Below are 138,201 nucleotides of genomic sequence, written 5' to 3' on the forward strand. Positions count from 1 at the left end.
GAGAATATGGCTTTAGAACCCTAGCGTCTAAGTTAAACGCCAAAGATTGTGAGAGAAGACCGGTTTGAAACACAACTAAGCTGCAATAGGGTATTTTATGATTGATCCAAAACAAAATTCATAAAACATGAAAGGAGAGAGATTGGACGGAACGAATATAACCTGCAAGCGTATATTTCTGAACCTTTCCTGGGCGTCGCTCATACTGAAAGAACGGTCACGCTTGGAACAAATTTCACGCCTCTGAAGCTTCTTAACGCTGTTCACAAATCCATCATTACGAGGTCGCTTCTTAGCCACAACCCGCCGGCCACTGCCAGGTCGAGGACTCACCGATATCCTCTTCCCCTCCATCATTTCACAAACACTTCAAATTACACACCACTTTGGTGCATCACCATCAAATTCCAACAGGAAAAACCAAAATTTTTTTTTTTTTTAAATACGATTAAAGCCTAGGGCTTTTGACTACGAGAGAAAAGCAAGACCGCCACCAAAATCCCTACTACAAATGATGTCCGAAGATTCCGAACCTCCTAAATAGAGCTCTGAGAAAGAGAGGGGAAGAGAGGAGAAGAGAGGGAGAGAGCGGAAGAGAGAGAGAGGATATTATATGTTAGATTTCAATGAGCTTCGCGTCCGATCGGTTTTCAAAAAAAATCCGAAATATACATACAAAGGGTCGGGCAACCCAGCCTGAAGATTAAACCCAGTCATTCAGTAATTTGGGCTGGGCTCGGCCTGGCCTGCAAGCAACATATCAAATACAAAACTAATAAACATCCATTCGAACCAGCACAAAGCCACTTTCCAGTTTCCATTGTACAGAAGCAATTATTTTTTAGAATAACAAATTATTTGGTTAAAAAATGTTTCGGTAATTTAGAATCTATTATTTGGAGGTTAATTTTTCATAAAAATGTTGTAAAGTTTGACTTCGAAAATTATTGTAGTTATTCTTTTAATCAAATATGTAAATACTTTATTTTGTAGTTTCTTTTCATAAAAAAAAAAAAACAATTATTTTTTTAAAATAATTTTTTATTAAAAAAAGGTTAAAATTTATGATTAATACATAAATAAAAGGCACCTCCACAAAAATATATATATTTGAGTTCTTAAATAAAATTTTATTTTTCAAAATAATTAAGAACCGTATTTACATTTTATTGAATTGCTTTTTATGATATGGTTATATGTCAATTTGGTATTAAATGAAGTGATTCGAATACATGATAAAATTTAAGTTATTGTATAAAATACAAATATATATATACGCACCCATATGAAGTGAACCAAATCCAAAACATGGAGAGAAAAATATACAAATCAATAAAATGATAAGTAAGATTTTTGCAACCAAGGCCTACTTTTCCGGTTCAATAACGAAGGTCGTAGTCTGATACTTGGGCCAAGCCCACCCTCCATTTTACTTAGAAGAAAGCTAAATGGAGTAGGCAGTACAAACTAGGCATGGACATTGTGGCTCCAACAATGACAGGCGATAAGACGTCGAGTGTATCACCGTATTTGGCATTTGGGCTGGGGTCATGGACTCGTGGGCTGTGGGTTGGATGTGGGGTCACCTTACCAAGTGTAAGTTGACCAGAAGGTTTATTATTACTTTTTAGAATAATCTCAAAAATAAGTAAAACTATTTAAAATATTTTCCTATAAAACTCCCTCTCTTTAAAAAGTTAAAAAAAAAAATTATTTTTTGTCAAAAAAAAAATACAAAATATATTTTCAAGCTTGAAAACATTTTTTTTTATTTTTAAGAACAAATAATTTTTTTTTAAATAGTTCCAAATAGACTTTTAGGCTATTAACCATAATTTCAAAAATGGTTTAATGATATTTTTTAAAAACAAAAGTTCTTTTGAATGATATTTCGTGTTTATATTTGAATAATTATTTTTTAAAACATACCCAAAACAAAAAGGTAAATGTTGTGTTTTAGCCTAATCCCATAAAAAAAAAAAAAAAACTCAAAAAGCGTTAAATAAAATACAAATTAAATTAACCCATAATATATAAGAAATGGCAAGAGAAATATAGATTAAAAGGGGATGGGCTTCAACGCGGAAGTCTTCCTAAGTCTTTGAGCAAAATCACAAAATTAAATTGGGATAGCTTCCCCACATAAAATTGGTTAAAGGCACTGAGATGGGTTAAAACCACGTAAATTGTCTCAAATCACTCTAATAACTCTACTTGAAGTCATTATTACCAAATGACCTGAACTTGTTTATAGGACTCCAAGGACAAAACCAATTTAAAATTCTTATGTTACAAAGACTCTTAACATATAACAAAATATCAAATTATAATCATTCTAAGAACAATGATTCATAAAATACATTAAACTCTGAGTGAGTAAAAAACATATAATAAAAATAATTAAAGTATATTTTTAAATAAGTTTTAAAAACCATTTTTATTTATAGTATTTTATATTTAACAAATTTTCATATTTATATAATTATTTTTTTAAATATTGTTTTATACTTTTAAAAATAGAAAATTATTATTATTTTTAATTGTTGGATGCATTTTCTTATTTTATTTTTTATTTTGGATAATAAAAATCTATTTAAAAAACAATTGCACAAACTATTTTTTGTTTTTTAAAAACTCAAAAGCAGATTTTTAAACATTTCCTAGGCAAAGTCCTTCGCTTTTGGTTCAAAGTAACATTTTTTATTGTTAAAATGTACATTTTAGCCCTTTTCTTAAACTATTATTCAAAATGATTCTTAGGCTAAATATTTCATTTTTAAAATTTTTGTTTGAAATTGTATTTTGAAATGATGGTTTTAGCACAAAATAAAAAATTGCATTTTGAAACTATAAGACATATTTGTAAATCATAATTTGAAACTATGGTTTTTAATTTTTATAAAAACCATTACTTAATTAAAAAACAGTTTCAAACCAATTTAAAGAATATATATATATATAAAAGATGCTTATTTTAAACAATTGTTTTGAAAAATATAGGTGATTGATATCATGTCACGTTAATTTGTAAAATATGTGAATTTCACCCCAAATTAAAAAGTACAAGCATTTAATTGCTAGCTCCTAAAACTTAAATTTAGATGATTTAAAAATATATGATAAAATTAGACTAATTGATGGATGATTTTTTATATGCTACCACAATACAAACAAATGAAATTGACAAATGGAACAAAAATATAAGCAATGAAGCCTATGATTGGAGTATAAGATGACAGGATTAGGTATAAATATATATATAAAAAAACAATAAGATGCTAGTCGCATACGTAACACTATGTGAAGCTCTTTAATAGGGATATAAAATGACGGGATTGAGTATATATATATATATAAAAACAGTAAAATGCTAATCGTATATGTAACACTATGTGAAGCTCTTTGATAAGGGTATAAAATGACGGGTTGGATATATATATATATATATAAAAACAATAAGATCTAATTGTATACGTAACACTATGTGAAGCTTTTTGATAGGGGTATAACATGATGGGATTGGGTGTAATAAAAACAATAGGATGCTGATTGCACACATTAACTCTGTATGAAGCGTTTTGATAGGTATCAAATTAATATAAAATAATGGGATGGGGTATATATATAAAAACAACAAGAGGTTGATTGCGGAAGTTTAACACCATGAGAAGCTTTTTGATAGGGGTATCAAATCGATATGAATACCATGGTAAGTAGTAACCGTTACCATGACTCCATGAGCCAATCTAGGATTAACCTGAAAGGATTCCAGTGTCAAAACCTCTGACACCTACAGGGGCTGAGCCATGAGCGGCTCCACGGGCGGAGTCCTGTCGAGTGCGAAGGACGGCGTCCAACTCTTGAGTGGGGCCTTGGCACTTGGCTAAGTTGTTAAGGTTTGTCACTCCATCCGGCATCTGTTGCTGAATCCAGATGGGTCATGTGACAACCTGACAGTTCAAAGCCAGCAATGTGATCATTCAAAATCCAGTGGTCCTAAACCCCATCCAACCTACACGCTGAAAATCACGTCTGGTGGCCCACCCCCCACCCCCCACTCTCATTTCATCCAATGCCCTCATACCACGCCCCCAACATTACCTTGAGGTCTGTTCCCAAAACTCCCTGACACCATCTAACTACTTTGACCCGATTTGTCGGTACTGCGTTATCCCATGTGATACCTTCCCATCCTAAATTATTTCTAAAACATAGTTCATTGGCATGCCCTTGTTGAGCTACACTCTGATTCAACCAAATCATATGTTGAGTTTGTCTTTTTGATGTAAAAAGAATAAAAATAAAAAAAACATTTTTTAGAATTTATTTGGATGTAATTAATAACACGATTCTTAAAATAAACTTGCGGCTGTTATAAAAAGGTTTATCCTATTTTCGTTAGGATGTATATTTTGAAATGGAATAAGGAGAACCTTATACTGAAAGAGGTCCGCGGATGGGTCGTCGGTTGTGATGTCATAAATGAAATAATAATGCACACTTTGCTAATAACAGATTGGAAACCCCATCAATAATTCAAGAATTTGAGACCTTGCTCTTCGCAGATAAACAGGGAAGTGAGATGTCCACTTCATAGTTTTTATCACTTACTGCATATATAACAATTTTGCTATTTTCTTAGATCTTTAATGCTCCATTATTGCCCTCGGAAGTATAATATGATGCTGGTATGTCCATTCTCAATCCGTTGGTGACCTTGAAGGGAAAAATAGACAAGTCAGTCCATTGCGTCCAATCATCCATCCAAGCTGATAAAGAATCAGGGTGGTGCATCTTGTTTGTAGCTTATTATACACTGGCTCACTGCATGATAGTTGGGCTCCATATTTGTATAAAACCCTGCTAGTGGCTGTGAGGTTGGCACAATCAAAGAAGGATTAAGGAAGCCTGCAGCTGGCAGAGGAAGAGCAGTGGGGACTGGTGAGGAAAGAATGGAGGAGGCAGCTCTTGTTGTGAAGATGCTTTGCTCCGTGTTGGTTGTGGGGGTGTTCTGCATATTCCTTCATCTCTACAATCTTATGTGGGTAAGGCCGGAAAGGCTGAGGGGAAAGCTGAGGAGGCAAGGCATCCGAGGGCCTCCGCCTTCATTTATATACGGGAATGTCCCTGAGATGCAGAAAATTCAATTGTTGATGGCGATGAAGCCTCCCAACCATGCTCAGATTGTGGCCCATGATTACACTTCTACCCTCTTCCCCTACTTCGAGCAATGGAGAAAAGCATACGGTACAATGCCCTTTCCCTTCATCTTTTCTTTTTCCTTCACCGTTTTCCAAAACTGTATTTTTCTCTTCTTATGTGCTGCTGCTGTCGTGTCTCCACTTTGAAGCTACAACTTGCAGATAAATTGTTTTATATTCCATCCCTCCGACCAGCTTTACCACTGTACCATTCACCTCTCCTTGAACTTGATAAGATATTTTCTGGTTTTCTGATTTTAAAAACGAACTTATAAAAGCTATTTGACATTTAAAAAAAAAATGATTTATTAGAATAACTTTTTTTTGTCACCATAATTTTAAGAGTTTAATTCATGCATTTTCTGTAACACATTTTCGTAGAGTATTTTTATTTTTATTTATTTTTTAATATTATTGTTTTGATAGCAACATTATTTGAGTCTTGTTTGATAAAAGAACATACAATAGCTTTTTAACTTAAAAACATCTTTTACAAAATTCTAATTTATTGACTTTTTTTCTTCTTCTTCTAAATAAAATTAAAAAATTATTAGAAACAAGAAAAATAAGTAATATATATATATGACATTTTTTTTTATAATGAATAACCAATTTTTTATATTTTAAAAATTATTAAATCTGTTTTAAAAAAAATAATTCTTAAAGTTTATTTTACATTATATATATTATTTTATTTTTATTTTTTTTTAAAGTGAGAGTGCTATAATTACAAAAGGAATAAGGGAAACAAACTGAAGGTTGAAATCATGGAATTAGTTGGATGGGCAGCCAAGTTTGGGGGTACAACTTCTATGATGTGTGGTTGAAAGTCTAGTGAACGAGGGCAAGGCGGTGAAGCCGAGTCAGATAGGCCCTACTGGGCTTCCGAACGAGTGGAGTCTCTCAACCAAAATCTTCTCACGCTTCCCATTACATTCAGTTAGGTCTACGGAATCAGTAGATATCGATTATATCTCTATCCTATTATTTAGAATTATAATTTGCCCTTAAAACAACTCTTAATTTGAGTTAGGTTTATTAAATTTGTAATTTGCACCATAATTCTTAGCTGAGAGCCTGAGACCGAAGGAATGAAAGAAAAAGGAAAAGAAAAAATAGATGAATAAATAAAGGAGGGCCTTAGGTGAGAAGACTGAGAAGTGAGATGAGAACGTGTCAGGAAGTGAGTCACCTTGAAGTGATTGATTTGGGACTCCCACTACTCATAGCTTGCAGTGACCCATTATATGTCTACAATGTCCTCTTCTTATCCATCACTTTTCAGAACGCTAGCTGGATCTGCATTTGAATTGAAAGGACAAGTTTCAGCAGTTTGGCAGTGCAAATAAAAAAAAAAAGGAAGATTAAACTGAAACCTGTCTTCGAAAAAATCTGTTATTTAATAATTTGTTTTTGAAAAAGCAGTACTTGTAAGTTATAATTCAGAGAGGCTGGAAATGTATACGATGGGTGTAGGTCCTGTATACACGTATTCAACTGGGAATAGGCAACATTTGTACGTGAACCATCCGGAAATGGTGAAGGAAATGAATCAGAGTACGAGCTTGGAGTTGGGAAAGCCTTCTTATGTGACCAAGACTCTTGCACCAATGCTTGGTAATGGCATTCTCAGGTCCAATGGCAATACTTGGGCTCACCAGAGGAGGATCGTTGCACCCGAGTTCTTCATGGACAAGGTCAAGGTAACCTTACTTACCAATACTTGATTTACTTCTTACTTCTATCCTGTATGGAGAGATGAAGATGGAATGGGCAGAATGAAGGTCCGCCGGGTCCTCCACCCAAAGATGTAGCCAAATTGGCTAGGTTGGATGGCTGGTTACAATGATTGCTGCCCAGACCGACCATGTGAATATTTGTGTACCCCCACTAACATTGAACTGGTTGGCAGGGGATGGTGGGACTCATGCTGGAGTCAGCACAGCCACTGCTGACGAAATGGGAGGACTGCATTCAAGCACATGGTGGAGTCTCAGCGGATGTGATGGTGAATGAGGATTTGAGAAGCGCCTCAGCAGATGTCATCTCAAGGGTTTGCTTCGGAAGCAGTTATGGTAAAGGCAAACAGATTTTCTCCAAGCTCAGGTCTCTTCAACAACTCATTACCAACCAGGCTTTCCTTTTCGGTGTTCCCAGTTTCAGGTATGCCCATCGTTTGATCATATTGATTTCTTACATGGAGAACCACCTTTTCAATGGACGTTCACATTTTAGATACTACCATGGCAGATTTCTCTGGGCCAACAAGCAAAAGGAGCTAAAAAACTTGGAGAGAGAGGTAGAATCATTGATATGGAAAGCAGTAAAAGAGCGAGAACAAGAATGCTTAGAGACATCGACCCTATCATCTGACAAAGATCTGATGCAACTGCTACTGGAGAGTGCCATCAATGATCCAAATTTGGGCCAGGCCTCGTCCAAGCGTTTTATAGTTGATAATTGCAAAAGCATATACTTTGCAGGGCATGAGTCTACTGCTGTTGCTGCCTCCTGGTGCTTGATGCTATTGGCTTTACATCCAGATTGGCAAGCTCGAATTCGGGCAGAGATAGCCGAGGTTTGCGGGGATAACATGCCAGATGCAGATTCAATCACCAAGATGAAATGGGTAGTGTTTTGCTGTCTCCATTTTAATATAAGTACATATAGTAATGAGTAATGAGCAAGCAAAGGTGAGATGAAGTATAACTTCCCATGGTGAATACTGATGCAGATGACTATGGTGATTCAAGAAACCCTGCGGCTGTATCCACCGGCAGCATTCGTGTCAAGGGAAGCGCTGGAGGAAATCCAAGTGGGTAATTTCATTGTCCCAAAGGGTGTATGCATATGGACCTTGATTCCAACTCTGCACCGGGATACGGATATCTGGGGGCCAGATGCCAACCAGTTCAAACCAGAGAGGTTTGAAAATGGGGTCTCTAAAGCTTGCAAATTTCCCCAAGCCTACATTCCATTTGGATTGGGTCCTCGCCTATGCCTTGGTCGCAACTTTGCCATGGTCCAATTGAAGATTATCCTCTCCCTCATCATCTCCAAATTTACATTCACATTGTCGCCTACATATCGCCATTTTCCTGTCTACAGAATGATTGTAGAACCTGGTGATGGTGTACATATCCGTATTCGAAAGATCTGACCATGCAATGCCCCAACTCATCTGAACACCCCTTTGGTTCTTGTTTATGTATAAAGCTCATATATAAACTTAGTATTGCAAAGAGTGTCAATGGAATGTTTCCATTTGCACAATAAATGGCTTCTGCTACCGTAACAAGTGGTACCAAAACTAGATTATGGGTTCAAGTCCGGAGAGTCGTATGTGGGGAGTGGTGTTGTTAGGCGTGCAACAATGGTCCTCACAAAAGAAAATAATGGTTGAAAAATGGTTTTGGATGGATGCGTAAAGCCGAAGAACCAACGGGTAGGATGTGATAGTATTGGGGGATTGTCATGCATACAACAATGCTGTTCACAGAGAAAATGAGTGTTAAAAAATGAGATGTGTAAGGTTGGAGTTGGTTAGATCCCGTTACAAGTCTTGGAATGAGTTAAGACCTTGAGACGAGTCATGAGTGTGCAATGGAACAAATAACAATCAAGCCCAAACTTTGGATTATTAAGCCTTTATCACAAGAGTGTAAGAGGATGACTGATGACATCAAACCACTCAAGAAGTAACATGAAGCCTTATATTCAAGTGGGATTGCATTGGAAAGTCTGGGTGCTAGGGCCTTACAACAGGATTCCTGATTACTTCTCATGCCAATCACATTGTCAACCTCCCTTTACAGCTTTCTAAATTATTCCCACAAGAAGAAACTTAATGCAGTTCTTATGCATTCATCCGTGACAATTGGTCCATCAGAGGTAAATAATAATTTTGTTGTGTGATTAATGGGTTATAAAATATAAACCAAAATGGAGTATAAATTACGTTATTTGGAAACTTTATATGACTTCCAAATCTTTCACTCTTGAATTGGAAAGAAAATTGAACAAAAAACTGTTTTAAAGCACAGTTTTTAGTTTTTACATAAAAAAAAAAAAAAAAAACCCTTACATTCCTTACTCCACAATGTTCAAAATTTAAATTATAAGAATGTCATCTATTTATTAGAAAATGAGTTTTTTTTACAACATTTTTAAAAGCAATTAATGAAAACAGTTTTTGCTTCAATTTTTTTTTTTTATGGATAAAATTATACATAAGAATTTAAATATAAAAATTTTAGATTTAATTTTTTTTATTAAGGTACTATATATATATATATATATATATATATGTCAAAATTTATTCTGAAATCTAAATTTAAAAGAAAAAAGAAAAAAAAAACTATTTTCTAATGCCAAATATTGTAATTGCTATTATGTTGAATATTAATTTCACTCGAAAAAGGAAAAATCGTAAAAGCGTAGGGGTGCAGTTTGGTTGGAAAAGGATTTGTTATCCTTGTTATCCTTGGGAAGGAAAGTGGGATGGCGGTTGCTCCGGCCACAGTCCAGCGCTTTGCGGACAAATTAAAATGGGGGGCAAGCAGAAAAAGAAGCAACGGCCCAATAGCAGCAGCAGCTGGCGGAGCGCGTAAGCCTCCGCTGCCTCCTATATTCATATCCACAAACCCATCTCACATAAATCTACACGAACTCAGAGACCTCTACAGCTCCTCCAATATCTCATGCCATCGTTTCCCCAATGTGGATGCCGACGGCCGTGTTGAGCCCGTCGACATCCACAAGCTCAGGATTGCTCTCCGCCACAGTTCCGTTGTCGTCTCCGTCTTCTGCAGACCTTACGATAACGATGATTGTACCGCCAAATCATCCCCCATGATGGGGCTGGGAGATATACTTCAGCGGGCGATCCCGGTGACGCCATCCAATGGCCAGTTGGTGGGCTTTGGCCGAGCCGTTTCTGATCAGGGATTGACGGCCTCAATCTACGACATTATGGTAGGTACTAGATGTTCCCCGCCCCTTTCATTTCAATCCCAAATCTCAAATTGGGCATCTCAAAATTTGGGATTTTATCTTCTATCTTTGAATTTCAGTGCTGCTACCCACTTAAGTTGAGAATTCCTTAGAAAGATGGATGTCGACGCTCCTTTGGAAATGAATTATTCACATGAATCATTGACTTTAGCTTCTTGTTTCCCATATTTATAATACCTATCTTAGTATTATTGGCTGTTTGTGCTCTACTTTTCAGGTTATGCCTTCACTGCGGAGAATGGGAATTGGCAGAATGATAGTTAAGAGGATTGTAAGGTTTGTGGTTTATTCCCAAAAATTGTGTTATAACCCTAGAGGCACCTTAAAATGCAGCAGACTACATTATTTGATGTTTTCTGGGTCTTAATTGATAATGTTATAGATAGACCTAAAGAAACATGGTAGTGTTATAGATGGTCTTATTGTTAGTTTTCTGAGTGCTAACTATTGGTGTGATCAATGCTCCTATCATCAGTTTCATGCAGCCATTAAAATCATATATTGGATTGATAGAGGTTTTCCTTTCTGGTTTTATGAGCTGCTCAGATATTTTCATTGCCCTGATCCTAATCATTCAACACTTCTGAATTTTCTGTTGCTGCTGCCAGAATACTCACAAGTAGAGACATTTTTGATATAGCGGCCCTCTGTGCAGAGAATGAGAGGTAAATACACTAATCCTGCTAGGAACTGGTGGTTAACCACAATACTTCCATGAAAATTTTCTTATTTCCCCGTAATATCCATGTACCGTTTTAAAACTCATCCAAACCCCAACTTCCGAAGCTCCCACCAAGCTGATTTATAATGCATGCCTGTAGAAATAATCACATTAACACACACATGCACTCCAACTAAAGCTCTCTAAGCATGGGCCTCGTTAATGGTCATTTCTTCCCCTGAAACGCTCAATAGCCTCCTCTAAGCCCTTACCTCCCCAGCCCCAACCCAAGAGATAAAAAGGTAAAGGAGGGATAAAAATGGACCATTTTATGGTTATGGAATTTATGTCTGAGGAATGTTAAATACCCCACTTTTTTAAAAAATAAAAATAAATAAAAGAGCATTGTTAAGCCCATGCACCTGTCTCTCTATACATCCACCAATTTTCCTTTTTTTTTTTTTAAAAAAAAAAAATTATATGTGAAAGGACGAATTGCTCTCTTCTTCAACCTGAAAACATTCACCCATCCTGAACTCTAATTTCATTCTTCTCCTCTTTTCCTCCCTTTTCCTTCCTTTTTTTCCCCTTCTCTTCCCTTGCATCTTCATCCTTAAAACTTGGTTTTTTTTTTTCTAACACTAAGATAAAATAAAAGGAAAAAAGAAGAAAAAGATGAAGGAAAGGAGAAGGAAATGAAGGAAGAGAAGAAGAGAAAATGGAAAAGAAAGGGGTTAGGGTTTTGTAGGGGTGGGAGGTTGAAGAGGAGGGTATTTGGGGTATTTTATATGTATATTTCATTTTGAAAAAACGAAAATTTGATGAATGTAGAGAGAGTTTTGGTGGATGCAATTAAAATTTCTCACAAATAAATGAAAATTTAAGTGTGAAAGGATAAAAATGCTCTATTCTTCTTCATCCCATCCCAACCAAAACTTAATGGTACCTCCATTTTCCTCTTTAATTTTCTTTCCTTTTCTTCCTCCCATACCTTTTTTTTTTCTCTTCCCCTTCATCTTCTTCCTCAAAATTTCTTTTTTATTTTTTCAATAGAAGCAAAAAGAGAGAGAGAGAACACAACAGCAGCCCACAGCACCTAGTTTTTTTTATAGCTTTAGTTATAAAAATAACATAGAAATTTTGAGTAAGAAGATGAAAGGGAAGAGAAGGAAATAAAGGAAGAAGGAAAATGAAAGAAAGAAGAGAAAAAAGAGAGTGAAAAAGGGGAGGTGGGGTTAGGATTTTATAACTAAAAAATAAAATATAATGTTTAAGAAGAGGGCAATTTTGCCCTCTTATACTTAAGTTTTATTTGAAAAAGATAATTTTTTATTTTTTGATAAGTAAAGAATAGTATTTGTATTAAAAAGGGGCACTAAAATAGCAGCCCATGAAATACGAGAAAGATACACTCACCCCCTTACAGCTGAAATAAAAACTATCCAAAATGATATACAAGAGACAACTCCTCTCTCAAAAGGAGCCCATCCAATCAATGAAATCTATTAACGTCGAAGTGAGGGGAGAGATTTTAAGTGGGGGTATTTAACTTTTCTGTTTTTGTCCCCACAATTTGCACTCAACTAAAGAATTTTGGGCACCTGATTTAGTCAATAGATTTCTACAGATTCCTTGGTGTAAGCTGAGAGTGAAAGTTTTAGGCTCCTGGAGAACTTACCTTTGACTTATGGAATGGTTGGCATCCCTTGGTCAGGCTGTTATTTGACAATTGTGCTGGCAAGGATAGTAGATGTTTTCAATATGCCATTGGATTCCTCTCATGTCATGGTAACATGGTTGATAAGCAGAGGGACTGAAAATTTTCATTATGACCTTACTAGATACAGCTGATCCTAAGGCTTTGTTAAGTTGTATGCCGTTACCAAATATTTCTATTAAGCAACAAAAAACTTAATTGCTAATTGTGATTCCCTGAAATTTCTATCAGGCTGTTCTTCCAAGCATGTGGGTTTGGAGATGACATCCTGGGCTCCACCACAATGATGTATACAAGGATGGTTTCAAGCTACCCGGCAAGTGATCAGATGGTCAAATGTGCTGGCCGTAGGGTGTTGCTAGCTCCGTCATTGAGGCAGCCCTTTGCAAGTTAAATACCAAAATTGTCAGTTGTAGCTGCACCATATCTTGTTCAGTTGAAGCATTTTTATGCAAACATGGGATGCTTATCAGCTAAGAATGGGGTTTGGATTTTGATGTCCTGTGTAACAGAAAAAACCAGTACTAAAATCAAACAATGTTGTAGAAAGGAAGAAGGAAGCAATAGTTGAACAGGGAAAGATGAATGGGAAGAGAAGGAATAAAGAAGGAAGCAGAAAACTAGATTGTACCAGAATTGGAATCTGTGAATATTTTAGATGTTGTTGTACTGTAAACATTTGTATTAGTTGTTGAAGCCTAGAATTTGCATGCATTTCTACCCAAGTTACCAACATGTTACATTGTGTGCTATCTAATCGATAGATTCCTGTCCACCTGTGAGGCACTACAAACCAATGGCAGGGGAAAAAGTCAGCAAAAGCTTACCTCTTAACAGCGCTAAAGTCATCGAGGATTTCCTTGCTATTAAAGTAAAGTAGCCTTATAATTGATTGAAAACAGATTCACTTTTCTTCTTCCCATCTATATCCGCTTTGTTAAAAGAAGAACCTTTCACAGGACAAATTCTCCCATCGCTTCCTGGGTCTTTTTCACCAGAGGAACTCGCCTACAATGGGGAAAATCTGGATTGAAGTTTGCCTGATTTCAGCACGGGGTCTCCAGCGTTCATCGCTGTGGAAGCTCCAGTGGTTTGCAGTAGGGTGGGTTGATCCTAACAACAAATATTGCACCAAGATTGATGCTTCTGGGAATGCAAACCCAGTTTGGAAAACCAAGTTCTCAACCTTGGTTGATGACTCTGAATCGAAGTTCCAAGATCTGGCACTATATGTTGAAGTTTACAGTAGAGAGCCCATTTTCCTCAGAGAAAAGCTTCAAGGGACAGCAACTGTTAACTTAAAAGAATTTCTGGCCAAGCATATTAAGAATTCTGAGGCTTCAAAGCCAGGGACTCAAGATGTAGGCAGCTTTCAGTTGCGGAAAAGGAAATCCAGCAAACCTCATGGATTTGTTGATATTTCAATTAGGATTTCAGAGGAGAGGGAAGAGCCAGATTCTTACTCAGGTATTCATACTCATGACGCATGCTGAACTCTTCTCGGTTTTCCTTATTGTTCTCTTGATAAGTAAAATAGTCTATTTGATCCTTCACACAGTACTAGGTTTAAACCACGCCTAAACTCCCTGCTGGTATCCTAAATTTTGTTTTGTAGGTAAAGAGGAAGGGTTTGAGCTTATGGATCACAGCAGTGGCATCACCTTGGCTCCTGCAGATGCTTCAACCCAGGCTTACCCTCCACAAAGGCCTCTGGCGCCCCTTGGCCAGCCACAAAATCCTCCACAGACAAATTTCCCATATTCCCATCCCATGCCATTCCCTACAAACAATTCCAATCCAGCTCTGGGTGGACCAAGCTACCCATCTGCAGGTGGAACAAGCTATCCTCCCCCACGAAGTCCTCCACCTCCACCTCCACCCCCACCTTCTAATGTTGGCTACATCCCCACTTTTCTCCCCAGAACGGATCATCTGCCAGGGACTTACGTAAACATGCCACCATCAGGATCCGGCGCTGGAAGCAGTCGTGGACCTGGTTTTGGAATGGGGGTGGGTGCTGGAGCATTAGCTGCTGGTGCTGTGATCTTTGGGGATGATTTCATGTCAGGATTTGATTTTCCTACAGGCTTGCAGGATGCTAGTCTTACCATATCCACTGATCCTCTGTTCTGAGAGGACTTGATACTTTTTTACATGTGTTGTAATGCAATAAGGATCATATTAGATTTCGCTCTCAAGTTGAAAGCCAAATTGTGGGTCATGGAAGCACGGGTTTTGTAAGGTCTATATGCGGATGCTATCCCAGATATGCTGCAAAAGCAGAAAATTAGAAGCAAAGACAATTGAATTATTACTATAAGGTATTTTTAATATCTTTCACAATTGGTTAATTGTAATAGTCAGTTACAAACATTTTCAGATTGACAAAAAGAAGCTAATCTTCCTTCACAAACCTCGTCACCTACTGGAAAGAGATCCTACATTCTGTAAGCCTTTTCATCATCGAAGCTACAAACATTCTCTCTGCAAAGGTGTGTTTACGTATGTGTCAGATTTGATCCTTCCTCATCTCACCCACCAATCTGCTTTAAATAGAAGTAGAAGGGGGATATAAATCGTGGTGCAGATTTCAAGTTGCTGCTATGCTGCTTCTCTGAACGACCAAAACATTTTGCAAGAATATTCTCAGTGAGGATACCTATAATAATAATCATAAAAAAAAAAAAAAAAAAACCTCAACTGAGACCTCTTTTACCTGTTCTTTGTTGGTTTCAATATACACTTCAACTTGCTCCTTGCATACCTTGCTTCTCTGGACCACTAAAAACTTTTTGCAGAAACTTCTCAACAATTGTAAGAAACTCCTCCACCCTTTCTTCGTGGGGCAAGTGACCACAATGCTTGATAACTTCAAAGCAAGATCCTGGAATGGCCCGCGACAGTCTCTCAGCATTCCAAGAGGGGACAAGTCGGTCATTGTCACCCGTGATAATGAGGACTGGGTTTCATTCAAGCATGAAAATAAAAATCATCATCACAAACTTGTCCCTAATAAATTTGATCTTATTCGTGAGTTGTTATAAAGGTAGACAAATCTCTTGCTCAATCCATAAGGCGGACTTGACAAATAAATTGTAATGGTCCAATTTAATAGAAACTATTTGTTAAACATGCACCATTTGGACCGAATCAACTGCATGGTAGAAAGGTGTAGCCTGAAAGTTGGACCAAGGCTGATTGAAGAATCCTGATCCACTAACATCCTTTTTGCTGCGGCCAACTTTTTGTTTTAGATTTTCTTCCTTTTGTTCACTTTTTTCTGTCCCAATGTAGCCTTGACAAAATTTAGATCAGAGGCTCAACTGCCTCATTGGATGAATTCAGATGACTAAGATGCACTAAGCCCTATCCCAGCTTGGCTACTGCCAAGTTAGCTTATCCATTGCCACCACTGGTAACGATTTTTCATTCCTGATTGGACTTCTCTTGCAGTCTAATTCTAGGCTTTTATCTTTCTAATTGAAAATTTTCACACAAGGATTTTCCTCTTTTAATGCATTCATTTGGTTAGAACCTTGGAAGTACTTTTCTTCATTTTGGGATGAAAGAATTACATTTTGATTATTGACTTAAAAAAGTACTTACAACATACTAAACAAACAATTCTTTAAGTGTGCAAGAAAGTGTAGAGTTCATAATTACCAGGACATGAGATCTCATCGAGCCTTTTTACGAGGGGTAGCTTTGATTCAGATGTAGAATCTGTAAGCATCGCTGCTGTGTATTCCACCAGAGCCCTGTCCCAGCCCTTAGTCCTCAATGGCTGCATTTCATAGAAACATTGAGGCAAACATGATCTAGGAAATAATAAATTGACATCATCTATCCTACCTCAAAACCACTTATCGCATTCTACCTAAACAAAACTGGAAAAAAAAAAAAAAAAAGGAAAAGAAAAAGACAAGAGACATATATAAAGATAAATCACCTTCGTGTAACCATATAGGACATGGTCAGTGATTTGACTTGAATCATGCCATGCATTTCGAATGGCAGCTATACCAAATCTATCAATAATCATCCTCACCTGAGAAGCATATAGGAAGCTGCTGTTAGATATGCAATGCAGATAACAACCAAGACTGCATCATAGATTATGTTTTGTCCAACAAAAACATCTGACATGGACAATCAGACAATGTTTGATCAAGCAGATTTATTGTCATCTTTCAATCAAATGCATTTTTACTTTACCCTTGTTAACCAAAATCCTAAGAAAAGGTGACTTTTTTTGTCCTAATCCAAGTAGCATGAATAAGGTATTGTTGAGTTGAGCTACAAGTAGTTCAACCTACTGTTCAATTCTGTAGTCCTTTCCAAAGAGAAATGTTGATCATTCTGTTACAATAAATTTTGCAATAGTTAAAGGGTGTGTGGTCAAAACTTGCAACAGTTGTTTGAAATTTCCCAGGAGTGGTATAAGTTGATTGATATTTTGATTGTATGGACTGAAACACTAATTGGAAATAACTCAAATCGAATTATAGAACCGTTCAGAAAGAAATTTTTTACCAGCATTACAGCAAAAGCAGAGCGCAGGATTGCAGATAATGCCTTCTTATACAAAGAGTTGAGCATATTTGCTGTCCTTTTCATCATTTGTGCTATTGCTCGGACAATGTATTTAGAGAACTTCGACAAAATCTTGCAAACCCTGATAAATGGATTCTCATGAATATTCGAATTTGAGCTACCTTCTTGGATCTGGTCATCTCTTCCCAACTGATTTCCTTCAACTTTCAGCAACCTATTTCCTTTAGTAACCTTGCACACAGAAAGTGGGGCAAGAATTGCTGGGGCAACAAGGATCAGAGCAGCAACACGTTCAGGAGCTTCGAAATATGAATTAACTGCTACAATAGAACCAGCTGAATGCCTGGCATCTCATTTTTTTCCCAACAGTTAAGACAGATTTCTGCTTTCAGAAAGAGACATAGGAGAAGAGGAGGAAAACTCCCCACTAACTTGATTTTAAGATCATCAAAAGGCACCAAGTACAGTTTAATTTTAATGGGAATAAAATAAGTAAAAAGGGTCCTTTACAAGGAATGCCAACCATATTGCACAATGACAGGAGTAGGGCACTTATGTTGCTATTTTCCTTTCCTTCAACCAATGAGCATCACAACCATTCCATTTTTCTCCCTTTTTCCAAAACACTGAATGGAAGCTCTGATAAATCTAAAGACTTAAGCAAGACCATGTGTTTTGGTGACACAATCTGATTTACCCATTATTTAGAGTTCAAGGATGATCAAACAAACAATTTGCAAATGCAAGCTGCACCCAAAATTCAAAGGGCCTAACCAAATTTTACTAATCATCCATCCAGAGAATGCTTCAGAAATTGGAATGAGGAAAAATTGCAAGTCAAATGTTGGGCTTAAATTTGAAAGTTTTATGAGGCTATCTTCTACTAATAAGATCTCCTAAGTGGGAACTGCCAAAAGATTTTTACTGCTCCGGCTCTCTGCTATAAGAGGTACTGAAATCCGCATTCCTATCTAAAAAGGCTGATGGCATTAATAGTCTGCTCTCAGATGAGAAAAATCCAATCAACAAAACAACAATTTAAGATAAGAAACGTACATACCCCACTAAAATTGCCTTGTCAGCTGCTAATAAGTCAATGAAGCCCAAGGTTGCGAGCACAGAAAATGCCATGGAGTATGGATTCAATGGCCTTGTATCCTGATAACTAGGAGAAGACTGCTCCAAAAAATTCACCCTTGATGTCAACCCAAAGGCTGGTCTATCAAAGGCAAGGACTTTTGAACCAGTGACTTGTGCCAAAGGCTTCATAACTCGATTCCACGAGAAAACAGAGGCTCCAAAGCCGTGCAACAAAATCATAGGAAAACCAATTATTTTAGTTTGGTTGGCAAGTTGAGAAGGAGCTTGATTCTCTAATGGGTTGTGTGCTTGTGGGTCTGCATCACATACCTTGTGGTGTATCGTAACCCCTTTAAACTCACAAAAACAACTGTCTGGATCAGCCAAAAGTGTTGGATCCAGTAACTCATCCTGATCTATTCCAGCAATTCTCCGTCTTTTCTGCTTCGTTTTTGCATCCACCCATTGCCCTGGAAGTTTCAAATGATTACAGAAAAGAACTCTATAACTACTAAAAAAAACCCAGAAAGTCCCCAAATATTTGAGATGGGTGGGGAATATGTTACCGTAATAATCCGCAGCGGAGGAGGCGGAAGCAGCTTGAAGGAGGGCGTGCTTGGGCGTGGAGTGCAGGAGAAAGATTTTGCTTTCCGCAACTTCTGAGAACAGTTGATGAGGGAAGTTGTTGACATGGAAGACCTGAGACGCAAGCTGAACCACCCCACTCATACTATCACTCTCTCCTCCAATCTAAAACATGAATTTTGCTCTGGGATCCTAATTAAATACCCACTACCCAGTGGGCCATTCCTTTCATATTTTTTTTTCCTTTTTTGTATTTATCGTTTTTTTTTGGGTTGGTCAAATATTATGTAGTAATGGGCATTGGACGCCCAAGCCTACCAGGAAGAGGAACGAGTGTGTAGGGGGAGAAGGCGAAAGCAAGGGTTTTGTAAATTGTGAGGCATCAACAATGGAAGCTCTGGTATGCAGAAAGGTGGGTGATCCGACCTTATCAGATGAAACTTCCCCAATCAGCGTCTCTGCTAGTCACCTAATACCGTCTCTGAATTCTCCCACTGCGGTGAGAGTAAGGGTGAGGGCTACCAGCCTCAACTATGCCAATTACCTCCAGATCCTTGGCAAGTACCAAGAGAAGCCACCCCACCCCTTCATCCCCGGCTCTGATTACTCCGGCATCGTCGAGTCTGTGGGACCCAGTGTTTCTATGTTCAAGATTGGCGACACCGTTTGTTCCGTTGCTGCCCTAGGCTCCTTTGCTCAATACATTGTTGTCGATGAGACCGAACTGTGAGTTGTCTTCCACTTTCAGTTTCAGTCTTTTTCTTTTTTTTCTTTCCGCTTCCATATCCCCAATCTGGGAAATTATTTTCTAGGTTTCGAGTGCCTGATGGATGCGACCTCGTTGCCGCTGCAGCACTTCCTGTTGCATTCGGGACCTCGCATGTAGCTCTTGTTCACAGAGCTCAATTGACCTCTGCTCAGGTGCCATCTCAACTCCAGGATACACCTCTTCTCAACTGCTCACATAAAGCCTTTAAAAACGTTTTCCATTATCCTATGCTTTGATAATAAACAATGGAATAGGCTGTGGAAAGCTTTCCCTCAACCTAATTTCGGGTGTGTTTCCAAATTCTAGGTTTTATTGGTTCTAGGTGCGGCTGGGGGAGTTGGGCTTGCAGCTGTCCAGATTGGAAAGGTTTGTGGTGCCACAGTGATTGCTGTTGCTAGGTACTAGTTCTTGTGTAGAGCAGTTCAGTGGTCTTGATTCATTCTTTTATTAGTCCTCTTCTTGCATGCACTATTTGCAGAGACTTAACTTGGGTTTGAATTGTATTTCTGAATTGCAGGGGAGCTGGAAAGGTTCAAATTTTGAAGTCATTGGGTGTGGATCATGTGGTGGACTCGAGCATCGAAAATGTCACTGAAAGCGTGAAGAACTTCCTGAAGGCAAAAAAGCTCAAAGGGGTTGATGTTTTGTATGATCCAGTTGGAGGCAAGCTTACAAAAGAAACAATGAAGCTTTTGAACTGGGGAGCACACATTTTGGTCATAGGATTTGCAAGCGGAGAAGTCCCTGTTATCCCTGCGAATATTGCTCTTGTTAAGGTACGCCAGGTGATTCTTTGAAGTTTTGGGCAATGTAATTGTATTATTAAGCTTATTTAGATTCATGGGAAATTGCTTGATAATTGTTAGTTGTCTAAAATTTACCATTACTTAGAAAAGCGAAGTTCCTTGCTTAAGATTTTGATATGCATTAAGAGGATTGAATTGATATATCTTTGGAGGATTTGAAGATTGGAGTTTTTTGGTTTGTTTTTTATTTATTTATTTTTGGAAAGATTGTGCATTTCCTCTTCTTTATAATGAAAATTCATGGAGAAAGGAAGAAGGGATTTAATCGTACACATAAATTGTACCCTGATGATGGGGAACACTAAGGTGAGGACACAAAATAATTGCACACTCATTATTAGAGTGGTGTTTCTAGGCTAGCAAACCACCTTGCTTGCTTACAGAAGGATGTTACAATTATACCAAATTGTCTAGCAGTGTTTCTGAGCTACTTTTAAATATTGTCTGGAATAGAAGAACTATTTAGTTTTTCTCTATTGGTGGGGTGAAGTAGGTTCTTAAACAGCCCAAAAGAAATGGGTTATCCTTTTTGGAAGCATTCAACCCACAGATAAGTCATCCCTACTTAGTTTCAAATCTTCGTTGGTGTTATGTGGATTGTTTCCTTAGAAAAAAAGGGTACACACCAACAATGACTAGGTTTTATCCATTGATCATTCAATACAACATGGTCTATGTAATTACTCTAGTAGTGTTACTAACGATGTTATTCCTAACTTCTCTGCAAGACCTCCCTGGAAAATGATGGATGATGGAGCCTTTTGGATTTTTGAGATAATTTTGCAAGTTTGGTGTATCATTTAGATTAAGCTTTTTCCATTATGCATTATATCAATGCAGATGGAGAAATCAGAGATGGTTCACACTCAAAAAGATTAGTTTTTTGGATATAATGCCTAGTGGTGTGGCAAAAATCTAGAGTTCATGTGGATTTCAAATAAAGCAACCATTTGGAAAAATACTAAATTATGCTATAAAGTTTGTAGGGTAGGATCTCTGGTTAAAAGCAATCAAAGGTTGTAGGAAAGAATGAGTGCATTACATGGTCCAATTTGTCTGTTGATTTTTTAATTCAATGAGATGGATCATGGAAAAGAAAATTTGTACCTGCATTGAACAATTCTTGGATGAAAATCCATGAATTTCTGGAAGATAGATGAAAAGGAACATGTCCAAAATAGTGATCAAGTTGACATCTACTTTTCTACTTTAAATGGTTTATCTTTTTGACTGTTAACTTCACATGTATCATGGTTTTGTTATGTCAACTAGTCATAAAGCCAGTGGCCAGTGTATCTAGTCTTTGGGTCATGATTGGGAATAGAAATAATTATATAAATATATATATTTTGATAAACACTAATGATTGTATATATGCTTATCAGTTCTCATGAAAATTTCTTTTCATGCCAGATCTAATGCTCATTGGTTTTGATATCCTTGCATGTTTGTGGTTATCCAGAACTGGACAGTGCATGGACTTTACTGGGGTAGCTACAGGATACATCGACCAGGTGTACTTGAAGATTCAATGAAGGAGCTACTCTCTTGGTTAGCAAGAGGCTTGATTGAGATCCACATTTCTCATTCTTACAACTTGTCAGAGGTGAGGAGTTCCTTGCATTCTCTAGTTGAGGAAAGTTTGATAAAGGAAATGTCATTGTAGATGTACCCCATTAAAATAAATTTTGAGGAAATGCATTGCACAAATGCATCTTCTTTAAAGTCAATAAGATTTGAGATGGGTTTGAGACTGGGGAGAAGTATCTCCTTGGTCCTCCTTCCACTGATTACAAACATACAATACAGAGTTATCTCCACAATTCACGACTCTTCTGGTCTTCCCTGGCTGATGGTGTCCAAGCTCCTGCACCACCACCAGTTATATGTTTTCTATCACATTTGAAACTCACCCTGGGTTCATATATCATAAGAAAAGTTTATTGTTCGCTGCCTTATCTATATCTGTTGTTCCTTTTTATCATCATAAATTTTTCCACCCAAAAAATGATACCAAGTTTTATTTTCTAATTAGCATATACTATGTGTAATCTGATCTACCTAATTATTTGTTATTTACAGGCTCACTTCGCCTTTTCTGCAATTAAAGATAGGAAAGCGATTGGAAAGGTGATGATTGCTTTTGATGATCACAAAACTGTAAGATCTAAGCTTTGATATGATCAAGGTTCAGCTGGAGGTGGGTGGAGAAAGAAAGTTATCTTTTACCCCATGAATATCTGGATCTTTCTATTCTCGTAACCTCCCATCAACCCTATCAACCCTGATTATGTTATAGTTTATTAAGTACAGATTTGGGTGATGTTGGCAAGTCATGGATTTCCATGGGAATGCAAGCCATTGCAAATAATGGCAGCAGTGTATCATGCTGCTTTTGAATAAAATAATGTGTTTCAAAAGATGCAGTAAAAATTATAGCTTGTAGTGCAGATCTCGGCACTCCACCATTAAGGACAGGTGAAAAACTAAAAAAGAAAGTAGCGAATACTTGTGGATGATATATGCATTTGCCTGGTGTGTGGGATGATATTGTGCCTTTTAGTTTCTGCCATCAGGGCAAAAGAAGATTCCTTATGCGGACTTCAGTTGCAGTTCTGTTTGCCTCATAGAAGTTCTAAATTTGGTTGTCATGGTTTCAGTCCTTGCACTATGTTTATTTCATTATTAGTCTATTCAACCCTCTAAAAAATGAAGTGACCAACTGCAGATACAATCTAGTCGTTAAGTAGAGAAAAATCAGGGTGGATATGTGGAAGTAGAAGTATTTTTTTTCACATAACACTGTATTAGGTGAATCAATACACCAAGTAAAAGGGCTCTATCTCTGTTTCTTCTAGTTCCGGTGCTCCTTCAAAACCCTTTTCTAGATGACCTTCAATAAGGTGCTGCTGCTTCTCTCTCTCTCACACACATGCATCATCCTCAATAAGCTGCTTTACATTATTGGATATACAAGCTAGGATATTATATATGCATAAGAAAATTTTGCCCTAGCAATATATTCACCCGTTTAAGGAAAAATTATTAGGGTTATTTGATTAAAAGGGCCTCTCAAAACCTAATTTTTGAAATTTAACCTTCTATCCTTTTTTGGCATCATTTGGATAAAAATATCCTCATTATTTTCTTGTAAAAATAACCATTTCTTTTAAAACCTACGTGTAAATATTTAAAATTGAAAAGGGCATTTACATCAAAAATGGATTACTTTTCCGAAAAAAACATGGGAAGTGTTAGATTTCCAATTTTGGGGATTATTTCATCCCTTTTAACCAAATATTTCAAATTATTACCATTAACAGGTCCTAGGCCTGGGATATTTCTTATTCCGTGTACATCATACAGAAGCACGCATCATTTTTTATGGGATCTGATATTCACAATGGTAGACATTCAAGTCTCACATTTACAGAGAACATATTGCCCTAATCCAAGCTATCAAGATTCAAGATGACCCTTCTTTAGAAAGCTGTGGTATTCCTGTTGCAACATCTCCCCTCCATTCAAGTGATCAAAACTGCACCTGTAGAAACTGACAATGGAGGAAAACAAGGATGAGAAACAAAGATAGAAACTGACAATGTAGAAAACAAAGATGTGTCAGAGAGAGAGAGGCCTGCAGCCGGCATATTAACTAATGTAGAAATAATCTTATTATAGTTGTGGCGTTGTTGGTTTCCTCTTAGTCAATCCGATATCTTCCAAGGATGTCATTTGTTTTGTCCACCATTAAGAAGCACTAGGCATAGTAGCAGAACCTCCAAAAGGAGTAACAGAGACTGACCAAAGAAACGATTATCATGTGCTTCATCACATCTCTTCACATGGCTAAATAAAACTAGATCATTATGGAAGTATAGGGGCTTTCACATGGGGGATTGACTCAAGCCATACAACCACCATATTACACCAGGGTAAGTTTGCAACTATTTGCTTAAAGCCTCTAGCTGCACTCACTTTTGGGACATGTTGCGGATACAATCCAGCTTATTAGCCGGTGACAATTATCAGTTCAAATTATATTTTGCAAAAGGACCAACTACTGATTAAATGAGAATTTTAAAGCTACCAGTTAAATTGGGACAGGCATGCAACACAACACTGCCAACCCACTAGGGACGAGGGTTTTAAAAAATAAATAAATAAAGTACTCGAGGGAATTCTAGCAACAAGGTCAAGTAAATTTCAAGTTGAAGTGAATGAATGAATATAGGTTCACACCTCCCGTCCATGCCAACAATAATGACAGTGTTCTGAGATCCAAATGTTGCAATGAATTGAGTGTCTTCAGGTACACGGAATTGTGCAAATGACCATTCTGAGCTAAAATATTTTGGTAAAAACCCTGGAAAAATGTCAGAAACATGAGAGGTTTTCGAGATGGAAACAGTTGAAAAAAAACATTCCAAGCTTAATTTTTTTTGATAAAACACCAGGCAATTTCAGAATAAGATTTGGAATGTTCACAAATCCTAAATAAAATTACATAGGACGTCAATTCAAACAATCCAGGACTAAAATCTTTATTTAGGTAATTCCAAGTTCGTGTTTGAAACTCATTATGGGTAAACTTCTCTTACCTTTCATAAAGGACAATGATGAACCAGGGTTGGCACCAGCATTGGGAGAAATAAGGGCATCAAGGGAATTTGAAGAATTACGGTAAAACGGTGCTGGACCTTGTGCAGTGATAGAATGATTTGATGAATCCTCCCCTACCACTCGAACTCTGAGATTGAATATATGAACGGTACCTTTTTCACTTGACACAGCCAACCACTGAACATTCGGAGAGAGAGCAATACTATAAATTTCCGCATTGTCTGAACCTCTACGCACCTACATAGAGGCCAAAGAATGGAATAAAAAGCAAGTTTTGGCTGTAACTGTCATCATGAATATTTTAGATTTTGATTGAGAGACCAAATGATGGATTCAATCCTTTCTTCATGAAGAGATGGCTATTGCAAAAGAAATGAAGTTTGCTACCGATTAAAAAATTGCAGACAAGTAAAAATTTAAAAGGTTAAAAGAGGAAACAGCGGAATTTGAAACAAACTTTATTGTTTTTCTAATAAATAAATAAATAAATAAATAAATAAAAGTTCATTACGTTTTAAAGGAACAGTGAATTTATCACGTATATCAAAATATGTTGGTGAGACAAATTTCTCAAGTATAAATACCTCTTGTAAGCGAGTCCCATCCATTGTGTTGAAAATTCGTATCAAAGTGCCTTTCATACTAGCAGATGCAAGAAGAAGCCCGTCCATTGTCAAAGTGAGGCATGCAACATGAGAATCATGAGCCTTAATTAACTTTGTCATATTCAGCCCAAAGTGTTCAATCCGAACCAGTCCTCTTTGAAGACCAGGGCAAGCCAACACAAATGTATTCGAATGGTGAGAAAGGCAACAAAGTCCCCTGGGATTTGCCAGAGTCTCTATCTGCTGAAGAAGCTTCAGATCTGTAAAATTGTAAACATATATCTTGTGCTCAACAACAACAACAATGCGATCACGTCTTAATTTCACTGCACGAACATCAGATCTAAATGAAAATTCACCAATACATCGCCTCTCATAATCATCCCAGATTATAACTTTGCTTGGAGGGTACTGGGAATTAGTTCCAGCACCAACTAGTGCTAGAATGTTGGAACGAAACAGCATCTCAACAATCCCAAATCCCCCACTTTTCAAATCACGTCTGAAAATTTCCTTGAAAGGATCACAACTATAAATACGAAACCCGTGGGTTGTGCCAGCAGCAAAGCAACCATGGTCCTGATTCCAGGATACAGAGAGCAGACCTGTTTCATCAGTGTCATTGAACTCCGGTACCGATTGGCCAAAAGAACCAGGAGTCCCAGAATTTGATCCATGGGCATCAAGCCTTGCTGATGGAAGCATTCCTCGAGATGTTGAAACACTAGAACTCATGGTGGATGAGGGAACAGTCATAAGTGCTTGAAGCAATTATAGTCTGAAGGAAACCATAGGAAGCCACAACATCAATTGTTTTGAATGCCACAAAGTGCCATAACAAAGAAGAACCTCTAATGACAATGGTTGCAACAGAAGGAACCACCAGTAACAAATGAAAAGTACTTTCTACCTTATTATTTACAAAGGCTGTTGATGATGCAAATAATAATGAGCTGAAAGCTCAGAAATAATGATGCAATAAGCAAGTGAAACTTCTGATCTGGAAGGTAGTGATCAGCAAACTTAATTTTGCCAGTTACTGTTCTGGTTACGAATCAGCCTAGGAGTGTGAGAGATGTCTAAAGTGCTTGTCATAAATCAATCAAGCAGTCAAAGTGTTTTAAAGATTCAATAGATGTATGAAATATAAAATGTGCTTCTTTTCTTTCTTATTGCCATAACACCTAAATGTTCTTGTTGTATGATGAAACAGGAAGAAAATCCAATGCACAATCAATTTGATAAATATCAACATTAACTATAGACATTACAACATCATCCAAATAAAAAATTAATTACAAGAACCAAACTACATGAGAAAAAACAAGATTGATAGAAGATTACATGAAAATAGACATACGGCTTCCAAGCTCAGTTGGATAGAGACTAGGGGATCCCAAGTTTCTTCACAAGCAAAAGGCTAGGTTCTGGTGGAATAGAAGAGGGCCTGTTACAGAATCACAGGTCTTTATACCCAATGAGGACCAAAAAATTCCAGAAGAAAATATTAAGGAAAACTGAGTTCACTCAATCCTACAGCTCTCTAATTGAAAAAATGTGATTCCAATCTCATCGTTTGTAAGATTTAAGATTGCTGAGTATCAATTTTCACTACTACAACAGATATGATCTGTTCTATTAAAGATGCTATGGCCGTGAGCAGAAGTGAAGGCCTTTTGCTCCTGTCCATACGCCACTGCTGGGAAAAGACCTGGGCCCTAGTGAAGAAGGCATGGCAAATCTTCACGATTTGGAGGAATAATAAAATCCAAAGTGCATCAATCAATAGCCTATGAAATGAATCAGCAAAGAACAGCCTATATTCAATAAGAAGCAACAAGATATGTCTGCTCTGTTTCAGAATTCGTCACAAATATTACCATGAAGGTTGAAGTGGAACTTTTCAAATTAAATAAACCAAAAACTCTTTCTGAATAGATTGACTTGACATTCTGTTTCTGCTGTGTATGATTGACCTCAGGAAGGTTTACGGTTTTCAAGAAAATTATGGTCTCTGACATGAATAATCAGCAATTCTGGCATGTTTACCCACCTTCTTGCACTACACCCAAGAACACATAAAGCTATAAATATTCAGCTTGCCCACTGTTATAACGAGTTTTCAGTGATGTTTGTGGAAAGAGCTTTGCGCTGTGCCCTCCAAATAATTACCTGGTGGACTCCATGATTGTCATCTCATTGAACTTCAGGAATCCAAAGCATAACTAGTAGGAAGCAAAAAGAAAAGGAGGATTCTGCCTCTCAACTCATTAGGCCGTCAGTGTTTTTTTGGTGGTCTTTGATTCCACCCCTTCAATTCATATTTCTTCTCTATGGTCAAGAAAACCCACCTCTTACAATCACGGCTGTTGCAGCTAAATAATGAGAGCTCGACTGGAATAGAGTAAATGCAAACTCTACTGCCTTAACGATTCAATTTGGGCCAATCATCATAAGCAAAAACATCAAGCCCTTTAATAAAATCAGCGTCAAATGTAAATGCATTTTGATGAATAACCATGTGCAAGAAAAGCGTAAACAACAAGATTCCAAAAATAAGCTCCCGAAAATTCAATTAAAAACACACAGGCGCCGAACCCAGTAAGACCAATGTGGAGTTCTTTGGAGGAAAAAGCCAAATACCAGTCAACCTCAAATCAAAAAAGTTAACAAGAACAGTTTAGAAATCTTCTTGGGGAAATTTCAGAGTTGAAAAGCCTAAGCATCATGAGGACATGACTAAGATCAGAGGAATTAAATAGTAATAATATTCATGTATATATCATCAAGTTCTCGAATCTGGAATTCTCGAAAATAAAGGAAGAAAGAAAAACTTACAGAAGGCTTGAAGATGGAATGAACCCAGCAGCGTGGATCATTTCCTGAATAAGAAAACGCAAATTGAGAGAGAAAATAATGGAGAAATATCAAGAATGGGAATGCGAAAATGATTATGAATCTCCACCTTCCCTTCTCTCCCAGATTCACACGAGATGCAGATCGTTACTCTGGATCGGAAATATCACGAAGAGAAGAGGCTCTCCCTTTCTGTATTTATTTATTTATTTAATTTTCTCTACTTCCCTGCTTGCTTCCGCACCAAACAGTAGTGAAGCCAACAAAAACAGATATAAATAATCAACCGCACTATGCTACGGAAATTTCGATTGGAGTTGTTCAGATATATGATGAAATCTGGACTCCCTCTTGAAACCTATGGAATTCAATGTTTAATTTCAAAACAATAAATCAACCTATAAAATAACACATCACTTATTAAGTTACCAAGTAATTAAATCTAATAAGATCATACGTAAATTATAAAATAATGAAATCCTTAATTCAAAACAATAGGATTAAGGCCCTCTGATTGGTTTTATATTTTTCAATACCATTAGGTTAAAATTATTTTTCATGGTTCAAAAGATTTTTTTTTTTTTCTGTTAAAGAGTGGAAATTGAAATATATATATCTACTTATCATTATTAACTACCGAGTAAGGAATTTTTCTTTTTAGATATATCTAAAATCTATAGTTCCCATTTTTTAATCCAGACCATTTTATATGTATATCAAAATTTAGATAATTGAATGAAAATGCAAACTACAAATACCAAGTACTAAGTTGCACAATAATGTGCCCAAGGTAGGACCAAAGTGCACATGTTGCAACCCCCCTCCATATATAAAAATGCTATGGTTCCAAAACCACTGTAGAAGTTGGATATGCGTCATCGCCTTTGTTGGGTTGAGCGGTGAACATCAACCTCGTAATGATTGAATTGATAGGTAGAGCGAGGTATTTAGGCAAATTGTTGCCTCCATTCTTTTAAGTACCGTAGCCATCGGAATTTTTGGCAATTTATGAAATACAAGCAGCATTTGCAGGCCAAAAGCAGATTACTACAAGTGGGAGATTGCAAATATTGTATCACTCCACACAGAAAACACGAATTGCACAACCCAAGCCAAAGCAGCAATGTAATGCTACTTTCACATTATCACACACCCCGTTCATGTATATTCAAGAAGAAACAAAATAACACGCCAAGCAGGTCCTTAGTTCAGCCTCTCCAGTTGTCCTTCTGCCGCCTTATCTCTTGTAGAGCATCTATGGCCGACTGGCAACCAACCCTCTCCTGTAAAAGAGGCAAAGTTCTAGTCAAGAAAGCCATATGACATATTAGACATATTGTCATGATACACTACACTTGGCTACATTATTATGCACAAGTATAAGGAATCCATTGCAATTCTGAGTCCACATTTCATGAATGCCTAGGCAGACTTGATGCATTTCATCCCCATTATGTTCTCTTCAAACACCATACAAAGGTTGCTTCAAAGGGACAAAAAAGCCTACCTGAAGCTCTGGTAGGTCAACCCGCATGAATGGGTTAGTCTCCATCTCTTCATCAATTGTTGAGGGAATGGTGGGGAGGCCAGCTTGTCGTTGATGTTGTGCCCATGACAGCTTTTGCCCCACCCTCACATTATCTGGTTCAACAGTCAGAGCAAACTGCAAGTTCTTAACTGTGTACTGGAGAAACATAAAGAAAAGCATTACATTCCTTGAAAATGAAGGAAAAAGATATAACAGGAGAACTGCAAGTCTCTTATGATGACTATTGAAATTAGATTGGGGTGACTGAAGTTAAAATGTCTTCCCATTTCAGAAGTTCTACTTTCCAATTTAATATCAAGTGTCACAATGCAAAAAGATCCACTTGATTTGATTTTGGGGCAAAGAAGAGCTCGTATTACACAGGAATTTGTGCTAGAAAAAAAGTCCCAATTGTAACCCTGAGTGGCATACTATTAAAACCAATGTATTTGCTATGGTCAATTCACAGGGTTTACAGAGTCATTTTATCTGTTGGCACCAAAACAAATCCAAGTAATACAGGCCAACAAAATCTGTCAATCCCACATGTGCGATCAAGTTAAGATTTTTCCCATCTCCACATACTTCGAGTGATTTGATTAAAGATGAAATTATATTACTTGCATTCATTTTACTACTACTGGGAGGAAAAACTGAATAACAGTACTTAGTTAACTGGGAAAATTCCACGATGTAAACCAGTGACTGATGGAAAAATAAATAACCAGCATCAGTTCATTCCAAACTGTTCACTATAAGTACCTTTTGCCCTTATCGAGGCGAGGGACGCTTGCTCCAACTACCACCCTTAGTCTCCCAGCCTCTTACCTCACTATATCAATATCCGGTGAGGTGTTTAAGTTGATAGTGAGGGTAGAGGAATTTTTTGATTTCCAATGCAAACAGTCATAGCCCCAAAATTTGACTCAATCTAAAGCAGTGGAAGTGCAGTCAGAGCTTATGAAGAGGGGTTGGTACGAGTTCAGTCCCATCCATATTCTCTGTGGAATTCGAACCTGAGCTCTATTTACGACCCTCTTCAAGTATAGTTGAGCTAAAGCCCTCAAGTTGTCTAGCATAAGCCTGAGGTGTATAGCACATGTTCCTCAAGGCTCTTGCTGTACACCACAATCTCGTTTACATATTAAGTGATTTGATTAAAAATGAAATTATATTACTTGCATCATTTTACCACTGTGAGGAAAAGATGAACAACAGTACTAGGTTAACTGGGAAAATTCCACTACGTGAACCAATGACTCATGGAAAAATAAATAACATCATGAATACCTGTTACTAGAGACATCTTCCATGGAATAATCTCAGACAAGTAATGCCACAATACTTTTCTTCGTCAAACAACAATAATGAGAAAACTAGAGGGTATTGTCGAATTCCAGGAATCTCCAAAATGAATGTATTAAGAATCATTTTACCTCATGGCCACAGTATACTCTAGTTGGCTTTGGCAATGAGGCCAATGTTACACATAGCGATTGATACATCTGTTCTGCTGTGCCTTCAAAAAATTTCCCACAACCAGCAACAAACTGCACATGCATGAAGTAACCACTATTAACTGTTTAACATCGTAACTAGCAAGTCAAAAAAGAACAAGATTTTATTACAAAGTAAAGGGATCCAGTCATTCACCAACTAAAAGCCTTCTTAAAAAATAATATAGTCCAATGTATGTTAAACTTATGTGGTTTAATAATATTCATAGCCAAAGGTGTTGCACTCAGAATGCAGTGCAAGGATGGTACCAAGATGTTCTAAGGATGACTAACTCAGACCATCCCACCTAAAGCAATTTTTTCCAGAGTTCTATCATAATGATTCACTCTCCCAAAGAGGAAAATGCAATCCCTTCCGAGACCATGTATATCTTACATAGCTCAGTTCTCTGGTTTATCTTGATGAAAATTGACTGCGGAAATCACTATGAGATCTTTTTCTCCCTTACCAATGTGTCTCCAGTGAAAACAGCCGGGACATCTTCCTCTTTGCCTGTCACATAGTAACTTATGTGACCCCTTGTATGACTGATGAAAGCAAGCCAGAGAGAAAAAAGTGAGACCGAAGTAATTCAGTTCAAACAATGGAACAGAAATAAGTTTACTGGAGATGCATATGCAAATAACAGGAATCAGTTCTCTACCCAAGGTAAATTTCATATTAAAGCAAGCACAAAGTATCTATGGTTTGCATTTGCAGAAGCCCAGGAGACACATGAATATGAGAATTTAGGCCATCAAAAAACCAAACAAAAAGTAATGCTATTCTCCAAAGATACAGAGGATTAAGGCCCTGACTTTGCAAAATGTTATAAAACAGGTCACAGAGTGTATCATAGAGACATTGGGAAGGAAAAAATTGAAACAACACAAAGAAAAGTTCATTTTTCCAAAGGGAAATTAGAAAAAGTAGTGCTAAACGTTGAGAATCAGAAAATCCAAATGGGGAAGCAAGAGAAAATTACCAAGGAGTGTGAAGAGCCAAAACGGCGAGATCAGAGCCAAGCGACAGCTTATCACCATTTTGGAGTGGATGGGTGCAACCCTTGACGTTGTCGACAGACCCACCGTACACTTCGATTCCGGGCACCAGCTGCTTTATCTTTTCGTTTCCGCCGGCGTGATCCCTACCACATATCAGCAATTAAAACAAAGAAAAAAAAATCCAACCTCCCCCCAAAAAAAAAATGGAGGAAGAAATTCAAGAACCAGTGATGGTGAGTGGTGAGGACGAGCTTGAGATGGACGCCATATTCATAAGCAGCTTGAAGAACCTTCTGGGGCTCTACTGGATCAACAACTGCTGCTTCTTTAGAACTCTCATCGATGATCCTGTAAATCAGTCAATCCCACATTTAGCCACAAACACTAACCCTAATTCACCTGTCTTTAACTTATGGCCCGAGAAATTAAATCCGTACAGGTAAGAGTAATTGTCTTCCAAGCAAGGAACTGGGACGATCTTCATATCGCCAGCAAACCCTTTACAGTTGTCCGACTGATCGATCACCCTCGTTCCATTTCCATCCACCACACAACGACCGCCGTCGAGACGTGTCCTCCCAGCAAGCTGAATCCTAGTTGGGCCGCCTGAACTGGGCTTCGTTCATTGGGCTAGGTGAAAACTGTTGTGTAAAACGTTTTCCTATTGTTTGGAACGTGAAACAGTTTTCGAATTTTAAAAATACCTTTTGATAAATTTTGAAAATAGTTTTCTGAGAATGTATTTTGAAAACATATTTTTTGTTAGAATAGATTTGATATGTTTTCAATTATTTTCCAGAATATGTTAGGACAATAATTAAAAATATGAAGAATATTTTAAAAAACTTATGCGTTCTACCACATTGCATACTATTTTTATGAAAAAGGGGTCAAGAAAACTATTTTATATTTAAATTTTTAAGCAAAATTTTCTTTCCCTAAAACAATTGAGAACTACGTTCAACAACCGCTCTCAAAAACTATTTTTGAAAATATGAATTTGCAATCTTTGAAAAACAAGTAAAAAAGAACTGTTTTTATATTTGGGTTTTCATATAGAATTTTGCTTTTCCAGACAATTGAAGATTGGTTATAATAACTGACAATCTGTTTTTTAAAAACTATGGTTGTGATGTAAACGTCCTCTTGGTATTATTGTTTAGTTTGTCACATGATCTGATGCAGTTTGAAGTTGTGCCCTGATTATAGGGTTCTTGGCATCTTGATGTGTAAATTTTTTTGCTCTAATCTTTACTCATCTCCACAATCAACTATAGAAGAGTTCCACTTCAAGCTGTTGTCATAGTTCATGCATCATTATATTGTAGTAATCTCTACACAAACCATTATCCATGCTATCTTGCCATATGGCCATATGGGTATGTTTATGCCTGCCCCGCTGCTTCTTGGTATGCAGGTGTGAAGATGTGCTTGAAATTCATAATATATGAGAAATAATTTTTGCCCTCCCAACTGCTTTTATATCTTCTCATTCTTCCTTTCTGCATTGGATGATCATCTGATGGAATCTTCCCATATTTGAAATTATGATATTTCTATTTAGGCCAGAAGAGAGAGACCCTAATCCAAACAAAGCGTAACAGTGGATCTTACTCTCACGAGATTGATTTTGAGAGAAGTGGTGGTGTTATGGCGATGGGGTGAGAGTTCTCCTATTTCCAATGCTGCAATCGAGGTTACTAACTTACTATAACCAATAAATATTGATTATTCTCTAGTGCATGCTGCCAGTCTTTCCTTAATTATCACCGCTTTCAATGAATCAATAGCATCTGATGCCATCTGCTTGCCAATGGATTGAGCTGACCGGTTCCTGTTGGTTTAAGGGTATGGAAGCAAAGGACTAACCCAAAAGAAACAAAGAACAGAATGAATAATAAGAAAAATTTATCGATTGAGGCGTGACAAGTACTATCCTTGAAATAGATTCACCCTCCTCGAAAACAAACTCGGTGCACTAGGGTACCAGTGGTCTACTTCCATGATTCAATAGTCAGATCTTGCATTGGGTGCATTTTGTAAGCGAGACGTGTACAACTCGGATTTTGAAAAAATACCTCTAGATAGATGAATGAAAGGCTCTCGAAGAAAGTCTCTGAAAATTTTTGGTATTAAAGAGAGTGAAAGGCGACTTTGTTAGTAATTCATGTCCTCTCCATTAACACCAAAACACACAGAGGATATATGCATGTATATCAATTCGTTTATTTTATAAATCATGCCTTCAACATTCCTGAATCAAACATACCCGTGTCCATTGTGAATTTGAAGACGGTACGGATCTTCTAAGGCTGATGGAGGGCACCACCTTTCTCTGGATTCTCTCAGGCAATGGGAGCGGGAGAGAGAGCGGTTCAGTTCTTTCAAAAGATGTGATTATCCCAAAAGACACAAGCCGAAGCCCTTTTATACCCTCCTACCTTAGGGACCATACCCATTGGTTATTGGGCCTCACGGGCCTTAGGCCCATCATCTAAAGCCCGTGATTGCATTGGGCTCTATACATAAGGTGGCCCATACTCTTAAAACAAACATTAAATCAAATGTCTATAATTCGAATAGCTTAATCATGAATCATTGATTAAGAATGTGTGAGTCCATATCTTAACAATCTCTCACTTGGACCACACATGTTACCAAACAATGTTCATGATGGTACTTTATCGAGCTCATCTTGCTATTCTATCTTAATATCCTTTAACAATCCAATCTACTAATTAAGTTAACATAGGATTAAAGCGGCCTTCGTTAATTATAATTATAACTAGACGCAACAATGATCACAATATTAACAAAATTAGCAATATGGATCAAGTATGGATGTGTAGCATGGAAATTACATAGAATGTGATATTTAATATGTCTATTTCCAATTGGTCCTACTTTATGACTAAAAATAGTCAAATTCTACTTTCAACACTTGATACTAAACTGCTTCTGAAAGTCATCATTTCAATTCAGAGTGTTCAAATACAATAGTCTTTTAAAATCAAGGTCTGTACAGATAACACAACATAATATCACATCAAGAGAATAAACACAAAATCTAAATACAAACTCCCACTATACTGGCACATCATCAATGTGTACAACACCCATATGTGTAACGTGCGCATGATATACTTTGGGTGGCAAACCCTTAGTGAGCGGATCCGCAATCATGGGGTTTGTGCTTATGTGTTCAATCGATACTTGAATACTCTGAACTCTCTCTTTCACAACCAAGAACTTGATGTCAATGTGTTTGGACTTTGACGAACTTCGGTTGTTCTTAGAATATAATTCTGCAGCCTTATTATCACAGTTGATTCTCAATGGTTTCTCAATCCCATCAACTATTCGTAACTGAGTGACAAAATTCCGCAGCCATATCCCATGGTTTGATGCTTCGTAACAGGCTATGAATTCTGCCTCCATGGTGGAAGAAGTAATAAGTGTTTGTTTAACACTTTTCCATGAAACTGCTCCTCCAGCTAACATGAAGATGTAGCCTGAAGTGGATCTCCTACTATCAAGACATCCCGCGAAATCGAAGTCCGAATATCCCACGATCTCTAAGTGACTTGATCTACGGTATGTGAGCATGTAATCTTTAGTTCTTTGTAAATACCGCATAACCCGTTTTGCCTTTTTCCAATGATCCATACCTGGGTTACTTAAATATATGCCTAACATTCCAACAATGTACGCAATATCCGGACGCGTACAAACTTGTGCATACATGAGACTTCCTATTGCCGAGGCATAGGGAAATCTCTCCATATCTTTCTTCTCAAGTTCATTTTCCGGACATTGGTGCAAACTAAACTTATCGCCTTTTGCTACAGGTGTGTCTCCTAGTGCACAATTGCTCATGCCAAATCTACTCAACACCTTATCGATGTAGGCCTTTTATGATAACCCAAGTATACCTCTTGAACGATTCCTATGGATCTATATACCCAGCACAAAAGATGCATTACCAAGATCCTTCATGTCAAATTTACTAGACAGAAATCGCTTGGTTTCATGCAAAAGTCCCACATCACTACTTGCAAGTAGAATATCATCAACATATAACACCAAGATAATAAATTTGCTCCCATTGAACTTGAGGTATATGTATTGATCAACGGTGTTCTCCTTAAAACCAAATGAAGTAATCACCTGATCAAACTTTCGGTACCATTGTCGGGATGCTTGCTTTAAACCATATATGGACCTTTTTAATCTGCATACAAGTTGCTTTGAATCATTAGACTCAAAGTTCTCCGGTTGCACCATGTATATTGTCTCATCAATGTTGCCATTAAGAAACGCAGTTTTAACGTCCATTTGATGTAACTCTAAATCATAATGAGCTACAAGTGTCATGATGATTCTAAAGGAGTCCTTTGATGAAACTGGTGAAAAGGTCTCCTTATAATCAATGCCTTCCTTTGGAGTGAAACCTTTTGCAACTAGGCGTGCCATATACCTAACAATATTGCCTTTTGAATCCTGCTTGGTTTTAAAAATCCATTTACAACCAATCGGTTTTACACCTTTAGGCAACTCTACTAGGTCCCAAACACCATTGTCTTTCATTGATTTCATCTCATTCTTCATGACTTCTATCCACTTTTCAGAATCAGAACTTTGTTTGACTTGACTTACTGAAATTGAATCGTCTTCCAGACCCATGTCAAACTCATGTTCTTGGAGATATACAACATAATCATCTGAAATTGTACTTCTCATTTCTTTAGTGGATCTCCTTAGTGGCACTTGTACTTAAGGTTCTTGAGGTTGTTGAGTTACCTCTTGATGAACTTGAATCGGTTCCATAACTTGAGTAGGAGGAATCTCAGGTGTGTCTTGAATCCCTGTTATCGACTGTACATTCTGAATATTGTCATCAAACATAATATGACCATGTCTAGTCGTAATAATAGGAATATTAACAGATTTTTCTTCAAAGACCACCTTTCTTAATGACTCTCTCCCACTTAACTCAACATCCTCAATGAACTTAGCATTGCCCGTTTCAAAGAAGGATCTAGTTGAGGGATCATAAAATTTGAAACCTCTCGACCTCTCAGAATACCCTACAAAGTAGCAGCTCACTGTTCTGGAGTCCAATTTCTTTTCATTTGGCTTGTAAGGCCTAGCTTCAGTTGGACAACCCCAGACATGCAAGTGCCTAATACTAGGTTTCTTGCTAGTCCATAACTCATATGGGGTTTTGGCTACTGCTTTGCTTGGTACTCTATTTAAAATATAAACTGCAGTTTTAATGGCTTCGCCCCAAAGTGATTCTGGTAAGGTGGAATGACTGATCATACTTCTTACCATATCCTTAAGAGTACGGTTTCGCCTCTCTGCTACACCATTTTGGCTCAGAGTCCCTGGCATGGTGTATTGAGGAACGATACCACACTCCATCAAATATTTGGCGAATGGCCCTGGACGTTGTTCTCCGGATCCGTCATATCTACCATAATATTCACTTCCACAGTCAGATCTGACGACTTTTATTTTCTTGCTTAGTTGGTTCTCAACTTCAGCTTTGAAATTCTTGATCACATCCAATGACTGAGACTTTTCATGAATCAAATAAAGATAGCCATAACGCGAGTAATCGTCAATGAAAGTGATAAAATATTGTTTTCCATTCCATGAAGGGGTAGGAAATGGACCACAAATGTCTGTATGTATCAATTCCAAGACGTCACTGCACCTATTGGCATTCTTTTTCTTCATATTTGTTTGTTTTCATTTAATGCACTCTATACAGACTTGAAAGTCTGAGAAATCAAGTGGATCGAGAATTCCATCTGACACAAGTCTTTGTATTCGTTGATTTGAAATATGACCCAAACACTTGTGCCATAACATTGATGAATTCTCATTCATTAATTTTCGCTTAATGCCATAATTACTTGAATGCAAGGTTTCATTTCCATTAGTGGCCTTTATGTTCAATTTATATAGTTTGTCTGTTAGACTACCTGTACCAATAATATTTGAATTTAGATAAAGACTAACCATTCCATTTCCAAATGAACAACAATATCCAAATTTGTCCAAACATGAAACAGAAATTAAATTCCGTCTAAACGACGGTACTACAAAAGTCTCTTCCAAATCCAATGTACATCCAGAGTCTAACTGTAATCTGAAAAGACCAATAGCCTTGACTGTAGCCTTGTTGCCATTTCCCACATAGATGTATTTTTCACCATCAGTTGGCATTTGGCTCCTTAGGCAACCTGCCCAGTGACACTTATGTGAGTAGTTACACCCGTATCTATCCACCAAGTGTCAGTAGGCACTACAACTAAATTAATTTTTGAACAAACAAAGTTGATAAGTGTACCTTTCTTTTCACGCCAAACAGCGTATTTGGTACATGTCTTCTTCATATGACCAACCTTCTTGCAAAAGAAACAAGTGATCTCCTTATCTTGTTTCTTTTGCTTCTTTTGCTTTAATGTCCTAGAAACTGCAGTTTGTTTTCCTTTATTGTCCCTCTTTCTTTTCTTATTGGTACCAAATCCCTGAGATGTGGAAGCCAAGTGAGCACTTTTTATTTTTTCTTGCTTCAATCTCTCCTTCTCTTGCACACATTGAGCAATAAGCTCATTCAAAGTCCATTTTTCCTTTTGTGTATTGTAACTGATTTTGAATGGACTAAATTGTGTAGGTAGAGAGATCAAGACCAAGTGCACGAGTATGTCTTCCGACAACTCTAACTTTAGTGTCTTGAGTCTTGTCACAAGATTAGACATTTCCATAATGTACTCCCTGATATTCTCTTTTCCTTTATACCGCATAGAGACAAGCTTACTAAGAATAATGCTTGTCTCAACCTTTTCGTTTGCAGCGAATCGGTTTGCTATCTAGTCCAAGAATGCCTTGGCTTGGGTTTCCTCAGGTATTGCACCCCTTATTGCTTCTGAAATTGAGTGCTTCATAATCATTAGACTCATACGATTGGATCGCTCCCATTTTTCCATAGTAGACCTTTGCTCAGCAGTGCTGACACTAGTAAGATCTGAGGGGCGATCCTCCCTTAATGCAAAGTCTAAATCCATGCACCCGAGCACAATTATAACGTGCTCTTTCCATTTCTTGAAGTTTGTGCCATTAAGCACAGGAATGTTATTAACATTTGCAGATATAGAATATGTTGAATTCATAATAATAAAGCTCACAATCAGTCACATAAGCATCATACATACATGAAAAATAACATCATATAAAATACCTAGCACAAACATTAATATTCAGTCTTTGGACAAAAATATTAACTTGTTATTGGTATCCTTATACAAAATTAATTCATAAATATTGACAATAAAACCGAAAAAAATATGTTTGTCTTTGGACTAACATATCGAATGCAAGATAAACATTATATGTCATATATTTATGATTTCTTTATTTATTATCATATATAAAAAAAAATCTTCCTTTAGGCCGATTATTTTATACAATAATACCATGTTTCATACTTCAAAATGAATAAAATTATGTAATATAAGTCACTTTGGCAACAAATATATAGATAATCTATTCAATTTGAAGCGTTAAACATAAACGCAACAAGAAATAATAAATTCTAGAAAAAGAATACGAAAAATTCATCAAAACTATAAATTTATAATAGTACAAAATTCATAAATGAATATAAGAGTCCCATAGGTGCCTAGTTGGTCAAGCATAAGGTTTTACAATCTTGTGGTCGTGGGTTCGAAGCCCATAGGTTTTTTTTTTTTTTTTTTTTTTTTTTTTTTTTTTTTTTTTTTTTTTTTTTTTTTTTTAACGCCATTCATGGCATTGGCAGCAACAGCATGCCGCCTAAAATGGCGGCTTAAAGGCACTTTGAGAGAAACGCCTTGACGGTGCCTACAGTGGCGCCCTGAAGCACCCCCCCCAGAAGCCGCGCCTGCAGCGCGCACCATCAGCGCGCCTGAAGCACCTCCAATGGCGCTGATGAAGCACCTAAATGGCGCTGCAGTGACGCCATAACGGCGCCTGGAGTGACAGCCTGGAGACGATGCTTCCACGACCACCAAACTAGAGCAATGCCACCGGCGTTGCAATGGATCTGGCGACGCCTCCAACAGCGCTGCAGATGACGCTTGAACGCTGCATCAAAGAGTGCTTGAACGACGCTTCTAATGACGCCTGAACGGCGTCAGGAATGATGTCGAAGTAGCGCCCTGAACGGCGCCTGCAGCGTGCCTCCAAGGCACGTGAACAACGCCTTCAATGTCCAAATTATTATTATTATTTTGTTTAGGATCCATTAAAGGGTCCTGGATCTGTTTGATTCTCGTTTCGAAAACTTGAATATGGTTTTGGGGAGAATGGAACCAGTGCTCTAATACCATTGTTAGTAATTCATGTCCTCTCTATTAACACCAAAACACACAGAGGATATATGCATGTATATCAATTCGTTTATTTTATAAATCATGCCTTCAACATCCCTGAATCAAACATACCTATGTCCATTGTGAATTTGAAGACGGTACGGATCTTCTAAGGCTGATGGAGGGCACCACCTTTCTCTGGATTCTCTCAGGCAATGGGAGTGGGAGAGAGAGCGGTTCAGTTCTTTCAAAAGATGTGATTATTCCAAAAGACACAAGCCGAAGCCCTTTTATACTCTCCTGCTTTAGGGACCATACCCATTGGTTATTGGGCCTCACGGGCCTTAGGCCCATCATCTAAAGCCCGTGATTGCATTGGGCTTTATACATAAGGTGGCCCATACTCTTAAAACAAACATTAAATCAAATGTCTATAATTCGAATAGCTTAATCATGAATCATTGATTAAGAATGTGTGAGTCCATATCTTAACAGACTTGCTTTGATGGACCACTAACACAATCTCAATGACACTTTAATTGTAATCAGAACAGGACTCAAAATGGAATGAGATTCTACTTATAAATAGAACGGGACTCCACTAGCACAATCCCAATAGGACTCTTCCAAAAAATATAAGACTAATAGAATAAAATAAAATAAAATAAAATTATTTTGAATTTTGTAAAAATTAGTTGAATTCACTAAAACACTTTTTCATATTTACACTATTCATACAATCCCTCACAGAGTGTAGATGTGAAAAGAAAAAAAATGGAGGAAAAAAAAAATCTAATGTGTTAGTACTAGTGCCCAAAGGCTATGAATTAGTCTTAGGATAAATAAGAATTGAATAATAAAACACAATGAATATAAATTTCTATGAACTGATGTTTCTTGATGAAACTTAAGGAACCTTTATCCACATTGGTTTTCTCAACTTTACTATGAGTTGTACAGAACGGGTTGGCACAAATAGGTCATTTGTCTTGCTTGGATATTCATGAAAGCTCCAAAGAATCTGCCTAAGTTCTCATAGGAAGCAGCTCTACCTCCACTCTCATATAGGTGAATCCATCGAGTATGTTCTGCATTTAAACATACCATCCATAAGGAATATGGTATTCATTAAGAGTAAACACTCAACCTTAGTCAATGCAGAATATGCTCTATCTACATCATAGGGATAAACTCTCATACAATTAAAGTCGATAGAACAACTCAAGTCAATAAGTGATTTGTTATTACCCATATGAACCTACTTCGTGGAATTTCCATTCTAATAAATTGGGTTACCACCACTTTTGACTTCTGTAATATGCATAAGCCCCATCCCCCTCGATGTTTCTTCCATTAGTTTCTTATTTAGTGGTTTGGTCAAATGATCGGTCAAATTCAACTATGACTTCACAAATTCTAGGGATATAACCCCTGTTTCAAGCAGTTATCGCACAATATTGTGTCTTAGGCGTATATACATGTTCTTCCCATTAAATATTTTACTTTTAGCCTTAGAAATTGTAGCTTGGCTGTCACAATGTATAGACACAGATAGGGTTGGTCTCATCCATAAAGAAATATCTGCAAAGAGGTTTCTAAACCACTCAACCTCAAAACTTACCTTTTCTAAGACAATAAACTCAGTCTCCATAGCAAACCGAGTAATGCAAGTTTGTTTGGTAGACTTCCAAGAAATTGCACTTCCACCAAGGATGAAAACATATCCACTAGTGGATTTCATCTCATTTGAATTTGAGATCCAATTTGTATCACTAAATCTTTCAAGGACACTTGAAAATCCACTATAGCACAAACCATAGTTAATGGTGTCTCTCAAATACTTAAGGACTCTACGAACAACAGTCCAATGGTCTTGATCAGAACTTTAGGTGTACCGACTCAATCTACCTATTGCATAAGCAATGTTAGGTCTGATACAGTTCATTAAGTACATTAGGTTCCCTATGATATGAGCATACTCTATTTGGGCAACACTATGTTCTCTATTTTTCTTCATCTGTGAGTTGGGATCATAAGGAGTTGACATTGGTTTATAATCAATGTGTTCAAACTTCCTTAGGATCTTTTCAACATAGTGCTCTTGAGAAAGTTTAAGCCCATTAGGTGTTCTACTTATTTTAATTCCTAGATTCACCTCTGTCTTTCCCAGGTCTTTCATATCAAACTTAAAACCTACGAATTTCTTGGTCTCACACACAACCTCTAGGCTTGTTCTAAATATCAACATGTCATCAACATAAAGGCAGATGACTACACATGTGTTATCCTCATACTTGCTGTAGATACACTTATCAGCATCATTAATGAAATATCCATTAGTTACTAACATATGATCAAACTTTTTGTGCCACAGTTTGGGAGCTTGTTTTAACCTATATAGCGATTTAACCAACTTACACATTTTTTCTCCTTTTCTAGAACTACACAACCCTCAGGTTGTTCCATATAAATTTTCTCTTCCAAATTCCCATTCAAGAATGTAGTCTTGACATCCATTTGGTGTATCACCAAATTATGAATGGAAGCTAGAGCGATCAATACTCTAATTGATGTTATTCTAATTACAAGGGCAAATGTGTCAAAGTAATCTACATCATTCTTTTGTTTAAAGCGTTTGGCAACTAAATGAACTTTATACTTCTCTATAAACCCATCTTGTTTTAACTTTCTTTTAAAGATCTACTTACAACCAATAGTCTTTGCACCATGAGGTAAATCTACTAACTCCCATGTATGGTTTATACATGTTTGATTCGATTTCATTGTTAATGGCCTTCTTCCAGAATGGTGCATCAGGAGAAGTTATAGTTTTTTTGTAGGATCTAGGGTTCTCATCTATTAGGAAGATGTAGAAACCATCTCCAAGGTTTTTTTTTTCCTATCTCTTTTACTCCTTCTAGGTTCAAATTCAAAAGGTTTTATAGACTTGACTCTACTTGTATTTTGAACTTGTTGTTCACCATTTAGTTTCATAGGAAAGATGTTTTCAAAGAAATTTGCATTCTTTGTTTCTATTATAGTATTAACATCTACAAGATTTTTTTCTGACTTAGTAACAAGAAACCTATATGTCACATTATTCTCAACATAGCCAATGAGCATTGCATCAAAGGTTTTAGGACCTAGTTTTCGTTTTTTAGGTTCAAGGGAAAGAACTTTAGCTAAACACCCCCACACTTTTAGGTATGCTATATTAGGTGCACAACCTTTCCACAACTCATAAGGAGTTTTACCATTTTTCTTGTAAGGTATTCTATTTTGAATATGACATGCAGATAGGATAGCTTCCCCCCACAAGTTCAAGGGTGCTCCTGAACTTACCAACATTGCATTCATCATTTCTTTTAAGGTCCTATTTTTCCTTTCTATTACTCCATTAGACTCAGGAGAATAAGGAGTAGTTTCGTGAATGATCCCATGATCTTCACATAAAGAATTAAAGGGGTTAGACTCATACTCTCCTCCCCTATCAGTTCTAAGCCTTTTAATTTTCTTACTTAGTTGAGTTTCCACTTTATTTTTGTACTTGATGAAAACATCTCTTGCTTCATCTTTGTTTCTCAAAAGATATACCCTTGTATACCTTGAGTAGCCATCTATGAAAGTTATGTAGAATCATTTACCACCTCTAGTCATTGTATTTTTTAGGTCTCTTAAGTCACTATGTATTAAACTTAGTAGATTTGATTCTTTTTCAACTGATTTGTAAGATTTCTTTGTGGTTTTAGATTCTACACAAGATTCACATTTTCCATGGATTCTAAGGACAATTTAAGGATTAAACTCAATTCAACCATTTTCTTCATATATGAAAAGTTCACATGTCCTAGTCTATCATGCCAAATATCATAAGAATCAACTACGTAAGTAGAAGAAGAAGATGCATTATTATTGATAATATCATAAACATTCAACATAAATAAACCCTGATTACAATAGCCATTTCCCACAAATGCATCTTTCTTGGTTAAAACTATTTTATCAGAGTCAAACAAGATCTTCACTCCTGTTTTTCCAAGCAAAGATATTGACACCAAGTTCCAGCGGATATCTGGGACATGAAGAACATCACTGAGGGCAAGCACTTTTCCAGAGGTTAACTTGAGGAGAACTTTCCCTTTGCCAATCACTGAAGTAGATCTATAATCACCCATGAATATTTGTTCATCTCCTTCCTTTATAGTGGTATAAGAAGTAAATGCACTTTTATTTCCACAAATATGCCTAGTAGCCCCAAAGTCTACCACCCAATCCCTTCATATTGGTGACCATGCTCACCTTAGAGGAGACTACTACTGAGATCACCTCTGTCTCTACTAGATTTGCCTTTGAATTGGACTTCTCAATTATCTTCCTATGGCGACATTGAGTTGCATGGTGTCCAGACTTGCCACAGACAAAGCATTTACCCCACTTTTTAATAGTTGGGTTATGGACCTTGTTTGATGCATTAGGTTTGGTCCTAGGGTTTTGCTTTCTAGGCCTATTGTTTTTGGGTTTGAGTTTTTCTTCTACTACATTAGCCTTAGAAGACAATTCTTTAGCTTTTTCAATATTGTCCCTATTTCGGTTTTGTTCCTCAATCCTAATATAGATTATGACTTCGTCTAGGGACATTTGTTTCATGTTATTTTTGTAGTCTTTCCAAGACTCTGGAAGAGTCTCTACTAAATAACCAACCACAAAAGGTTTGGGTAATTTAATGTCTTCAATAACTAAGTCATTAATTAACAAGTGGTAGTCATGGATTTGAGATGATACATCTTTATCCTCAGTCATTTGGAAATTTCTAAAATTCCCTATGACATATTTATGAGTTCCTAAATTTTCCAAAATATATTTTTTATTCATTGCATTCCAAATTTCTTTTGCAACTTTAAATTGACAATAAATATAAAAAAGTTCATTAGAAAGAGTACTCAAAATAGCATGCCTAACTTGTTTATTTCCAGTTTCCCAGGTTGGTAGCAAATGAGAACCATCTTCTAGTTTTGGGTTAGTCAAAATGTGTCCCAAGTTCACTACATCTTGCAGAGAAAACCCTTTTTTGCCATCTCTTAAAGAATGTCCCGTTGAAGGGATCAATTTTAGAGGTGGCAGGACAAGTGTGAACTAGGGAAGCTTTCATTTGGATATATTTCAAGATTGTTGGTTTAAGGGTGTGGAAACAAAGGATTAGCCCAAAAGATACAAACAAATAACATAATAAATAGTAAGAAAAACTTATCGGCTGAGACGTGACAAACATTGTCCTTGAAATAGATCCACCTTCCTCGAAGATGAACTCAGTGCACTAGGGTATCAATGGTCTACCTCTAGGATCCATCAACCAGATCTCGTCTTTGGTGCACTTTGTAAGTGAGATGCGTATAGTTCAGGTTTTAAAAAAATTCCTCCAGATAGATATATGAAAGGCTCTTTGAGAAACTCTTTGAAAATTTTTGGTATTAAAGAGAGTGAAAGATGTCCTACTTTTATAGGTCATTAACACCGTCCCAATGAGACTCTAATTGTAATCAGAACATGACTCAAAGTGGAACGAGATTCTACTTATAAGTGGAACGAGACTCCACTAGTACAATCCTAATAGGATTCTTCCAAAAAATATAAGACTAATAGAATAAAATAAAAATAAAAAATTATATTGAATTTTGTAAAAATTAGCTGAATTCACTAAAATACTTTTTCAGATTTACACTCTTTCTACAGTTACTTCACAACATGTTGAGTTGGAGCCTTTCTAGTGTTATATGAAATAGCTTACAATTTGTGATTTGGAATTTTGCAGCTTCTTCGATGTCGTGGACCCTCTGGCAAATCCTATACCTGGAAAGGCATTTTTGCCTGCAGCTGTCTAGGATGGCTCCTGGAATGTAATGGAGTCTTGGCAGCTGATCAGCCTGGAAGGTTGGTTTTGCCTTCAGCTGTTGAGGAAATTATTATAGACATCCCTTAAGAAATTTTATGCAGGACCAGTAATCAGTTTATTACCCAAAAATCTAAGTCATTGAATTGGCACCTATTGAAATTTAAATTTGAGATGTTCACAGTATATGATAAAATATACATTGATCAATAAGAGTACAAACCTATTCAACCGCGGTACAAACAAATTGTATCTATGTAGAAACCAATGAGACTTACATGTAAAACAATAAAATCATATATGAGAAATATGGAAGTAAGATTTAAGTGAAAAAAAATAAGTGATAAGGCTTCAATTGCTAATAGTTACTGAATTAGTGCTATAACCCATCTTTAGTATCTGTCATCTAGATTCATTAACTCTTCCAACCACCTTATTCATCCTCATAAAAGAATTCAATCTCTTTTGTTGGATTTTATTTATATTATTTAGAAAAATTTATTAAAGAAACAATTTATCGGGACTTGTTAACTTTGAAATGTTTACTCATCAACATCACCCAACCTTATCTTTTTTGTTTTTGATCTCTCGTTGAATTAACTTGTTTGTTTTACAAGTTTTTTTTTTTTTTAAAAAAAAGTATTTTAAAAATTATTTATAAAATGAGTTTTTAACTATTTTTAAAAAGAAAATTCATCTATAAATTGAAATATAAAAGCATTTTTCTTTACTTACAATCATAAAATTACCAAGTGCTTGTGTACCGCATGTAAAATTTTTAAAATATATGTCATATTTTAAATCATTTTAAAAACATTAAATTAATTTGATTCTTCCCTCATCAAGTTTTAATTAAATATACATAATCATATTAATTAAAAATTTTATCAAATACTTTCCCTATCATTTTTCTTTTTTATTTTCACTCGTTTTTTTTCTTTTCCTTCCATGCAAAATAATAAAGGTATATTTATTGAAATTTCAATCCCACAAATAGAACCAAAATATCAAAAGATGATGGATGAAATTTGCCTTAAAGATATTCTAAAAGATTATGTACAAATATTTTAAATTTATTTTAAGATATAACTTATTTTTTAAATATATTTACATGAAAAATAAAATTTCAGAAATAGACATCTTAAAACTTCTTATTGTTGTGCAACTGTGATCTAAAGTGGCCAACTTATCTGCTACAATTGATGTATTCATCAAGGCCTATGAGCCTCTCCATGGATCATCCTCTCATTTTAATGTGTAACAACTTCGTTTATAAGAAATATGGTGATATGTCTATCTGGTGAAATATTATTTTCCAGGAAAATGTTTATTTTCATCCTGTGATTGGATAGAAAAGAAATGAAAATAGATTCGGTTTTGTAAGAACTAAGAAGAGTACAAATTTGAGATAAAATAGTAAAATACCGTTTGTTTTTCATTTTTGGGAAAAGAAAAATGAAATGCAAGAGAATGGAGCCCGGAGGGGCATATATATAACATGAGTATCATCGTCTCCATGGTCTACTCTTGAGTTTGTGGCTCGGTGAATCTAAATCTGCACAAGAAAGAAGAAAAATGGCAAAGCCCCCACAAAGACTCTTCCAACACCATTCTCAATTTCTGGGTCTCCTCAGATCACACATCAATCGTCTTCATTTTCACGATAAACCCTCCATCTCTCTTCCCGCCGGCGGCTCCCTTTCTCCTTCCTCTGCTATTCGCGGCCCTGATCCACTTTCTACAACCCTATGCTTTTCTTCCAGAGTTGAAAGCTTCCAAATTCAATCTAAGCGGCTCTCGAAACCCTACCCGATTCCTCCGATTTTCTCTTCTGGGTTTGGTGCTAGACTCTACGCAAACTCATCAGGGCTTAGGTACTTCTCTTCTGGGGGTTGGAACTTGGGTAAAGCTCAAACCAATGCTAATTTCCCGAAGGCATTTCTCGATCTGCCGCTGCGTTCTCTTCGTTCTGCTTTCTATCGTTACCGGGAAGCTGTTGGATTGCAGATTGAGGCGTTTTGGAAGAGGAATTATGTGTTTCTGTTGGGGGCCGGAGGAGTTGTGCTGTGCGCTGTGTTGTGGAGGGCTATGTTTGGAATTGCAACCACTTTCGTCGGCCTTTCTGAAGGCATGGCCAAGTATGGGTTTCTTGCGCTTTCAGCATCTATAGTTGCTTTCTCTGTAAGTTGCTTTCATATTTCCGGCTCACTTTCTTGATCTTCACATGCTGATCCACCCAGAACCTCTCAATCTGTGTTTGAGCTTAAATTTTTATGTAATTCATGTGTTCGCTTCTTCTAGATTTATTGATTGCATATACAAGTGGGTTCTTTGATGGTCTGGATAATAGTGAGAATGTAAATAATATGCCTATCATTGTAAGCTTACTTCTGGCCCCAGCAACACACTCTCTCTAACATATTATCAGAATCCATAAAATAAAAAAAACTGGCCTTTGCTGATGGGAATGCTACGGAACTCAACTTAATGGATGTTGGTTTGATAAAGAAATGATGTTAACATTGACAATGCCAATGGCCCAATGTCCCTCAGCTCTGCATTTCATCTAGCAGCCCAATTGTTGCTTTTAGGTATTGAATGTGTACAGATGTTGATACACTGCAAGGATTTTGTTGAAGTAAGATTGACAGGTCACATGATTCATATTCCAAGTCTTCAGCAGGTTGACTAGCCATACAGATCCCCCAGAACCTGGTAACCTGAATTCCGTTACCTTCTATATAGTAAATTCTATTGTTTTTCATGTTATTGTCTGAGCCCACATAGTGCATATTGAGGAAGTTCACTGTATAGTACCTGTTATTCCTGTTGCTTGAGTGTGCAACATCCATGGGAAAATACTCATCATGGTAGAGATGTTAGCCACCTCATTTAATGACATTGATCACTCAAACCAAGCAATCTAATCTCCTTTTATGTCTACCTTTTTGAAATGGGTTAGAGGGTACATAGAGGAGCACTTTATGTATATGGTAGGCTTTGTGGATTGGTTGAGCTTCAAATAAGGAGAGAGAGTTTGTTTTCTATTTTTTCTTTCCTTGGTTAGCCTTTTGGCACATATTGTATACATTGTGTGTACTTTGATGTGTCTCCTCTTAGGCTCTTTTAGTCTTTATATGTATATTTTTATTGCCTATAAAAAAATAATTATAATTTATTACACAGGAATTGGTAAATGATATGAATTCATTCTTAGGAACTGTCTTTTGACTACTTCTAATAAGAATTTTGCCATTTTTAAAATTTTGATTTTCTCTTTCAAATTACTGCAATCATAATGTGTATTTTTACTTCCTTCAATGCACATCATAATGCTCACCACCTGATCTCAACAAAGTCGGGATTGGCCACATAAATTATTTTTATCAATTTAGCTCTATCTAGGGCCATATTATCTATTAAGCAATTGGAAGCTATTTATTTTCTAACTCCCTTGACTTGCATTCATTTTGGCTGTCTCTTGTCCTGTTGATGGCTTCAACTTGTATCAAGCCCCTCTAGTTCTTTTATCAAATTTTTTGTGTTATCTTAGATGACTTTCCGTCATCTCATGCTCAAGTGTGCATTCCCAATCAACAGTCAAAACCTCATGAAGCATTGTGCATATTCTGCCGATTGGAGCTGGATATGTTTAATGGGTTTTAACATTTTCTTAATGGATAATAATTGGTTCTCTGTATGTCGTTTTTTTGTTTTAAGGGCCTGTATATCCGTTCAAGGCTCACAATCAATCCTGATAAAGTTTATAGAATTGCCATGAGGAAGCTTAACACATCTGCTGGGATTCTTGAGGTTATGGGTGCCCCTCTCACAGGGACAGATTTGAGAGCATATGTGATGTCAGGAGGTGGACTTAGTCTGAAGAAATTCAAGCCAACTCTTAGGAGCAAGCGCTGTTTTCTTATCTTCCCAATTCGAGGTTCTGAGAGAAGAGGCCTAGTAAGCATTGAAGTCAAGAAGAAAAAAGGCGAGGTTTGCTTCTATACTTTCTGCCCCCTTTTCTTATTACGAGGCATTCAAACTTCTTATCCTTGGGTATATTACCTGTTCCTATTTTAACTGCCTTCTGTAACAATAACAGGGGACTATTTCCTGAAGTTCAACCAGATTTATTTCCTCATAAGGAGGGTCTGTCTGTGAAAATTTTATTGCAGTTGTTGGGTCCCACCAATAGGACTTTTCTGGTCAAAAAATGCCCCAGCAAGAACCACAAATCAGGTCTGTCCCAAGTAAGACCAAAGGGCATCCCTACTACCTACCTTCATGATTCTTATATCACTTTTCAGACAGGCTTTTGAACACGACGAGATGTCAGATCAAAAGTTGGAATGTTTGTTCCTAAGTAACCTCTTAGCATGGGCAGGGATGTATATTAAGGAAGGTTCATGCCTTTGATTGATTTTGTTAATTTGTTAGGATTTTGTTGAGAGAGAGAGAGTTGTTTTTCGTGTTCTCTCTTGTGCGGCTTTGCCTTTTTATGCCCATTGTGTATGTCCTGTGCTACTCTGGTATACTCTTTTCTTTTGCCATATATGTACAGCTTTTATTGCCTATCAAAATATATAAATAATTGGTTTTTGACCCCATTTGAACAGAAGAAAACTATGGGTATGTGGAATTTAACTCTACATTACTTACAGAAGTGAAAACCCTGTTAGTGCTCGGGCATATTCACTGACTGAAAATACTATGGTTCTTTTATCGTGTACTCTCGACCACATTCAATGACTAAGTTTTGCCTGTACCCAAGCTGAAGAAAGATTTCCTAGCCTGACCATTTTAAAGCTTTCTAAACATGGAATATGGAGACCTAAAATTTTCTTTTATGAAACCTTGAACTGATAGAACAAAACATGAAAAATATGTCTGCCAGTAGAGGGGTGCTCAGATATCTAGTAATTTCTTATTCAAGGATATGACGTTTATCTTCATTTGCAGTATGATATGAAGCTACTGGCAGTTGATATACCTATGGCAACAGGACCTGATCAACGTTTGTTCCTGATTGGAGATGAAGAAGAGTACAAGGTCGGTGGTGGACTAATATCTGAACTAAGAGATCCTGTAGTAAAAGCAATGGCAGCAACTAAGGAGTTTGAAGAGCTTGATCAGATAGAGGAAGAAGAAGATGCTGAAAGAGAACTTCAGGAAGCAGAAAGAAAGCACAGAGAAGAAATTGAAAAGCTTGAGAAAGGTGCCCCCCAGTGATTGTTTCAAGAGTTTTTGGTTCTTGGTTTCTCACTAAAGTTGTTAAGCCTGAGGTTTTGACTTAGGATATAAAAGAAAGTGATACAGGGCTCCCTGCCTCTGTATCAGAGTTGAGTTTTGCAAGGATTACTTTACCTTGTAAAGCTAATTAGGGCGTTTAGAAATGTCAAAATTTGCCAAACTAGGATGAATAGAACTTATCATTGAGGCACACCCTGAATAAGACCAACCTTTGCTTTTGTGATGTTTCATGGCGCATTTGCCTTATTTAATCCATAAACAGGTTCCATTCACACACACAAATATTTTGCCCTAAACGAAATGACCCTATCCAGGGACTTCCTAGTTCTGGTTGTGCCTTCTTTTTATACCTTGTCATTGGTAAGGTCAATCACTGCATCTGCATAAGCATATGCCCCGAGTGGCATGTGACATGATGGCCTCCTTGACACTAGTACACTCTTGAACCTATCATTCCTACACTGGGATTTTTGCTCATACTGCAGTTATAGTTAGCATGATGTATGGTGCTAGTGTCCTCGAAACACCAGAATACTTGAGTTCAACACTAACTAAGAACTGCTGCATGAACTAAAATTCAGCAGTGGTAGGCCTAAATGAAGTAGTCTATGATCTATCATCTTTAGCCAGCCGCCTAGTCAAATACACTCGGCAAGCCAGCAGCCTTAATTGTCCTTCCTCATTCTACTTATCAGTTTTAAGAGAAATATATCACTGGGAAATCATGTAACCATACACTAACTACAAAAGTTATGAGATTCTGAAATTTTACTTTTTCCTTTTTAATTTTGGTGTAAAATTGGAAAAAGTATTGTCTATTCATGCATTCCAATAGACACTTACCCCCAAATTTTGTAAATAATATATCAAATTTTATAAAGGATGTGCCAAGAGTGTCAAAGTTCGTTTCGAGGTAGAGAATGACCTTCAATTACTACCTGAGGGTCCTCAAAGGATAATATGGACCATGAGAAGATAGATAGGGGTCTCGATAGCCTGAGAATTGGATGTACCAAAATTTCTTAACGATATACCAAATTTCTTTAAGGATGTACTTATGGTTCTAAAGTTCGTTTTGAAGTAAGGAACGACCTCTAATTACTTCCTAAAGATCCCTAAAGAAATAAACAAATCATGGGTAATAATATAGAGGTCCCGGTAGCTCATGGATTGGATGTATCAAATTGTTTTAAGGATGTGTCAAATTTTATTAAATATATACCAAATTTTGTAAAGGATGTACCAAATTGTTTTTAGGATGTACCTTGAGTTCCAATGTCCATTTCAAGGTGGGGAACAACTTTCAATTCCTTCTCGAAGGTCCCCAAAGGAATACATGAACCATGAGAATGGAGATAGGGGTCTTGGTTCCTCTAAGAATGGATATACTTAGGGTTCAAAGTTCCTTTTGGGGTGGGCGAGGACCTCTAATTTCTTATCGAGAGTCCTAAAAGAATATATATACCATGATAAGTATGATAGTGTTTCCAATTCCTCTAAGCATGAATTTACCTATTTTTGATGTTTCGATTTTATATGAAATTAATATAAAAGGTTAAATACAATTTTTTTTATAAAAAAATAATTTTATTTTATATTTTATTTTAATTAAAAATTAAATATTTTAACAAAAAAAAAATAGATCCACGATCAATTTAAAATTATAAGAAAAATGATAAAAAGTATCATCACTTATTGTGATTTTGATATGATAAATTTAAAAGGAAAATTAAAAGAAAAATAATGTAAATAATAAAATAGTATTACAAAGATATTTTTACTTTTATGTGTGATATAATTTACAAAATAAATAAATCTTTTGTTTAGCATTAATATAAAAAATCTTATATCATAAACTTCTAAATGATAAAATAGAATTTTAAAATTTAAACCTTAATTTATAAAATGTATTATTATAATTAATATTTAAAATCTTAGAAAATATTATTTGTGGGATAATATTTTCATTTTTGTATATTATATATTTTGTTTTTATTTAATTTGTTATATTAACTATTTATTATATATTATCATTTTAAGTTTAATATGTCAAAAAATAATTAAAATCAATAAATATGGAGAAATTAAAGAGAAAAAAAATTAAAATTAAAGAAGTTTTATGAGAAAATGCACGAACATGTTGAAAAGAATATAAAGGAAAAAAAATAATAAAAAAAACTATAATATGTGACAATGGATTATGGTGGTAGGAGAAGAAAAAAAAAAAGTGATAAGTGGTAAGTGAGATATATTGATGTGAGAGAAATAATAAAAATAAATTACACATGGTATTAAATTGATGTGTAGGTAATTGTGAAACAAATTTAAAAGTATTATTAGAGTACATGAATGGATAATAATTTTTTTTATTTTATATCAAAATTAAAAAAAAAAAAGTAAAATTCTAAAATCTCGTTTTTTTTTTTTTTTTTAATTGGTGTATCATCACTTCACAACTCTTACGGGGCTACATTGCCTCATTTCCAAGGTCACACTTCTAGTTCCTCCAAAGAGGCGCCCCGGTGACGCAAAACTCCCAAGGTACAAGAAGATGACCCCCTCCCGCTGCCCCACTAGTCTATAGACTAACAAGCCATCCGTGGACTTTTTTGCCATGCCACTTTGAAGTTGATGCACCGCTGAATAGGAGTGACTACAGTAAAAGTGCTTTTTTGCCGCCGTGTTTTTGTCCGTAGCATTTCTATTAATGGCATTTTTACGGAGGGAAATAATTGAGTTTTGGGTCAAAATGACCCATTTTTTAAACTTAAACGTCGAAAACGGGTTAATTTTGAAACTATTGTTCAAAACAGCCCTTTAAAACTACATCAGCCCATAAAATCAATATTTTATATCCTTTTTACTTTACCTTTTCTCCAGCCATCCCCGAGCTCTGTTCTCTCCCATTCTGCTATCTTTCTGTGCGATTTTTTTTTATAAACCCTATCCCCACCAGTGGGCCACTAAAAAAGACGGTGGAGCTACAAAAAAGTTTAAAGTGAGTCCTAATCTTCTTTTTGGCTTATATAAAGTTTTTGACACTTTCCAATTTTTTTTCCCATCTCAAAATCTCGATTTTTAGAATTTTTTTTGTTGGGCTGTGTTAATTGTGGCTGTGTTGATTGTGTTTTGTTGCTATATTTGGTTGGTGAGAATTGGCTACAAGGAGAGTAAATTATTGTTACAAAAAACCGAGGCCCTCCCATTGCAGCTGTTGGGCTTAATTAAAATGAGTTTTTAACAAAACAAGAACAGGAAATGAGATGGTTGTTGTTTAAAAAAAATGGAGGTTTTGGGTTTTTTTTTTTTGTATTTAAGTCCATGTATACACAAACACATGTATATTAAAATCTCACAAGAACAGCCAGCTCACTTTTATTTTTTTTCAAAAATCATACAACATTTCTAATATATATATAACTAATGCAAAATACTTACACAAAAGAGGGCTAGCTCAATTGGTGGCTAGCTCCCTTATGGATCCATAAGGGAAGGGGTCCGGACAAGTTTGCGCGGGTGGGTTTGGGTAAAAATTAAAATAGTTTTCAGTTTTAAAGGGAAGGAGATTTGAACCCCTTCCCTTATGGATCCATAAGGGAGCTAGCCACCAATTGAGCTAATCCTCTTTTGTGTAAGTATTTTGCATTAGTTATATATATATATTAAAAATGTTGTATGATTTTTTAAAAAAACATAAAAATGAGCTGGCTGTTCAAAATTATTTTTGAAAAAAATAATTTTGTCTCAAATTATTCAATATTATTGAACAGCATTTCCCCTAAACAATAGAGATTCAAAAATTTTCAATGTAACATGATATAAGTAAAATATGAATGAATTGAAAAAAAATAACAATTTCTAACAACATTAATTTCATTATTAAAATTTTAAAAATTTGAACAACATCTCACCTAAATAATAGAGATTAATAATTTTTTCATGTAACCTGATATAAGCAAAATAAGAATGAATTGACAAAAAATAATAATTTCAAACAAACAAACGTCAATAAGATGTTCAATAAGATAGTTTCTACATATATCTTAAAACGATTAAGGTCAATACTAGTAAATTTAAAAAAAAACAGTACAATAAGATGTTCATGAAGTACATCAACTCCTCCTATCATTGGTTTCTCTATTAGGACAAGAACGCCGATTGTGACCCAATTGCTTGCAAAGTCCACATGTTTGTGGAATCCTAGTTTCCCTTGCATCCATCTCATTATGCAAATGACTTGATTTTGGTCGACCAGAAGTTAGCCGTTTCATTGAGTCTGAAGGCACAATTATCGGTCCATTATATTGAGGCCACTCCAACTCATCAAATATGGGATAAAACAAGGGAACCCATGTTGATAGGTAAGCACGTGTGGTGTAATAACCTTGTACAAATTGACAAAATCAATTGCTCGACAATGACAAGCAGCAAGAATGTGTGAAAATGGGAATCCTAACAAAAATGTTTTGTTACATGTGCAAGACCCCGTTTGAAGGGTAACATGATATGTGCGAGGTTTCCTATTACTGCTTCCAATAGAGTGTCTAGTTTTAACATGAAAACGTCCCGCCACATGATCATACAAAAGAACCTCATGTGCACCCGCCTTAACAACTGTAGCCTTTATCTTGGCATCAATATGTGGAGTGAATTCTTCACCTGAAGCGAGCCGACTGGCACCATGCTCCCGCCTGACTGTGAAATAATTGTTAACCTGATAAAAAGTTAACTGGACTAAAGCTGTTATTGGTAAGTTACGAGCACCCTTAAGGACACCATTAAAAACTTCAGACATATTAGTTGTCATAATCCCATATCTCCGCCCACCATCATATGAGAGTGCCCATTTTTCAAGAGGAATTTGCTCCAACCAATTTCTAGCCTCGGCATTTATCCGGCCAATTGTATCCATGTGAGAAATAAATTTTTTAACTTTACTCTCCATAGCAGCCCTACACATGAGATCCTTTAAAGTCTTATTTTTGAACTTTGTGTTCAAATTACTCGCTAAATGACGCAAGCAAAATCTATGACAAGCATTTGGCTGAGTCCATCCCAAATATGTTTCATTAACAGCAGCTATAATGCCAAGATGACGATCAGAAATCAGACACAACCCTTTCCTTTGTGTTACTCCAACTCGGATACATGCCAAAAACCAACTCTAACTATCTGTATTCTCTCCTTCTGTAATGGCAAATGCAAGTGGAAACAATTGGTTATTACCATCACATCCCATAGCAATTAGCAAAGTCCCTTTATATTTTCCATACAAATGTGTCCCATCAATACTGAGAACTGGTCGACAGTGTGCAAACCCTTTAATAGATGGAGCGAATGCCCAAAAAACACGCTGAAAAATTTCTTCATTCGGATTGTTTCCAAGAACCATTTTGGAATACATAATGCATCCAGGATTTGACTGCTCCAAGGCAAGGAAGAAACGAGGCAACTCTGCATAAGACTTGTACCAATCACCAAATAATCGAGTCATTGCTTTCCTTTTTGCCTTCATTGCTTTTTGATAAGAAATTTGGTAACCAAATTGTTCCGTAACAACAGCTTGAATTGCAGCAACTATAATGGTCATTTCTGCCTTCACCAATGTTTCAATATACTTAGATACAAAGCTAGAATCCAACTGTGAATGATCGTGATTAATACATGGATTGACACATGTATGAGGACCTTTGTACTTTGTGATTCTAAACATACCTGTATCTTTCACTGTCATTGCCCTTAGTCGCCATTGGCACTCTGGTGCTTTTTTACATTGAAGAACTAACACACTTGCATTTGATCTATAAACAGTAAACTCTTGGTGCGCCTTTATGGAAAACATCTTCACAGCATGTTGCAAATATGATTTTGAGGAAAATATTTGGCCAATTGATAATTCTCCATCAACATTTCCTAAAGTTGGCTTTTTCCATGGAGTCCAATCACTTACAACACAATTAATTGTCGCGTCCATATTTAAAAATTGTGGTGTAGGTGGCATATGGTATGAAACGGGTACAAATGTTTCCTGTAGGTTGTCATTAGAGATATTAAGTTGGGTACCATGTGGAGAGGCAACTAGTGATGTGTTTTCAACCTTAAACTCAACCTCAGGATTATTAGACCTATCACCAACTTCAAGGTTCACAAATCTTGTGCTTTCACATTCCACAATTTGTTGGACCATCACCAAATCAATATTTTCTGTTTGACAACAATTTTCATCATCATTAGGTAAATGAATCTCATCTGTGTCGATTGCATCATCTCTATCATCTTCCTCATCTCTCTCATTTTCGTCATCAACATCAGTATCACCTGTTGATAATCGTGTCAAATGACCCATTTCATTACTCAAATGATAATGGTTGGGAGTTTGCTCTATGAATAATTGAACTGAAGACATTCCATACTTCGATGGCACCAGTAGCATACGTGCAACTGTCCGATCATTTCTCACCACTAATGGTTGAAATTTGTTCATTTCAGTTGGATGACGACATTTCAAGACTAACTGATAGTCTCTGTCAACACCAATGATATCATATATCATCTTCAACAACTCCACAAAGGTCGTATGAATGGGCACATCTATAGGCTCAATCTCTACATTATTTCCAATATATCTCAAATCCGTTTCTGTCCTCAAAATTTTTTCATTCCAATAATATAGCACTTCTACCGTGGAATCAGTCATAATTGCCTTCACATAAATAATAACAAAAGGTTATTACATAAAAAAAATTATATTTATTTAAGTAAAAAATAATGACAGATTTTAATATACATGTGTTTGTGTATACATGGACTTAAATACAAAAAAAAAAAAAAAAAAAACCCAAAACCTCCATTTTTTTAAACAACAACCATCTCATTTTCTATTCTTGTTTTGTTAAAAACTCATTTTAATTAAGCCCAACAGCTGTAATGGGAGGGCCTCGGTTTTTTGTAACAATAATTTACTCTCCTTGTAGCCAATTCTCACCAACCAAACATAGCAACAAAACACAATCAACACAGCCACAATCAACACAGCCCAACAAAAAAAATTCTAAAAACCGAGATTTTGAGATAGGAAAAAAAAATTGGAAAGTGCCAAAAACTTTATATAAGCCAAAAAAAAGATTATGACTCATCTTAAACTTTTTTGTAGCTCCACCGTTTTTTTTAGTGGCCCACTAGTGGGGCTAGAGTTTACAAAATAAATCGCATAAAGAGATAGCAGAATGGGAGAGAACAAAGCTCGGGGATGGCTGGAGAAAAGGTAAAGTAAAAAGGGTATAAAATATTGATTTTATGGGCTGATGTGGCTTCAAAGGGCTATTTTAAACAATAGTTTCAAAATCAACCCGTTTTCAACGTTTAAGTTTTAAAAATGGATCATTTTGACCCAAAACTCGAAATAATTACTACATAAATCACAAAGAATCCATCACTATTTGGATATATTTAAAAAAAAAAAAACCTTACATATTCTGAAAGTGTTTTTGGTAACTATAAGAAAAAGTGATTGTTAGGGCAAAAAAATGCTTTAAATTTTTGAAAAAGATTTTAAAAATATTAGTAAGCACCTAAATTTAATAAATAAAATATTTTCAAGTATCAACACTTATAAATTCTAAATATTAAAATGCATCTAGGAATGGTTGCTGTTAAAACGTCTATTTTGAATATTAAAATGCACCTAAGAGTGTGATTGGAGTTAAAATGTCTTTAGTTTACAACACTTTTTTAACTAGTGTTTTTGTTATAAATGCTTTTAAAAAGAAACATTTAGTGTTTGGATGTGAAAAAAATAAATATAAATGTAATGGTAATATATACATTGGAATCATCCATGGAATGATATCTTTTTGGATTTTAAAATAGTTTTAAATTATTTTCAAAAATAAAATTCAATTTTAAAACTTAAATATGTAAATTAGCTTTCTTGGTCTATTCTCTACAAAGGTATTATATATTTATGTGAAATGCAAAAGCTCTAAATGAATTATTACTCCAAACATAAAAAACAATAAAGAAAAACATTTTAAATTTGTTATAAAAAAAAATTAAAAAACATTTTTTCCAACTAAATTCTTATTAAACCGTTTTCTGTCAAATAAATTATTAAGTACATTTTTTTGAAGTAAAAACTATTTTTCTTTTTGAAAAAATGTAAAACTATTTTCAATAATATTTTTTCAAACTGATATATATATATATATATTGTAAGAAAACATTTTTAAACATATATAGTTTTTTTGCAGAAAAGTAATCTCAAAATTACTTGCAAACAGAATGTTTTCTTCCCAAGTACTATAAAATCTTTGGAAGCTGGTCCATCTCTTCTTATCCTTGAAATCCATGAACTCAGTTTAGCATTACCAGACAGGTCACGAAATCATTATCAACCTCCATTTGCTGAGTTGCCTCAAATAAACAATGGCAATGATGATTGATGATCGCATGACAACTCAAACCCAAGGCTCCCCGAGCCTATCCACTCTGCAACTTGATTAAAATTATAATAATACTAATTTCGTACTCTTCGATTAATATCATTATCCTATTTTTAATATCACTTATGGCTTTAGTTTTTAAATGTTGTTAACACGTCAAGCAAACCAACCTTTGCTAGTTTATACTAATAAAAATTTGTAGTGACGAGTGTGGCACACCTAACACCAATAATGACAATTCCTGGCAATACATCATTATCATATGAAGCAGGTGATTACTTTTCTAACACATAATTTCCAAACATAAGAAATTCCCAGAGCCATTGACTATGACTGCGCGCAATTGATGATCAGATCGAGCAAATAAAGATTCAAGAGGTTTAACCTTAAGTGGGTTCCAAAGATGAAGAAAATCATTTACACATTTCACAGCGTCACCTCTTTCTTGATAAATAAACAGCAAGTGGAATGCTACAGACATTACATTATACCATAAGCAAACGGATAAAAGTGGGACAAAAGACAAAGAGTAGGTTTTTGATGCCCCTTGATCAACGCCCAGCACCACTCATCATCACTTGGACTTGAAGGGAATGGCTCTGATGACCACCTGGTGGTATAAAGCTGCTAGTGCGGCCCCAATGAATGGTCCCACCCAGAAGATCCACTGTAGCATGAGGCAGTAAAAGAAAAGAAAAGGCAACCATAAGCATTAGCACTATTGATTATTGTGAGTTGACTAGAAGAAAAGGGAAAGGAAAAAATGAAGTAGAGAAGCCCAATCGGTGGCTTACGTGGTCGTCCCATGCGTGGTCCTTGTTGTAGATGATGGCCGCACCCAGGCTCCGAGCTGGGTTGATGCCGGTTCCAGTTATGGGGATGGTGGCCAAGTGCACCAAGAACACTGCGAACCCGATTGGCAACGGTGCCAGTATCTTTAACACATTCAAAATAATACATCACCCACACCGACAAAGGCAATAATTAATTAACTTGATGACAAAGTGAGTGATTGAGTGGGTGATCGTGAGAGTCTGAGAAAGAGAAAGACAGAGAGATGTATAGCTTACAGGGACGTGGGAGTCTCTAGCGTTACGCTTGGCGTCAGTGGCGGAGAAGACAGTGTAGACAAGGACGAAGGTGCCAACAATCTCAGCACCAAGCCCATCTCCTTTGGTGTAGCCAGCGTTCACCACATTGGCACCACCACCCAGCGAGTTGTACCTGCCCTTCTCGAAACCCTTCACTACACCCGCACCACATATCGCACCCAGGCACTGCATCACCATGTAGTACACTGCCCTCGTCAGCGACAGCTTCCTTGCCAAGAACAGCCCAAAGGTCACCGCTGGATTTATATGCCCACCTGCACCGCCACCACTTTCCGTCTCATCACAGAATTCTCATATTACATACATGAAATAGACAAAAGGTTTTTCGAGAAAAGGCCATCACCTGAGATTCCGGCGGTGCAGTAGACGAGAGCGAAGATCATACCACCAAAAGCCCAAGCAATCCCTTGAATCCCAACCGTGGAACACTTGGAGTCAGCCCTAACCACCCCCATCACCGTCAAAACGGAGACGTACAGGAACAGAAAAGTGGCTATGAACTCCGCTATCCCAGCCCTGTAAAACGACCACGAACACAGCTCTCCAGGCTCGAACAGCGGCGCCGGTGGCGGTTCCTTGTAGTCCTTGTCATCTCCCTGAGCCGCCGTCCCTATCGGCTGCCTCTCTGAGAACTTGTTCGCTCCCACTCTCACATCCTCTTCCTTACCTTCCATCTCTCCTCTTCTCTTCTCTTCTCTTCTCTCTCTGTACACACCTCCGATGCCTCCACCGTGGTGATGGCTGGGTTATATAGCCAGCCCTCTTCAACCATTGTGGCCCCACTTGCGCTTTCATTTTCTTATCTTGCGACCGACCACTCATCCTTCACTACTTCAATCGGAATGACTCAAATGCCCTCACTTCATATATGCTTTACCACCTAGACATCAGGTCCCGTCCTAGCTGGCAAGATTTTGTCCACAAACGTGCCAGATGAAAGTAAGGTCCATCTGAGATGATGCAGGCGAGTTACACCACTGTATCAAGTTTGCCTCGTGCTTAATCAAGATTGGCTCCAAATCCACCACTCACATGCTGACAGGTAAAGGGCCAATCCTGGGACCCATTAAAATCAAATTTAGAATGTTTGATAAATACCTAGTAAAGGATACGATGATTGTATTAGCTCAATTTGTATCAGATTAATCAAGAAAACCAGGTCTATAGTGAGACCCCATTATTTTGTATTCAGGATTTTACCTTTTACCTCATATAATGTCGTACTATTTTATATCTTAATTTAATTTCTTCACACCTTAATTCTATCTATTTATATTCCTATATTATATGTACATATATATTTTTTATTTAATGATGCAAATTTTATCGTACATTTGAATGGTTAGAATAAAAAATTAGTATCACAAGTCCCATTTAAAAACTATTTTTAAATAAAAAAAGTTTTTTTAACTTAATATATATATATATATATATATATATATATATATATATATATATATATATTTAAAAAGATTATAATAAAAACAATATTTCAATAATCCAATCTCAAATAAGTTTTCCAAAAAACAATTTTTTAATAATTTGTTCTTCAAATAAGTTTTTTTCAACATATTTAAGTTGTTTTTAATTATTTTAAATAAAAAATTAAAAATATGAAAAGTAATAGTATAAATGTATAATAATATTTATGAAAATAAATAAATAAAATTATTTTTCTGATCAAGAAATATTTTCAAAGAAAAATCATAGACACCTAAACCTTTGATGCATCTCCTGTTTTTTTTTTTTTTTTTCCGTAATGATGACAACTGAAAAGAAGAAGAAAAAACCGTGATTTAGAATGGGAGTTTTCTCTTGTCAAAGCTCATCCAAAATGGCCGCCGGGGTGTGAATTAGAAAAAGGAGTGGGCGGTGGGAGATGGTGACAAGGACGGAATTTTAATTTGTATTGGGTGGTTAATTATAATGGAGTACCCCTTTGTGGGAATGATGCTTTTCGCTTTTACTTTTGTTTTTATGTGAGCCAATCATTATCAAAAAAATGGATATGCTGCAGCCTTGTCTGCAAGGTTGGCCGGGATTGCACCAATTCTATTATAAATAAAACCACAATAATTTACTCCTATTATTTTTTTGGGAAGCAAACCAAAGAAACTAATTAATAAGCTAAATGTTGCATCATCATTTGTTAATTAGCGTAAATACAGTGGGGGAGGGGGCGGGGGAGGCGGAGGATGATGTTATGGATAAGACATGTGGTTTAAAAAATGAAGTCTGGGTCAAGCCTTACATGTATAAATTAGTTTGTTTAGTGTTAAAATATGGTTTTGTGAATAAATATGTGGATAGCACTTGTTGGGCATACAATAGCTCCCACTAATAAATATGTGGATATGAAACCCAAGCTTCATCATATGCTGACAACTAATATTGGTTGTTTAATTTTTTCAAATTATATGTTGTATAAGATTGTCTGTTTGTAGCCAATTCAATCTGTCGAATCATGGCCACTGCTTTTTGCTGAAATGCGTTCTTCTCTATAGTGCTTACTGCATACTTCATACTTCATACTTCATACCCACTTCCCTGTAGGGTACATGGGAAGTTAACAAATAGAACATCCATGAAAGTTTGAAGGGAATTCAAGGAGTTTGATGGTTTGTCATCGGATATGTTTAAAAGAATTTAATAAATTCTTAATACTGTATATAAACGTGTTTATTTATTATGAGTAATGCATAATGTTTATACATGAAGATTGGGCCTTTCCAAAATATTTTGAGTCTTTTTACATGTAAAGGATTTATTTGTTGCCAACGTAACTTAAGTTGAAAAATTATTCTAGAGGCAGATGTGAACTGTTTGAGTTGACAAAGCTATTGAGATAATTAAGTTTTAAAAATAGTTTTGATAATTTTAAAAAATAATTTTTAGTTAAGCACTAGAATAAAAATTATTTAAAATTTTTAAAACTTCGTCAAACACCTTATTATTATTAATAAAAGATGACTTTCCGCTCAGTCATTCATTCATCATGGCTTGTGCAACTATTTTAAAGAGAAGCAAATAATGATGTGAAAAAGACCCATTCACATCTCTAACATTTGGAGGAAGTGGGTAACAAATACTTAAATTTCCAGAAAATACGGAATGTCTCATGGCTTATCATCATAGCTTGGGTGATAAGGGAGCTAGAGAATAATGTGGCGGACAATATCATTCACAGATGCATGCCTTAGATTTCCACACCTTTTCCTTGAAAAAAAGAAAGAAAAGAAAGGGAAGAGAAGGGCCCACAACCCCAAGCATTGTGCGACTTGGACAAATTTTTTCCCACTATTAACCTATTTTTCTAACTAAACATTAGTTGAGGTGAGACAACAAGTAATCCATTAAGTGATGTATTGTAACAAAATATACAAATTCTTAATTTAAAAATCTATGAAAATTTGAGTCTAACTATGCTATCCAATGTAATCATGACTAATGTCTGTCCAATGTTTCATTATTTTATATTTTATACTTCCATTTGTACTTATATTTAATCTCATTTTTGTTTATACCTTACCTTAATTATTTTATATTGTAATTACATTTTTTTCGTTTTGTTTACTTTCTTTTGGTCTCGTGTATTTATCTTTTTATTTCACTAATCCTTAATGAAGTTTTTTTTTGTTTTGCATTAAATTAAACTGCATGCATCATTCTTTGCATGACCAAATTATTAAGATGTGTGAAACTTAATTATTATTTTAATGACACAAATTGGTCCTACACAAAAATAGCATGTGGATTATTCTGTGGTAAGGTTGCCCCGAGGTGATAAATCCCCTTTTAGTTAAAGATAGCAGAACCACCTAGACAAAAATTTTATTAGGCCATTTTAAGTTGAAGTATTTTGAGGATTTTACATATATAATCTAGTCACCTTAATTATGTTATGTTTAGGATAATTACCTTGGTTAGATTATTGAGAATAATAGAGAAATGTAAAAGAAAAATTTTAAACGGTATGAGACTTTTTATAATTTTCTTATAAGTTTCATTTCATCAAAGTAAAAATTTATGGTGATTGCAAGTGAATGCAACTCTTATATTGAAAATGAATCATTATAAATCTTATATATTCTTATACAAATTTTTCATATTCATTTATTATCATTTTCAAAAATAAGATTAAGGTTATGTTTAGTTTCCGAAAAATATTAAGAAAAGAAAAAAAAAATGTAAAAGAAAATGATTTTTTCATGTTTAGTTGTCCTATGAAAAATATAAAAGAAAATAAAATATAATTAAAATTAATTAAAAACTTATGTATTTATAAATTATTTAATCTTCATATTGATGAGTTAAAATGAATAAAATGAGTTTGAAGTAACAAAAAAAATAATTTATCGACTTTTAATCTATTTCTTTATTTTTTTTTTTCATTCTACGTTTCATTTGTATTTTCTTTCCTTTACATTTTTTCTGAAATTTTATGAACCAAACATACCTTAGAGTGTTTTAATCTAACATTGGTTACTTTCTTTGAGTGTCATTCTAGCCAACATACTCCTACAACATGATACTTAGTGCATTAGTTACAATATTACATGGGTTAAGGAGCACATCACTTAATCTCCTTCGCTTACGGTTAAGATTATTAAGACATCTAATCTCATTTGTTTTCATGGCTAGCTTTAGTTCCTCGATGTTAGTGTCACAGTCGGCTTAATAGAGTGCTTCCACGGATGGTGTTTTTTCCTATTTCTATTTTCTACACTTCCAACGGTTTTTTGCACTCCGGAAAATTCTCATCTTTTAATAACCTACCCCACCCCCAGTGAAGGGACTGCATATGGTAAATTAAACTGACCGTCGGTAGTACTATAGTCTTGTTTTGATGGTTTGACCCGCAAGCTTTTGATTGGTGAGGGATAAGTTCTTTTGAAAACCCAAATGTTGTGACAAGGACTAGCTCTGCTCATGGCGAGAGTCATCGATATTTCTTCAACTCTGCCATCACACTGAAACCTATAAATCCACAGCATTATGTCGACAATTTCAGCCAATTGTTAAGCCATGATGCTACATGGTGCTTAGTTTTTTTGGGCCCCACGTTGATGAGATTGTAAATGTAAGACTATACCACCAATGAGCAACACAAGTTTGTAGTGGAAGGTGGGTGTTGGGGCTGTGCCTTCAAATTTGACTCATTGGGTCATGGCTGTCATGGAATATAGAGTCGGCAGATTTGCAGACAAAATAATGGTGACCAAAGTGCATATATGCCACCGACCCCCTCACACCTTGCCCAGCTTCATTATTGTTTCCATGATTGGTGTCTTGGGTTGTACAGTAAATATGAGTTGTGTCTTTCTATTCATCATCATCCACCTCCACTCTCTGATCGTGAATTTTTTATGCTGTGCCAGAGAAGACATGTGCACCAACCCCATCAGCCTACCAAGTTTACATTAAAAACCCGGTTTCAGCTCATACATTCGTACAACAAAACATTTTGTACTTGTTTGATAATTTTTATTGCAAATAGTTTTCTATTATCTTAAATGAAAAATAGGATTTTAAATTTGAAAGTATTTTTTTGTTTTTTTGAAAAACATTACTTTTTTAAAAATAAATTCAAGATGTGTTTTCCTTTTAATTTTTTTGTAAAGTGTTTTTAGGTAACCCTACAAAGATGATGAATATTTCAAATATATATGAAATTTTATTCTTCAAAACACTTAAAAATTATTCTTAAGAATCATTCTCACAAAGTATTTTTTGATATATATATACATATATTTAAAATATTATCAAATATAATTTTTTAGTACCCAATAAAAGGATAACACTAGGAGAGACCGAGAGACATTTCGAAGTAATGATGATTGATTTTAGGTGAAGTGTGAGAGACAGGGATGAGTTTTGGTGAATGGGCATTGTGTGTCAAGTACAATGGTCATATGAGTTGGATTTTTAACGACAGATGGGGAAGAAGTGAGCTGCAGTTGATCTAAAAGCCAAGAGCTTCTATAATGTTTTAGAAAGCAAAATTTTAAAATAACTTTAAACTATTTTTTATATTTTTAATTATTTTGAAAAAATACAAAAATATCTTATATTTGTTTTAAAGATCTATACATATTTTAGAATAAATGGATCTTTAATTAATAAAAAAAATTGTAAAAGATGTTTTTATATGGAAGAAAAGTAAAAAACTATTTCCTATTCAAAGGATAGAAAAATGTTTCCTAAAGCGCCATGATGAACAATAATTGTTATTACCATTTATCAATTCCCATCATTCAATTTTGCGGAAGCAAGAAGGTTATCAAAGTATAACCAAAGATAGAAAAAAATATATGTTAAATGTGACGGAAATAGGGAGAAAATATCATCTAAATTCGAAATCTAAGCTGTGACTCGAAGTTGTTACCATATACCCCTCTTAGAAACCGATTTATGTAGCATAAAACAAAAACAATATTTTATAAAATCACATACAATAATTTATACAAATCTAATGGTATCAAAATCAAAGTATGTTAGTTAAAATTAATCTATCTACGTTCTATTTAATTTATGTGACTTGGAGTTGGATTTTGAAGATACCGTACACATTTTTACGCAAACTTCATGGTAATTGGTAAGTTACACTCGTTTAACTAGATCGCGTTTATGAGACATCTGGATTGTATGAGCCGACTCACGGCAACTACCCTGTGTTAACTCGGACCCATGAGAGAGAAAACGACGTCGTCGCCTTCTTTGGAACGTAATCCCGTTGGTTAGTCTACGGTGAAGGGTCCAGAGGAGAACCGATCTAATGGAAATGTTTGTGGTCAACAGTCGAAATCACCGTATGATGTGCGATCCCTGCATCATCCAACGGCTTGGAACTGGCTTGCATGATCATAATGATAACACTCCCTGTCTACCTCTTTTACACCCTAGAAGCCTGGGCATCCCGATTTTGAAACGGATACTGACGCTGGATTCATCGGACACAAGATCGATTAAAGAGAGCGACGGCAGCGGCCTCCAGTCAGCAAATCACAGACCTCCATCGCAGATAATCTCGTGATGCTTGGTGGTTTTCAGATCTGCTGCCGGAACCGGAGGAGCATGGTGAATGGAACATCGTAGAAGCAGGCGAGCGGTGATGAGAGACCGAGACCATAGGACTGCGATGCAGAGGTTCCGTCAGGGGGCGATCTCGGCTGTTGGATCGGTGAAGATTAAGCTTCTGATCTGCAGCTGCATCGCTTTCTCGGTGTTCGCGCTCGTCAGCCGCACCGCGGATTCTATGCGATGGAGTCGTCGTACTGATACCCTCGATATCTACCCTGTTTCAAGGTCCTATGCTCTCTTTTTAGTGTCTATTTTATTAATCACTTTTATATTTTGAAAATTTAAGCGAATTTTTTCCTTTCCTTTTTGAATGCGAGGCTTGGTCACTTGGTGCACAAACACTTTTGGAAACTTAGTTTTGATTTGCAGTTAAGTCTATTGGTTTGAATTTTCCATACCTCTCATTTTGGAGGTGATTGGGGAGGTCTTGTCGAGGAAATATAGGAAAATCTAGGAATGATTTTACAAGTATATTTTTGGATTTGCGGAATAGTCTCCTTTGCTGGGAAAAATACATAGATAAATAAACTGAGGAGGATGAGATAGTAGTACACAAAATTTGAAAGAAGGATGTGATCGTTTTGAAAGGGCAGAATTTGATAAGATGGCGTATTGTGGCAGGATAGTGGAAGAAAATGGCTAAATGCCCCAAACCTAAGGAGAACTCAACAAATTTACATTCATTTTAACTAAACATTTTCATGTTGACCTGTGTGAGTAAAGGTTTTTGCGATTTAAAGGTTTATTACTCAAACTAGTAAGCTTTGAAGAACAGTAAGTAGGTAGATTTAACAGGCACTATTATTTTGCTTGAAATTAGTAACCATATTTATCCTTATTAAGGTCAATTTCACTTTTTCCTGGACTCTTATGCTGCATGTCATATTTTTGCGTGCAGGAGGGGTTATAATATTGTGATTAACACTTGGAAGAGAAATGATCTTTTGAAGCAGTCCGTCTCCCACTATGCATCGTGTTCTGGGCTTGATTCTATACATATTGTGTGGAGTGAGCCTGATCCTCCATCAGAATCTTTCATTAAATTTCTGCACCATGTTGTGCATTCTAATTCCAGAGATGGTCGAAAAATCGTATTGAAATTTGATATCAATAAGGAAGACAGCCTGAACAACAGATTCAAAGAAATTAAGGATTTGAAGACAGATGCTGTCTTTTCGATTGATGATGATATTATATTTCCTTGTTCTTCCGTAGAATTTGCTTTCAATGTCTGGCAGAGTGCACCAGACACAATGGTAGGATTTGTTCCCCGTATGCATTGGATTGATCAATCGGTATGTCTTATCTCTCTCTGCTTTTTTGGTTCTTTTTAGTCTTACTATAATTCCTTCTTTCTGAAAGTCCATCAGTATATAACTTTTGTGCTTATCCTTGGTTTCATGGTCTGAAAAATTTATAGTACTTGTATTCTTGTTGAATTCTAAGCTTTTGTTCAGCATACCCTGTAGCTAGGTGAAGAATCATTTTTCATAAAAACAAAATGCATTAGAACCATCATATTTATATCCTCCATGACAACTCAGTTAATATGCCTTGGAAGATTCAGAAATTTGCAACATTTGATCCTAGCTTGTCTGAAAACATAAGGATGTCTAACCAACCTCATGGGCATGTGAGCAGACATCCTAAATAGTTTATTTAAACACCCAACAAACACCTCCCTCTGGCATAAGGTCCTTGATAATAATTCTGGAATGCTATCAGAAATTAATGATTCTGGAATCTCTTTCCACTTTCAAGCGCATATGGGAAACTAACTTGTCTAAAAACCTAAGGATGCCTAACTAAACCTATGGGCTTGTGATTAAGCATCCTAAATAATTGATTTAAATTGATTTAAATGTTTAACAAGAGCCTCTCTTTGGCATGAACCACCTCAATAATGAGTCTGCATGTGTTGAAAACTATGTTTACATTGAAATCCATAGGCCATTTTTATCTGAAGATGTGATGCAGATAAGGTTTTTCCTTTCTCTGAAAAGAGAGGAGGGAGGGAGAGAGAATCTAGTGTTATCAACCATCCTGTTGGATAGGAGGGAGATTTGGTGGTCTTGTAGAAGGGGAATTGTTACAAAAACTGAGTCTATGGTGAGGGGGAGTTGGTTCTTGTTCTTTTGTGCTTGTCTCGGGATAGGAGAGGGCTTCAGAGGTATGACTTGTAGATCAACCACATTGTTGATCTTTCTAGAACCCTAGGATGCTGCTTTGCATGGAAGACTGGGTTATTTAACCAGAAACTAGATAGTTTGGATTAGGAGTATGCCACCTTATTTAATGCATTTTTGTGGGACTTCTTCCCTCTCAAGTTTTATTGGATTTAATCTTGAGGATGGTTGATTTTTCTAGTGCTGCCTTTTTTGGATTCCCTCTTTGTTACTTTCTGCTGTTTGCTTGAAGGGTATTCAATCCCTATATTTCTTTTGTCATCATTGGTGATATTTTTCATCAAAAAAAGATTCTCCCAATTATCTTTATGAGTTGTTTGCCTGCCACTGCCATATCTGAACAAGGCCTTGTAACTTGAACTCCAAAATAAGTCAATACCAAAAGTCAGGAACAGGAACCAAGTGCTAATCTAATACCTGCTAACGTCAAGTACCCTGATATTTAAGACATTGATTTGGTTAATTTAAAGTTTTGGAATGTTGATATATTGTCATACCAGTGAACTTACTTTTTTTTGTGTTTTACATTTTATTTTAAGTAATCAGATTTTTTTTTAGTAGAATATTCTATCCTCTTCCCATTTCATTATCATGTATTTTATAATTGGATCTCTGGCATGAATTACTCTACTGTCAACTTGTGAAGATGTACATTGAAGAACTTGTGACACATCATACTGAGCTTCTTGTTGTTGTAGATGGTAAATAATTGAATGATGTATTTTTTTCCAGTGATTTATGGTAAAACTTGGGACTTGGAAGTATCAGTTTGTGGGTCAAATTTGATTTTGTTGGCATGATCTTTCATATCTACAGTCCTCGGTTTTTCCATTGGATTGAAATAGGAGCCAGAAAGCCAGCTGCCTGAAAGATGTTATCTATGTCAAACATTCCTTCTATTAACTGGCAAGTTTTTATATGCAGAAAGGCAATACAGGTTCCTATGTTTATGCTGGATGGTGGTCTGTTTGGTGGACGGGTACATACAGTATGGTACTTTCGAAGGCAGCTTTTTTCCATAAAAAGTATTTCAGTCTGTATACGAATGAGATGCCAGCCTCAATCAGAGAATTTACAACCAAAAACAGGTTTCTTGTCCCCTTGATTAATCTACATAGAGCATATTGTTTACCATTTTCTTCCCTGATTGTTGAATTGCATTGCTCATGTATTCTCTTTCTCCCCTGAATATTGGTATTGGTCCACCAGGAACTGTGAAGATATTGCAATGTCATTCCTTGTTGCAAATGTGACTGGTTCTCCCCCTATATGGGTGAAAGGTAAATGATACATATGAACTAAATTGTGTACTTCTTTGATTTCTTTTTCTCATCCTGTACTTTTTGTTTATTCATTTCACTAGTGTTTTATTCCTTGCAATGCACAGAGATCATAGTTATTAATATGTTTAGGAGAAACTCATATTGACAACAAAGGCTTGAAGTTAATTGAAATGAAAGTCAGAGTGCTGCAAACTGCAAAAAAGAGATCTTGTTTAACAAAGTAATACACAATTTAACACAACAAAATCTTTATACCCTCTATAACTTGGGGCTGGCTGCATGCTCTATTTCTGCCCATGTCTTTTGTTAAATGACAGGCCATTATGTATTTTTCTTATTGCTTCGATCCACATTGTTTTTCTCTTCAACTTTGCACATGGTCTAACCATCTTAGCCAACTTTCTCTTATCTTGTCCTCAATTGATGCAGACATTAGTTTCTATGCATATTTCACACCAGTCCTCTGTATCCTGTTAACTCATCCTCTTTAAGTAATGGTGAGGAAAGCTGTACTTGTATTTAGCATTAGGTAATGGAAATTTAAGTGATAAAGTTGCGGCAGAAGAAGTATGCTCCAATGTCTGTTTGAAATTGCCTTTTCATTTCTTTTCTTAATTAAATTTATTCTGAAGATGCATCTTGACCTGCCATTGCAGGTAAGATATTTGAGATTGGTTCAACTGGAATCAGTAGCTTGGGAGGTCATACTGAAAAACGATCCCAGTGTGTGAACAGATTTGCCATGGAGTATGGACGAATGCCCTTGGTATCTACTTCCATGAAGGCTGTAGATAGCAGGAGCAGCTGGTTTTGGTGATGCTGGAGTTTCTCCTACACTCAGTTGTTGATTTTCCTCAGATTTTGTTCTGCTGGTTGGGCAATTCCAATTCTTCTTTTTCCTACTTGTATAATACTGAAGTTCTATCAAATTTACGCCATTTTGAAGATAGAAGCTGATTCAGCATTTTCATTTAGGATGATATCTTGTATTCTTTATATAGTAACTTGATGGGCAGTCGCCATTTTTGACATTTCTCATCATTGTCAGTTTAATTGAACACGCTAGGGTTTTACTTGCAGAATTCCTCTTTCATGTTTGATGCTGACTATTGTTTGCTTTTTGATACCATAGTAATACCCAAATTGTGATTAAGCATTAGTGATTTTGCGACAAAATGTTGTTGAGTGGGATGGTCAGTAGCCTTCTTTACGCACACAATAAGCTAATGTTGTGGAAATGCTTAAATGTGAGAAAAATGAGTTAACAATTTTGATCTTAGCTTGCATTTAAAAAGACAATTAAAATGGAGGGTCATAGACATAATTAACAAAAGGGGAGCAGGTATGGGAAATGAAAGAGACAGAAATGAATAGATGTAGTATACCACCATTTGGCTGTAGCATGAAATGAAGGACAAAAAATGCTCACCCAGAGAAATGGTCTAAAGCTTGAAAGTTTGGGTAATATGAGGCATCTTCACAGTTAGTTGTCTTCCTTGTTCTTTTTCCCGAAATGAACATTTTATTCCACTATGCAGTTGAGGGACTGGGGAGATGGCTAAGATCGGGGAAAATGGTTGGAGAATGGTTATGCATGCCAACAAACACCTCTGATGGACACCCACTGGAGCAGAGCATGGTTTTGATGCTCCACCATACTTGAGGTTTAATGTATGGATATTGGGATTAGAAAATTTTGAGATTATTTCAAAGCTCGAAAGAATAATTCCAAGCTACAAATTATTCTTATTTTTTCTCGCAGCAAATCCTAAGGCAAAATCTTCTTCTTCCAAAATTGTTTGTCAACAAAAAAAATGCATTTCAATTAGGATTTCAACATCTTTTATGCATTTTTTTATACGCTAATATTCTGTTTGTTCTACACGAAAATAATTTAAAGCTTATTATTTCTGTAAGTTTTGACAAATATTTGTTACAAAAAATAATTTAAAAGATGTTTATAAATAATTTAGAAGTGAAAATATTTGAAAAAAATAGAAGAAAATTAAAAAAAAAAAAAGAAATTTATGCGGTGCGGGAAGGTTCAAAATATCGGTCGAGTCCGAGCGCCTCGAACCTTTGTGCTCTGAGTCCGATACTCGATACTATCTTCAATACAAACCCAACTAAGAATTGGTTAAACTTAGTCACCTCCATTGAGATTCTAAGTGACTCGATTGAAATTAGGAGTTCAATCGTTTAAGATCTAAATATTCTTAGACTAAACCAAATTTTTTTTCCCTTTTAAATCACAACAAAAAATAACCAAAACTGAGAAATCTATAATAAAAATGAGAGATTCTCTTAAAAATAAAAAAAAATTCAAGACCCATAGCCATGAAGGATTGGTGAGAAACATCACATTCTTTCATTGATGATGATCTTTGCATGTTGGTGTTGCCTCTCCTTGCTCGATCTATGTTGTTTGGCTACTTTTGCCTCTGCAAACCGGTATCCCGTGGTGTGAATAAGTGATGTTTGAGATTGATAATTGAAGAAAAGGGCTTAATGTATTATTTTATATAAAAATGATTTGTTATTTCAAATGTTCATGTATTTGCATCATTTTACCTTTTATCTCATATGTCAACAGTAATTGGAATTAGAAATTTGAAAATTAGTATTTTATATATTAAATATGGTATGAATGACTTTAATTTAGGTAATATATTATTTTATATGGTAATGGTATTATATAAGGTGTATTATTTTATATGTTAATTTATTGTTAATAATTTAAGAAATTATTTGATTTATTATTATGTCAAAAATTTATTATTAAGTTTATTAGTTTCTTAATTCATTTAGTTATATTAAAAATAATTTTTATAATTTTTTGAACTTTTAAGTATCTTATTTTGCATATCATACTGAACCGAGATGCCGGTACTGAGTCAACGACCATTTTGAACCATGGTAAAAGGTCAGACATCAAGGAGGCATCCAAAAAAATTGTCCAACCCTACACTTTTGTTAGGATTTTTAAGATATTAGAAGAGAATAAATGTAAATAGAAAAAAGAAGGTAGATGAAAGTTGAAGTTTAAGGATATTTTGGGTTTTTAATTAAGGGGTATTTTTGTTCTAGAAACCTCATAATCCTGAGTGGATGCTGTAGGGACCCCTCCTCACACGTGGTACACATCTCCTAATGATACGTGGCACACATTCTCATCCGAATTTCCCCAAGAGTACACGTGGCGCGCTTCTCCTATTCGGACTCTCTCAAGGAGAGGTACACGACACTCACAAACATAACATCCGGACGACTGCCACAGCGCATCCGGACGACCGACATACACTATCCGGGTATGTTTGTCTGGATCATTGACTGAAGTAAGCAAGTCTTATACGTATCCACCACCTGCAGGGTGAAAGGACAAGAATGAAGTGACAACAAGTCACTTCCTATGATCACTTCCCACGATTTCTAACAGTCGCAGCAACTACCACGATCTCTGTCAGCCGCCCGTAGGGTGATGATGACCCTGCCACCACCTAGTGTCATTATGACAACACAAAATATCTCTCTACCATTAAAGAGGGAAACAAAGCTTCTAATACTATATATATGAACCTTCACACAAAGAGGAAGACAAGTTTGTTATACTTGGTAAAAGACCAACTGATTTATCTCTATCTCTCTAACCATGGCTGAAAAAACCATCGGAGGGTACGTCCGAACACCCTGTCCGGACGTCTTTTACAGGTAGTACGATTGAATCAAGAATCTATATTGGTTGAGATCGTGCGTCCATCCATTTGGCAACTACGTGGATCACCAGGGACGCGAGGCCTCAACAGATGCCACGAGTGATGCATGTATAATTTCTCGTTCACTTCTATAAGCATGGATGGTAATAATATAGGGGTAGGAAATTGAAAAGAGGAGTAGATATTTAGTTGATATTTTATCATACTTTGCATAAATATCTTATAAAATTTCAAATATAATACAAAATAAATTCAAACAATTTTTTATTTATGATAAATTATGAAAAGAAATTAAAATAATTATTGTTATCTTACAAACATTTTTATGATGTTAATATTAGTACACATTGTTAAATTCTTTTCTTTAAAAATCTAATCTTACATGGGCATTATCATTTTTCAAAATTTCATTTATAATTTTTATTTGTTATTCAATTTCTTTTGAATTTATTATTTTATTTTTATGAAAATTTTCATCTTAATCAATATTGAAATCTCCTTCCATATTTCCATAAAAATCAAATCATTGATATTTGTCTCTCATCAGCATGGTTTTAAAAACCGGACCGGACCGGCCGATCGGACCGGTCCAACCGTCGACCGGTGAACCATCCGGTTCGATCCGCTTAATGAACCGTTTTGTTATCAAACCGGCATTGAATCGTTCAAACCGACGGTTGGACCGTCGAACCAGACGACCCGTCCGGTTTTTTGCAAACCGGTCATAACTTAAAACAAGATTTTGTTTACTATATGAAAAGGCCCATTCCGGCCCAATGCTTACAACTCAACCTAATAAACCATCTTTGGTCCAAGCCACTAAGGCCTAGTCCAATGAAAAGATTAAAACACTATTATTTGGGCCATGTCTACAAGCCCAGTTTGCAGCATTCTCTATTTTAAAATTACACTTGCATTTGGGCCATGCTTTCAGGCCCAGCTTGCTGGCTTGTTTGTCTTGAAGGCAAGTTGGAAGGCATTTATAGAGCACATGGAGCACATAAAATTCTTGTGCTTCCGATGTGGGATTGGGAATGAGGCTATTAGAGCCATTTAGAGGAAAACATTGCCTTTGGACGCATGGAACTTTGATTTTATTTCAAAATTTTATCATATAAACTCTTTTAAAAAATATAAATATTTAAATTCCTGTTTATTTTTATAATAATTATAAAAAATAATATAAATTAGTTAATAGAATAATTTAAAAACAATAAAATACAAAGACAAAAGGATAAAATTAAATATTTAAAATTTTTTTATCTTAAATATATCTTCTTTCTTAAATATTACATATTTCTATTTAATAAAATTTAAAATATTAAACTTTATCATTTAATTTAATATACCAAATATAAAAATCAAACATTATTAAAATTTGTAATTTTATATATTTTTAATTTTTATAATTAATTTTAATTTTAATAATATATAAATTATATATTTATGACGTCACCGGTTCGATAGCGGTCTGACCGCCGGTCCGACCAGTGAACCGTGAACCGGTAACTTTTCCGGTTCGATCACCGGTCCGATTCTGAAAACATTGCTCATCAGTCATCACCCATGATCGCGTGTAAAGGTTCCAAACAAACGCATCCTAGCACAAGCATTGATGGCCAAACTTACACCTCATCTCAACAACCTGAGAATCCTGAAAGCTTTTAGAGTGAGAGAAAAATTACAGTAAGACTAAGAACAATTCCCGCTTCTGAGGAGACCTTGTAAGGAACAAATTAACCAAAAATCGTTCTCTCATGAAAAAACACATTCGGCCCCCAATTCATTAAAATAATAAGAACCCCTAAAATGAATTTGACCCACATATACCAGTAGTCCACAATTACGCTTGTCATATTGGACTATTAGAGCAACCATTTTCATTCCCAATCCCCAGTCATTACATTGCTACTCCTTTTAGTGCATACCAGTCATGTTTGTTGGAACAGCATTTCTTTTTCTTTTGCTGAAATCAAGAAATCAAGCAATAGATTAGGAGCAAGAAGGGCACAAGAGAGTAATCTGAATTCTCTTTCCACTATTAAGCCTTCTTCTTGTTACAGCTGGGATGGTTGGAGAGGAAAACAGGTATCCCCACCACCAGTATTCCAAAGGAAAGTGGCATAGTTGGAAACATGGTAAGGGTTTCCTGGCTCTGCTGCCATGGCTTGCAGAAATCTCTCCTCTGCTCCCCACAGATCCTTCCTTACCATCCATAAGAAGTTTGCATATTGGTTCAGTGCCTCTCCATCCTCTGGTTCCACCTCTACAGCCCTCTTGAAGCATTCCTCTGCCCTGTTAAACCCCAACCACACAAATTCATCAGCATATCACTATATATCAAACCCATGTGGCTAAAGAGCTTCTCTATCCTCCTAATTGTTTTTGAATTTGAAAAATGGGTAGCGAAAAGAGGCCAGGGTTCTAAACTGTGTCCATGGATAGATATTGGAAGAGAGTATCACTCTACATTTTATTATGACACAGAAAATATGCAGAGAATGTAAAAGGCCCTTCAAGTAAATTGAGTTAGAAGTTCACCTGTCCTGATCACGAGCGAAAAGGCGGAGGAACTGCCCGTAATTACAGAACAGAAGGGGATTATTGGGATCCTCAGATATTCTAATCTGGTACAGAAGATCTGTTCTGAAATACTCTATGTAGTCATCTGCTTCAAGTTCCACGCCAACCGGAGAGACCATCCTTTGAATAGTCTCATGATCCAGAGCCTCAGCCCCTGATTCGGCCGCCATCCTTGAAGCTTCCTCTACCACTGAGTTCCACAAGTTCACCTCCTCCATGTGGGTCAGTTCCTCGCTCCCATACTCATCAGCAACCACATTCGAACATAGGGTCATTGGCAATGGTCTAGTACTGATGCTAGTCTTCACAACCTCATTTGGAGAAGTGACTGATGATGTCTTAAGGAAAATTAAAGATTCGAAATTGGGTTGTGGTTGATTCTCTCTCTCTGTCACTGAGAAAGTCTCAGTGATCATACATGAGGTTGGAGGAATAGAAGTTTCTGCATTTTCAGTATCATCCATCAGTGAATATACTGTGAAATTCGCTAACAGAATCATCAAATACACCATGAGAGTTGGTGTTTTGGAGAACACCTGTTGAAAAAGCCATACAAAGGATGCATGCAATTCTCTATGAACCCGGCTCAGAATCCCTTGTAGATCTTCACAGTAGAGAATTTCCTTTATCTGTAAGGAGTAGCTCTGCAGCTCCCTAATTATGAATACCATCGAAGAGAAGGCCTTCTTCACGGAACAATAAACAGAATCTTCTCCTTTTGTAACACCCTCTTCCCATTGTTGCTTCCTCTTAATCATCCGCAGAGAGACAGGGATATCAAACCTAACCGCCTTTCTTTCGATGCTTGCCTGAATAATCTCATCTCTCCCTGGCCAGTTGGGCGGCTCTGGCCAAATTTCTAGCCAAGAAGGCCTCAAAGAGTCAAGCTTGGAAAAAGAAAATGATGCTGAAAACCCCATGTTGCTACTACCATCATCATCTTCATTGTACTTTGAATTTTCAAAGATTTTGGACACTGCATTCTTGTGGTCATTGTCACGGTAATCATCATGATCATCCAGTCTTGGAAAAAAACCATCATCAGAGAATTGATCTAACTTGGCACAGCAAGCTCGGATAATGGCACAGCCTTTTGAGAGTGTAAGCCTGCGAGCTACAGCTCCATCATTGATCTTAAGTCTTGTGAATGGATATAAACAAACAGTAGAACCCAATTTCTGAGAAGAAGAGATTGAATAAGGGGCAAAAGGGTGTGACTTTGGCCATCCAACCTGCACACCCATATCTTTGATAACGATCAGAACCCACTTGTCTACAGATTAAGAGAGAGTACTAGGAGTAATGGGTGATGAGAAACTGATGAAAGGAGACCCTGGGGGGGAAGGAGAAGAAGAGGAGGAAGAAGAAGAAGAATAAGGATTCAAATAGTCAAAGCCCCAGAAAGTCCGTGAATGAAACTGAAAGCTAATTTTGCTTTGAAAAAAAATATGGTGCCGAATCAGGAGAAAGTCTAGAACTAGCTTTCATTTCAAGCCTACCTGTAACCAGATCAGCCATATCCCCTAAGTCAAAATCAAAGTACACCTCTGCCTATGACTATTTCCTTCCACCTTCCTCACGCCAAATTCAATTCAGTTAAACAAAAAAGGAATTGAGTTCAAGGGAGGAGAAAAAACTCAATTAATGTATCAGATGCAATGTATTAGAACAGAAGACAAATGGAAAGATGATGATTAACCATAGTAGTCACTGCATATAGATATAGCTTCCTCTGGTTAAGGTGACAAAATGGTGGAAAAAAGAGGAGAGAGAAAGTCCTGCTATGGACACCTGCAACTGTTTGTTTCCGGAAAAATGAGATGCAGCTCGACAGATTGACCGAGCGTCCTGCATGGAAAAGTAGGATTTACCCGTGTCCAACAAAAGCATGATCACACGCGGGGACGTTGTCTTCTTGCCACGTTGCAGAAACCAAACAACATGTGGCATCTCGGTATTTATTCTTGACATTGGTTTCTTGGTATGGGTTTAGGCCTGGCAGGCTTGACCCTTGGGCTTTCTTAAACTGTTTTTTTTTTTTTTGAAGTAACATCACGTACTAAATCCAAATGTCAAATAAAAAGGCATATTAAGCCTTTTTATGTAGAAAAACTCACATGACAGTTATATAGATATTTGCATAAGCTTTTAATAAAATATATATTCGTGTGTCTAAATTTATTGATACATTTATCATATGAGTCTCTTCATTTATTTTGTAAGGAAAACTTTACTAAAATGATTTATTTGACATTCCGTTTTAGAAGAAGAGTAGCATTACTTCAGAAAAATGAAAAAAAAAAAAAAGGTTTAGGAATTAAATTGAGATGAGGAATGAGGATGATTTTTATAATTTACCCATGGAATTTTGAAGGATTTTGGTGGGAATCTGGCGGCGAATGGTGGTGCATAAAGTCAGCCCTAATGAGACTCTGGAGGGTTGGGCTGGCCTCAAACCGGGTTAGTCTAGTGGGCCAAATTTTGGACCCCTCTTCTTTAACAGATAAAAACATTGGGCTCTGAATGAGCCCAATTTGCGGGGAGTAGGTGGTAGGGTGTTCTGGACCTTAGCCATATACCATAATTTCTGTTTAGCCAAAATACAAACACACAACACCGCATTGACAAATGTTATTAAGAGTTAGAAACAATGCTGATTGATTATTGAATGAAAAAGGTTATCAGTTTCAATTTATTAATTGGATGGTTGGTATAATAACTATGATTGAAGCATAATACTAGCAACTGTTGTCGCCTCGCGTATCCGATGGTCCACGTTGCTGCTATATGGATGGACACGTGATTCTCAACACACAAGGGGTTCTTGATTCAGTGGTTGCACCTGCAAAAGGCATCCGGACAGGGTGTCCGGACGCACCCTCCGATGGTTTTATTAGCCATGGTGAGAAAGAGATATATAAATCAGTTGGCCTTTTTCTAGGTATCAAGAGGTTACCAGGAGATCCCCTTTCTTCTTCGTGCGAAGGTATATATATCTAGCTTCAGGGGTACTGTTCCTCTCATTAATGGTGAGGAGATCTTTTCTGTTGTGATGATGACAATAGGTGTTAGTAGGAGCACTATCATCCTATGAATGGCTGTCAGAGACTATGGTAGGTGATGCGGCCGTCAGAGATCGTGGGAAGCGATTATGCAGAATGATCGTGGGAAGTGACTTGCTGTCACTTCCTCTTGTCTTCTCATTCTGCAGGTGATGGGATGTGGGCCATGGCTGCTTGTTGTGATTGCGTGTAAGACTCGCTTTACTTTAATTGACCATCCAGAAGATTTATATCCGGATGGCTCATGCTGACTATCCGGATGTGTTGTGGAGACTATCCGGATGTGTACGCTCTGCCAGCGTCGTTTGCTCTTCCTTGGATAGGAGAAGATGAAACGTCGTTTGCCTTTCCTTGAGGCGGTCCGGATAGGATGTCTACACCATGCATATCCTTAGGGGAATCCGGATAATGATGGTCCGGCTGATAACACGTGCCACGCGTCACTATGAGCTGCGTGCCACGTGTTTCCCAAGGGGAGGGGTCCCTACATTGCCCCCCTTTTTAACTTGCCTATTTTGCCCAAAAAATGGGCAGGTTAAAAATAACTGGCTTTTGAAAACTGAAGAAGTCCCTTCGTCTGACTGGGCCACGTGGCGAGTGGGGGTGCGGAAGCCAAAAAGGCATTTATGACGAGCCGCCGACCCTGCGTATCCCCAGACAATATGTCGTTTCAATGATAACATGGCTGTTGGTTTGGCTTTCCGAGGGGCTGTCCTGCTATAAATAGGGTACTGTACCTCTTTTTGTATTTTTTCCTACTGCATTCTCTTGAGAGTCTTTCTTCTTACTGCTTTTTCTACGCCCTTTGCTTTTCTGAGAAAAAAACTCCGAAAGCTCTTTTGTACCAGTGCTTTTGTATCGCGACTTTGTTGGTTTGCTGCTGGTGATTTTGTATCAAGGCGGTACCCGTTCTTCTTCTTCGGTGCTGTATTTGGTACGTATCTCTTTGCTACTGCCGTTCCTTTGGTTGCGTTTGCTGGTTCTTTACACTTGCTTTCTGGCTTGCTTGGGCATTGTTTTGGACGAGTCGTTTGCAATTGTTGTTGAATGTTGGTACTTTGTTGTTGTTTGGAGGGGTTTTTGAGGGGTTTTTCTGACGGCTTTGAGTTAGGGTTTGTGTATTTTCTGATTGCTTGGTCTGAACCGTTTGCATTGTTTTTGCGTGTAGATTTTGCTTTGGCTTTGTGGTAAGAAATGGCTCCAAAAAAGACTGTTTCGTCTGTCCGGGTCAGCGAGGCTAGCGAAAAGGCGATAGACAAATTAAATGCGAAGGAGTTCCGGGAGCGATTCCTGATCCCCCATGACGTATTGATAGACCTGGTGAACGAGGAGGCGGCTATGCCTACTGAGAAAGGTGGAAAAAACGCTATCCTCTTCACAAAGGAACAATTCAGCGCGGGGCTCCGGTTCCCTCTGCCGGCGTTGTTCAAGGAATTCCTCCACTTCTCTCAAATTCCCCCTATCTTTATTCACCCCAACCTTGTCCGGGTGCTGATGGGATGCAGCATCATCAACATGTTGTACAGCCTCGACCTGACGCTACTGGAAGTGTTCTTTGTCTATTCCCTGAAGAAAGCAAAGAATGATATCTTCAGTGTGTCTGCTCACCTGCCCTCCCTTCAAATGGTGACAGAACTGCCAGATTCGACAAAGGGAAGGGCGAAGGGGCTGGTGGCAGTCTGGGGTGGATGGGCGGGGCTATCGCAGCATCCGTCGAGGCCTTTTTCTCCGAATTATACCCTAAAAATTCCGGGTAATCTTGTTTTGCGATTTTTTTTTTTTTTTTTTTTATCCAGATTTTGCTTTGCTGATTTTTTCTGATCTTTCCGGGCGGAATTCTCACCTTTTGTTGCTGACAATGCAGGTTTGGAATTGAGGGGCCACCTTGTGGATTGGGTGGAAAAGGCATCCTTCGCCTGTGTCTGCAAATTATTTGAAATAGATCCCAAGGAGAGGGCCTACAAAACATTGCTCTCGGCGCGGAATTTGACAGAGGTCGTCCGGGAGCCCCAGGAATATGTTATCAACATCCTTCCTAGGAAATTGGCAAAGGATGAGATAGTGCCTGGGGAGCATTATACAGTGAAAGAGCTCCCCCTCTATCAGGAAGCTAAAGAAGCTGACGCTGAAAGGCGGCGAAAGCTCCTGGAGGATAGAGATCAGAAAAAGACTGAAGGCACTATCCGGAAGGCTCCCGGACAGAAGCGGGGTCCGGACTCCCCTCCGAAGAAAACTTCAGGAAAAAGGGGGAAGCTGGTGAAGAAGCATGGGAAGGATGCGAAGGAACCCACTCCTCCCAAGGAGTTTCCTCCTCCACAAACTACCTATGAGGGGGAAGTAATGATAGAGGAGCCAGTAAATGCTGCTCCGCACTCTATCTCAAGCGGCCCCGGGCGCATGTCGGGGTTGAATCACTCAGGTCCCTCCTTAGTCGCGGCTGCGCGTCTAGCCAACGTGGCTGAGGAAGCTGCATCTATCAACCATCCGGGCAACCTCAATCCGGATGCAGCTGAAACGGCCCCGTTGGAGGAAGCGGGGGCAGAAAGCCAAAGTCAGCCTTCCGACGACCCGGATCGCCTGGCTATAGTCCTGGTGAAAGGGCCTCCCCTCAAGAAGCCGCGTTTGACGCGCGATCTACAGTCCGGACTCTTTGAGCGGCTTCAAGAGCGGCAGCAAGAGATTGAAATTAGCTGCGCTTCTGCCCATGACGCTCATCCGGATGGAGGCGAGGTGGAGATGGCTACTGAGACCTCAGCCGTTCCGGCAATAATTCCGGCTGAGGATGCATCCGGACCTATGTGCCCGGACGAAAATATGGGGGCTCCGATTCCGGGACACGAGCTACCCTCTCCTTCCTCATCCGAGGAGGAATCTGCTGATGATGCCGTTCCCGCTAGCCCTTTTAGCTACGCGGAGTTGGAAGCTAAGTTAAAGCAGATTACTCTTGACTGGAAAGCCATCAAGCCCTCTGCTAAGATGTTTGATATGATAGAAACGGTACGCCGTTGTCTTGTGTTTTTGCTTTTTGACTTTTTGTTGCACTGATGTGTTTGTTGTAGTATGATTTATGTTTTTGCTTTTCTTGTTTGTGTGTTAGCTGGTGAGGGGCCTCCGCAGCATGTCTCAACAACACGCTCTTTTTACTCAGCTGCTGCAGACCGCAGACTATATGAGGACCTTCTCCTCTCGGCACCAAGAGATTGAAAATCAACTGCGTCTGAGAATGGAGGAGGCTGAGGCCAGTCTATCCACCATGCGAGAGGAAAATGAAGCCCTCCGGGTGGAGTTGGCTGAGGCAAAGGGTCAAGAAGAATCAACTGCGGGCCGCCTTCATGAGGCGGAGGGTGAGGCAGCCCGGCTAAGGGATGAATTGAGTCGACTCCGGACAGAAGTTTTGAATGAAAAGAAACAGAAGGAAGACTTGCAGCTGCGTCTGGATGTGCAAAAAGAGGAACTTGAACGGGAGTTTGCTGTGGAAAGGGAGGAACTTGCAGCGGATTACCAGAGACAAGTGGATGATACATTTATCTTTGGGTATCGCTGCTGCATGAAGAAGAACGGTATAAAGCGAGATACCCCTTCAATTCCTCCAAGTGAAGAAAAGAAGCTCCATGAGAAACCTGCTCCCTGATAGTTTATCTCTTCTTGCAATTTTTCTGCTGTAATTTTTCCTTCTGTATATTTTTGTGGTCCGGATGTCTCTTTGTAATTTACATTTACTCATATCAATAAAACTTACTTCTTTCTCATTTGCACTTGTGTACACTTTCTACTGATAATACTGCTTTAAATTAAACACATTCCATGGTCTGAGTAACGGAGTGCCATCTAGCTTTTGTAAATGATAGGCTCCATTTTCATTTGCCTTAGACACTATGTAGGGTCCTTCCCAATTGGCTTGGAATTTTCCTGCGCCTACTTCAGCAGTATTTTCAAAAACTTTTCTAAGTACTAGCGTACCATTTTTGAAGTTTCTGGGCCTGACTTTTCGATTGTAATGCGCTGATGCTCTTTGTTGATAATCTGCCATCCGGATGGATGCGCTTTCTCTGACTTCGTCTGCCCAGTCCAAATTTCTTCCTAGTTCCGTGTCGGCATCTTTTTGCTTTGCTGCATCAGTCCGGATAGTAGGAAGACCTATTTCAGTGGGAATGACTGCATCCATTCCATATGTGAGGGCAAAAGGAGTATTTCCTGTTGGTCGTCCGGGTGTGGTCCGATAGGCCCACAGGACGCCGGGTAGTTCCTCCACCCACCTCCCTTTGGCTCGCTCCAGCCTTTTCTTCAAGGCATTGACTAGAGTTTTGTTTGTGGCTTCCGCCTGGCCATTGCTTTGAGGATAACGTGGCGTGGAGTATGAATTCCGGATATTCAGTTCCGAATAGAAATTCCTGAATGCAATGCTGTCAAATTGTGGACCGTTGTCAGCTATGATGATTTGGGGAATCCCATAACGGCAAACAATGTTCTTCCATACGAACTTGGTAACATCTTTATCTTTGATGCTTGCATATGCTTCAGCTTCTACCCATTTACTGAAGTAATCAGTGGCGACAAGAAGGAATTTCTTTTGGGCGGGTGCTGCTGGGAGGGGTCCCACTATGTCCATGCCCCACTGCGCGAAAGGCCATGGGCTTGAGACCGATTTTAATGCGATTGATGGTATATGTGGAATGGGAGCGTATCTTTGACATTTATCACATTTTTGGACATATGCTGCCGCGTCTTTCTTCATTGTTGGCCAATAGTATCCTTGTGAATGAGCTCTATGTGCTAGGGATCGTCCTCCCGTATGATTTCCGCATACTCCTTCATGTAACTCAGCTAACACATACTGGGCCTCTGAATGCCCAAGACAGCGAAGATAAGGCCCTGTGAAGGATCGCTTGTACAGGTGCCCCCCAATTAGGGTGAAACGGGCAGCTTGCACCCGGATTTTGTGCGCTCGTTTAGGATCTTCGGGTAAAGTTCCTGTCCGGAGATATTCTGCAATATCATGCGTCCATTCTTGATCATCCGCTTGGTCTGCTTCAATGGAGTTGCAAGTGGAATTTTCTGCGACAGAGGGATTGGCTTGTACATGGATAGGCAATAGAATGGCTTCTCTGATGGGGAGGGAAGCAGCTATACCGGCCAAGGCGTCAGCGCGCCCGTTGTCAGCTCGCTTAATTTTTTCAATTGTCCACTCGGTGAATTGCTGTAAGGTGCTTCTTACTTTGGCCAAGTATCGCGCCATGCGTGAGTCCTTAGCCTCATATTCTTTCTGGACATGCCTTACCACTAGTTGCGAGTCGCTGTAGATTCGGAGTTTGGAGACGGATAGCGCAAGAGCGAGGTCCAATCCGGACAGGATGGCCTCGTATTCTGCTTCATTGTTAGACGCGGAGAATCCCAACCGGATGGCCTGCTCCAGATGTTCCCCAGTTGGGGACTGCAATAAGAGCCCAACTCCAGAGCCTGATGAGCGTGAGGCTCCGTCAACTCGTAGAGTCCACCACTCCTGTTCACCTGATTCGTGGTGCTGGTCGGGTCTTCGTGAATATTCGAGCACGAAGTCGGCCATTACTTGGCCTTTTTTGGATAATCTGGGTTGGAATTCGATTCCAAATTCGCTCAATTCGATGGCCCATTGTAGCATTCGCCCAGTTAAATCTGGCTTGTGTAGAATGCTACGAAGGGGCTGGTCGGTCAGTACAATCACTGGGTGAGCTTGAAAATAGGGGCGGAGCTTTTGAGCAGCACTTCGAAGAGCTAAGGCTGTTAGCTCCATTTTTGAATACCTGGTTTCTACATCTGCCAAAGCTCTGCTGACATAGTAGACAGGTTTCTGCTCCTTTGGCGAAGGGCAGCGGAATAGAACGGCGCTGATTGCCCATTCTGAGACAGCTAAATACATATATAGCTTCTCCTTTGGCATGGGGCTGCTCAAGATGGGCGGATGCATAAGACAGTGTTTAATTCTTTCCAACGTGTTTTGGCAATTGTCCGTCCATCCCTGCGTTCCAGCTTTTCGTATCGCTAAGAAGAAGGGTCGCAACTCGTCAGTGAAGCGGGCTATAAAACGTCCTAACGCAACGAGCTTGCCTGTGAGGCGTTGTAACTCCTTTTTGTTCCTGGGAGGAGGTGTCTCCATGACTGCTTTGACTTGATCCGGGCTGACTTCTATGCCTCTTTGGCTGACCATAAATCCCAGAAATTTGCCAGCACTCACGCCAAAGGCACATTTGGAAGGATTTAGCTTCATGTCATACTTTCGCAAGAGGTAAAATACTTCTTGTAAATGGAGGATATGCTGCTCTCGAGTTTTGCTTTTAACCACGATATCGTCAATGTATACCTCGACCGAGCGGCCTATCAGAGGTTTGAAGATTTTAGTCATCAATCTTTGATACGTGGCGCCAGCGTTTTTGAGTCCGAATGGCATGACTTTGTAGCAATAGAGGCCGTGTGGCGTTATGAATGCTGTTTTTTCTTCGTCATCCGGAGACATGGGAATTTGGTGATAGCCGGAGAAGGCATCCAAGAAAGAGAGCATCCCTTGCCCGGAAGTGGAATCCACAATTTGATCTATCCGCGGTAAGGGAAAACTGTCTTTTGGACATGCATTATTGAGATTGGTGTAATCAACACAGACTCGCCATTTGCCCTCTTTCTTTGGTACCACTACTACATTTGCCAACCAATCCGGATAAGATACCTCTCTGATGAATCCGGCTTCCAACAATTTGTTAATTTCATCTTGGATAACTCTTTGTCTATCCGGGTGAAATCGTCTAATCTTCTGTCGAATGGGTCTGGCTGCTGGAAAGACGTTAAGCTTGTGAGAGGCGATAGAGGGATGAATTCCCTTCATATCCGAATGTGTCCATGCGAAGATGTCATGGTTACTTCGAAGGATATTCTGTATGCTCTGGGTTTCTTCTTGTGTCATGAGGGAACTGATGTTTGTGAGGTGATCATTCTCTTCTGAGATTTGGATTGTTTGTAAGGGATCTGCTACCGGGGGATCCTTGTCCACCGGACCCAATAATTGCTATTGGTCGCGCGCAATGCTAGGTTCAGGGGGAGATGCATCTTCCTGGTTAGCGACTGCTTCACGTGCTATTTGGTAGCACTGGCGAGCGGCTAACTGGCTGCCATACAAGTCAGTTTGCCCTTCATTGGTGAGGAAACTCACCATTTGATGATATGTGGAGGGGATGGCTTTCATGTAGTGAAGCCATGTGCGTCCCAAGATGATATTGAAGGGTGACAATTCTTGCACCACCGAGAATTGCACGTTGAGAGTGACTGGTCCAGCTCGAACCGGCAGTATAATGTCTCCTAAGGATGTTGTTGATGATCCGTTGAATCCAGATAAGATTCGTCCGGGGTTTTCGAGACCCGCGAGACTGTGTCCCATATGGCCAATGACTGATGCTTGTACTAGATCGGCTGAACTGCCTGGATCAACCAAGATACGTCTTACATCAAAATCTCCTATTTCTAGAGAGAGGATGAGGGCGTCGCGATGTGGCTGTAGCGTCCGGGTGGGATCTACTGGTGGGAAAATGATTGTCCCATCTATGGGGCGAGGGCCCTCTCCAGTAAGACCCGGCCGGATGGAATTAATGCGTTCGCGTATTGACGCGGCCCGCAGCAATTTCTGCCTTTTACGCCTGGAATCGTATTCCTCGTCAGACGGGCCCCCATTGATATAGTTTATCACAGCCTTGGAGGCGACTGGGGCCCTCGGGGCCTCAGAGTTATGATGCTGAGATACGTCCCTTCCTCCAGTATCTGAGCGGAGGTACTGTTTTAAATGTCCTGCTTTGATGAGCCTTTCAACTAGATACTGGAGGGATCGACACGTCTCTGTTGTATGACCATGGTCTTTGTGGAAGGCGCATTTCTTGCTGCGGTCTCTTATGGATGGGTCCGTTTCGAGGGGTCTAGGCCACCTGAAGTCGGACAACCCTTGGATCATTGGGAGAAGTTTTTCGTATGATACGGATAGGGGTGTGACGGGCGGCCTATTCGGACGACTCGGCCCGTCCTGTCTCCGGTCAACTGGTTTTGGACGGTCCGGAGGCTTGGCATGCCTGTCCGCGTTATCTCTAGAAGCCCGTCCGGCAACCAAAACTTGTTGAGTGGCTGCACGCACGTCATCTTCGAGCATTGAATATTTGTTAGCACGTCTGAACAAATCGTCCATCGTTGTGGGAGGCTTTTTTGCCAGTGATTCAAAAAATGGAGTGCCTGGACAAATGCTTCTCTTGAAGATTTGTAGGACAGCATCCATGCTGCAAACCTCTATTTGGAGTACGGCTTGGCCAAATCGTTTCACAAATTCCCTCAAGGATTCGTTGTCTCTCATTTTTATGTTCTGGAGGGTGCTGATATTCTGCTTGTGTCGAGCAGAGCACAAGTACTGTCCCACGAATGCTTCAGAGAGGTCCCTGAAATTGTCAATAGAGTTAGGAGGTAGGCGATGAAACCATGAGAGGGCCTGCCCTTGAAGGCTGGCAGGGAATACTTTGCATAATAATGCATCGTTGCCAATATCGAGCGTCATAAGCTATCAATAGTGCATGATGTGATCGAAGGGATCGTTGGTCCCATCGTATGTGGAAAACTTTGGTACGAGGAATCCTCTTGGGGGCTCGTAATGGGTGATATGAGAGCAAAAGGGCGTGGAGAGCATGTCATCCAGCCTTTTGCTGATGGAGCCAATGGGTGGCTCGTTTGGGAGGTTTCTCCCAGCTGGTCGTTCCGCTAGGTGTGAATGAACGTTCCGCATCGCTAGGGTGACCATGGGGTCACGATGCGGAGGTACGTTCTGCACCATGGGAGCGATCATAGGATCGGGGCGTGGCGCCCGGGTTGTGGCTGCTGGTGGCCTTGATCTCCCAGGCTCTTGTGGGCCTAGTCTTGCGCGCATAGAACTTGACAACTGTGATTTTCTATCACGCTGTCTTTTTGCTGAGAAATGAGTGGAATCTGAGCTTTCCTCACGGGGAGCTCGAGGCATGGGTGTGCGTGGCTCATGGGGCCTTGCGTTGTACGTTCCTGGGATAGCTCCTGTTGACCCAGGATATATTGATTCTGGCTCTGGCTTTGAGTTTGCCACCTAGCCTTTTGAGCGCTGACGACGAGGAGGTCCTGATGTTGAGGCTTGAATGCGTAACACAGCGTTTTCTTCCCTTAACCTCTCCGTCTCCTAGAGGAGAGCTTTTAGCTGTTTTTCGCTTGCCAACTGTCTTTTTTCGATGGCTTGACGCCATTCGTGATTATCTTCTTCCTCTCTACCAGATGATCGACTTTGGGAAGGTGTGGCCATCTTTGCCAGTGACTGAATCAAAATAAAAAGTAAAAGTTTCCCACAGACGGCGCCAATGTTGTCGCCTCGCGTATCCGATGGTCCACGTTGCTGCTATATGGATGGACACGTGATTCTCAACACACAAGGGGTTCTTGATTCAGTGGTTGCACCTGCAAAAGGCATCCGGACAGGGTGTCCGGACGCACCCTCCGATGGTTTTATTAGCCATGGTGAGAAAGAGATATATAAATCAGTTGGCCTTTTTCTAGGTATCAAGAGGTTACCAGGAGATCCCCTTTCTTCTTCGTGCGAAGGTATATATATCTAGCTTCAGGGGTACTGTTCCTCTCATTAATGGTGAGGAGATCTTTTCTGTTGTGATGATGACAATAGGTGTTAGTAGGAGCACTATCATCCTATGAATGGCTGTCAGAGACTATGGTAGGTGATGCGGCCGTCAGAGATCGTGGGAAGCGATTATGCAGAATGATCGTGGGAAGTGACTTGCTGTCACTTCCTCTTGTCTTCTCATTCTGCAGGTGATGGGATGTGGGCCATGGCTGCTTGTTGTGATTGCGTGTAAGACTCGCTTTACTTTAATTGACCATCCAGAAGATTTATATCCGGATGGCTCATGCTGACTATCCGGATGTGTTGTGGAGACTATCCGGATGTGTACGCTCTGCCAGCGTCGTTTGCTCTTCCTTGGATAGGAGAAGATGAAACGTCGTTTGCCTTTCCTTGAGGCGGTCCGGATAGGATGTCTACACCATGCATATCCTTAGGGGAATCCGGATAATGATGGTCCGGCTGATAACACGTGCCACGCGTCACTATGAGCTGCGTGCCACGTGTTTCCCAAGGGGAGGGGTCCCTACAGCAACGACTTTATAAATATATAATTATGTATTTATTAAAAAATAATAATTTGGAAGAAATTGAAATATACATTAAAAAAAATGAAAAATTTTAATAATATTTCATTTTTCAGCTTTGATATATATTATTCTAATAAAAACATATTAATACTTTCGATTTTATTAAATAAATAAATATGTGTGAAAATATATTAGAAAGTTTATTATTCTGAGTTACAAACAAAGAAAAACATCCCATTCTTTGGCTTAAAATCATAAAATGGGAATCAAACGGGTCAAACACTTGTGCAAAAAATCTGTGAAAGTTCAAATACAGCGAATCTATAAATATATATTATGGTAGTAGAAAACAATGAACCCAACTACAAAGCCATGACATAATGTGTAGATGATACCATTTATGTGATGGTACTTTTTTGGATAGGTAAAGAATAGATGTTCCAACCAAACCGAAGACTTCCCTCGTCACATTACATCGACCCATTATGGGCTAACCGGGAACGTGCTCTTTATTTTGAAACAGTCCAACTACCGTCGTTGCCAATTTGAGATGGACCACCCATCACATTTCATTATTAATCAGCAACTTTCTCTAAGTTGGGTGAACAAAAATGTGCTTAAAACACGTAAAATTGTGATATCCCACTCCTGCATTGACCTGACCATTCCACCCACTTTGAATTGGGCGTGGGAGGCTCCTTCTTCCCCCCTTTTATATTTAACAGCTCATCACTTCCATTTCTTTAAATAATAACCTTCTTATTTCTAGTAAAACTTTAGTCTTTTAATTATTTTTCCTACATGTTTTAAATAATTATAAAAATGATGAAGAATATTTCAAATCAAAATAAGACTGTTTCTAACAACTATTTTCAAAATATTACCAAACTCTAAACGTATCCTTACTTTTGATAGGATGTGAAAGTAAGGGAGATGTCACCAGGTGGTGGAGGATTGGACTTTAGTTTTACTTGCAACGAAATCAAACCTGGATTTTTTGTTACAAGTGATCATCCATGAGCTTTCAAAATTACCATCTTTAAGAATGATATATAGAATATTTTACAGGTGAAAAACAATATCATACGTTACAAGTAATAGAATTTTCAATTCAAGCCTATAGCATCTGGGAAGAAAGGAAAAAGAAAAGAAAAAGAAAATTAAAAGAATAAATAATGTCTTCTTTCCCACGTATGTGCGTATGTTTTGCAAATCCAAGTTTGGTCACTCGATGCTGTGACTCGGTATGAATGACACAAGGGTCCAATGAGTTGACTCCTCGGAGAAGCCGAGTCAAGCCCCCCCCCCCCACCTTTCCTCATTTCCTAGCTCGACCTGATCTATTGGAAGCGTAGGTGCCATGTTGATGGTCCCAGAAGTCTCCCAAAAACGTCTTCGCCGCATCCAAACTGGGATAATATGTGGGTTCCATGAAGATTTGAGACAACGAGTCCGTTGAATCGGAACTCAACAGTGGCCGGCTCACCCTCGCTTCCGAACTTCCCATGACCATCACCATCACTTGCTTATATGCATAGAAAAACCTCTTCAATGCTGATTCAATCGCCTGCAAAGCCTGAAGCAAATGAATCTTCTCCGACCCTACCTTTTCGCGGTACAGCTTCATCACTGCCTCCTGAACCCTTGGCCCTCCCTTTGGATCCACCTCAACGCCCAAGAGGTAGGGAACCTTGTGTTTCAGATCTTTTGACGATTTCGTGATCTCAACGAGTCCTCGTGATCTGAAGCAGAATGGTTCTGATTCCGGCGAGGATTTGATCGAGAGCTGCTTCTTCAGCCTGAGAAAATCGTCCGGGTCCATTAGGAGATGGAGGTCTTCGATGTCTGCCAGAAGTTTCCAGATTCGTTCCAGCAACCAACAGTCGCTTGAGGCTTTTTCCAAGTCTCTCTCCTCGATTCTCTCTGCTATCCGTTTGAGAAGCTGTTGCGCTGTGTAGATCCATGACTCCAAGATCTGGGAAGTGGTGTACAGCGTCTGGTTCTCATAGTTCTCGACGTGATCGTACGGATTCCTCTTCAGAGAATGAAGCTCTGATGGCTTGCAGACTAGGTCGTACTCCAGGTTTGGCTTCCCTACGAGGTTCGGTTCTCCCAGACCTAGCGTGTACGGACACCCTCGCATCTCGCATTCAATCGAGTACATGATTTTCTGTGCAATATCTTCCGATTTCGGCCACGTGGCCAGCCTTGGAAGCAAGCTCGCTTCGCTGGTTCGGCTCACCACCGGTGTCGCTCCCGGAACCTTCCAAACCTCCGCGCAGCTCCCATCGCGAGCCAAAACGCCGTTCGATAAGCTTAGATCAGAGATGGGTGCAGTTCCACGCATCTCCCCTTCTTCTTCCTCCTCCTCGCACAAGATCGCTACGAGCTGAATCTGATTGGTCGTCAAGGACTCGAGCCTCCGCTTCCACTCTCGACGATTTGCGTACGGTCTGGGGTCTGACAAAACGGTGGAAACGAACCGGAAGGTGAGCTCCAACGCTTGCAAAGCCGGCCTGATAAGAGACTCATTCTTCCAATTCGGAAACTCTCTCGAATCCCATAGCTTCTTAAGCTCCGACAGCCGGAGGTAGTACTCGTACGCTGAACATTCAGGCGAAGGAGCGGACGATAAATCACCGGCACGAAACGCAGAGGGGATCGAAACCTGAAGCTTATTTGAAAATTTGGGCGACTTTTTGGGCATATCAGGTGAGACCATTTTCGCTGTGCAATCTAAATCAACCATGTTTAGGAATAGAAGTGAATGAAAACCGTCGACAACTTGTATTATCTGGTTTGCTCTAATTGAGGAGGCGAAGAGATGGAGGTATTTATAGGGGCAAAAGAGGGTCGATGAGAAAAGCGTGTGAAAACTGGAAAGAAGGCTCACGAAGAAGGAGGAATTTCAAAGTCGCCGCGCAGTGAATAGAATTAAAAATTAAATAAATAAATAATAAAGCACCTGATGCTTATCCATTAGCCATGCATCAAGATGCTTGTACCTTGATCACCAAACTACCCTTGTAGGATGCCGTCAAGGTTTGCACCCTGCGGATTGAATCGTTGAACTTGGACCATGATCATCTTCAAAATTAGTCCGCCGAGGAGGCAAGTCACTAACCACACTCGTTCGGATTTTTCCTAAATCTCTAATCACATGGCGACACGTGTTAGGCCAATGGTGTGGTTCCCATACTCTGGTGTTTTCCTGGGATGATTCCGCAATCCTCAGTGTTCCACAATCAGTCCATTCGTTGAAAGGTCACAGCTGACTGACCCAATTAGGGATATAAGTGCCCCTGATTCTCCCCCATAATTACAGCTTTGACAGTGTGGGACTCCGGTGCGTCCGCCCTTTCAGGGGAAAACGACCTGGCGTAAATGGTTAAGAGAGGAGGGGAAAATTGAAATTTTACCGCAGCGCTTAAAGAGCCTAATTGAATTCCTTAGAAGTTACTTCATTTGTTGAATTATTTCTAAGGAAGATATGCACCGTGTGTTACATGAATACCAATTCATTTATGGTCTTGTTAATTAATGATAAATGATAATTGATAATTGATAGAAAGTTCAAAAGAGACGTTGGTGTTTGGGGTGGAATCACAACAATTCTCATGCTTGTTTGACCACGATAAATGGCTTAATGGAAGGCGCAGTTGGCTGGTTTTGGTAAGTTAATTTGTCGACCAAGCCATCCTCCTAAAAAGCATCAAATCTAGCACAACTCTGTTTTCACTGCCGCACAACATGGCACTTGCAGTGGACTTCACCCACTATGCATGAATGTGCGAGTGCAACATCCATCCACATTAAATGCATCGTGATTATTGACTGCCTTTGGATTGTCAAATATTACGTCCAATATCATGTCCGGATTCGTTCTAACTTCTAACAAGTAAATGCTGTTCAGCCTAATTGCCTAACCACGATAAAGGGTGGCTTCTGTTCCTGTAGATGATCCTTTGGTACAGTACTGATTTATGAAAAGTGACCATATATGGGTTACTATGCTGTGACTTGTTAAGTTGGGTTGGTGGGATGTGGATAACTCTCTAACTTTGTCTCCTTGCTGAAATTTCAGCCTTTCTAAGGGTGGCGGCAGAAAGAAGATTCATTTCATCCTTCCCTGCTAATCCACTTGCTTGGACTCGTTCTCCGCGTTTACGCCTTCAAATTCGCTAATCCCTTTGCCATGGTTGGGGCCACGTGTCCTCATGATTCCTCTCTCGCCGTAGTGGCGTCCAACTCGGCATCTCCTCTCCGCCAGCCTATCACGCGGCCCAGCATGTGACCTGCTTCTACCACCGACACCTGGCATCCCCTTCTCCTCTGCCCGCCCTTCTGTAGCTACTCTTCCACCTGTCTCCTGTCTGGATATATCTGGACACATCTGAGTCGTTTGGCGGTGCCACCCAGCCGCTGCGATTGCGCCACGTGGATGCTACAGTCACACTCTCCCCATTATTTGGCTTCCACGTCTTCCGTTGCCCTCCAAAGCCACAATCGAATTAAATACAGAATTCTTTTTATTTTGATTTTTTTAAAAAAAAAAATACTGGTAAATGGTGATTTGACTATGAAGGCAGTCAAAGGCGAGCTGCACCGGTTTCCTAACGAGGAAGCAAGCTGGCATTGTGACGAAACATGGGGTGGGGGTGGGCAGCAGCGCTAACGTGCGCCGGTAAGTGATCAATCTCACCATCCCTCCCTTTTTTTTAATGTTATAGATGGAATAGATAGGGAAGAATCTTGAATTGTTCAATTTCTTGTTTATTTTGGTTTAGATAACTTGGAAGATTCCACGAAGCGGATAATTTTACACGTCCGCAGAGTCCGTTGAACCACGTGGCAAAGTTATAAAGATTTTATTTATAGATAAAATTTAAATTTAAATATAAAAAATAATTTTTTCAATTAAATAATTTTATGTATAGTATAAATTTTTTTAAATATTTATCTTTTCAATTATTATACAGAAAAAAATCCTTATTGTAAAAATAAAATCTAATCTAATTTTACGAATAATTATTAAATAAATCTTTTCGGAAAAAAAAAAAAAAAAAACAATTTTGAGACTCCTTTCTTTCTCCTATCCCGGTTTTCAAATATAGAACAGGACATTCCATTTTTTGAATGATACCAAAATTATGCGTGGAGAATTCATTGTGTTGTCCCCGTCAATCTCTAGCTAATCCTAATATGCCCTTTTGTGCTGTGCTTAAAACACAAAAATTAACTACAAACCAAAAATAAAATAAAATTGAGAATATTGTTGAAAAATCCAAATCAGTTAGTTTGGTCATATCCATTATTTTATGAGACACCCAAATTTAGATCCCATAAGTATTGACGGAAGGGAACTGGGTGTAGCCTGTAACCAACCATAGAGGGCGGAGAATGAAGGAAAAAAGAGAGGTATGATTCTACTGGTTGAATGTCCCCGTCACAACATCATACATAGAGTGTACGCAATACAATACAAGGAACATGATATGATATGATATTGAAGAAAGTAACGCAATCCTATCCTTTGTCCACTGTTAAGAGTTCATCGTCATCTCACAACTTACACCGACTTAATTTAAAATTATAAGAATTGTGCTATGATCGTGATTTCCTCGTAACCAATCCAACCTAGTCCTTCTAATTAATTCCAAAAGTCATGCGCACATTCCATATATAAATAATATGAAAGATTAAAGAAAGGAAAAGTCAGCGGCGGGCTTTGTGACACGAGTAATTGTCTGGTTTAGGTGGAGAAACAAGGGCGTGATGTTTGGAGTTTGACGACAATATTGAGGTAAAAATGTTTGAATTCAATTACAATATACATTCAATTCTTATCTGCAATTCAAATGTCATAATTTTGGGTATTATTATTTTTCTTTTGATATATAATTTTTATTTGATCAATATCAATAACGTTTGGGTAGATGAACATTACCTATTAGTGATGTGACTTAAGTCCTCTCTATTTAAAGGTCAGAAATCATTGAAATGACGTTAATTTATACCCATTGAAATGGAAATGGGAGCCATGTTTCAAGGTTTTGAAACACCCGCTCCATCCTTATCCACTTGCTTTACAAGTTCCGAGTACAAATTTCCTAGTTTTTTTTTGTCTGTACATACGCAAAATCTATCTTGATAGATATGATTCTATCTATGCGTGAAATAGGAAATAAGCATATCCCAACCCGCACCCGCTATCTTCGTGTGGCTTGCAAGTAAGGGAGTCTCAAGTCGGGTGTGTGGAGTTGGTGGCTCAAGTGCCTAGGAAACGTAAAGGCTGTTTAGCCCCCATGAGTCATGACATGAGTGGATGGTAGAGTTGCCACTTCCATACAGAACTCACGAATCATGATAAAACCGAAGATTAGATGTTGCTAAATTGACAACCACTTATGTTGGATATGCCTTACGTATTTGTCGATTTCAATGTAACCAAAATGAAAAATATGAGAAAATTGTTCTTGAGAGCCGATTTACCATTAGTTTCGAAAGAGAAAATAGCTTTTATTATACATATATATCCAATTCCAATGCCAGGTCAACAAAAGAATTGGCGAGCAGAGTCAGGTTGGAACAAACCAAGTATGCACCCATCACAAAATTAATCAATCATGGTTAACGCAAACAAATTATTTGTTAATTTGAAATATCGAACATGCAAACCAACAATTCCTAACTACTCATATTAATCTACTCAAGCCCAAAGCCCAAATAAGTGTTAAAAATATAATAATATATATTTAAATTCATATTCACACCTAGTTCAAAAAGCAATTTACTCTGTTTACTCAGAGTGTACCAGGGAGGCAAACTGGGTAGGATGCATCATCCAGTGCACAACAAAAAGGGAACAAATGCTTTCTTTTATAAGGTAAAAAACGTTCTAAAATGTACACAGCTCAGTGTCAGATCGAAGACACAAAACTCCAAACGCTCGATAAAAGATTAAATCATCACAATTTTACTGGGAATATTAGACTATTTTTTGTTATACAAAGTAGTAAAAAAATGCTGATTTATAAGGAAAATTGAATGCAATCAAAGTAATTAACAAATTTATGCATTTTTAACTTATTTAATCTTTATACAAAAAAAAAAGTGAAATAAATTTTAAAAAACATGAAAAATATCAATTCATTAAATTTAAATCCACTTTTCTTAATCAAATTAATTAACAAATTCATATATTTTTAACTTAATGCTAAGGCATGACTAAGAATTCTAAATCAGAATATTTCTTAACAGCCAAACTAACATGATGCTATAAATTATGAGACAAAAAAATCTTCCTCAGGAAAGAAATCAACAAAAGCATAGTGATAGTAGAGCAAGACACGATATCAAAAAACAATAACGCAGAGTTCAGAATTGTCAAGTTTAACCATAACCATCATAAACTTAGTCGAACAAACTGAAACCCATATCATCATCAGACTCTTCCTGTGGCTCTTCCTTCTTTTCTTCCTCCTTAGAAGCAGCAGGAGCAGCACCGGCATCAGACGCTGTAACCGGGGCCGTTGCAACAGCAAACTTACTAGGATCCTGCATTCATTTTCGCTCAAAACAGTCACTAAACTGCTAAAAACGATTTCAGGAGCAATAAATTTAATTGACAATAATAAACAATATCATTGCATACCTTTAAGTACTCCTTCACTTTATCTGCCTGAGGGAAGGAATACTCGGTTGCAACAGCGACAGCAAGAACATTCTTGTATGCATTGATGAACATGTGGGGTGCAGCTGCTAGGGTTGGATATGAGATAGCCAATGAAAGTGAGGTAACCATGGAGACACCAGCTGCAAACTTCTCAATGAGATCCTCTTCTGTAAGATCAAGCACCTCAGGGCTGAAAACTGAGCCATTGTCATAAACAGACAGCACAACAAGACCATAAGAGAAGGGTCTTATCCCAAGCTTGGCAAGCAGGGCTGCTTCAGAAGAGCCCACCTTGTCACCCTTTTTGATAAGCTCCACAGGGGTGATAATTTCAACAGTACCCTTGTTAATCTTGGTAGGAATATTAAGCACCTGAAAAGAGGTAGGTTGCCTGAGAAACAACTCAGCCAGGCCAGAAGAAAACACAGAATTTTCATTGCTTGACTACAAACCTGGAAGAAAGAGGTCTGGGAAGGGTCGAGTCCAGTGTTACCAGGTGGGACAATGACATCAATAGGAGCAACTAATCCAACACGAGCAGGAGCTCCAACCTATCAAATTATAAATAAAACATGATAAACAGGTATCATAAGCACAAGAATTATACAGACCCACCAAATACACTGATGTTCATCAAGTGTCAACAGCATAAAACTAAAGAAAAAAGTGCAATAGTGCACTACTGTAGTTCCATATTTTTAAAATTTGTAAGCATTTATGCTATTCCAAGTACCACAATCTACATCTTAATCACCATTCACTCATGTAAAGCAAAGATGTAACCCCAAGACATTATGATTGATCAGCTTTTGAGTAACCCACAAGTTGGCAAAACTGAAGCATAACCCACCTAGTATTAATAACTCATTTTTAGAAGCAAGATTACTCTAGCCAGAGTTCTACATTCCTCAGTATTGTCATTTCAGAAGAAAAGGCTACAGGGGTTAATACACCAAAACAATCCGTCGCTATTCTAATTCTGCATTCAGGGTGAGTTTTGAGTAACAATTTTCTTCATTCAAATAGGGGTCCTGTTGTGTACCAATTCGTTATGTCCATAACGAAAGGCACCAATAAGCAAGTATTGCCTCGTGTGTAATTCAGGTCGATTGCTTTGTCGCTCATGTGGTGGTGCCATTCTTTTGTACCTAGTCTCATATAATTGTACCTAGTCTCAAATGTTTGTAAACAGCCCAAAATTTAATCATATGCTATGAATGACCCGCATTTAAACTGTCCTTCGAATTGGTACTTATACTTATTCGGTAATTTAGATTTTTTCTCAAAAGAATATTAAAAAGAAAAAAAAATCAAGACACAGCACCAAAACTGCACCTTGTACTTCGCAACCTCTTCGCTGACCTCCTTCAAATCACCCTTTGTGAAAATCAGACCCACATTACCCTAATTGGAGAGAGAACAACAAGACAAACAAAACTTAGTAAACAAAAAATCATTCCTAGGAAAAAGAAGAAAGACGACGATAGTGAAAACATACCACGAGAAGAGGAATGAGATTGAGGAAAGCCGTGTTTCCAGTCTTCTCAGCATGAAGCCTAATGGAACGCTTCATCATGGTATTCTTACCCATCAGAACAACAGAATCTCCACGCAGACCCTTGCGAATGTTCTGCAACTGGTTGGATCCAACATTGTCAGCGGCAGCGATCAGAATCTGACTGTACTCATCCAGAAGCTGGCACAGCTTCTGGTCGTATGCGATCTTCTTGTCGGCCTTGGATGGTTTCACCGCCATTGAGGAAGACTCGAGAGTTTCAGATGAACTGATAAACAAACAAAAGGAAAAAACCCTAAGCAAAAACGAGGGCCAAGACGAAGCTCTAGCTCTGTCAAGGCGGACAGCAATACGACGCCGTCTCTTTAACCTCTCCCTACACAAGATCTACAGCCGCTTCTCAGAAACCCTAGACCTGGTTTTTGCTTGCAGTAGGGTTTCCAATGGACATCTCTCCACCATATTATACTCCGAAAATAAACCTAGATCCAACGGCTGATGTTAATATGGGCCTCAATGGCCCAAGAAGGCCCATGTAGCCGGGCCTGTGGGAGGATCTTTTGCTGGGCCTGCGACTAGTAGACACCTCTCTCCCTCCGGTGTTTATCTGACTATCGATCGTAATTCTCCGATGGGAAAGAAGGGTGAATGTCTAAGTGGGTTAGTGAGAGAGTTTGTTTGAGAACCAAATTTTTGCTTTAGTAATTGCATCAAACAAAAGAAGATTCGGATTGGAAGATATGGTTTTTAGTTTTTACACTTTAGTTTGTTTTACTAGTGTAAATGTATTTTAAAATTAGCAATAATATTTATACTGAAGGAAGTAGGAAGTACTTTATTTTCTTATTTTTCATCTTGCTATGACAAATGTCATCAATCATCATGCCCACTTGAAAGCATAATTTTCACTTTTGAGTTTTGACTGGCAAATAATCATCACCACTAATAGGCTCAACTAAGTCTCTACTATAGGCCCGAAATTGCATCCATCTCGGGTGCCCAAATGTGCCAAATTTTCCACCCATGAGGTTTAGGGGTCGAAGTTTTTTACCTTAAAAAGGGACAACTCATCTAATATCTACATACGCTATTGAAGTCATCAGTATTAGTGTGCTTAAAAGTTAAATCACACAACACCACATTTCCTAAATTATTTTGAAATAATAATAGATACTGAAGTTATAATTTTGATTTTTATTGGGTTGTGCCAATACAAAATAGAATTCTTCCAATCTTAATTTGAACAGCTTCTCCGAAACCCAAGACCGGCTCAAACGGGCCTCCATCCAGCACTCGGTGTTTAATGGCTGCTGTTAGTATGGGCCACCATGGCCCAACTATGCCCATATTTCATGGGCTCTGGCCTGCTCGACGATTTTTTGCTTGGTCCCGCTTTCTTTTTGTCATCGACGTCTACATTTCTCCCCCTCCGGTCACTGTGACTGACTATCCGTTGCAATTTCCGATGACATCGTCCGGAGTGTCTAGTTATCGAGATCGGACGTCGGAATTTCGATCTCTCTCTGGAAGAATGAAGAAGATCGGTGGAATGGCCGTTGCAAATCATGCTGAAGATGATCCAGCAACATCGAGATCATTGGCTTCGGCATCATCACGATCCGAATTCAACAAAAAGGCTTCACGAATTGGGTTAGGGATCCACGAGGCATGTCTCAAGATCTCCAGGCTTGCCAAATGTATGCCCATCGCCTTCCTTATTTTCCTTCCATTTGTTAGTTTCAATTGAATCTTTGATAATTTATCGTTTGTTGTGCGAGAAAACGAAAGCAGAGGCATAGGATTTTGAATTTTATCTTTTTTTTGTTTTTCTATGTTTTCTTAGCAACGAAACGCCTTGCATAAAGAATCCAATGATTTGCTTGTCTTATTTGAGAATTAAGCTAACGAGAGAATCTAATACAAAATTTCAATCCCTTTTTGGTGAAGTTAGAGAAAAGGATGCAAGAATTTATCAACTATACCTCACTTCCAACATCCAAGCAGATTATGACGAAGTAAATAAATAAATAAATAATCTATCTTGGGATAGAGGTTTGAGCAATCTGCAGAACTAACCTAATTCACATGCTGGGGTAGCAATTTCCATCGCCGCCAGCAAGCCAAGTGGTTTGTACCGGGTGAGGCAAATCAGCAGATTGAGACTTACCGGTGTATGGATTGGGGTGAAAATAAGTGCTAGCATTACAAGCTCAAGATGTCAATCAGTGAGCTACAAACCTGAAACTAAAATATCTATTTTATTAAAACCGAACTTCAAATAGTAGCTGCTGCTCTTGTCTTACGTTGAAGAGTTGGATCTCAGGGCTACCTTACTCTGCATTTTGTATCATCATGTGCAATTTCCCTAAATCTTGTTTTCATAGGCCATATTTTGGAGTTGTTATTTCAAAAAGTCTGACTCATTAGGTTTGATATTGGGCCTGGAAAGAGTTCAAATTATTTCTGTTACATGTTGTTGTGCTGACATTAAGTTTTGTGTTTTACATTTGCATCAACTTGCAGTGGCAAAAAAGTCATCAATGTTCAATGACCCAATCATGGAAATACAGGAACTAACTGCCTTGATAAAAGATGATATTACTGCACTCAATATAGCAGTTTCAGATTTGCAAACCCTTCAAAACCTTGAGATAGCTGATGGAAATTACTCTGATGATAGAGTCGTCCATTCAAATACTGTTTGTGATGACTTAAAGAACAAACTTATGGGGGCTACTAAACAGCTCCAGGATGTGTTAACAACTAGAACAGAGGTTAGTGCTGAATGGAATGGTGAATGTTCTTTGTTTTGCTTATCAGTTTTGCTTAGCCTTTTCTTACTTGTATACAGCATTTCTATCATCCTGTATACCTTTTTTTTACAGAATATCAAGGCTCATGAGAATAGGAAGCAGATTTTTTCCACAAATGTATCCAGAGAAAACCCTTTTCAGCAGCATGCAAAGACTGTGACTGAGCCACCTCCTTGGTCAAGTTTATCTAAGACATCTGGGAATTTGCAACCATCAGTGTGAATATTTCTTCTTAATTCAACTTTTTTTTTTAATAAGCAAAAAGAATACTATTAACAAAGCCTAATCAAAAGCATTTCTTTGAAACTTTATATTTTATATATATATTGATAGGCAAAGATGAAATATATTAACAGAGCCTAACAAAAGGGCACACAAAAGCATAAATGGTATATTCAAGGGCGCCAAAAGGCCCAAAAACAGCAGAACTTTATGTTAGATATATGTTTTACTGCTTTAGCATGAATTACGTTTTCTTTGTTCTTCCTTTGCTATCAATGTCAAAGACAAGATGGTTGCATGAGTTTTTGTTTCATCTTTGTTCCACTGGGGATGAGATAATCCTTTGTGTTCTTTCATGCTGCCATATCATTCATTGTTTTTATTATGTAAAGAAGTAATGAATGTTTTCTTTTTGTTGTTCCTTTCCTGTCTTTCTCTGACCAGGTTGTCGTCAAATGGAGTTCAAGTTGGCAACCAACTGAGGTATGTTTTATGCCATTATTCATGCCCTAGTCATACCAAGATCAGTTTTAATCTTCATATTTTTGTTAGTGGAGCATGCATTCTGTTGCTTGACCATGTACTCTGATTCGGATGCAATATTATCATAGTATCTTTCTGAAATATGAATCATTAACTTACAGAAACTCAATTTTTCCTATTGATGTTCCCATTGTTTTGAACATGTCTGAAAAACTTATTTTGTATCTCTGGTCTTATATTTATTTATTGTCCATCTTCAGTCAACAATGATATGACTGCAAATTTCTGATACTAGTGCAACCTAAGTTATCTGACTTCAGAACTAATTAAATGGATTTAATTTGTGATTTGAATGTTCCATCTCTTTGTGTGCTTGTTACTGGATGCTGGCAGAACTCACTCGAACTTTCCTGCATTCACCTGAGCATTTAATTTCCTTTTGATTTACCGAATCCATTTGTTCAGCCCTCTGATGGAATTTTATTTGGATCAAGTTGGAGAAAAATATGGTACTTTTTTTTTTTTTGATAAGTAAAAGAAGTATATTAAACGAAAAGAGGAAACACCAAAAACCGGTGCCCTCTAGGTATACAGGTAGTATACACACTACCTTCCCTAACTAGGAGCCTATCCAGTCTACAAAACTTACAAGTGAAGAATGACTCTCTGCTAGGGAACCCCTGACCCAAAACCAAAGATTACATACAAAAGAATATTTCAACCTTTGAAGCGAAAGGTTCTCATCCCCAAACGCTAACCTATTTCTCTCCTTCCAAACTGACCAAAAAATACATAAAGGGGCCATTTGCCAAGCCTTCTTGCGTCTTTTCTCCACAAACCCTCCATTCCACCCAAGAAGGGTTGTCTTAACTGTACATGAAAGAGTCCAAGATATTCCAAAAAGAGAGAAAAGGAGGTTCCATAGGACCCGCGTCTTGACACAATGCAGTAGAAGATGATCCACTGTTTCTTCTTCAGATAGACAGAGGAAGCACCTGTTTGCCAAAGAGAAACCCCTCCTTTGAAGTTGCTCCTGTGTTAAAATTTTACCCCAAGAAGCCTCCCAAGCAAAGAAAGCTACCTTGGGAGGCACTCTTGCCCTCCAAATTCTTTCACTAGGGAACAAAGAAAGGCCCCCCTGCTCCATCATAGAATAAAGGGATCTAACAGAGAAGGCCCCATTTTTTGAAGCTGTCCATATCATTTTATCTTCCTCCTCCCTCTGAACCCTGAAAGCTTGGATCTTCTGCAACAACCGCTCCACTAGATCAATCTCCCAATCGTTAAACGCCCTTGCAAAGAGAGGAGTCCATCCACTCCCATCACCAACAGGATTCCACACCTCCGAAACCCAAGCATTCTTCGACATGGACATGGAAAAAAGAGATGGGAAGGACTCACAAAGAGGCCCATCACCACACCACTTGTCTTTCCAAAATTTCACTCTTTGCCCATTACCCAAATGGAAAGCTACCCTGCCATCAAACAGCCCCCACTTCTTCCTAATTGCTTTCCAAAGACCAACACCGTTTCTTCCCATCACATCCCGAGTACACCAGCCCCCCTCCTCTACGCCATACTTGAGGCTAATTACATTCCTCCACAACGCATCTCTCTCATTAGCAAACCTCCAATTCCACTTACACAAAAGGGCGTTATTCATCAAAGATAAATTTCTCACCCCTAGTCCACCTTTTCTTTTCTCCAAGCATACCAAGTTCCATCTTACCAGGTGAGGTTTATGGGCTAAAGTTCCCCCACCCCACAGAAAATCCCTCTGAATTTTCTCTAACCTCAACCTCACTTTTCTAGGCAAATGAAAGAGAGACATCAAATAAATAGGCATACTGGACATAGTGCTTCTAATTAGGGTGAGTCTTCCCCCCTTAGATATGTACTGCCTCCTCCACATAGCAAGCCTTCTACGAAAACGCTCTTCAACTCCGTCCCACACCGCCACAGAGTTGAAAGCTGCCCCAAGGGGCATTCCCAAATAACTAGAGGGTATCCCTCCCACTTTACACCCCAACTCCAAAGCCAAACCATCTATATTCAGCACCCTTCCAACCGGAATCATCTCACTCTTCTCTAAGTTAATCCTCAAACCCGAGCACGCCTCAAACCACATAAGAAGCCAACTTAGATATGTCATCTCGTCTGAAGATTCTTCACAAAAAACCAACGTATCATCCGCAAACAACAAATGCGATATATGCATCCCCTCACCCCTCCCTCCACTCACCTTCCACCCAGATAAATACCCCCCACTAATAGCCCTTCTCATCATACTGCTAAAAACCTCCATGGCGATCACAAACAAATAAGGTGAAAGGGGATCTCCTTGTCTTAGCCCCCTCGTACTTTGGAAGAAACCGGAGGGAGACCCATTAATTAACACGGAGAACTTCACTGTTGAGATACACCAATCAATCCACTTTATCCATCTCTTTCCAAACCCCATCTCTTTAAGAACAGCCAGCAAAAAGCTCCAGCTAACACGGTCATAAGCCTTCTCTATATCCAACTTGCACAACACCCCTCCCACATTGTCTTTCAATCTTGAGTCCACAGCCTCATTTGCAATCAGCACTGCGTCCAAAATCTGTCTACCCTCCACAAAGGCATTTTGAGACTCTGAGATCACTTTCCCCAACACCTTTTTAATTCTATTGGCTAACACCTTGGCCAGCAGCTTATAGAGGCTGCCTACAAGGCTGATGGGCCTAAAATCTTTCAAATCTTCAGCTCCTCCCCTCTTTGGGACTATAACAAGGAATGTTGCATTTAGAGATTTTACAAATCTGCCCCTCTCGTGAAATTCCTTGAAAAAGCCCATTATTTCAACCTTTACTAACTCCCAACTGAACAACCAAAAGGCCATGGTGAAACCATCCGGGCCGGGGGCTTTATCCTTGCCTAGATCTGAAAGTGCCGCGAATACCTCCCCTTCCGTAAAAGGAATTTCCAGCCCCTCAGCCTCACAACTGTCTAATCTCATGAAGGACAACCCCTCAACCCCAGGACGCCACCCCCCTTCTTCAGTATACAGATTTTTAAAAGCACCCACCACACTATTTCTTAAATCTAACTCCTCCGTATGCCAACAATCATCCACTTTCAGCCTAGACAACCAATTCCTTCTGCTATGCGCGTTCGCCATCCTATGAAAGAATTTAGTATTATTGTCCCCCTCCTTCAACCACAATTCCCTTGATCTCTGTCTCCAAGAAATTTCTTCCCTCAGCACCCATGTCTTATAAGCCTCCTTAGCCTCCTTCCTGGCTTCACAATCCTCCAAACTCAGAGTTGATTGATTCTCCACTACATCCCAGTACGCCACCTGGCTAAGAGCTTCTCTCTTCTTAGCCTCAATTACCCCAAAAACTTCTTTATTCCAAGTCTTTAAGAGCCCTTTTAAGGCTCTTAATTTTGCATCCAAAACGAAGCTGAAAGACCCAGTAAAAGATAAGCTGCCCCACCACCTCTTCATCTGATCCATGAACCCCCTTTCCTCCAGCCACATATTCTCAAATCTAAAAGGTGACGGACCCCTCTTCAAACCTCCACCTTCAAGGAGGATAGGATAATGATCAGAAACTGGTCTAGCAAGAATCCCCTGCATGGCTCCAATAAACATTCTGTCCCACTCATCTGTAACTAGGAACCTGTCGAGCCTAGATTGAGACTGATTGTTTAACCCCCCTCGCCAAGTAAAGAAGCCCCCCTGTAAGGGGTAGTCCTTGAGCTCCAGATCCTCTACCACTTCATTAAATCTCCTCATTGATGCAGATAACTCACCCCCCCTACTGCGCTCTTCCGGGTATCTGATCATATTAAAGTCACCCCCCACACACCAAGGATCTCTCCATAACCCTTTTATAGACCCAAGCTCCTCCCAAAAAGCCTCCCTCTCCCTCCTGCACACCGGTCCATACACTCCGGTGAATACCCACCTCATCCCATCTATACAATTCTTGAACAGACAAGACACCGAAAACATCCCTTCTTCCACCTCCAACACATCAACCACTCTGTTGTCCCAAAACACCAGAACACCACCAGCTGCCCCCTTAGAGTTAATTGCTCTCCAATCAATGTGTCTTCCCACCCCAAGGCTGCGGACAATCCCCGTACTCATATCCTTGATTTTAGTCTCCTGCAGGCACACCACGTCCACCTTGTTGGATTTTATTATGGACTTGATGATTTTCCTCTTTTCACTATCATTTGCCCCTCTAACATTCCAAGATAAGATCTTTATCATCATTTAATCCCTGATCCTGAAGCCCCTCCGAACTTGCCTTCATTGGATGCCAACTTAGCTCTTTTATAGCTTACTGTCCATTCCAGCTTCTTTAATTCCCTGCTGGATTTTGACACCGATGACTTTGTCTTTTTATTCTCCCTATCCTGATTTTTCTTTTCAATTCTCCCCCTCATTCTCCTCAACAGGTAAAGAATTTCTTCCTCAAAACCAACTGTCGGCATACCCAAGCAGTGACTAAATTTTGCAAGGCAACTGGAGCTCCATTCTTCCTCTCCGTCCCCCACTTCCACCTGAAGGGCCATCGTCTCCACTAATGGGCTTTCTAAAACCCCTCCAAAAGGAACAATGGCTAGATCAGACCCATTTGCCTCACCACCCGATGCTCTCGGGGACAAGTTCCTATCTTCGAGGACCGAGAGGTCTACCATCCACTCTTCACGCGGAGAGTCTCTGCTCCTCGTTTCTTCCACGGCCTCAACCAGACCACTGTTAGCCCTCACCTTCCCCAACACATCATCATCCGACCCCAAGAAAGGAGAAGAAGGAGAAGAAGCCCCAAACCCCATAGAAAAGATAGGGAGTTTGAAGTTACGGGGGTACCTAGAAGCTTCATTCAAAAGCGCGTCGTCAGTGGACTTCAGGTGGCCGAGGGGTGGCTCCACGCCGCCGACGCTACCCGCGACCAGAGGATCCTTCTCCAGCTCCGCACGAGCCCCGACAGTCTCAGTGGAAGCCCTAGAAGGGTCGGGCTCCCTTAAAAAGTCCAAATGGGCCTCAGGCTTTAGAAGCCCAATATGCTTCTCATGCCCCTTGGTCCAGCCCGCTGACTTATGGCAGAGGGGAGACGGGCCCTCGGCCCAGCTCGCGTCTTCCTTTGTAAGCAGCCCACCAACTCCTTTTAAAAGAGCCCCTTTGCCAGCCATGGGCCCAGGCCCATTCCCTGAACAGCCCACTGCAGGGACAGCAGTCTGCCTGCCCCAATCTCTGTCCACTTTCCTTGTTTCACTGCCACACGCCACCTTCCCTTCAGCCCCCCTTTTTTGAAAATCAGCATGGGGCTCCCGTACTCCAGATTCAGCGCGTGAAGCTCCCCCACCTTCATCCCTAACCTCCCGCTCACTTCTCGTCTGCATCCTAGAGCTGGACCCAGCCTGCATCACCCTCGGTATGGCTTCCCACCACAAGCAAAGCTCCCACCTCGAGTTACCAGCCTCCACCTGCATCGACCCTAACCATTTCATTCCCGAATCTTTAACCATAATCCGAGCCCACTGCAGCTGAGAGAAGAGAGCCGTTTCCTCATCCACGGCTACAAACCCCCCACAGCAATCTCCAATACGCTTGAAAACCTCCCTACTCCAAAGATGAAGAGGAAGTCCTACAACTCTTACCCAGACTTCCTTAGCGTGGTTCTCTTTCCAAGTGCACCCCACTGCCGGTCCCCACCTTTGCAATATAAATTCTCTATCCTTAAAACGACTGCTCCCTCTAAGTAGCACCATATCAGCTTCCCATTTATGTTGAAACTCAAACAGCACCAGGGCCCCACCCAACCTGGATATTCTTAACTCCCCTTTCAGCAACCAAACCTCATACGCCCATCTCTTCAAAGAAGGCAATGACGGGATAGACTCAGGACTACCACCAAAACAACCCACCAGGCAACGCCCAAGCTGTTCCTCCCTATACCTTATTTCCTTTTCCCCTAGGTGCACCCTCATAGAGTCCACTGGCAGACCTTTCTTCCCTTTAACAACTTCTGCATACGAATCTGTCTCATTTTCTGAGGTATTGGTATTGCTTTCCTCCTTACCCATGGATGATACACACTGATAGCTATTCCTCACTTCTGTGGAAGAGACCCCAAGAGCCCTCAAATTCTTAGCCAACAAGAACCAACCCCCTACTAAGCCATTTCCTTCAGGAAATACTAGACAAAACTTTTTCCTTTCCACATCTCTTACCGAGCAGAGCAAAAATCTCCCAGCCACGTTAGAGCGACATTCTAGACTGAATTTTCTTGCACCTTCATCCCAGACTTTTAAAAGCTTGGAGTTAGATTCTCCTCTGCACCAAGCTTCCACCCCTTCCAACAGAAGGCTTAAACCTTTTTCTCCAAACCTTATCCAAGAGGAGAAGCCTTTACTCCTTTCCCAAATAGTTCCTCTCAACCTTCCTCTAACCTCTTCAATGGAAATTTCGAAAGACTTAGATTCAACAGCAAACCAACACTTACCTCCCTTCGAGACTCCATTGGAGTCCCTCACTCCCATACTCTTCAAAATTTTTAGACAAACCGAGGTCGGTTTTTAATCTCTAGAATTTCTTCTCAACAATAAAATATGGTACTTATTGATGTAAATAACTATTTATAGATAGATGTGCTCTGATGCCATGGTAACAGCTTGTATTAAACCTTGCCAAGCCAGACGAAGGTTAGCTGTGGACAACACACCATCCAACCATATGGAAGTGTCCATGTTACAGCAGGTGGTTCCACGACAGGAAAATTATACACAAAGCCGGGCATTGGCTCTTCAGAATGTCGAATCCACAATTTCAGAACTAAGCGGAATCTTTACTCATCTGGCTACAATGGTTGCACAGCAAGGGGAATTGGCGATCAGGTCTGCTCATCTTAGTTATGCATATGTTTCCTTTTTACACCCAAATTTTTTTTATCTGGCTTTTGAGGTCAACTAAAAGAAACTCCCTTGATGGATGGCATTTTTGAACTAGTGCCTGCTTACATATGCTGTACATCAAACTACATTGTTTTAAGCTGCTCTGTATTAATACCGCATGAATAATGTGATCAGGATTGATGATAACATGGATGAGTCGTTGGCAAATGTTGAAGGTGCTCAAAGTGCTCTATTGAAGCATCTAAATCAAATATCATCGAACAGATGGCTTTTACTCAAGATCTTTGCCATATTAATATTTTTCCTGATGATATTCATCTTCTTTGTGGTTTAATATGTTGTACTAAGAACTCACACTTGCATTTCTGCATGGGGTATCTCACCTTTCTTTACCATCAACAACTTGCTTGTCAGGCATAGGTTTCTCCATTATGGGGAGCAATTACGGTGCCCCATACCCTGTAAATTTAATTGGCACTCCCATTTTTCACTTATGTCTATAGCTTTCCCAGACATCTTTAGGGAAATACATAGCAATATCTATGGGGTTGCAGCCATATTGGAAGCAACTTTTACCCATCTAGTGAGCAAACTTTGATTCTATTTGTTACTGCATGTAATCTTGATTCTGAGTTCTGCAATATTATTTTGATAATCATGACTGCTCATCATTATTCCTTTTCTTTACTTTTCTGAGGAGTGTGTCCCCTTCTCCATTGAGTGTGGATGTATGCAGTTTGTGTATTTGCAAGCATTAATGACTTCAATTAAGTTGGTGTTTGGGCTTCGGAACCTTTAATTTCTTGCGCTGCCCCATGAGGATGAAATGCAATGGTTTGAATCTCCATGTATCCATTGACTGTTTTGCTATGGAGGGTTCAGGGCAGGAAACATCTGGCTTTGATTCAGATTTGAGAGCCAAAACCAAAATTAAATACTGTTTCCCCATCTTGAGGGAGGTGTTTCTCTAGTGGAATATCTATCCTAGCATGCATGCCTAGGTGACTTATTTATAGTTGTGGAGCTAGTTTTTTGGACGAGTGCATAGGCTTTAAAATGTGGAAAATGAACAAGTAGAATATTACATTTGTGCATGACCCATTTCCCACAACAATTTTACTGGTGCTGAAAATCATTGTCCAGAATTTTTGGACTGCCATACTTTTATGGTTAAGATCATCTAAAAGTCAGTTTTGAACTGCTGTAATAGCAAGTTTTGAGGTTGTTTACTCATGGAATATTTTCCCCTTTATCACTGATCTGAGTTTTCTCCTTTTTATATTATTTTCTTGTGTGTGGTCGGGGGTCTGCTTTGGTGCTGGGGAAGAGAGAACTCATCTTTAGTTGTATGCCCTCAAATAGGCTGCCTAGGAACAGTCTATCGAAGGGAAAAAAGGCAAACAAATAGGAGCGTAGGAACCAAGTCTTTCTGTCGGCATTTAGGTGAGAGTGTGTGGTTACGTCATTACACACCATGAAAAATTATCTGCATTGTCAAATACCTCAATCTATATGCATTAGGACGTCTTAAAAAAAACAAGGAAAAGGAAATGCCGTATCTCCTTTCCCTCGTTCTTTCTGAGATTCAAAAGGAAGCCTAAAGTTCAATTGGTTGGATTCTTATTTGGTCTGTGTTTTTCATGTGTATGTATTAGTTATCAATTATGGTTTGTGGATTAGATTCCATTTAGTACACTACAATGGTTGGTGTTCTAACTGGGTGTAGAAGATAATTAGTGCCTTGATCTCTACCCTAACAAGCCAAAGACTCGATGAAAACAGAATTTACGTGAGGAGTGCCTTAACCTCTACCCTTGTAGAAAATTGGTTGAGATTTCATATCAAGATTCACATCAAAGGAGAAATTATGGCACAAGGTAGGTGACCCTAGTGTAAGAATGTGATAAGAGTGACTACAATATTTTCAAGATTGATAGAAATTAGAATGATTTCTGATATGCAAAAGTATCTTGTTCATCTAGTTTGTTTATTACGTTAGTTGTACATACCTTGACTATGAATTGCCAAGTTCCTATTGCTTTAGACTGGTATAGAGACCAATGAACTAAGAGAAGGGAGGGGGTGGTTGTGGCAGGATGGAAGGATAGGGATGAGTCCTTGTTATTGTTAGGATTTTCAAAGCAAGTCCTCATCAATCATACTCGAGCTGATAGTACTTTTATGTCAAAAAATAAGGTGGGTTGGTTCATGGAATCATGGTAGGATGGTATTGGTAAATGCGTTCATACATCGTACAACACAAGAAAAGAACCTCTATAATGATGGGGCATAAGTATCCAACTTAATTTAGGTGGCAAGTTGCTTTCAGAAAATTGGCTGGTTATACATGCTTCATGTACTAGAAAATAAGGCACCAGTAACATATTAATGCTTGGACTTGATTTGAGCACTTTAAATTAAAAGGCTAGGTTATCTTGAATTCAGATTGAGGGTTTCTTAATTTAAGTTGGATGAATCACTAATTCAACCCAACCCGGTCGGGTTGTAGCCCTAGTTACCATATGTTGTTTGGCACATCCCTCTTATTCCGGAAAGTAAAGGAAACTAGAAGGGAAAATGAGAGACAAATCAATAAGAAATTTGATTGACTCTGTCTGGGGTGGTAAAAGAGATCTCTTTACATGATAACACCCCTGATGCTCCTTTCTTTTCTTCCTCTCAGTTTCCTTCCAATCAAGCAAACATCAAGACAGGATGGTTAACTCAGCCTTGCTCTAGCTTGTTTTCTTTATAACAAAGAAAAATAGCCCTAGGTTAGATTTTCTTGGCATCTCTCTTCCCAAGCAATGTATTTTACTATTTTTGCTTACAAAAGGGAAGGATAGCTTTGCTTATAGGAGATAAGAGACTGTAGAGGAATGGACTAAAAGCTGGAAATAAAGGAGAAAGTAGATTTTCTTTCACATGTGAAGATGGGAAAAGAAAAAAGTTCCACTTTTCCTAGTTTTGCAATACCCATGTTTCATTCCTACTAATATGACGTCCCACACTAGCAAGAATCTTCATTCCCACGAAATCTCTCAACAGGCTAAAGATAAAAGCAGTTGAAGCCTTTCTTGTCTGGTAATGTCTTTCCCTGTTTCTTGCCCAAAACATGATCTCCCATTTGTGTGACTCATATCCAAATCCTCTGGGTAAACCCCATGTTAGGATGTCCCTCAAAGGAGCCCCATGTCATCCCTACCTCTCTCAAAATTACACTTGTAAGGCCTCCTCACCTGTGATTATCATTTATCCCCCAGAGAGAGAACCCTGATTAGAGTGTTCATAGCACATGGATATGGAGAGAGTTTCAAACTCCCCCATGCACCTTGATGTAATGGGGTCGTTTGTTTTTATTTAGACTTTTAACTCCAGCCTATCATTTAGTATAAAGAGAATGAGGTGTTGTTAAATGCAAGTGATCTCAAACAAGATGGCTACTAGGGGCTTTGTCCATCCATTCCAAAATGGCTGCTAAATTGATTCCAATTGCACCCCAGGTCCATTAATTTGGACATTCTTTTCATTATCATAATGCTTCTTTAATAGAAAGCATATACGTTTTTACTTTTTAATGGACCTGTGAGTTGTGAGGGCAGGGCAAGACCATAAGTTTATTTATTTATGACTCTCTTTTTGATGGTCTTGTGTGCTTTGTTATCCATGCGCTGATCAAATTTGACATTCTTTCTTTTGACTATGAGAAAATTAGAGGCCGATGTTAAATCCTTGTATCTTTTCTCGCTTCATTCTTCACACCCATCTTTTCCTTTTAAATTTTTGCTTTAATGAGGTGGGTATGGTGAGAGGAAAGATGGTGTATTTAACCACACCCAAATCAAATTGTTTCCTTATTCTTTCACACAATCACATTACTTTTGAAATGGGCAAGTTTTTCCTTACCATTTTTTGATTGGGTTTCAGGACATCAAGTGCTTGGGTTTAATTGAATGATATTATCTTCTGGCATCCTCAATGGCCCTCTTAAAGTTTTTATGTCCCTGTATATACGCCTGATGATGTTACTGTGCCTCGGTTTTGTTCTTAAGCAATGTAGGCCATTTTTGGGCACTTAGCTGAAATCAATCCTTTCAATTTATTAACTACTCCAATTAATTGGAATCATTACACCTATCACATTAGACTATGCTTAAGATATGAACTTAGCTCAAATAATCAATGTCATTACATGATTTCTTTCCTATGACTCATCCAAACAACCCCTTATTAAATAAAACCGTGGGGTACATGGGAGAACCCTTTTTTCCCCAAAAATAAGTAATTTTCATTTTTCCATTGCATTAGCATTTGAAGCAATATTTAATTTCTGTCTTGTGGGGTGCCTGAATGCCTTTAGTTATCATGAGTGTGGACCCTTCTATTACGTAATGACTATTGAAAAAAAACTTAAAAATTGGCATGCTTAAATAAGTGATTCTCTATGTATTTTATTTCATCTTTTTTTTTTTTATTAAACTAGATATTTAATTATATCAAGAGGAAATTATTAAATCAATTCTGATTCGGAGTTAACATTAATGAGGAAAAGATATTACCAATTTGATATATTCATTGGGTTTCCTTCGTATTATGTTTGATTTGGGGTCTAAAGCCGACAACAATGTTGCTATTCTAGAAAATAACAATTGAAAGATAGGATTGCAATTTGGATGGTACCAACCCATCCAAGTTGTATTTATTTCAATGCTTGAATTAATATTGACAATGTTTGAATGAAAATATTAGGGTTAGCGTGTTTTTAAAGTTTTAAGTAACCCACTGATATCTGAAACAATAATATTATTTATTTATTTTTAATTATGAAAAAGTGAAAATGATAAGATAAAACATATACTTTTTAGTTTTTAATTGTATTAAAGTTTAAGTTTATCATTTTTCTATAATTATTAAGTTATTTTTTATAGTAAAAAATTAAGTTTATGAATAATTATGATGTTAAATTAGGAACTTATTATTCATTTTATGACTTTGAAATATATAATTTTTAATATCTTATTTGATGATATGACTTGTATGTGATAGGCCCTAAAATAATTATTTTATTTAATAACTTGTGGAAATTCAAATTGCTAATGTGATTAACTTGAATTAGAAGGTTGGATATATTGATAAATGGATTTGATGCGAGAAAACTTCCTAACCAACAAAAAATGATCATTAGGCCACACCGTCAATCTCAAGATGAGTTAAGGTATGTATCATGTAGGATGGTTGTATCTTTGGATGCATATGAATGAATGTGACATTAAACCGCATAAAAAAGATAAAAATTAACTTGACTTCACTGATAGTCAATTAATTGTTAAATAAAATAGCTAAATCTTTTATCATAACAACAAGAAAACACTAGAAAATAAAAACAAATTGTTAAAAAAAAATATTATATTTGATTTATCCTTGAAAAAAATCAAATATAATTAAACTTGTTAGGAAAGTGATGTATTTTAAAATTATTTAACTTTCTATATAAGGGAAGAAAAATAATGGAATGAGTTAAAAGAAACAACTTTAAATTTATTTCTTATATATATTTTCTTGGTATGTTCTTGCCACGGACCCTTGGGAGCCAAACATAAGATAATATTAGAATTCAGTTACTTTAAAGGTTTCCCATTTATGATTACTTCCCCAACAACCCTTGGTCAAAAAACTTGATTATTGAAAGTACTCCGGTACTTCGGAAAGGAAAAAGAGTGGTGGGTGGGGTAAAGGGTGTGTTTGGTCCGAGAGAAAGTTGTTGATGCATACCCATATGATGGAGTTTTGTATTAATGTTTTAAAACAAGTAGATTGGATATGGTAGGTGGAGATATAGTGAGAGAAATGCCCCCACTAAGATAATAATAAATATGGGGACCCAAGCAATTTACCATGAATTATTATTAGTCAAGGATCATGGTGAAAGGGGGAGACAGAGAGGGCATATCATGAGAAATTTTCTAAAGGAGGGAGGAGGGACCCCTCCATCCACTATGTGGATTTATTGTGCTAATCATAAGATTTTTCATTTTAATCATATTTATTTTTATGATTTCATTCTTTTCTTTAGCCTTTCATATTTAGTTATTTATATCTACTGGTAATTTTCATAACTCTCTATTGATTTTAATGCTTGCTTGATAAAAATAATAATAATCCAAGATTTTAAAAAGGATTATTTAGCATTATGAGTGATGGCCATTAAAATTTTAAAAAGGATTATTTTAATGCTAAATTTACCATTAAAAATAATAATAATTCAATTTTTTTTTTAAAAAGGATTTTTTTTTCTAGAAAGAAAAGTGGGTGTTTAATAATTTAGCATTATGAGTGATGGCCATTAAAATTTTAAATAAGATTATAGTAATCAACAAGAATTAGAAGATTATGTAATATTTCTTTTAAAGAGGAATTTTTGTTAGGAAGCAAGAGTAGATGATTAGCATCATGACATTTGGTATATATTACAGCAAAGGTATGATTATTATATACATATATTGTTTAAAATGTAGCATTTCTGTCCAAAATTTATTAATAGTCACCAAAAAATTTCATGAATAAGAAAAAAAAAAACTTGAAAATATATACAGAAGAATTATCAATTCAGAATTCAAACAACGTATTTTAATTTTTTTATCGTAAAAACTAAAAAGGCTATATATGGTGGAAGGTATAATAATTATTTAAAATCTAGCACTCATGTCCAAATATTTATTATAATTAGTATTAATAGGCATACTAATGATTTAAAATCCAACACCTACTCATGCCCAACATTCATTATAACAAGTATTAATTAATATCATAGGTAAAGGAAAAAAAAATCTTATCAGATACTTTTGAAATTAATTTTCTCTCTATAAATGCTAACTTCTAATTTTGCTTTCTCTTTGTGAGCAGATACTGACTTCTATATATAAAGGTTTAATTCCCTTAATTTACTTTCCATTTTAGCTGTTTAATTTCTAATTTGATTTGATTTGTCTTTGAAATTTGAATTAACAAAATTCAATCAAAATCCATGAATAAAAAATACAAATTGACCATTTAAAAATAAATACTCTGATTTAGAAATACATGGTAATTTGAAGAATAGACGGTCCATGGTTGTTAATACGAGTGACACTTTTAATTTCACATAAACCTATGATACTTATAATTGAGACGTGGAAAGAAGAAATAAATTCCAAACTCCTTTGAAAAGACTAGCATGTTCCTTGTAATTTTCCTTTTTTCCAACATGAATTGACACGACCCACATAGACTGGAATTAAAATTAATTATGACAACGATTTCTGGGAGAGCTACTTTTACGGGGATTTTGGCCTGAGCATCAAAGCCCATGTTAAAAGGGTTGATGAGGGTTGAAGCCTCCCAGGTTCAGTCTTAACTCTTAGGAGACGGCAGCTAAGCTATCTCGCTCTTCTCTGTACACTCCATGAAGTACTAAGTCGTAACAACAACAAAAACAGAGACCTGAGAAACAGATACGAGAAGCCAAAGAGAGAAAGGGAGAGAGATTTCGTGTAGCGTTGTTTTCTCTGTTTCCCAAAAAGATTAGGCTGTTGGGTTTGTGGGTTGAGACTTGAGAGGGAGAGAGAAGCAAAGAAAAAGATAAAGAAGAGAAAGATTGTTTAACCAACATCGGAACTGCTGGTTCTCATGAGATAAGATCACATTTAAGAGGATATACGTTTTGTTTTGGAAAGGTCATTTAAGAGCCTGCCAAGCTTGATACAAAGGAGGATTTTTTACTTAGAAATTTTTGTAACGTCTCTGTGTGAGCGGTGCGTGGTCTGCTGCCACGACCCCCTTATCTTCGTTTCTTGCTAAAGCAAAACGAGAGAAGCGTTCTCCCCCTCTATAAAGCAGGTGCAAAGCAGCTGATTTGGGGGTATATCAAGAAGCAAAAGGGGTTTCTGGTTGGGTTTCTACTTCTCTCCATTATATACATATATATATCTGAAAGAGACCTCTCGAACCAGGTACCAGAGAAATGGTTTTGATTTCCTCGAGAAAAAAAAGAAAAAGAAAAACCAGCTTTCGTTTTCTAGGAGTTGGTTCAGTTTTGTCTCATGTAAATATTTTTTCTGTTTTATATTTCAGATCTGCAGGTTGGTGAAGCAATGCTACCTCAGAGACAAGCTGAAGAAGTCATGGTCTCCGGCCTCAACGAGACAGAGGGTGATGAGAGAGAGGAAGACAAGGGAGACGAGAGCCAGCTCAGCCTCAAAACCCTTCTCTGGCATGGTGGGTCTGTTTACGATGCCTGGTTCAGCTGTGCGTCAAACCAGGTATACTCATTTCTACTACTATACTCTATAACCACACGCAAATCCCTCAAAAACACCACTCATGTTTGGAAATGGAAATACAGGTTGCCCAGGTTCTGTTAACGTTGCCATACTCCTTCTCTCAATTGGGTATGCTCTCAGGAGTCATTTTTCAGATCTTCTATGGCATTCTCGGAAGCTGGACTGCCTATCTCATCAGTGTTCTTTACATTGAGTACCGCAGCAGGAAGGAGAAAGAGAACGTCAGCTTCAAGAATCATGTCATTCAGGTTTTCAAATTTCGACAACAACCTTACCTTACCCATCAAAAATTCTGAAAATTTAAACATCTTTCCATTCCAGTATCATCAGCTAACAGAAAAAAAATGAGTTATCAATTGTTCTTCTCTTATTTGCAGTGGTTTGAAGTGCTGGATGGTTTGTTGGGTCCCTACTGGAAAGCAATGGGATTGGCCTTCAACTGTACTTTCCTCCTTTTTGGATCCGTCATACAGCTGATTGCTTGTGCAAGGTCAGTTTCATTTTCATTAAGAATGGTAAAAATCAGAAATCTGGGGTGGTGGGGAGGATTAATCTGAGGTGGTGATGAACTGGTGGGATGTTTACAGCAATATATACTACATAAATGATCGACTGGACAAGAGGACATGGACCTACATCTTCGGAGCTTGCTGTGCCACAACTGTCTTCATTCCTTCATTCCACAACTACAGGCTTTGGTCTTTTCTTGGTCTTGGTATGACCACTTACACTGCCTGGTATTTGACCATTGCAGCCCTGGTTCAAGGCCAGGTATTCTTCATTTTTTCTTTCTGGGTTTTTCACTCCTTACAATCATCCTTCACTGGATAAACGAATCACTTTCCTTTTATCTTTTGTAATCTCAACGGAAAGCCATTGACTTTGGATGGTTTTTACTGTTTTACAGGTTGAAAATGTGAAGCACACAGGCCCTACTAAGCTGGTCCTGTATTTCACTGGGGCCACCAACATCCTCTACACTTTCGGCGGACACGCCGTCACTGTGTGAGTGATTTTCCCATTTCTCAACTCCATCTCTCTTATATTTTATGCGTTTATTTTTAGTTTTTTCATATCCATATTTGTTTGAACAAAAATTGCAAAAAAAAAAAGAAAGAAAAGAAAATAGAAAATGTTGCAGCTTTTTCTTACCATTTCTGGGTCTTGACAGAAAAATCATTAAAAGCAACTTTTCTGATCCTTTTCAAGGAAGATTAAACTAAGAAAGTGACAATCTCTCTGAGCTGCATCTTCCATGCGTTTTTTCAATAAATACACTGACATTTTCAATGGTCTATTCTGCTTTTAAAACCACCTATTCTTCAAAGTGCTTTGTTGGAGAAGATACAAAATATTTATGTTCCAACATTTTTTTAAAGGGAGCACTTGAGCTCCGTATAATATTCCATTGATCGAGAGAAGTTCCATATGCAGAGAGCAAGCAAACAACAGAAAAAATAAGTATATATGGCATATGATTTCTCCCCCATACCCCGCAATCAATGGTATATCAAGTATAGCTTAAACATGGTACTGGCCCTACTGGCCCTACTGTCATTACTCATTCTTGGTCACTTGCCGAGTATGAGTGCCAGCTGGGGATATAATTGCATCTCACCCTCTAGTACAGTTGCGTTTTCTATGTAGTTTATAACTAGCTTGTGTAGTTTACTACCAGTAAAGTTCACTAGCTTCTCAAGAATATAACTGCCCATTTCAAACCAAGGGAAAGGGATGTGTCATATGACCAGTCTCATTTGAAGTGTCCCAAATGTCAGAACATGTACCTTTTGATGATTTTATTATTTATTTTTTAACATTCAATGCTATGCAAAAACCTGGACCCATCAAGTCTTTGAATTTGAAAATTTTCATACTGACCTCGTAAGATTTTGATGGCCATGGAGTAAAAGTGAAGTTTTTCATGGTGGTCCTTATTTTAGATTGACTTCAAGGATATCAGGGCAAAAATGAATTCATTTGTGATGGTCCTATAAGATTTTACACACTATTGCAGACAGGTTATTCCAATTATTAGCATTTCTCAACAAACTAATTGGGGTTCTGGGTTTTCTTTCGTTTTTTTTTTCTTCTAGGGAAATCATGCATGCAATGTGGAAGCCTCAAAAATTCAAGTACATATACCTTGTTGCCACCCTATATGTATTCACCCTAACAATTCCATCGGCTGTTGCGGTATACTGGGCCTTTGGGGACCAACTCCTCGACCATTCCAATGCCTTTTCGCTCCTTCCCCAAACTGGATTCCGTGATGCTGCTGTGATCCTAATGCTCATCCACCAGGTCTCTATATTCTTTCTCCCATTGCCCATACTATTTAACATCTTGCTCAAATTGGTTATATATATCTTATTGTCCTGTGTGTTGCAGTTCATTACATTTGGATTTGCTTGTACACCCCTGTATTTTGTGTGGGAGAAGGTGGTGGGGGTGCATGATACAAAGAGCATATGTTTAAGGGCACTCGCTCGGCTGCCAGTGGTCATACCGATATGGTTCTTGGCCATCATATTTCCTTTCTTTGGGCCCATTAATTCAGCTGTGGGGGCTCTTTTGGTCAGCTTCACCGTCTACATCATCCCAGCTCTTGCCCATATGCTCACTTACAGAAAGGCCTCAGCCAGAAAGGTAAATGGCCCTATCTTTTCTCCACCTCTTATCTTCACTTTTACTGGCATTATCTATTACCCACACTCACCACGCTTACTTTCTGGCCCTTAATGACCCAGATAACCTTTATGCATACACATCTGCTGGTTAAATAATGGTGCCAAATTGTTGTTTATGTTTGATATCTGAGGGACATATTGGTCAATAGAGCGTGCTTGAAGTAGGGTCACTATATTGATTTGCCAACCGGATCAGTGTAATCTAACCTATTCAGCCATTATACATGCATTGAATTGTGGGGTGAAGGTGATGGATATATATTTAGTGGGTCATCATAAGCCCCATTGTAATATGCTGGTAGGTACCACCATAGATTCTCTAATAGATTTCTTATGTCTTTGTTTGATTGTGCTGTATTTTTTTGGGCCAATTATGGTGCTAAATTGTGGATGAGTTTGAGAAGGGTTAATCACTAGGACACTCCCTCTAGTTTGAATCAATAGAGAGGAAAAGAAAAAGGTCTTTGTAAGGCTCCCCAACTCTTACATTTTGCCAGTATGTTACTGATGGAAATTCAGTTTGGGTTTCGATATTGCTGATGCAAAATCCTTCCTATAGAGGTTGCTGCAGGCAGGACATTTAGATGAAGTAGGCATTCTAGGATGCTAATTTTCCTCTGCTAAACTCCTCCACTAAAGAGGGAAAGTAGATGTACATTAATACAGTGGTGTGAAAAACATTATTCAGAAAATAAGGCTCTATTTGAACCTAGAATTAACAAGAGAAAGGAAAAGAGATGGAGGGGATATCAGTTGTATTCTTTGATTATATTAGAAGATAAATTCAGTAAAGAAATTAAATGGGTTGGGGAAAATTTGAAAAATTTTCAGACCCCCCTGTTCTATGTTTAAAAAGGTAAGACAAGTTGGAAAAAGAGTGGAGGAAAAACTTACTGATTTCAAACATAGTTTCTTTTTCCTTCACGCCTCCTTTCCTCACAATTCTTTTGAAATCAAACTAAGACGAAAGAAACAATTAATCCCAATGAAATTGTACTTGGTGGATGTGGTTTTAGCTTTTGCATTTAGCTTTGAAGTGATTTTCCATGCCTCAGCATATGCCTACCAACCATGGTGTCCAGTGGTTGGGATTTTGGAAATTTATGGGACAAGGTTGAGGTTGGTGGTATTTCCTTATCATTCAGTTATATGCAACAGTCTCTCTCCAGTCTTGTAGTAATGACTTAATGATCTGACTAACTGACCACTGATTGGAAGGAGCTGTGTAACTTAACCTATTGAATGAACACTACTAATATTGATCACCTCCTTGATCAATTTATTTCATCATCATCTCCATTCTATTCCTAGCTTTCTAATCTAATTTTCTTAAATGCAGAATGCAGCAGAGAAGCCCCCATTCTTCCTCCCAAGCTGGTCAGGAATGTATATGGTAAATGCATTTGTAGTCATCTGGGTCTTCATAGTTGGCTTCGGCTTTGGAGGGTGGGCTAGCATGAACAACTTCATCAAACAAGTCGATACTTTTGGGCTCTTTGCCAAGTGCTACCAGTGCCAACCCTCATCACCCCATCGTTGAGCGTTGACCTTTTTTTTTTTTTTTTGTTAAATTCTCTTTATAAATATTGAATGATTGGTCTTGTATGATGGGGATTGATCCTTTGGTATGAAATCAATATGAGTATTCTGTGTCTCAAATAAATACAGAAGCTACTGAATATAATCATTACTTGCTTCATATCCAAGTCTCAGAAAAAGCTTAAATGGTATGTGCTTCACATGGCTCTAGCATCCAGCCAAGTTGCATATCTATCCACAAAATCTAAACCAAGCCCCCCCCACCTTGACTACCTCTTTTGTTCATCAGTCTCATTCACATGAAACCTGTAGTATGTGTTGTCTTGCTTTAGATATTTTTTTTTCCCTCCTATTGACTGGTCAAAATTAGAAGGATGATCTCCTTCTGTTTGGGTGAATTGATAGGCCAACATTGATGGTTTCCTTTGTGTGTGTGTGTGTGGTGTTTATGGCTTTCATCTTTATTCCCCACCCTGGAAACATGTATTGTCGATTTTCCTGCTTCTTTTGTTTCCATTTTGGCCGTACGATAAAGGTGGATTTACACACAGGCAAGAAGATAGAATGATGAAAAATTTTGTTTTAGCTGCAGGGAAGCAAATTGCTCCACTGATAACGTATTTTTGCAGAAAAACTTTGGCCTAGTTGAAATCTGGTTTTGATAGAAAATAATTCTTTGAGAAATGGTTTTGAAAACATGTTAGTTTTTAAAAACAAAGAGAGCCTTCATTTTTACTGTTCCTTTGAAGCTGCTTCTTGTTGTAACTTGTAAGTAGGACATACTGAAATTCAACAAATGGGTATCAGCTTTCTCTTATTTTCTAGCTGTTCAATTCAACCAGACAGAAAAACAAAGGAAAGGAAAATAAAAATGGGTCTTGCTTGCTTTTGGCTTTTGGTTTAGAAAAGAAGGGTGTCCAGGCAATTTAAAATGGATATCTAAGTGTAAGGTGGGGTGGGAAGCGTTTTTTGAGGGGTGGGGGGGGGACTACCAAAATCTGTCCTTAAAAGCCATCAATCTTCTTTGCTTTTGTTCGGAATTGCATCACCAGCTTTGGAAAAGGCATTTGAGGGGAATGCACTTTATAACGAAAAAGAAGGCAGAGAGATCTCACACGTTTCCTCATTTTTTTTTCTTTTTTTTCTTTACAAATTATTGTATTTTTCCTGTCAATTTAGAGTATGTATCCAGTGATTTTGTGATCTTAATATTTAGAAGCTGTCCCATAAATAAATAAAAAAGATCACCTTTTTGGATGTTATCAAAATATTTTCTTTTAGAAGTACATCTTTTTTTTAAAAAAGAAAATTCTCACATTCAAAACCGCTTTCAAACTTGTTAAAAAGAAACACTTTATCCCCGATTACAAATCTTTATTAAAATCATAAAAAAGAATATATATATTTACTTCATGCTTTTTTAAACTTGGAATTACCTTTGAATTAATAAGAAAAATTTTCAAACACTTTTGAAATAATATAACCACCATTTTTTATTTTTTATTTTATAGAGATGTTCCCATTATACATTTTGATTTTCGCATTTGAAAATTTTTATAAAAAAAAATTATTTTCAAGTATTAAAAGGGTATAATAAAATAAGTTATAAAAGTATTTCTAAAAAATCACTTTCAAACTTCTTGGACAGTAGAAATGAGAAAGTTGTGGTTCCATAAGTTGCATTTGATGATAGGGTCATGATGCCCATTTGTTATTGGCTTCGTTGAAAGCATTTTCGCTTTTGACCAAACAATACTTATCTCCCTCACTTTAGATTTTAAATTCGAATGCGTTATGATTAATATTTGGATGAGGATGTTTATCACCCTGCCCTACCTCCCTTTACTTTTGGTGAGGAGTGCTTTGGGCTTTGATACATTTCATGGTTCAGACCGCTGCCTAAAAGTGTAAAATCACTCATGGTTTCTAGAGAAGTCCTAAATAATATATGTATATATTTCATTAAAATTATTTCAAATTTTATGTATTTTAAAATTATTTACTTTTTATATAAAATTGAAAAAAGAAAAAAACTCGAGAGCTTGAAAAAGTATGTAGATCATGAAATTACTTGAGAAAAAACTTAATGCTTAACTCTTAGTATTTATCGACTTAAGATGATTTAAGTAAAATTATATTTATGTAATTGAGTTAAAATTTATTATTTAATTATTATTTTAAATATCGTAAAATCATAAATTTTTTTCTAAACTATTGAATTAATACATGCACCCATATTGATACAATGTGACAGAGTAATGAGAGAAATGAAGGAGGAAATAAACATAGAGGGCAAAAGTTATTTAAGATTTAGAAAAAATAATTATTTTAATTAAAATTTAAGTTATTTTACTATTATTTAAACATATTTAATGATTTAAATTAAATTATTAAGTTAATTTACCAAACACCCAATAATAAATGAAAATTAGCATATGTTTGCTTACTAAGAAATAAAGATTATGTTTAATATATATGGTATTTTAATAGTGTCAACTATGTCTTTTGGATGTTCTTAGTCATTCAATTTTTGGTTGGAGTAGAATTTGGGTGAATCCGTGACTAGGAGAGAAATTTTTTATATTTTTTAAAATATAATTAGTTTGATTTATGTAAATGCATTTTAAAATCTTAAATTAAAAATAGATGTCTTGATTAATCCTCATATTTTTTAAAACATTTTTTGATATTTTTATGCTTTGAGAATTGAGATGCAAAACAAGCTTTATAGTTGTTTGGTTTCAAACTAGAAACATCATCATAAGGGTTTAGGATCCAGAACCAACCACCTTAGGACCATTATTGTCGGAAAACAATTTTGATTTTGTTTTGGGCCTGGCCGATAGAAAATAAAGGATTCTAATGGGACTCCTATCAGTGAGTGGAAGTGGAAATGATTGGGTGAAGCAAGTGCTTGTTTTCATCATTGGCCCAATGAAGTTCAGAATTGGGCCCAATGCGGTTGCTTCATCCTTGTCACCTTTGGCTGCTAACTCACAATTTCACTTCTCCATCCACTCTCGTCTCGTATTCACCTCTGTTCATGCCCCATCTACTCCGCTTCTTCCCGCCCCGGAATTAGTATAATTCGTTTAATATAACCATCTTATTTGAAAATAATTGTTAGTATTAGTATGCAATAATACTTTTCTATGGAAAAATATATATACACATGTTGAGATGAGTGTATAAGGTAAGAGATACACAGGGTTTGAAATAGGTGTATTGTGTAGAATGCTCATTATGTACTTTAAGTCCGAAGAGAGTGTATAAGGTGGAAGGTCGTTAGACACCGTATCAGCGCCGGGGAAGACTCATACCCATTTATTACAAAAATACAACAATATCATTCTATAATATAAATATATAAATAATTCAAAGAAAAATCTCAGATGCTAATACCTATCAAATCTCAAATCCGGGTCAGGTCGTTCAAGGTGGGAGTAATCCATGTGTATGAATGTGTAACTTGTAACTGGAAGATGGCTAGGCTGCGGTATAAGTATCATATGAGTCATTGCACAGGTGGTTTGAGGCTAATTGAGTAATTGATGCTGCCGTGAATCATATGCGTCTGATGGGCTTTCCTCACGATTGCATCGTCCATTTGTACAACCCTAGAGCTCGTTCCAGCTCTGCTATCCGTCTCTGTTTTTTTTTTTCTCAGGAAAACGCGAGAAAATTGCGTTGCTCATTCCTTGTACTGATAGCAGCAACGTTCAGTGCTAGTGTCTGAGAATGCCGCCCAGAAGTAGGGCTAATAAGGTTGGCTCTTCCACATTTTGCATCCCCATTTTCCACAAATTTTCGTCTGTTTTCTGATGTGCTCTTGCTTCTCTCTTCTGCCCGGGATAACTGTGAAGGTGGGTCTCAAGCGAATGGACGCAGCCGTTGAAAATATGCGTCTTTTAGGGTTTTCAGATGAGTTGGTTCGCAGTACCATTAAGCGACTGTTGGAGGTTAGTACTTTTCTGTCCTAATTGTTCTGTTTGGTTGCGTGGAAAATGTGGGAAAGCTAAAATGAAACAGCAACTCCAGTCAAATGGTTGTAACGTCGCGTTTGGCTGCTACTTGCCGCAAAATGAAAGGAAACGAGAAGGGAAGAGAAACGGAACTTTGGATGCTGTGCTTTTTATTGTTTTGTTCTCCACAAAAATAGTATTCAACCCGCCTCACCCAAATGGTCTTTTTAGTTCTCAGACTCAGACTCATTCCTGGAAGGTGAGTTTGCCTTTTACCATTCTCAGGATCATGTTTGGTCGCTGAGGAAACTGAGGTTAATGGAAGAACAATGAAATGTTGAAAATATTATTTGTTATTTCACGAAAAATTTAGTGAATGTTTTGTTTGTTTGAGTCTTAAACAATGAAATAGCTACCTTTGGATCACTGAAAAGTGAGGGAAAAGACCAGGGAAATGAAAAGGAAAGGGAAGAAAAAGTAGGGGAAAATAAAAGTTTTAAGTCCAATTTTATTTTCATTTTACGGAAACAAAGACAAAAATTTAATACCTAAAGTTTAATTTTCAGTATATTTTTGTTTCTATTGACATCAAACGTTAAAATCTTAAGACATTTTTCTATATCTTTTGCTCTTTCCCTATAACTTTTCAAGATTTAAATGGAGTGTAAGGGAACCAAGGTGATAATTGGGCCAGAATGGGGTGAAACACCAACCCCGATGAAGGCATAATTCAATACAAAGTCTTTGGTGCAACTCCTGAAGGGTGGAGACTTTTTCAACAGGCCAGTTGCTAATTACCCTTTTCTCGCATTTTTGAGGCAGCCAAATGGTTGATGAATATCTATTTGTGGTTTGTGTTTTGTTTGACCATTAATGGGGCTTCCTTTTAGGTTTATGATGGAGATGCTGGGTGGCTTTTCATTGAAGAGGGTTCTTACAAGCTCCTAATTGACACCATTCTTGATGAACAAGAGAATGGTTTGTTGAAGGTAATTTGATTATTGCTCTGTAATTTGTTTTCAACTTTTCCTACATGCTTGGTTTGATTGCTAGAATGCTGTGGAGAAGAAAAATAAAGCTTGGGTTTCAATTTTTCTGTCTTCTTGGCAACTAAAATGAGGCATCCCGAATAGTTTTTATTTTTTATTTTTTTATTTATGGAAACAACATCTGGAAAAGAGGTAGACATGAAGTGTTGGATCTAGAGCATATCGTGCCATTCTCTTTTTTAAAATGTAGACAAAGGGACTGAATATCCAGAAAGAACATGACAGAAGATAGACTAAGATATTATGTGATTTGCCCACACCAGGGTATGCCATGGGCAAAGATGATCTATGAATTTATGTAATTAACATTGTAAGGCAATTTTTTTATTAGGATTTTCAAAGCACTTCTATTACTTTTAAAAGAAATGGTATTGATTTTAGGTTTTAAAAGTGAGAAAAATAGTTTCAAACTGCTAACCAAACAGTAGCTAAGTGCTTCAGTGTTGCCAAACACAAATGAAAAATACCGACATCCTCATCTTGGAACTATTATATTCACCAACCTTGGCTTTGAAACCCTTGGTCTGAAAATTAGTCTTTATCGAATCTCCCAATTTGATATGTAGTACACACTTTCAAGTTGCAATAAATCAATGTTGATATTTGGTACAAATGCCTATGGAATTCGGTTTAGTTGAAGTGCCAGCAAGACAGCTCTTGCTGTGCTGTGTGACAAATTTCTCCATTCCCCATATCAGCATTAGGTGGGTCTCATACTTTGGTGATATGACACCCATGTCCGCTCCTGTCCAATGTGGTTTGGACAATAGTAAGTTACTTCAAAAAGGCTGCAGAATGATTTTTTTTTTTTTTTTTTTTTTGTTCTGGGTTATTGGGAAGGAGAAGACATAACTTTTGATGGGTGGAGTGATTGAAGTTGATTGTCCAAGAATCAAAGCTTTGTTCACATGCTTCTGCAGTTCAATCAGGAATACTAATCTTTGCTTTCTTGGGTTTGTTGTAAGATTGGGTTTGGGTTTGGGTTTGTGTTTGGCCACTGGGAGCTCATACTTTGTTTTTCTTTTGGCTTTGGTGTGCCGTGTACACTTCCCTTGTTTTTGTTTGCAACCCATTTTGTTAGGCCCTCTCTTTACCATAGGAAAAAAGTAGAAGAGCACATGGAACTAAAGGAAGGTCCTTGGAATGGATTCCTAGTTCTTTGATAAGAATGAAAACAAGATATAAACTCATTAATTATATGTTTCTTTTGTGCTATAACTTTGCTGAAAAACTTGAATCCAATATAGTACAATTTATTGTTTGAACTGTGCAACTTTCTTTATCTATTTCACATTCTTATTTCAATGACCAATCCTTGTTGTAGATAGACCAATAAAAGGTGATACATGGTTTCGTTATCGATCCATTATTAATAACATGTAGTAGAGATCAAAGGACATTTGATGATGACCATATGATGCATAAAAAAATGAAAAATGATGTGAAGTAAAGATAAATAGGAGCATGTGATTTACAAATAGAACTATTTTGTCACCAGGCACCATAGTGAAATGAAGTGTAGCCAATTTAGGAGCATGTACAAAATGCGGTTAACAATATTTTACTATAGGCAACAAAGAGATATAGGCAAGCTTTGGAGGTGTCATTTCTCTGTTCTATTTTCTTTTGATCCAAGAAGTCTTTGGATGTAGCTCCAACATCATTATTTGGCTTCATAGATTGTTTGAGTCCTTACTAAGATTTTGGTATTGGTTTGTTGATCCCCATAAGGCACTCTTAGCATACTTCCAGTGTATGATGGTTGTGCTCCTTTTGTTAGTTGAAATTTCTAATAAACTCATTCTTGCCTATTAAAAGAAGTATAAAAGATATTGGGGAGAGCCCAACAAAAGGTGGGCTTGATGCTCTATAAGAAAGTTTATAAAGAAGCCAACAAAAGCAAAAACTAAAAATGAAAACAAAAGGCAGAAACCCAGCCTTAAACCTCCCCAAGCTATCTAAAATATAAAGAAAAAAAGTAGAATTCTAAATTCCGACTAGAATCCCTTAACAGGGCTCTAAGAAAGAATGTTCAACTCCAATGTGGAATGCTGCAAATAAAAAATCTAACCATTCTGCTTTTATGCACTAGAACATATATAGAAGGGCAAACTTCTGCATTCTCCTTCCCTTACCAATATAAGTACAAGACTCACAAACCAGGAGTCTTTAGTCTACTAAAGACTAAGTGAAGATCCAGAAGGAAGACCCCAAGCCACTCTTAACATGGTGAAACTCAAATTTTTTTTGATAGGTAACATAGTAAAGATCATTGACCACAACAACACACAGAAATGCAATGCAATCATAGGGTAATAATCTTCTTCTCCTTATGCACCCCAATACTTAATGCATCTCTGGATTTGTGGCAGGATTTTGAGGATCCAAAGATATTTTGGACTAGGTGTCAATTTTCTTAGTTGAGGTGGTAGAATTTTGCCACTTGTGGCTGAAGTGGGATGGCTTGGTGGTTCTGGCTTGGTGGCTGGAGCAAGACTAACCGAGCTAGTTGCATGTTCTATCCCATAGTCAAAATGGATCATTTTCTTGCCTCGATCCTCTGAAGGGAACAAGGGCTGAGTTTTGACACTTACACAATTTTGTTGTATTTTACCTTGGACATGTGTAGGGTATTTATTAGCTCCTAGTAGGAATCTTCATAGCGAATATTGGTCATAGAGTTGACATATCAAGTTTTAAATGGTAACTGTCAACTTTTTTACAAATAAGCCTCTCTCAATCAAAGAAAAGCACTTTTGGAAATCCATAGGGAAACTTTCCCAAGTTCTGATGATCTTTTAGAACTTTTCTGAGAGAGGCTTTATTATAATGATAAGAGAAAGAGAGGGCCTTAATGTCTTTATGTTGAATCCTACATTCTTTACCAAGAAGGCTGAAGACTTGGAATACAGTTCAAAGAGTTCCATGACAACCTTCAAACCAAAGAAGTCAGAGATCTCAAAGACAGTCCATTGTTTTCCTCATAGCCTTCCCACTACTTTCTCCCTTGGATATTCTTCCCTCAGTTGCTTCATTCAGTTCAAGTTGAATATCCTTATGTTGTTATGTCACCTATTCATTAACTTGAGAATGTTCTTGGGCATTGATTTCTATGTTAACTTTTCAAAGAGAAGAACCCTGGAAACACAGATTTTGTCAAAGGTTCATATTAGAGTCTCTTTCCAAACCTTCTTGCATCTTTTCCCACAAAGGATCCATGCCACCTTAACACTTGTACATGCCATCCTTGCTCTTGATATTTAAGGGAACCATGTTGGATAAAAGGAAAGGAAACCACAACTCAAAGATTGATAAGTCGAAAAAATGCATTATTTGCTATGGATTGAATGACACTTTATAATCTAGTGCATTTAAATTCAAAAGATCAATTTCCTGCTTCTGCAAAGGGTGGAAGGAAAAGACTCATCTGCTCTCTTCAGTTAAGCTGTCCATGACACGAATGCCTCTTTCCTGTAAATATCTATTCACCATTTCCTGGTCTTGTTTCCTCTAATAGCAGTCACATCTAGAATATGGAATCTAGCTCATAGTTGGTCTGTCCAACCCCTCTTCTGTCTGATGAGAATCGGGAATACCTTGCTAGCGAAGTAAGCAAGAAAAGAGATGCCATTAGTTTAATTAAAAGGCACCCTTCTATTTTCTCGCCTGTTCCTGATGGCAATTTAGGATACTGGAATTCCTTATTTATATATTTGTTTTTAAATTTGATTCATTTTTTTTTTTTTGGTGGCATAAGATGTTATATGGCTTACTTTATGGCTCTCTTGTGCACGACTGAGTGAACAAGTGGTGGACAATATGCAAAGTCCTGTCACTGGTAAAAAAAGAGAAATAAAAAAACAATGCCAAGCTAACATTTACTTTTTGTTTGAATGATTCACTTTTGAAGGGTGATTCATTAGAAGGCAATGCAAGAGATGATAATGACACGTCATCTGCTGCTATGCCCTCGACTGGAGTTGAAGACGCAACATCACAGACCAATGAAATAGGTAATTTGGACTAGATGCTCATCTTTTCAAGTAATTGTGTTAAATTTTATCTGCAGTTGGTGCAGCCCTTGTAATCTTTATTGGTTTGCATCTTTGACAAGAATGTTAACTCCTTGTTTTCAATTTTATTGTACTCAACCAAACAACAAAAGTTAACATATTTGACAAGAATGCATTTCCTTGAAACAAAACCGAAAAGAGTGCATCCAAAGTTCAAACAGCCTCATATGACCATCATTTTTACTGCAGTATGAGCACTTGTTTTGCAGGAAGTGAAGACTGTAATCCACCAGCTGCAGAAGAAAGAACCAATGAGAGAGACATCAGTTTGGACCAAAACCCTCTTCACACACCTCCACACTTGATCAGCTCCTCAGCACCAATAGATAGTCTTCTAATGCAAAGGCGCAGACGTTTCTGTGGGTGGATCAGTGATAATGAGCCTAATGACATTTGTACCAAGCAACTCATACCAGCTACAATGTTGCAATTGGAAAAGCTGATACGTGGTACGGATACAAATAGCAAAAGCAGGTGGGATGAGAAGCCAGAATGAAGACCCTTTTGGTTGTTCAGTATCTTTTTTATGTTTTCTTTTTCAGTAGAAGATGACTATTATATTTTTTTGTAGCTTTTTTAGATGAATGTTAGTATGGTTCCAATGGAGAAAGGTGAAAAAAATATTGACAATAGGAGGAAGGAAAATAATTTTTTTTATTTTATTTTTATTCGTCCTCTAAAAATATCCTGGAAAATTTAATTTTTTTTTTGGGACATTTTCATGGACAATCAAACAAAGAGAACAATTTTTTGAAAACCAGAAAAATGTAGGGTGTACAAGAAGATGCTTTGGAGAATGTCTGAAATGTAGGAGGAGATGGCTCAGAGAATGCTTGGAAGGTTGAAATATGGAATGGAAATGACAACCAAACCCACTATTACTTCTCTCACAAGCCACGTGCACCCAAGATAAATGACACATTAGAATCATGGGGAATAAAACGTAAGCCACTTTCCTTTTTTTAAGAAAAAAAACTTAGGATTTATATGCAAATTGTTTAAATAATAGTTCTTATTATTTAAAATAGAAAAAAGTATTTTTACTTAGAAAATATGTTTAATAATTCTTTTAGAAGATAAAAGAATGATATGAGAATTTGTGTATTGTATAAATGTATAGTTTCTTTTAGGGAAAATAGGTCAATAAATTGTTTTTTCATTATTTAAGTTCCCAACAAAGAATTTTTTTTTTTTTTAAGGTTTTGAAAAATTTCACACAAAAATAATAAAGAAAAAAGAATTCCTATAATGATTAAATTATAGATGAGGAAAATTTCTTAGTCCTTCTTCTCTCTTTTTATATTTTTTAATTACATTATTTTTGCATTATCCAAATATAATTTCTATCAAAAAACAAACATAATTTAAATAATTAGAAATTTATTTCAGCTTATATTAACAAAATTTGTACATATTAAGAATAAAAATACTACAGAAAGAGTTAAAATATGATAAAATTTACTTTCTCTAAATACAGTTTTTACTTTTTAACTTTATATCTCAACTAAAATTTATTCCAAAGTTTATGATGTGTCAAAAAATCTCAAATTTGTAAAAATATATATCTAAGTAGTAACTAATTTTTAATAAATATAATGAGAGAATAGAGAATAGACTATTTCTCATTATAATTTAAAATAACAAACTGAAAATCTAGAAATTTAGAAAAAATCTAAAAACTACCATAGCCGTTTAATCTGTGCAGCCGTCACATGTGTCATAAGCTGATTGGTGGAGCGAGGTTCGCAATTCGATGAGAAAGTGAGATTAGGCGGGGCTAGAAGCACTACAACGAACAAAAGCGAACGGATAATTCCATTTGAAGTCCCGAAAACCTGCAAATCTCTATTCTCTTCTCCCTCCAAAAACCCTAATTTCTTTAGTCTCTAATAATCCCTAGAATTCAGAGCTTCAATGGTGTCCATTTCTCTGTGAACTGGAGCTTCTTGTGAACACAAAGCCATGAATTTTCCAGCAACTTTTCGCGGGAATTTCAATCCCTTCTCGCACTGCAGTTCTTGCTGTGATCTTCGCTTTCAGCCCTTCCTTTCTTCTCCGATTGTCTGGCGCCAGAAACGATGTCGTATCAGCAATTTGCAGGTGCACCAGGTTTCAAGGTAGCATTTTTTGTTTTTGTGTGTGTTTTTAGGTGCTATTGATGGAGAGTGCTGTTGCCAGAGTATTTCGGTTGGTTCCGGGGTTGTTCGGAGTAGGTGATTGGATATCCGCACGTGAGAAACGCTGGAAGGAACAAAAGTAGCTCTGGCAGTAGCGCTGGCAACAATATCCTGATTTGAATGATGGTTTGGTTTCTGATATTATTAGGTTAGGTTCTCGAAGGAGGCCAAGGATTGTTTGCGGTGTGACTGAGACAGAAACGGAACCGGAAAACAATAACGATGAGGTAATTTCAGTGCATTTCTTATTTTGAGGCGTTCTTCAGTTTAATGAGTCATTTTCCAACCTTGAATGATCCTTTCTTTCGGTTTAGTTCAGTCATAGATGTAGGGATCGTTTGGATGTCTCATGGTGTCCTTCAATTGTATGAGTTACTTTCTCTGAATATCATGTTTTGAGGAATTCTTCAATTTGATGTTGATTCGTGGCTCTTTTTTTTTTCCCTTCACATTTAGTACATTATCACTAATATTGAATCATATCTCCAATTTTCCAGGAAAAAGCACATGAAAATGGAGGAATGCCACCTTCCATTGATTCAACTGTGCAAAATGACCCACAGCTCGATTCTCAGCCTCTAGTGGCTGATCAAGTAATTTCTTTTTCTTTCTAACTTCAACTAGGTTCTGATTGTAAATTCATGAATTTTTATTTGGAATTTCTACATGTTTATGATTTTTTTTCCAGGACAAAGACCAGTTTGTACATAATGCGATGCTTAATGGGGACAACATGGTAAATAGTGATAATCAGGAAACTGAGGCCCAAGGCAATGTCCAGGTATTTCTGTTTTATTTCCTACATGACTGCAGCTAGAGGATGTTGGAGTTCCTAGATTTAGTCTTTTTAAAGTGATGAAAGAGGTGTGATGTCTAGACCATATAATAAGATAAAATAGTTTCAACATCGACTGCTTTTGGTTAGAATTGATACTTGTGGCAATAACCCAACTTGATTATTTTTCATATATGGTGTGAGAAACTATGCTTCCTTGAAGTTGCTTTTGCAACAATAATCAAAATGAAGGGTACAGACTGTATTCAACAAAAGTGTTTCTAGGTCATTGCATTTTGCTCTTTTTTTTTTTTGATAAGTAAGAGTATTGTATTATGAAAAGGCGCTAAATTAGTGGCTTAAGATGCACAAGAAAGAGACACTCACCCCCTTACAGCTGAAACAAAAAAACTGTCCTACAAAATGTACAAAAAACGACCCTTCCCTCGACGGGTCATTGCATTTTGTCCTCTTAAATGTGAAAGTTTGGTCCATTAGCCTGCATTCATGTTCTATGGAATAAAATTAGCTACTTAATTGTTCATGTGAGACTTGCTATCCATTGACGGTTCTGCATGGGAATCCTACCATGAATCATCAGCCTTTAGGCTGATAAATAGCAACACCCAAACAGTTGAGGCTGTCTGTTCGGAGAGCAAGGAAACCAACTTTCATTTGGTGGAAAGGGAATTCAACTGTATTTCCTCTAGCACTAATTGCATTAAGGTTTTGTTTGAAACAGGATTCTGAGAATTTAGAAGTTGCAAGTGGATCACCTCTTCCAGGTGTGAAGGTGATTATGATTTTATCTGTGACGTTCTTTGTATTGGAGAACCTAAAATTTTGTCTCTTCTTTATAATATTGACTACTACTATATTTTTCTTTTATTCTGTTTTTTTATTTTACCAGCCACAGGTACTGGATGAATCAATCCGGATTCCTAAGGAGACAATTGATATTCTCAAGGATCAAGTGTTTGGGTTTGACACTTTTTTTGTGACAAATCAGGAGCCATATGAGGTTAGTTGATAATGTGGATTGGTTTGTTTTATTTGCTTCTCTTTTCCCATTTATCTTGGAATTAAATGATGAACTACAAGCCCATGTTGATGATTAACATTTATAAAGAACCACCTTTTATTATTCGAGTAGGAAATCTAAATTGGGTTACTCATATAGTCATATGTTTGGAACTCCTTTGGAAAGGAAGCTTTTCTCGGCACTTCTTATAGTTCCATTTTCTAGTTTACTAACATTTCTTGATCTTCATGGTTCAACTCTGAGAAAACATAACAGAAAAAGATAAAACCTTTTTTATTTGCTCTTTTATCCAACAGCATTCACACCATTATCTATTAGAATCTAGGTTGACATGTTACCATTTAGTATTTTGATTAAAATCTTAATGCTGTTATGAGCTTCTGGGTTTGCTATGTTACTTCACCAGGGTGGAGTATTGTTTAAGGGAAACCTCAGAGGGAAGGCTGCTAAAAGTTATGAAAAGATAACAATAAGGATGCAGGTATCTGTATGAATGCTTCTTAATGTATACAGAGATTTATGATTGAGGCTTCTTTTAATTCAATTTCGATGCATTTTATATACAGGACAGATTTGGAGATAAATATAAACTTTTTCTTCTTATCAATCCAGAGGATGATAAACCAGTGGCAGTTGTGGTTCCTAGAAATACCTTACAACCAGAGACAACTGGTACTTATATATCTCTCACATTGGAAACCCCTTCCACTATTTTTGTTAAAGGATCATCCAATTGTTGGAGGATATGGGGCAAATATCACCATAGATGAAAATAAGCACTATAAACTGGAAAATGGCTAGCCTATCAAAAAAATAAACTGGAAAATGACTATTTTGATATAATTTCTGCAGCTGTTCCAGAATGGTTTGCAGCAGGGGCTTTTGGATTAGTAACAGTGTTTACCTTATTTCTCCGGAATGTGCCAGCATTACAGTCAAATTTATTGTATGTGGTTCATTTTATTATGTTTTCCTTTTCGTCTTCTATTTATATTCATATTGTAGAATTGCAAACTAGTATTTGTCCTCAACCTGGAGAAAAGAGTATAGCAGAACAATTTCGCTGTAGTTTCTTAATGAGAAATTAAAGTTTATAATTCTATTATGCACTCATGATTTTAGAGGTCCAGATGTTCTTTTCTTTTCACTTGATGATTGAGAGTTTCTTTTCTAGTTCACCCAGGCATGCTTTTGAGATTATTTATTTATTTATTTTCAGTGAGGAGATAACATCCAGATGGTTTTGTTTTGCCTTTATTTTGTCCCTTCTTAGCTCTTTTGAATGATTCTGTCAGAATATGATGCATGTTGTGGGTCCAA

General features: G+C 37.6%; 19 protein-coding genes and 1 long non-coding RNA gene across 31 annotated transcripts in view; 11 read left to right on the plus strand and 9 right to left on the minus strand.

Annotated features, from left to right (window-relative positions):
* LOC100263968 (uncharacterized) overlaps positions 1 to 669 on the minus strand; it is a 10,464-nt gene extending 9,795 nt beyond the window's left edge. The window contains exon 1 of the mRNA XM_002266530.4: positions 163 to 669. Coding sequence (XP_002266566.1) covers positions 163 to 357 — 195 coding nt within the window. The 5' untranslated portion in view covers positions 358 to 669. The remainder of the gene's footprint in view (positions 1 to 162) is intronic.
* Positions 670 to 4,681: 4,012 nt separating this feature from the next.
* Positions 4,682 to 8,452, plus strand: LOC100258799 (cytochrome P450 714A1). Of its 2 annotated transcripts, none has more exons than XM_002266732.4 (5): positions 4,682 to 5,247; positions 6,678 to 6,904; positions 7,114 to 7,364; positions 7,452 to 7,830; positions 7,936 to 8,452. In XM_002266732.4, the coding sequence occupies exons 1-5, from the start codon at positions 4,953 to 4,955 to the stop codon at positions 8,359 to 8,361; spliced, it is 1,578 nt and encodes a 525-aa protein (XP_002266768.1). In that variant the 5' UTR covers positions 4,682 to 4,952; the 3' UTR covers positions 8,362 to 8,452. The 2 variants fall into 2 exon arrangements, with proteins under 2 accessions (XP_002266768.1, XP_019080168.1); XM_019224623.2 differs by having other exon boundaries at positions 4,726 to 5,247; positions 6,627 to 6,904.
* A 1,134-nt stretch (positions 8,453 to 9,586) lies between these two features.
* On the plus strand, positions 9,587 to 13,306 carry LOC100253531 (GCN5-related N-acetyltransferase 3, chloroplastic). Its single transcript, XM_002270804.5, has 4 exons — positions 9,587 to 10,175; positions 10,432 to 10,490; positions 10,823 to 10,879; positions 12,824 to 13,306. The coding sequence occupies exons 1-4, from the start codon at positions 9,702 to 9,704 to the stop codon at positions 12,984 to 12,986; spliced, it is 753 nt and encodes a 250-aa protein (XP_002270840.1). The 5' UTR covers positions 9,587 to 9,701; the 3' UTR covers positions 12,987 to 13,306.
* On the minus strand, positions 12,665 to 13,533 carry LOC132254973 (uncharacterized). The gene is made up of 2 exons (XR_009467450.1): positions 13,420 to 13,533; positions 12,665 to 13,093 (listed from the first exon to the last, which is right to left on the minus strand). It is a non-coding gene; the product is annotated as an uncharacterized LOC132254973 (long non-coding RNA).
* On the plus strand, positions 13,431 to 14,935 carry LOC100248425 (protein SRC2 homolog). The gene is made up of 2 exons (XM_002266953.5): positions 13,431 to 14,059; positions 14,208 to 14,935. The coding sequence occupies exons 1-2, from the start codon at positions 13,606 to 13,608 to the stop codon at positions 14,723 to 14,725; spliced, it is 972 nt and encodes a 323-aa protein (XP_002266989.1). The 5' UTR covers positions 13,431 to 13,605; the 3' UTR covers positions 14,726 to 14,935.
* On the minus strand, positions 14,880 to 18,955 carry LOC100243301 (uncharacterized). Its single transcript, XM_002266999.5, has 7 exons — positions 18,793 to 18,955; positions 18,207 to 18,696; positions 17,126 to 17,489; positions 16,542 to 16,640; positions 16,256 to 16,376; positions 15,309 to 15,551; positions 14,880 to 15,206 (listed from the first exon to the last, which is right to left on the minus strand). Exons 1-6 carry the CDS (start codon positions 18,953 to 18,955, stop codon positions 15,337 to 15,339), a joined length of 1,452 nt encoding a protein of 483 aa, XP_002267035.1. The 3' UTR covers positions 14,880 to 15,206; positions 15,309 to 15,336.
* Positions 18,956 to 19,199: 244 nt separating this feature from the next.
* On the plus strand, positions 19,200 to 22,806 carry LOC100253655 (uncharacterized). Its single transcript, XM_002267141.5, has 6 exons — positions 19,200 to 19,537; positions 19,624 to 19,732; positions 19,887 to 19,978; positions 20,098 to 20,356; positions 21,849 to 21,992; positions 22,469 to 22,806. Exons 1-6 carry the CDS (start codon positions 19,200 to 19,202, stop codon positions 22,562 to 22,564), a joined length of 1,038 nt encoding a protein of 345 aa, XP_002267177.1. The 3' UTR covers positions 22,565 to 22,806.
* Positions 22,807 to 23,696: 890 nt separating this feature from the next.
* LOC100248334 (autophagy-related protein 18c) lies at positions 23,697 to 28,924 on the minus strand. 8 transcript variants are annotated; one of them, XM_010659994.3, is made up of 7 exons: positions 28,580 to 28,841; positions 28,453 to 28,496; positions 26,959 to 27,061; positions 25,594 to 26,392; positions 24,988 to 25,246; positions 24,629 to 24,752; positions 23,697 to 23,939 (listed from the first exon to the last, which is right to left on the minus strand). In XM_010659994.3, the coding sequence occupies exons 4-7, from the start codon at positions 26,368 to 26,370 to the stop codon at positions 23,846 to 23,848; spliced, it is 1,254 nt and encodes a 417-aa protein (XP_010658296.1). In that variant the 5' UTR covers positions 26,371 to 26,392; positions 26,959 to 27,061; positions 28,453 to 28,496; positions 28,580 to 28,841; the 3' UTR covers positions 23,697 to 23,845. The 8 variants fall into 8 exon arrangements, with proteins under 8 accessions (XP_010658296.1, XP_010658297.1, XP_019079985.1 ...); XM_010659995.3 differs by having other exon boundaries at positions 26,959 to 27,332; XM_019224440.2 differs by having other exon boundaries at positions 26,959 to 27,925.
* A 492-nt stretch (positions 28,925 to 29,416) lies between these two features.
* Positions 29,417 to 33,284, minus strand: LOC100243205 (hydroxyacylglutathione hydrolase cytoplasmic). Its single transcript, XM_002267435.5, has 7 exons — positions 32,937 to 33,284; positions 32,725 to 32,847; positions 32,481 to 32,642; positions 31,965 to 32,043; positions 31,435 to 31,548; positions 29,978 to 30,154; positions 29,417 to 29,753 (listed from the first exon to the last, which is right to left on the minus strand). Exons 1-7 carry the CDS (start codon positions 32,981 to 32,983, stop codon positions 29,679 to 29,681), a joined length of 777 nt encoding a protein of 258 aa, XP_002267471.3. The 5' UTR covers positions 32,984 to 33,284; the 3' UTR covers positions 29,417 to 29,678.
* A 14,650-nt stretch (positions 33,285 to 47,934) lies between these two features.
* On the plus strand, positions 47,935 to 52,219 carry LOC100265611 (uncharacterized). Its single transcript, XM_002270916.5, has 3 exons — positions 47,935 to 48,927; positions 50,467 to 50,739; positions 51,706 to 52,219. The coding sequence occupies exons 1-3, from the start codon at positions 48,322 to 48,324 to the stop codon at positions 51,973 to 51,975; spliced, it is 1,149 nt and encodes a 382-aa protein (XP_002270952.1). The 5' UTR covers positions 47,935 to 48,321; the 3' UTR covers positions 51,976 to 52,219.
* Positions 52,220 to 60,907: 8,688 nt separating this feature from the next.
* On the minus strand, positions 60,908 to 62,232 carry PIP1;1 (aquaporin-like; the record flags this gene model as incomplete). The annotated part of the gene is given in 4 exon segments (NM_001280989.1): positions 60,908 to 61,104; positions 61,232 to 61,372; positions 61,508 to 61,803; positions 61,893 to 62,232. Coding segments are annotated over 4 exon segments (861 nt in total). The 3' UTR covers positions 60,908 to 61,011.
* A 5,737-nt stretch (positions 62,233 to 67,969) lies between these two features.
* LOC100260303 (glycosylinositol phosphorylceramide mannosyl transferase 1) lies at positions 67,970 to 73,180 on the plus strand. The gene is made up of 5 exons (XM_002267872.4): positions 67,970 to 68,854; positions 69,528 to 69,924; positions 71,740 to 71,903; positions 72,025 to 72,095; positions 72,755 to 73,180. The coding sequence occupies exons 1-5, from the start codon at positions 68,631 to 68,633 to the stop codon at positions 72,913 to 72,915; spliced, it is 1,017 nt and encodes a 338-aa protein (XP_002267908.1). The 5' UTR covers positions 67,970 to 68,630; the 3' UTR covers positions 72,916 to 73,180.
* Positions 73,181 to 77,569: 4,389 nt separating this feature from the next.
* LOC100255315 (uncharacterized) lies at positions 77,570 to 80,216 on the minus strand. Its single transcript, XM_010659993.3, has 2 exons — positions 78,353 to 80,216; positions 77,570 to 78,106 (listed from the first exon to the last, which is right to left on the minus strand). Exons 1-2 carry the CDS (start codon positions 79,636 to 79,638, stop codon positions 77,869 to 77,871), a joined length of 1,524 nt encoding a protein of 507 aa, XP_010658295.1. The 5' UTR covers positions 79,639 to 80,216; the 3' UTR covers positions 77,570 to 77,868.
* Positions 80,217 to 83,376: 3,160 nt separating this feature from the next.
* On the plus strand, positions 83,377 to 85,205 carry LOC104881452 (uncharacterized). The gene is made up of 2 exons (XM_059742186.1): positions 83,377 to 84,453; positions 84,554 to 85,205. Exons 1-2 carry the CDS (start codon positions 83,797 to 83,799, stop codon positions 85,085 to 85,087), a joined length of 1,191 nt encoding a protein of 396 aa, XP_059598169.1. The 5' UTR covers positions 83,377 to 83,796; the 3' UTR covers positions 85,088 to 85,205.
* A 7,452-nt stretch (positions 85,206 to 92,657) lies between these two features.
* LOC100255226 (nematode resistance protein-like HSPRO2) lies at positions 92,658 to 94,709 on the minus strand. The gene has a single exon (XM_002268484.5). The coding sequence runs from the start codon at positions 94,382 to 94,384 to the stop codon at positions 92,954 to 92,956; it is 1,431 nt and encodes a 476-aa protein (XP_002268520.1). The 5' UTR covers positions 94,385 to 94,709; the 3' UTR covers positions 92,658 to 92,953.
* A 4,175-nt stretch (positions 94,710 to 98,884) lies between these two features.
* Positions 98,885 to 101,533, minus strand: LOC100250067 (large ribosomal subunit protein uL10). The gene is made up of 5 exons (XM_002268609.4): positions 100,809 to 101,533; positions 100,646 to 100,714; positions 99,763 to 99,861; positions 99,290 to 99,682; positions 98,885 to 99,192 (listed from the first exon to the last, which is right to left on the minus strand). Exons 1-5 carry the CDS (start codon positions 101,064 to 101,066, stop codon positions 99,049 to 99,051), a joined length of 963 nt encoding a protein of 320 aa, XP_002268645.1. The 5' UTR covers positions 101,067 to 101,533; the 3' UTR covers positions 98,885 to 99,048.
* Positions 101,534 to 102,067: 534 nt separating this feature from the next.
* LOC100244928 (syntaxin-31) lies at positions 102,068 to 111,927 on the plus strand. Of its 3 annotated transcripts, none has more exons than XM_002268732.5 (6): positions 102,068 to 102,523; positions 103,350 to 103,600; positions 103,712 to 103,857; positions 104,306 to 104,344; positions 111,041 to 111,238; positions 111,431 to 111,927. In XM_002268732.5, the coding sequence occupies exons 1-6, from the start codon at positions 102,130 to 102,132 to the stop codon at positions 111,588 to 111,590; spliced, it is 1,188 nt and encodes a 395-aa protein (XP_002268768.3). In that variant the 5' UTR covers positions 102,068 to 102,129; the 3' UTR covers positions 111,591 to 111,927. The 3 variants fall into 3 exon arrangements, with proteins under 3 accessions (XP_002268768.3, XP_059597407.1, XP_059597406.1); XM_059741424.1 differs by having other exon boundaries at positions 102,115 to 102,523; positions 111,037 to 111,238; XM_059741423.1 differs by having other exon boundaries at positions 102,115 to 102,523; positions 111,037 to 111,442.
* Positions 111,928 to 118,601: 6,674 nt separating this feature from the next.
* LOC100267240 (auxin transporter-like protein 2) lies at positions 118,602 to 123,963 on the plus strand. Its single transcript, XM_002268889.4, has 9 exons — positions 118,602 to 119,244; positions 119,366 to 119,553; positions 119,637 to 119,822; positions 119,952 to 120,064; positions 120,162 to 120,345; positions 120,482 to 120,579; positions 121,671 to 121,878; positions 121,966 to 122,223; positions 123,604 to 123,963. The coding sequence occupies exons 2-9, from the start codon at positions 119,386 to 119,388 to the stop codon at positions 123,802 to 123,804; spliced, it is 1,416 nt and encodes a 471-aa protein (XP_002268925.1). The 5' UTR covers positions 118,602 to 119,244; positions 119,366 to 119,385; the 3' UTR covers positions 123,805 to 123,963.
* A 3,129-nt stretch (positions 123,964 to 127,092) lies between these two features.
* Positions 127,093 to 133,555, plus strand: LOC100245015 (uncharacterized). 2 transcript variants are annotated; one of them, XM_010659991.3, is made up of 6 exons: positions 127,093 to 127,568; positions 127,667 to 127,762; positions 127,842 to 128,024; positions 128,656 to 128,754; positions 132,725 to 132,827; positions 133,097 to 133,555. In XM_010659991.3, exons 1-6 carry the CDS (start codon positions 127,542 to 127,544, stop codon positions 133,381 to 133,383), a joined length of 795 nt encoding a protein of 264 aa, XP_010658293.1. In that variant the 5' UTR covers positions 127,093 to 127,541; the 3' UTR covers positions 133,384 to 133,555. The 2 variants fall into 2 exon arrangements, with proteins under 2 accessions (XP_010658293.1, XP_010658294.1); XM_010659992.3 differs by lacking the exon at positions 127,842 to 128,024 and having other exon boundaries at positions 127,166 to 127,568.
* Positions 133,556 to 134,628: 1,073 nt separating this feature from the next.
* LOC100267324 (probable zinc metalloprotease EGY2, chloroplastic) overlaps positions 134,629 to 138,201 on the plus strand; it is a 5,621-nt gene continuing 2,048 nt past the window's right edge. The window contains exons 1-9 of the mRNA XM_002271095.5: positions 134,629 to 135,004; positions 135,213 to 135,291; positions 135,562 to 135,657; positions 135,753 to 135,845; positions 136,582 to 136,632; positions 136,750 to 136,860; positions 137,288 to 137,362; positions 137,448 to 137,553; positions 137,734 to 137,827. Coding sequence (XP_002271131.2) covers positions 134,850 to 135,004; positions 135,213 to 135,291; positions 135,562 to 135,657; positions 135,753 to 135,845; positions 136,582 to 136,632; positions 136,750 to 136,860; positions 137,288 to 137,362; positions 137,448 to 137,553; positions 137,734 to 137,827 — 860 coding nt within the window. The 5' untranslated portion in view covers positions 134,629 to 134,849. The remainder of the gene's footprint in view (positions 135,005 to 135,212; positions 135,292 to 135,561; positions 135,658 to 135,752; positions 135,846 to 136,581; positions 136,633 to 136,749; positions 136,861 to 137,287; positions 137,363 to 137,447; positions 137,554 to 137,733; positions 137,828 to 138,201) is intronic.

The sequence above is a fragment of the Vitis vinifera genome, chromosome 13, assembly GCF_030704535.1.
Source record: "Vitis vinifera cultivar Pinot Noir 40024 chromosome 13, ASM3070453v1".
Lineage (NCBI taxonomy): Eukaryota > Viridiplantae > Streptophyta > Magnoliopsida > Vitales > Vitaceae > Vitis > Vitis vinifera.

Bases quoted from the DNA above. Each gene is read 5' to 3' on its own strand.
- LOC100255226 (XM_002268484.5), bottom strand. From the start codon at position 94,384: ATGGTTGATTTAGATTGCACAGCGAAAATGGTCTCACCTGATATGCCC.
- LOC100245015 (XM_010659991.3), top strand. From the start codon at position 127,542: ATGCCGCCCAGAAGTAGGGCTAATAAG. The intron at 127,763-127,841 runs GTTAGTACTTTT...CAGCAACTCCAG, and splicing joins CCATTAAGCGACTGTTGGAG to TCAAATGGTTGTAACGTCGC. The intron at 128,755-132,724 runs GTAATTTGATTA...TCACTTTTGAAG, and splicing joins AAGAGAATGGTTTGTTGAAG to GGTGATTCATTAGAAGGCAA.
- LOC100244928 (XM_002268732.5), top strand. From the start codon at position 102,130: ATGGCTGCTGTTAGTATGGGCCACCATGGCCCAACTATGCCCATATTT. The intron at 102,524-103,349 runs GTATGCCCATCG...ATCAACTTGCAG, and splicing joins GATCTCCAGGCTTGCCAAAT to TGGCAAAAAAGTCATCAATG. The intron at 103,858-104,305 runs GTGAATATTTCT...TTCTCTGACCAG, and splicing joins GGGAATTTGCAACCATCAGT to GTTGTCGTCAAATGGAGTTC.
- LOC100243205 (XM_002267435.5), bottom strand. From the start codon at position 32,983: ATGAAGATCGTCCCAGTTCCTTGCTTGGAAGACAATTACTCTTACCT. The intron at 32,044-32,480 runs GTAATTTTCTCT...TGCTTTCATCAG, and splicing joins TTGGCTCTTCACACTCCTTG to TCATACAAGGGGTCACATAA. The intron at 30,155-31,434 runs GTAAAATGATTC...ATGTTTCTCCAG, and splicing joins GAGTATACTGTGGCCATGAG to TACACAGTTAAGAACTTGCA.
- LOC100253655 (XM_002267141.5), top strand. From the start codon at position 19,200: ATGGAAGCTCTGGTATGCAGAAAGGTGGGTGATCCGACCTTATCAGAT. The intron at 19,979-20,097 runs GTACTAGTTCTT...TCTGAATTGCAG, and splicing joins ACAGTGATTGCTGTTGCTAG to GGGAGCTGGAAAGGTTCAAA. The intron at 20,357-21,848 runs GTACGCCAGGTG...GTGGTTATCCAG, and splicing joins CGAATATTGCTCTTGTTAAG to AACTGGACAGTGCATGGACT.
- LOC100260303 (XM_002267872.4), top strand. From the start codon at position 68,631: ATGGAACATCGTAGAAGCAGGCGAGCGGTGATGAGAGACCGAGACCAT. The intron at 68,855-69,527 runs GTCCTATGCTCT...TTTTGCGTGCAG, and splicing joins GATATCTACCCTGTTTCAAG to GAGGGGTTATAATATTGTGA. The intron at 71,904-72,024 runs GTTTCTTGTCCC...TTGGTCCACCAG, and splicing joins GAATTTACAACCAAAAACAG to GAACTGTGAAGATATTGCAA.
- LOC100267240 (XM_002268889.4), top strand. From the start codon at position 119,386: ATGCTACCTCAGAGACAAGCTGAAGAAGTCATGGTCTCCGGCCTCAAC. The intron at 119,554-119,636 runs GTATACTCATTT...ATGGAAATACAG, and splicing joins TCAGCTGTGCGTCAAACCAG to GTTGCCCAGGTTCTGTTAAC. The intron at 119,823-119,951 runs GTTTTCAAATTT...TCTTATTTGCAG, and splicing joins TCAAGAATCATGTCATTCAG to TGGTTTGAAGTGCTGGATGG.
- LOC100243301 (XM_002266999.5), bottom strand. From the start codon at position 18,955: ATGAGTGGGGTGGTTCAGCTTGCGTCTCAGGTCTTCCATGTCAACAAC. The intron at 16,377-16,541 runs GTGATTTATCTT...TATGAAATGCAG, and splicing joins TCCTATATGGTTACACGAAG to CCATTGAGGACTAAGGGCTG. The intron at 15,552-16,255 runs GTAATTATGAAC...AATGAAACCCAG, and splicing joins CGATGAGATCTCATGTCCTG to TCCTCATTATCACGGGTGAC.
- LOC100248425 (XM_002266953.5), top strand. From the start codon at position 13,606: ATGGGGAAAATCTGGATTGAAGTTTGCCTGATTTCAGCACGGGGTCTC. The intron at 14,060-14,207 runs GTATTCATACTC...TTTGTTTTGTAG, and splicing joins AGAGCCAGATTCTTACTCAG to GTAAAGAGGAAGGGTTTGAG.
- LOC100253531 (XM_002270804.5), top strand. From the start codon at position 9,702: ATGGCGGTTGCTCCGGCCACAGTCCAGCGCTTTGCGGACAAATTAAAA. The intron at 10,176-10,431 runs GTAGGTACTAGA...TCTACTTTTCAG, and splicing joins CCTCAATCTACGACATTATG to GTTATGCCTTCACTGCGGAG. The intron at 10,880-12,823 runs GTAAATACACTA...AATTTCTATCAG, and splicing joins CTCTGTGCAGAGAATGAGAG to GCTGTTCTTCCAAGCATGTG.
- LOC100255315 (XM_010659993.3), bottom strand. From the start codon at position 79,638: ATGGGTGTGCAGGTTGGATGGCCAAAGTCACACCCTTTTGCCCCTTAT. The intron at 78,107-78,352 runs GTGAACTTCTAA...GGGGTTTAACAG, and splicing joins TTCGCTCGTGATCAGGACAG to GGCAGAGGAATGCTTCAAGA.
- LOC100248334 (XM_002267230.4), bottom strand. From the start codon at position 26,370: ATGACTGTTCCCTCATCCACCATGAGTTCTAGTGTTTCAACATCTCGA. The intron at 25,247-25,593 runs GTATTTATACTT...GCCTCTATGTAG, and splicing joins ATGGGACTCGCTTACAAGAG to GTGCGTAGAGGTTCAGACAA. The intron at 24,753-24,987 runs GTAAGAGAAGTT...ACATTTTTCCAG, and splicing joins ATCATTGTCCTTTATGAAAG to GGTTTTTACCAAAATATTTT.
- LOC100250067 (XM_002268609.4), bottom strand. From the start codon at position 101,066: ATGGCGGTGAAACCATCCAAGGCCGACAAGAAGATCGCATACGACCAG. The intron at 100,715-100,808 runs GTATGTTTTCAC...CTCTCCAATTAG, and splicing joins ATCTCATTCCTCTTCTCGTG to GGTAATGTGGGTCTGATTTT. The intron at 99,862-100,645 runs GTGCAGTTTTGG...ATAATTTGATAG, and splicing joins AAGAGGTTGCGAAGTACAAG to GTTGGAGCTCCTGCTCGTGT.
- LOC104881452 (XM_059742186.1), top strand. From the start codon at position 83,797: ATGATAGAGGAGCCAGTAAATGCTGCTCCGCACTCTATCTCAAGCGGC. The intron at 84,454-84,553 runs GTACGCCGTTGT...TTTGTGTGTTAG, and splicing joins TGTTTGATATGATAGAAACG to CTGGTGAGGGGCCTCCGCAG.
- LOC100265611 (XM_002270916.5), top strand. From the start codon at position 48,322: ATGGCAAAGCCCCCACAAAGACTCTTCCAACACCATTCTCAATTTCTG. The intron at 48,928-50,466 runs GTAAGTTGCTTT...TTTTGTTTTAAG, and splicing joins CATCTATAGTTGCTTTCTCT to GGCCTGTATATCCGTTCAAG. The intron at 50,740-51,705 runs GTTTGCTTCTAT...CTTCATTTGCAG, and splicing joins TCAAGAAGAAAAAAGGCGAG to TATGATATGAAGCTACTGGC.
- LOC100258799 (XM_019224623.2), top strand. From the start codon at position 4,953: ATGGAGGAGGCAGCTCTTGTTGTGAAGATGCTTTGCTCCGTGTTGGTT. The intron at 6,905-7,113 runs GTAACCTTACTT...ACTGGTTGGCAG, and splicing joins TCTTCATGGACAAGGTCAAG to GGGATGGTGGGACTCATGCT. The intron at 7,365-7,451 runs GTATGCCCATCG...CTACCATGGCAG, and splicing joins TTCGGTGTTCCCAGTTTCAG to ATTTCTCTGGGCCAACAAGC.